The 136316-nt window shown below is 40.1% G+C and overlaps 1 protein-coding gene across 1 annotated transcript; it reads right to left on the bottom strand.

Annotated features, from left to right (window-relative positions):
* Window positions 1–67306: 67306 nt before the first annotated feature.
* LOC113257938 (antigen WC1.1-like) lies at window positions 67307–127083 on the bottom strand. The gene is made up of 15 exons (XM_057303251.1): window positions 127008–127083; window positions 102874–103194; window positions 96534–96836; window positions 96123–96440; window positions 79487–79579; window positions 79097–79411; window positions 77674–77988; window positions 71473–71514; window positions 71066–71380; window positions 70798–70830; window positions 70132–70269; window positions 69657–69749; window positions 69282–69368; window positions 68620–68757; window positions 67307–67585 (listed from the first exon to the last, which is right to left on the bottom strand). Exons 2-15 carry the CDS (start codon window positions 103175–103177, stop codon window positions 67440–67442), a joined length of 2640 nt encoding a protein of 879 aa, XP_057159234.1. The 5' UTR covers window positions 103178–103194; window positions 127008–127083; the 3' UTR covers window positions 67307–67439.
* Window positions 127084–136316: the final 9233 nt, after the last annotated feature.

The following is a 136316-nucleotide window of genomic DNA, read 5'->3' as shown; positions in this document are numbered from 1 at the left end:
CACTCCCCCTGCTTGTGTTCCCTCTCTCACTGGCTGTCTCTCTCTCTCTGTCAAATAAATAAATAAAATCTTAAAAAAAAAAAAAGGAAAGACTTATAACAATTCAACACTAAGCTTAGAGTCTGTTGTTAAATATCCCACTGTTAGATGCCAATTGATTTTTAGCCTTTTCTCAGTATTCTGGTATTGCCTACACTCTTTTCTGGCACTTAGGGCTTCAAGCCACTATCTTGTAGAACCATGAAATTTGGCTCACTTCCCATTTCTTTCCTTCCTCTTGTCAATTTCAGATATATCTTTGACATAAATTAATTAAATAATTTAATCATTTACTCTTTTATTCAACAATATTTACTAAGCACCTACTATTTGTCAGGCATTGCACATTAAATACCCAATTATATGCCATGCACTATTCCCCTAATTACAGGTCAGGTACTATATATATATATACATATATATATATATGTATATATATATATATATAATCAAATTATAGGATACATTTGTAGGAACCCTACCTATATAATAATTAACATAAATATTTATGTATATGTTTTAAAATAATATATAATATGAATAGAATTTCTACCTATACTTAGATTTATTTTACCAAAATTATGTATAAGACCTCAATTGTTAAAACACTTTCTTATTAACACACTAGTAGGAGGTGAAAGAAAATTGTGATGGTACTTTCAGAATTTTCACAATTTTTTGAGAGAGTATTAATAGTAATGCATCCTCCCTCTTCTGTTGCTCAACATGTCCCCCGGATGGTGAAATTCTACTCCATGTAATAATAGTTAACATATGGTACTTACTATGCACCAGAGACTACTTTAAATGTTTTATATGAGTTAACAAGTAAATCCTCAAATAATTCGAAATGGGTTGTAATACCCATTTTAGATTTGGGAAAACTGAAGGACAGAGAAGTTAAATAACTTGCCTAAAAAGCATGCAACTAGCAAGTGACCGAGCTGAAATCTGAAACCAGATACTCTGGTTCTAGAGGCCATGCTCTTAACCATCATATATATCATATATACCAACTTTCAAAGTGAAATTCAGTTTATATGGGGTGAAGACATTTCTAAATTTCATTGTCTTATACCACTTAAGTGTAATTTGTGATACTGATACTGTTTGTAGAGAACCCGTTTGCTTTGATGAAACAGGGCAAGAATAGAGTATAGGCCACCTCAACAGAGGAAAGGACCAAATCTATATTAGCAAACTGTCCTCTCAACTTTTGCCTATGTCTCTCTGCTCCAAGTCTAGCTTTCTCAAGATGCTCAAATCCTCTCATTTTTCGTGTCTTTATTTTTTGGCCACTTGGATCACCTAGTTAAAAAATAATATTCTTTGAATTTTAAAAATAGCAAGAGAAAAGAAAGCAGTTATATACAAAGGGAAACCTCATAAGTCTATCAGCTGATTTTTCAGCACAAACTTTGCAGGCCAGAGGAAAGAGGCACGATATATTCAACATGTACGGCCAAAAATACTCTATCCAGCAAGGCTATCATTCAGAATAGAAGGAGAGATAAAGACTTTCCCAGGCAAACAAAAGCTAAAGGAATTCATTACCACGAATCTAGCCCTACAAGAAATGTTAAAGGGGAGTCTTTAAGTGGAAAAGAAAGGTCACAAGTAGGAGTAAGAAAAGCAGGAAGCGGGGCGCCTGGGTGGCACAGTGGTTAAGTGTCTGCCTTCAGCTCAGGGCGTGATCCCAGCGTTCTGGGATCGAGCCCCACATCAGGCTCCTCCGCTATGAGCCTGCTTCTTCCTCTCCCACTCCCCCTGCTTGTGTTCCCTCTCTCGCTGGCTGTCTCTCTCTGTCAAATAAATAAATAAATAAATAAATAAATAAATAAATAAATAAAATCTTTAAAAAAAAAAGAAAAGCAGGAAGCACAAAAGTAGTAAAATTAAGTATACTTATAAAAATCAGTCAAGAGATTCACAAAATAAAATGATGCAAAATATGACACCATACACCTAAAACGTGGTGGGTCAGGGAGTAAAGAATGAGTTCAAATGTAAATGATCATCAACTTAATATAGGCTGTTATATGCATAAGATGTTCTATGCAAACTGAGTAGTAACCACAAATCAAAAACCAGCAAGAGATATGCAAAAAAACGCAGAGAAAAGAATCCAAGTCTATCACTAAAGAAAACTAGCAAACCATGAGAGAAGAGATCAAGAAAACAAAGAAACAGAGAACTACAAAAACAACTACAAAACAAGTAACAAATGACAATAAGAACATACTTATCAATAATTAGTTTGAATGTAAATGGAATAAATGCTCCTATCCAAAGACATAGGGTGATGAAATGGATAAAGAAAAAAGACACATCTATATCCTGCCCAAGAGACTCATTTCAGACCTAAGGACACATGCAGATTGAAAGTGAAAGAATGGGAAAGCATTTATCATGCAAGTGGAAGTGAAAAGAAAGCTGGGGTAGCAATACTTATATTGGACAAAATAGAGTTTAAAAATACTGTAACAGGAGACAAAGAGGGACACTACATAATCATAAAAGGGCAATCCAACAAGAAGATATAACAATTGCAAATATTTATGCACTGGACATGGGAGCACTGAAATACATAAAGCAGCTAATAACAAGCATAAAGGAAGTAACTGATAGTAATACAATAATAGTAGGGGATTTTAACACCCCACTTACATTAATGGATAATCATCCAAACAGAAAATCGACAAGGAAACAGTAGCTTTTAATAACACATTGGACCAAATGGATCTAACAGATATCTTCAGAACAATTCATCCCCAAAACAGCAGAATACACATTCTTTTCAAGTGCATGTGAAACATTCTCCAGAATAGATCACATATTAGGCCACAAAACAAGACTCAAAAAGGTTGAAGTCATACTATGCATCTTTTCTGACCACAATGCCATGAAACTAGAAATCAACCACAAGAAAAAAATCTGGAAAGAACACAAATGCATGGAGGTTAAAAACATGCTACTAAACAATGAGTGGATAAACCAAGAAATCAAAGAGGGAATAAAAAAATACATGGAGACAAATAAAAATGAAAACATAACAGTTCAAAATCTTTGGAATGCGGCAAAAGAAAGGGAAATTTGTAGCAATACAAGCCTTTCTCAAGAAGCAAGAAAAATCTCAAATAAGAAAATCTAATTTTGTACCTAAAGGAGCTAGAAAAGGAACTAACCAAACCCCAAACCAGTAGAAAGAAGAAAATAATAAAGATCAAATCAGAAAGAAATGAAATGGAAACTAAAAAAAAAAAAAAAAACAGATCAATGAAACATGGTTCTTTGAAAAGATCAACAGAATTGATAAACCTTTAGCCGGATTCATCATAAAACAAACAAACAAACAAACAAACAAACAACAACAAAACACACAGAGAGAACTCAATAAACAAAATCAAAACTGAAAGGGGAGAAATAACAACTGATGCCACAGAAATACAAAAGATTATAAGAGAATATTATGGAAAATTATATTCAGGGGTGCCTGGGTCGCGCAGTTGTTAAGCATCTGCCTTTGGCTCGGGGCGTGATCCCAGCATTCTGGGATCAAGCCCCACATCAGGCTCCTCCGCTGGGAGCCTGCTTTTTCATCTCCCACTCCCCCTGCTTGTGTTCCCTCTCTCGCTGGCTGTCTCTGTCAAATAAATAAATAAAATCTTAAAAAAAAAAAAAAGAAAATTATATGCCAACAAACTGCACAACTTAGAAGAAATAGATCAATTCCTGGGAACATATAACCTCCCAAAACTAAAGAAGAAATAGAAAATTTGAACAGGCGAATTACCAGCAATGAAGTTGAATCAGCAATCAAAAAACTCCCAAGAAGCAAAAAAAGTCTAAGACCAGATGGCTTCACAGGCAAATTCTACCAAACATTTAAAGAAGAGTTAATGCCTATCCTTAAATTTTTCCAAAAAATAGAAGATAAAGGAAAATTTCCAAATTCATTCTTTGAGGCCAGCATTATCCTGACACCAAAGCCATGCAAAGAAACCATAAAAAAAGAGAACTACAGGCCAACATCTCTGATAACCATAGATGCAAAAATCCTCAACAAAATATTAGCAAACCAAATCCGACAATACATTTAAAACACCATTTGCCATGATCCAGTGGGATTTATTTCCAGGATGACAGTGTGGTTCAATATTTGCAAATCAATCAACATGATAGATCACATCAACAAGAGAAAGGATAAAAATCATATTATCATCTCAGTAGATATAGAAAAAGTATAGGACAAAGTAAAACATCCATTGATGATGAAAGCCCTCAACGAAGTAAGTTTAGAGGGAACATATATCAACATAATAAAATATTATTTTTCATAATAATATATGAAAAAATCACAGCTAACATCATACTGAGTGGTGAAAAACTGAGGGCTTTTCCTCTAAGATCAGGAACAAGACAAGGATGTCTACCCTCCCCACTTTTATTCAACACAGTACTGGAAGTCCTAGCCACAGAATCAGACAACATAAAGAAATAAAAGGCATCCAAATTGGTGAGGAAGGAATAAAACTTTCACTATTTGCAGAAGTCATTTTACCACGTATAGAAAACTAGAGACTCTACCAAAAAAACTACTAGAGGGGCGCCTGGGTGGCACAGTCGTTAAGCGTTAGCCTTCGGCTCAGGGCATGATCCCGGCGTTATGGGATCGAGCCCCACATCAGACTCCTCCTCTAGGAGCCTGCTTCTTCCTCTCACACTCCCCCTGCTGTGTTCCCTCTCTTACTGGCTGTCTCTCTGTCAAATATATAAATAAAATCTTTTAAAAAAACACAAAAAAACCCCAAAAAACTACTAGAACTGATAAATAAATTTAGTAAGGTCTCAGGATACAAAATCAATATACAGAAATCTGTTGAGGGGCGCCTGGGTGGCACAGTGGTTGGGCGTCTGCCTTCGGCTCAGGGTGTGATCCTGGCATTATGGGATCGAGCCCCACATCAGGCTCCTCCACTATGAGCCTGCTTCTTCTCCCACTCCCCCTGCTTGTGTTCCCTCTCTCGCTGGCTGTTCCTATCTCTGTCACATAAATAAATAAAATCTTAAAAAAAAAAAAAGAAATCTGTTGAATTTTTTTTTTAAGATTTTATTTATTTATGTGACAGAGAGACAGCCAGTGAGAGAGGGAACACAGCAGGGGAGAGGGAGAGGAAGAAGCAGGCTCCCAGCCGAGGAGCCCAATGCAGGACTTGATCCCAGAACGCCAGGATCACGCCCTGAGCCGAAGGCAGATGCCCAACAGCTGCACTACCCAGGAGCCCCGAAATCTGTTGAATTTTATACACTAATAGTGAAGCAGTAGAAAAAGAAAATAAGAAAACAACCCCATTTACAATTGTACCAAAAATAATAAAATACCTAGGAATAAACTTAACCCAGGAAATGAAAGACCTGTACTCTGAAAACTATAAAACATTGATGAAAGAAATTGACGATGACACAAAGAAATGGAAAGACATTCCCTGCTAATGGATTGAAGAACAAATATTGCTAAAATGTCCATACTACCTAAAACAATCTACGCATTTACTGCAATCCCTATGAAAATACCACCAGCATTTTTTACAGAGCTAGAACAAATAATCTTCAAATTTGTATGGAACCACAAAAGACCCCAAATAACCAAAGCAATCTTTAAAAGAAGAACAAACTAGAGGTATCACAATTCCAGACCTCAAGATATACTGCAAAGCTATTGTAATTCGAACAGTGTGGTTCTGGCACAAAAACAGACCCATGGATCAGTGGAACAGAATAGAGAGCCCAGAAATAAGCCACAATTATATGGTCAATTAATATTTGACAAAAGAGTCAATAATATGCAATGGGAAAAAGACAGTGTCTTCAACAAATGGTGTTGGGAAAACTGGACAGTTATGTGCAAAAGAACGCAACTGGACCACTTTCTTACACCACACACAAAAATAAATTCAAACTGGATTAAAGACCATTTAATGTGAGACATGAAACCATAAAAATCCTAGAAGAGAGAACAGACAGTAATTTCTCTGACATCAACCAAAACAACATTTTTCTAGATAAGTCACCCAAGGCAAGGGAAACAAAAGCAAAAATAAATTATTGAGACTACATCAAAATAAAAAAGTTTCTGCACAACAAAGGAAATAATCAAGAAAACAAAAAGACAACCTACTGAATAGGGAAGATATTTGAAAATGACATATCTGATAAGGATTAGTATCCAAAATATTTAAAGAACTTATACTCAAAAGACATACAAAAATGGATAATCCAATTAAAAATGGGAAGAAGACATAAACAGACATTTTTCCAAAGAAGACTTCCAGATGGCCAATAGACACATGAACAGATGCTCAACATCACTCATCTCTGGGAAATGCAAATCGAAACCACAATGAGATATCACCTCAAGCCTGTCAGAATGGCTAAAATCAGAAATACAAGAAACAAGTGTTGGTGAAGATGTAGAGAAAAAAGAACCTTCCTGCACTGTTGGTGGGAATGCAAGCTGGTGCAGCCACTATGGAAAACAATATGGAGACTTCTCAAAAAATTAAAAATAGAACTACCATACAATTCAGTAATTCCACTAATGGGTATTTACCCAAAGAATAGGGAAACACTAAATCATGTGACTTTTTCTCCAGCTGACTTCAACTTTCTCACCCTTTTTCTCTCCTTTCTCAACTGAACACAGTATACAAGGTACAGTAGTGTGTGTGTGTGTGTGTGTGTGTGTGTGTGTGTGTGTGTTCATCTTGTTCGGTGTTCTTTAAGTATGATGGACCTGTGGTTTGGTGTCTATCATTAATTCTTGACCATAATTTCTTCTGCCCCATTCCATCACCATTTTCTTCCTGGTATTCCAATTACAAGTATGTGGCACTGTTACATATTGTCCCACAGCTTTTGAATGTCCTGTTCTATCTTTGTTCAGTCTTTGTTGTGGATTCTTCCCCAAATGTTCCCCAATTAAGTCTTCAAGTAATCATGCCTCGTGTAATCCCCTCCCCTTGTGGGTGGGCTGGACCTAATAACTTGCTTCTAAAGAAAAAAATATGGCAAAAATGCTGAGATGTCACTTTGATAACTGTGATTCCATCTTTCTGGTATTCTCTCTTTCTTGTTGCAAGAGTTCAGACTCTCTTTCTCTATGAAGAGGTCGATACAGCAAGGAGCTAAATGCAGCTTCTGTCTAAGCAAGAAAGAGTGTGCCTCGAATACAACATCCCATAACACACTGAATCCTGCTGACCACCTTATTAGTGACTGTGTTAGTCTGCTTGGGCTGTGTAACAATAGATGGGGTGCCTTAAACACCTGAAATTTATTTTCTCACATTTCACGAGACTGAAGTCCATGATCAAGGTGTTGGTAAATTTGCTGTGTAGTGAGAGCTCTTCCTGCCTTGCAGATGGTTACCTTCTCATCAAGTTCTCACGCAGCCTTTCCTCTGTGTGCATGCAAAAGAGAGCTCTCCGGGGTCTCCTCTTCTTTGTATAGGGACACCAATCCTATTGGTTTGGGGCCCCACCCTTGTAACCTCATTTAACCTTAATTATCTCCCTAAAGGCCCTCCAAATGCAGTCACATTGTAAGTTAGAGCTTCAACCTATAAATTTTGGGGGGGACGCAATTCAGTCCATAACAGTGACCATGGAAGCAGATCTTCCCTCAAATCTTTAAGTGAAACCACAGCCCCAGTTGACGACTGGATTACAGCCTTATGAGAGAGTTTAAAGCAGAATACCCAGCTACTGCCAAAGGAGAAGGTTGTCGCATTCATTGTATCTGCTCATTGTAAATGCGAGAAAGAGACTCAAATCTTTAGCTCAGGAACTGCTACCAAGCATCTGAGGGAGGTAACTTTGGGAGACTGGAAATGGAGGAAGCCCAAAAGAGTAGCAGATTTGTTGTGAAGGCAAGTATCAGTACATATGTTTTGTCAAAGAATAGCAATAACCAGGTTTTCGTTGTTCTATGTTTTTAGTTCTCACTTCTGTAAGATCAAAGTTCACCCATTTACCAGCAAGAGTTTACTCTGGAGTGTGTCAGCAGGAAAATGTCAAAGAAGTGAAAATGTTTCCAGTCATCCTGTATTTTGAAAATTTCAGGAAGTTGTGGCTGAGAAACAAGGTACCAGACCAAGTTTCGGTACCCTCCCTTTGTATTCTCCATTTTCTTGATCATATGACCTTGTGCTGGATCATAAATTATATTTCTCCAATACTTACTTCATCTCCAGCTTTTCCAGAAAATGTTCTTCCCGTTTTTCTTCTGACCATTTCTGGCTTGGGCATTTACCTTTGCTCTGAGAAGAGGAGACAATGTCAGAGGTATAGCTATCTCCTACCTAGCAAGCACTGAGATTTAATTAGTCTTCCTCTTTTCTTTTTCTTCTTTTTTCTTTCTTTTTTTTTCAAGTAGGCTCCATGCCCAGCCTAGAGCCCAATGGAGGACTTGAATTCACAACCCTGATACCAAGACCTGAGCTGAGGTAAAGAGTCAGATGCTTAGGGGCGCCTGGGTAGATCAGTCAGTTAAGCGTCTGCCTTCTGCTCAGGTCATGATCCTGGAATCCTGGCATCTAGCACTGCAGTGGGCTCCCTGCTCAGCGGGGAGTCTGCTTCTCCCTCTGCCCCTCACCCTGCTCGTGCTCTCCATCTCCTACTCTCTCTCTCTCAAATAGATAAATAAAATCTTTAAAAAAAAAAGTCAGATGTTTAACTGACTAAATCACCCAGGTACCCCATTGTAGTATAATTTTATTTCACCTTTGTTATGTGGTCTGTCATGTATCTAGGTTGACAAGGAAGGGACAAGGAACGACAAAGCTTTTGAATTTAGCAATGGAAATTTATAAGGGCTAAGTTATTTAAAGTCTTTATTTTCTTATGTCTCATTTTAATTTCTTTATGTTAACTTCATTTTTTTAAAAGGATTTATTTATTTTATTTTTAGAGAGAGAGAGCATGAGCAGGAGGGGAAGAGGGAGAAAGAGAGAGAATCTCAAGCAGACTCTGTGCTGAGTGTGGAGCCTAATGCGGGGCTCGATCCCAGGACTCTGAGATCATGACCTGAGCCGAAACCAAGAGTCAGATGCTCAACCAACTGTGCCACCCAGGCACCCTTAGCTTCATTTTTATTAATCAGCCTACTCCATAGAGAAGTATGGTATGAAAAATCCTGACAAGTACACTGATGGACTTGTTGGCTTTTCCTTGGACCTGTCACTATAATCAGGGAGGCATGGGCTTATAAGAAGATGTGAGCTCTAACTAGCACATATTGAACATGAGGGAGAAAAAGAAATTTTCCCAAAGAAGCAGCATAGGATGTATAAGCCCATTAGAACATACAACAATCACTATGAGCTGCGAAACTACTTCTGCTGCTTTCCACCAAATATTTTAAATCATTTAAATTGATGTTTTCCAAACTCATTTGATGACTAAACGTTATTTTCTTTCACATGATCATTCACATTAAAAATCTAATTTTCCAAGGACTCCATTTTAAACATGTTCATAGATTATAGAATATTTTCAAATGTGTTTATCCATGCTCATGTTGAAAGCAAAACTTTCATAGAAAATCTGGCTGGGGGCTCCTGGGTGGCTCAGTTGGTTAAGTGTCTGCCTTTGGCTCAGGTCATGATCTCAGGGGCCTGGGATTGAGCCTTGTGTCAGGCTCCATGCTCAGTGGGGCATCTGCTTCTTCCTCTCCCTCTGCAACCCCCCCACTCATATGCTTGCACTCTCTCTCTCTCTCAAATAAACAAATAAAATCTGAAAGAAAGAAAGAAAGAAAGAAAGAAAGAAAGAAAGAAAGAAAGAAGAAAGAAAGAGAAAAAGAAAGAAAGAAAAGAAAGAAAAGGAAAAGAAAAGAAAAGAAAAAAGAAAAGTAAGGAAGGCAATCTGGCTGTGAGTCTTGTAATTTCCATCTGAGCCCTTTACCATAGCCAGTTGTAATATGTACACTAAAGTGAATAAACCTGGGGACATAGTTTACTTTTTAAGTAAAATCCACATTAATCTTTTCACATAAAAAATGAAAGTTTTTGAAGTTTAGGGTGGCAGTTTGTAGTTCTCCTTACTCTGTGAGAGCTCTCAGGCAGCTTCTGTAACTTCCTTTGCTGCCCCATATCTTAAAGCGACGAGGAAGTAACAAGGGAAACACAACCTCAGCTTTTATAATGACTTCTTCTTTCAAGTACCGGGAACTTAATTTTACAATCTTCTTATTTCTGATGAACAGATCTGTTTTTACATCATTAGCACACCTCTGAGACATGTGTAACAGAGGATCCAGGAATTATGTCTTTTTTTATATATTAAAAAACATTTTTTTAAAGATTTTATGTATTTATTTGAGAGAGAGAGAGAGCAGGGACGAGGGGCAGGCAGGCAGGGACAGCAGACTCCACACTGAGCATAGGGCCTGACACGGGGCTTGATCCCATGACCCTGAGATCATGACCTGAGCCGAAATCAAGAGTCGGAGGCTTAACCGACTAAACCACCCAGGTGCCCCCAGGAATTATTACTTAAGACTTAGGAAGAGATAGTCTCATAATGATGCAACCTCAAAACTCTTGGCATATTGGTAAGGGGTTACTTATATTTTGCCTTGCCATTTGGAAGAGAGTGGATATGGTAGGGGTATGTATGTCGACAGATAGATGTAAATATTATGCAGTAAGGACAAAAATAGAGAGGAAATGAGAAATATAAAAAACGTTGGAAGTTTTGTGGTGCTTAGTACAGCAGCAATATTGGAGGCAAAATCTGAATCCAAGGAAAGAGAAATCACTAATAAAGTCAAGAAAAATAAATGATAAAAGCCATGGGTTAGAAGTCATACAAGGATATGAAGTTGTAAAAATGAAAATAAGGCTTCAATGAGAAATGCATATTTATTGTTACCAAATGCTAAGCGCTGTAGTAAATGCTTTACATCATTGCAATTTAATTCTCATAAGTAACCTGGGATTTAAGTATTATCGTTCCCATTGTTAAATAGAAAATGAAGGTTTATAAAGACTATGTGATCTATGTAAGGTCATATAGTAAATTTCAAAATGTAATTTGAATTGAGGACCAGCTAAGTCCAAACACTTGATCTTTCTGCTATAAATTTTAGTAAAGAAAAATAAAAAGAAATTCTAAGGTGAAAAACAAAGAGCAAGTCTTTAACGGACTCTAAAGACTAAGAATGGACACAGGAAAATATGGCTAGGAAGTATTTCAGAGTACATTTGAAATTAGTGATAACCTTTAAACTTACATGTCATAGACATTTAGTGCAAAAAAAAGAATGGCAAAGGGTCACGGGTCTGGAAGGGGTTTTCTGCTGTATCTGAGACTTGAGGCCTAAACTGTGTAAGGCTTTTGGAAATGCAATGCTACTTCTGTTGGTGCAGTGCCCACACCACACTGAGGTGTCAATTTAATATTTTGTGACTATTTTGCTTATGCCTGAAGACCAGCAAGTTTCTAGAAAATCTGCAGAATGCCTGACTTTTTAAAAAAGACATCTTTTTTGAGAAAGACTTACTATAGTTCAAGAGCCACAGCCAGCTCCCATCTAGAAAGTTCGACTTAGTGAATTACAGTTCTTCACAATTCATGTGTGTTACTTACAGGTTTATTTTATTTAAACTTGAACATGCTGCGTCTCATGTATTTAATTAGAAAATGAATAAGAAAGCTGAAAATGTTGAATTTGGTAGGATGGCATTAGGTCTAGGGAGGGTCACAAGTTCTGACTACAATACTTTACTAGTTGTCCCTCCTGTCTAGTCTTCATTACTATGCTATTTGCTCATTTCTCCTCGGTTCTTGCATGTTGGTATCAGCTTACTAAGTAGACTCCTTCTCCAATGTTGTGCATTACCCTTATAAATTTATATCTATTCCTGTAAATCCCAATGATTAATCCTCCCATCTGTATTTATTTTTTTAAGATTTTATTTATTTATTTATTTGAGAAAGAGCAAGAGTGAGAGAGCACAAGTGGGGGGAGGGGCAGCAGCAGAGGCAGAAGGAGAAGCAGGCTCCCCACTGAGCAGGGAGCCCAACACCGAACTCCATCCCAGGACCCTGGGATCATGACCTGAACAGAAGGCAGACGCTTAACCAACTGAGCCACCCGGCGCTCCTCCCATCTGCATCTAAAATAATCTTTCTAAAGTGCTAATTTTATAGAGCATACCCTGAATAAATTATTTAAAGTCTCCAAATGACTTGTGGAATAAGGTCTTGACCCCTTTAGTTGTTATGCTGTTTCTGCCTATTTCAACTTGTTCTTTTCCCACAAACTGCTGTCAACTTTACTAGTTGCGAAACTGAGAACAAACAGGAAAGGGAGAGAGTAGATGAAATAGTGAAATGCTCCTTTGAGATACAATTGACATATCGTGTAAATTTAAGGAGTACAACTGCTGATTTGATACAATTATTTATGGCAAAACGATTACCACCATAACATTAGCTAACACCTCCGTCATGTCACATAGTTACCATTTGTTTTTTGGGGGGAGAACATTTAAGATCTACTCTCTTCCCAATTTCAAATTCATAGTATAGTATTAACTAGTTAGACCTGAATTTATTCATCTAAAAAAATCTGAGGGAAAGAAAAGGAAAGAAAAGAAAAGGAAGGAAGGAAGGAAGGAAGGAAGGAAGGAAGGAAGGAAGGAAGGAAGGAAGGGAAATGGAGGCAAGGAGGGAAGGAAGGAAAAGAAAGAAAGGAGGGAGGGAAAGAAAGGCAGGAAGAATGGAAGAAAGAAACAGCGGCTATTAAATTAAAAAGAAATAGTGAGATGCAAGCAAAGGGGCTAGCTTTGGTAAATCATCACGATGTCCATCAGCAGTTCTCATTACAGTGAACTACAAAGGTTGTGCTGCTTGTACATCCCAGTCAAAAACCACACAGTAGAGGGACGCCTGGGTAGCGCAGTCCTTAAGCGTCTGCCTTCGGCTCAGGGTGTGATCCCGGCGTTATGGGATCGAGCCCCACATCAGGCTCCTCTGCTATGAGCCTGCTTCTTCCTCTCCCACTCCCCCTGCTGTGTTCCCTCTCTCACTGGCTGTCTCTCTGTCACATAAATAAATAAAATCTTAAAAAAAAAAAAAAACCAACCACACAGTAGAATGCAGGGGAAAATACTGATTCATCCTTCTTTGTCCACAATAAAACAGCAAGTCTGGTGCATACCGCAATAAATGAGTAAATGAATAAACAAAGTGGGGTGATAAAGTCTGGAGGAGAAGCATGGCAATAAAACTAGAGAGAAGGTAAACCAAAGAGCTGAGAAATAAAAATAAGTAGCCCTGAAAATACTAATTAAACCACTCCCAAAAGCATCAAAATAGATTTGGACACACATGCAAACTTTTACCATCATATGCTAAAACATCCTGAACCCTTTGGTGGTTTCCATCACAAGATCTAATCCTATGACATTTTCCTAGGATAAAAGAAGTTTTGTGCCATTTCCTTTGGAAGAAAGTTCTTTACTGCCTCTACCTTGTTATGTGTTTAAATCTCTGAAGTCATCTAGCATATCCCAGAGAGGCATGGAGTTCCATCTTGCTCTATTTGGTTTCTACAGGTTTTGACGGATGCCAGGCTCAACAGAATCTTTTGCCCATTGTGGTCATGTGTATCCTGCTCCTGAATTCCTGTTTTCTCACCAGTTGTTTCAGTGAGTTCTAGAGGATGACTGCTTTTGGGTCTACATTCCCTCACCCTGCCTTCCCCCTAATCACTACCCACAACACTTATTTTGAGGTCAATAGAATATGTGTAATTTAGGGAGTCTCATTGAAAAAATATACATATTTAACATAGTGAATTTTTAAAAATTAGAAAAAGTTAGAACAAATATAGAAATCAAAGAGAATAAACATGATAAAGAAAACATACGTAATATTAACACCAAGAGAAAAACACACCTAAGAATTTGAAAACCAATTTGTGATATATTTTTATATTAATATATACTATTTTAGGGGCACCTGGGTGACTCAGTCAGTTAAGCGCCTGCCTTCGGCTCAGGTCATGATCTCAGGGTCCTGAGATCGAGCCCCGTGTTGGGTTCCCTGCTCAGCGGGGAGTCCCCTTCTCCCTCTCCTTCTGCCCCTCCCCCTCGCTGGTGTTCTCTCTCTCTCTCAAATAAATAAAAAAATCTTTAAAAATATATACATAATATTTTAAAGAAAATTAGTATTATACCTGTATAGTTCTTTAACATTTTTATTACATCGCATATTCACTTATGATACAAAATGTTATTGGTTGTGTATGTTTCCATCACTTGGAAACATTCAAATAGATTTAAATAAGACTCTAGGAATGATTATTGAAGTTATTTAATTTTTATATTGTAATTAGTAATTTTGCAAATAAATTGTTTTATACATCTAATACAGAAATTATCCTTTTTAAATTTTTTCATGTTTTTTAAAGATTTTATTTATATATTTGACAGAGGGAGAGTGAGAGCGCAAGCAGGTGGTCGGCAGGCAGAGGGAGAAGCAGACTCCTCACTGAGCAGGGAGCCCAGCATTGGCCTGGATCCCAAGACCCTGAGATCATGATCTGAGCCGAATGCAGATGCTTAACCGTCTGAGCCACACAGACAGGCCTATATTTTTCATATTTTTGATAATTTTAATTAATGTCCAAGTTGTAGACTGAATGGCATTTATTGTTTTAAATTAACATTTTAAACGTTATTGACATTGAATCATGGTATTCAGATGCTTATTTACTTTAATTAAGTGCTTATTCATGTATTTTTATGCAATTTCGTGCAAAATTGTTTTTTCACGCATTTGTAATATTTCTGTTTTACATTAGAATAGTGTGAGATTTATTTTAATTTAAATTCAATTAGCCAACACACAGTACATCATTAGTTTCAGATGTGATGTTCAATGATTCATCAGTTGCATAGAACACCCCGTGCTCATCACATCACGTGCCCTCCTTAATGCCCATCCCCCAGTTACCCCAACCCCCCACCCGCTTCCTTTCCTCAACCCTCAGCATGTTTCCCAGAGTCAAGAGTCTCTCAGGGTTTGTCTCCCTCTCTGATTTCTTCCCATTCAGTTTTCCCTCCCTTCCCCTATGGCTATCTGCACTATTACTTATATTCTACATATGAGTGAAACCATATGATAATTGTCTTTCTTTGACTGAATTATTTCACTTAGCATAATACCCTCCAGTTCCATCCACGTTGATGTAAATGGTAGGTACTCATCTTTTCTGATGGTTGAGGGTAATATTCTGTTGTATATATAAACCGCATCTTCTTTATCCATTCATCTGTTGAAAGACAATTCGTCTCCTTCCACAGTTTGGCTGTTGTGGACATTGTTGCTATGAACATTGGGGTGCAGGCCCCTTCATTTCACTGTATCTGTATCTTTGCGGTAAATACCTAGTAGTGTAATTGCTGGGTCATAAGGTAGTTCTATTTTTAACTTCTTGAGAAAACTCCATACTGTGAATAGTATGAGATCTTTATATTTATTTCAAAGTAGTATTGCTTCTTGTCATATATGTTGCAACTATTTTCAGTAATTTATTTTTTATTTTATTTTTTTAAAGATTTTATTTATTTATTTGAGAGAGAGAGAGTGAGCAGGAGAGAGCACAAGTGGGGGAGAGGGAAAAGCAGGATCCTTGCAGAGCAGGGAGCAGGGAGCCTGTCGTGGGTTTCAATCCCAGCACTCTGGGATCATGACCTGAGCTGAAGGCAGCTGCTTAACCTACTGAGCCACCCAGGTGCCCCTAATTTATTTGTTTTTAAAAATGCTTTAAATTCCTTTCTGTTTAATATAGTATTTCATTAGACAAAAATGTTAATTACATGTACACAATTTATTAACCTGAATGTACATAAGCCCACCATTCAACTAGGAAACTGGATCTTTAGTAACCTCTTTTTTCTACCTGTTTTCCTCTTCTATTCTGAATTGCGTGTTTCTTATTACCTTGCCTACTAGTTTAAAATATATAGATATATATGCATAATATATATATAATAATGTGTTGTTTAGTTTTGCTTGTTTTTTTAAGCTTTATAAAATATCAAACTGCATTTAGTATTCTGAGATTGCTTTACTTTTTCAGTATCGTATTTCTTTTTTTTTTTAAGATTTTTTATTTATTTATTCGACAGAGATAGAGACAGCCAGTGAGAGAGGGAACACAAGCAGGGGGAGTGGGAGAGGAAGAAGCAGGCTCATAGCGGAGGAGCCTGATGTGGGGCTCGATCCCAGAACACCGGGATCACGCCCTGAGCTGAAGGCAGACGCTTAACCGCTGTGCCACCCAGGCGCCCCCAGTATCGTATTTCTGAACTCCATTTCTGTCATTGCAAAAGCTATAGTTAATTTAGTCTTCACTCATGTAGGATATATTTTCTTGTATAAATAAAATTCCCAGTGAATTTATCCATTAGCTTGTCAATAGTCTTTTGGATTATTTATTACTACTATGAAATATGATGGTATAAATATTCTAAATATAAATATGCTGGTATAAACATGTCTCTGGTGCATATTTGTAGAAGTTTATCCAAAATCTACAGGTAAGAGTGAAATTATCAGATGTTTTGTTTTCTTCTGAGGTGTCTGTTAAGTGACTTGCTCATATTTTTATAAACATATGTATTTTAAAAATATAATCTAGATACTAGTCCATAATCTTAATTTATGCTGCAAATATATTCCTCAAGTTTGTGACTTTTCTTTTCACTTTTTAAATGATGTCTTTTGAACAGCAGTTCTTAGTTTATCAATCATTTTTTTTAGAAGTTTTTATTTAGAGAGAGAGTAAGAGAGAGCACGAGCGGTGGGGGGGGGGGGGGGTGTCAGAGGGAGAAGCAGATTCAGGACCCTGGGATCATGACCTGAGCCAAAGGCAGACACTTAACCAACTGAGCCACCCAGGTGCCCCAGTTTTTCAATCATTTTAATAATCAGAACTCTTTGCATCTTGCTTAAGAAAAAATTATTTACCCAAGTCAAATGAATATTGCTTTTTAATCCTCTAAATATTATAAAGTATTGCTTTTCACATGTCTGCAAACTTCCAAATTAGTTTTTTTTAAGAAGACTTATTTATTTTAGAGAGAGAGAGAGCATGATGGGAGGGGGAGGAGCAGAGGGAGAGACTCTCAAGCAGACTCCACACTGAGCATGGAATCCAACTTGAGGCTCAATCTCATGACCCTGAGATCACAATCTGAGCTGAAACCAAGAGTCAGACATTTAACTGACTGTACCACCCAGGTGCCCCCCAAATTAGATTTTTTAACTCATGAAATAAGATACTGATCTAATTTCTTTTTTTTTCAAGTAAGTAATCAATTTTCTTCACATAATTTATTGTACCAACTTCTTTTGTGTTAATTTGAAATGCTATCTATATTATACATTATAGTTTCATATAGTGTGAGACTTTCAGAGGCAGTCCATTTTCTTCCAATTAACCAGTTGTCTATCCCTACACCAATACTCCACTGTTTTAATTACTTTTGCTTTCTAGTAAGTTTTCATATATGCTAGGCTGGGTACATCATATTAATTCTTTTTATTTAGAAACATCTTGCCAATACGTACTCTTTTACTTTTCCACATAAATGTTGAAATCTGCTTGACAAATTCCTAAAATCACACGTTGGTATCCTCACTGATACTGAATTTATAGGCTACTTGGGGAAGAATTACAAATTTTACAATATGGATGCTTTTTTGTTACTGAATATGCCATATATGGCCCATTCAGGTGTTTCTGTCTCTCAATAATGCTATGTAATTCTCTGGATATGGCTCTTTCTTACTTTTGTCAGATTAATTCTTTGGTATCAATAATTATATTGCTATCATAAATGGTACCTATTTTCAATTATATTCACTGACTGATACTAAAACAGAGAAATGCAATTTTTGTTGCTGTTATTATTATTTTGGTATATTGATTCTAGCCAACGCCACACACAGCCTTTCTGATTATGTCTAAAAATGTGTTGGACATATATTTGTAAGGAAAAAATTGTAACTGAAATAAAGATAATTCAGTTTCTTTCTCTAAAATTCTTAAGCTTTTAATTTGTTTTTCTTGGTTTGTTGACAGGCCAAAATTTCCAGTATAATGTTATGTAGAAACAATGAAAACAGACATTTTTTTTCCTGTTGGCGATTTATTTTTTTTTTAAAGATTTTATTTATTATTTGACAGAGAGAGAGAGTACAAGCAGGGGAAGAGGCAGGTAGAAGGAAAGGGAGAAGTAGGGAGCCCAATGTGGGGCTTGATCCCAAGACCCTGAGACTGAGACCTGAGCCAAAGGCAAACACTTAACTGACTAAACCACCCAGGTGCCCCTCCTGTTTGTGATTTAAAGGGAATGCTTCCAACGTTCTCTTTTTAAGATTACTATTGCTGTATGTTTTTGCCAGATAGCACTCAGAAGGAGGGAGTTTATTTCTATTCCTAGTTTATGAAAAGTTTTTATCAAATTATTTTACTACATCATTGAAATGATTAAATGGATTTTTTGGCCCTGAATCTATTATGTGGTTCATGATAATTATAGATTTTTCTATTTCAAATCAAACTTAATTGTGGGTAAACCTAAGGTTTATTGACTTTTTAAATATTTTTGCTGAATTAAGTATGCTAATTTTTAATATAGTTTTTAATTTTTATTTTGAAAGAGTAAAAACACAAAAAAGTAAGAGAGAGACAACTCAAGACATAAGGTAGCCTTTTGACAACCTAACTTCAGAAGTGACTTTCCATTATTTCTGTTCTATTCTGTTAATTAGAAGTGAATCACCAAAGGGAAGAGATTTACATAAGTACATGGAGACCTGGAAGCCAGGTCTTTGGGAACCACCATAGAGTCTGTCTATTACAAATTGACACTTGTCCCGCAGTGGTTCATGTTTCTTTCACATGCAATGTATTTGTCTGGCTTATTTCAGTTGGCATAATGTCCTCAGTTTCACTTAGCATAATGTCCTTGAGGTTCATCCATGGTATCATAAATGGTAGGATCTTCATCTTTTTTAAGGTTGAATACCATTCATATATAAAATAATATTCATATATATTCATAATGTATATATAAGCATCTTTATCCATTTATATGTTGATGAACAGATTCTCATGTTGTATCATTCCTTGGCTACTGTGAATAAAGCGATTATTCGCATTATTCTCTTGTGAATAATGGGATCTGCAATGAACATGGCGGCAGATATCTCTTCCAGATACTGATTTAATAATATTCTTTGGATACTGTGGGACATTAATAAATACTTGTTAATGGTTAGTTTCATGGAAAAAAAAGATTTTTATCTCAATAAAGCTGCTTACAATGTAAATAATAATAATTAATAATAATAATAATAATAATGTTCGAATATACACTCAGAAAAGAGACTGCTAGATCACGTGGGAGTTCTATTATTAGTTTTTTGAGGAACCTCTACACGGTTTCCATAATGGCTGTACCAATTTACATTCTTACAGAGTACAAAGGTTGCTTTTTCTCCACATCCTTATGAATACCTGTTATTTTGTCATTTTGATAATAGCCATCCAAACAGGTGGGGAATGACATCTCCTTGTGGTTTTGATTTGCATTTCCCTGTTACTTTATGATGATGAACACCTTTTCATACACCTGTTGGCCTTTGTATGTCTTCTTTGGAAAAGAAGTCGATCCATATTCTTTGCCCATTTTTTTTTAAAGATTTTATTTATTTATTTGACAGAGAGACAGCCAGCGAGAGAGGGAACACAAGCAGGGGGAGTGGGAGAGGAAGAAGCAGGCTCACAGTGGAGGAGCCCGATGTGGGGCTCGATCCCAGAACGCCAGGATCACGCCCTGAGCCGAAGGCAGACGCTTAACCCGCTGTGCCACCCAGGCGCCCCTCTTTGCCCATTTTTAACTGGTTTTTGTTTTGTTTTTGTTTTGCTATTTGGTTGTATGAATTCCTTATATATTTGGATATTAACCCCTTGTCAGATATATAGTTTGCAAATGATACCAAAATAATCTCCCAATTCATAGGTTGCTTTTTCATTTTGTTGACTTTTTCCTTTGTTGGGCAGAGGCTTTTTAGTTTGATATAATTTTACTTGTTCATTTTTTTATTTTATTACCTGAGCTTTTGGTGTCATATCCAAAAAAAAAAAAAAAATCATTGCCAAGACAATGTTTGTTTTCTTCTAGGAGGTTCACAGTTGCAGGTCTTATTTTTAGATCTTTAATCTACTTTTGGTTGATTTTTGCGTATGGTGTCAGATAAGGGTCTAATTTCAATTTTTTTTTTGCATGTAAATATCCGGTTCTGCTAACACCATTCAAATATTTAAAAAGACTGTTCTTTCCCCATTGTATATTCTTGGCTACTTGCATGAAACTTAGTTGACTATATATGTTTGGGTTTATTTCTTTGTTTCTGGGCTCCCTATTCTATTCCACTGGTCTGTATGTCTGTTTTTATGCAAATACTATATGTTTTGATTATTAACTATGACTTTGTAATATAGTTGGAAAACAGGAAGTGTGATGCTCCAGCTTTTTTTTTTCCCCCTCAAGATTGCTTTGGCTATGGAATCTTATGGTTCCATACAAATCGTAGGATCGTTTTCCTATTTCTGTGACAAATGCCATTGGACTTTCGGTACAAATTGCACCAAATCTATAGACCGCTTTGGTTAGTACGCACAGTTTACCAATATTCATTCCTCTGGTCCATAAACATGAGTATCTTCATATTTATCTGTGCCTTCCTCAACTCCTTTCATCAAAGTTTTATACTTTTTAGTGGTATAAATCTCTCACTCCTTTGTTAAATTTATTCCTAAAGCATGTTATTATTTTGGATGCCATCAAAAATGGGATGTCATAAATGTTTTCTTAATTTTCTTTGCAGCTAGGTCATTGTAAAAGAATGTAAAGAAACACAGCTAGTACTTGTATGTTGATTTTGTATCCTGAGACCTTACTGGATTTATTTGTTAACACTGACACGGTTGTTTTGTGGAGTCTATAGGGTTTTCTACGTAAAAGATCATGTCATCTGCACACAGAGATTATTTTAATTCTTCTTTTCCAATTTGAATATCTTTTATTTATTTTTCCAGTCTGATTGCTCTTGCTGTACTTTCAACTATGTTGACTAGAAGTGGTGAGAGTGGATACACTTGCCTTCTTCTGGATCTTAGAGGCAAAGCTTCCAGCTCCCCTCCCTCCACACACACTCACAGATTATGATGTTAACTGTGGGTTTTTCATAAACCGCCTTTACTGTGCTGAAGAAATTTCCTTTTTACCTATTGTGTTGCAAGTTTTCATCAGGAATGATGTGGTTTGGAGTGGTGAGGTTCAGAGTCAATGGCCAAGAAAGAATTCTTGAGACATCTTTGATGCAAAAAAAAAAAAGTGGTTTTATTAAAGCATGGGGACAGGGCCCATAGTCAGAAAGAGCTGCACTGGGGTTGTGGGGAGTGGCTGATTATATAAGATGTTCTATCCTATGGAGAGGAGGGTGATGTTTGGGCTACAGGCAATTGAGTCTATAGGTTTCTGGAGACTGCTTTTTTATTGTAAATTATTAAGACAGCTGCAAACTGGAGTCCTGCATGACTGTGATCTCTATCAAGTTAACTATGCGGTCCATATATACAATGGACCATGTATACAATATATACAATATTACTCAGCCATTGGAAAGAATGATTACGCAACATTTGCATCAACATGGATGGGACTGGGGAGATTATGCTGAGTGAAATAAGTCAGCAGAGAAAGACAATTATCATATGGTTTCACTCATTTGTGGAACATAAGGAAGAGCAGGGAGATCATTAGGAGAAGGAAGGGAAGAATGAAGGGGGGGAAACGGAGGGGGAGATGAACCATGAGAGACTATGGACTCCAGGAAACAAACTGAGGGTTTCAGAGGGGTGGGGGTTGGGGGGGGTGGAGGGATGGGCTAGCCCAGTGAAGGGTATTAAGGAGGGCACGTATTGCATGGAACACTGGGTGTTATAAGCAAACAATGAATCATGGAACACTACATCAAAAACTAATAATTCATAATTTAAATTCAAAATTTAAAAAAAGTTAACTACTTGTTCTTGCCTTTCCTTTGTTCTAGGGCATCCAGGAGGGCCTGAGGAATGTCACATATATTCCCCCTGGGGGGGGTGTGCAATGTTAGTTTGTGCTTTGCCCTCAGCTTGCTGTCTGCTTCCTCGTCGCTTAATATCACTGAACTGTATATTTAAAAATGGTAAAAATGCCACACACGCACACACAAAAAGAGGAAAAAGAAAAAGAAAAAACCCTTAGGACTCCATAAATAATAGATCAAGAAGGATTTTCAAAACCAAAGACAGACTATAACGGTTGTGGTGGTGAATTTTGTTGTTGTTGCTGTTGTTTTTCTTCCTAGACTTCTAGCCCATCTTTCTGGCCAAATGACCAGGAAGGAGAATCAGGGAGCATGGGAGAATCTTTTGTTTTCTTAATTTTTTGCTCTCCTGGCCCTGCCTCTAGGCCGGCTTCAAAGGCATAGCTATTACAGTGTTGTTAACTTCTAGTATTTGTTTCTTACTTTTCCATTTCCAGAATTCCATTTCTGCTTACGTTATCCATATGCTCTTACAGGTTGTCTGCTTTTTCCATTTGAGCCATTAACATATTAATCATCGTTATTTTACTTTTTTAAAGATTTATTTATTTATTTTGAGAGAGAGAAAGCATGTGAGTGGGGGGAGGGGCAGAGGGAGAGACTCCTCAAGCAGACTCCCCATTGACCACAGGACCCAAGGCAGGGCGGGATCACAGGACCCTGAGATCATGATCAGAGCTGAAGTTGACAGTTGATTGCTTAACCCACTGAGCCACCCAAGCGCCCCAATCATAGTTATATTAAGTTCCTGGTCTGATCATTCTAATCTCCCTGCCATAATTTGAGTCTCATTCTAATGCTTGCTCTGTCTTTTCAAACTGTATCTTTATCTTTCATTGTGCCTTGTAATCTTTTCTTGAAAGCCAGACATGAAGAGCTGGGTAAAAGGAACTGAGGTAAATAAGCCTTTAGTGTAAGGTTTTATGTTTATCTAGCTAGGGGTTACACTGTGTTTACAGTGAGCTATAAACTATAGGTGTCAGAGGCTAAAATTTCCACTGGTGGTGGTGCCATCCATGTCTTTGGGGCTCCTTAGTGACTTCTTCACCAACAATGTCTCAGATGTGCAGCTCTTTGTGTTGTAATGGCTTGTTACTATCAGTAGAGTGATGCAGTGGTAATGTGGGGGCAGGGAAAGGGAAGCGTTCTGCAGGCCTATGATCTGGTCTCAACTTCTTAGTGAGCCTGTGCTCCCAGCCTGTGGCCTTCAGATGTGCTTCTCAGGTATTTTTCCCCACTTAGGTGAGACAGGAAGGCCAGAAGGGGCTGAAGTTGCATATTCCCTGCCCACAGTTCCTTTAGTCTCCTGGTAAAATTCCAGTCCATTAAGTTCTGATTAAATAGTTTCCTTTAAGGGCAGATCTTGTTTAAAAAAAAAATTTTTTTTTATTAAAAAAAACAAACAAACCTGAATGTTCCAGGTATATTTCAAAATGGTTACTTTTCCTTTTTTCCTGCTGGAATCACAAGCGGATTTTTCTCGCATCTTCACTGTGAGAAGCTGCTATAGGTCTTAAAGGTAAAACTCACAGAAGGGTGGGACCTCTGAGTTTGTCCACACTGAGCCTCCGGCAACTTGTCAAAAGCAGTTTGTGTGTTCCCTTACCATGACTCACTCCCACAGAGCTTTCTGCTCGTGGGCTTCTGTTCCAGTAAGTCGTACTCTGTCTCTACCTGCCAGTCTTTAATTCTGGGGGCCGCAGTTTGCCCCGTGACCTCAAAGCTCTGGCAAATCTAGGAGAAGTTGGTGGTTTTCAATGTGTTCAGCTTTTTTCTTGTATGGATAGGAATGATGAGCTCCAAGGTTCTTACGTATCAGATGGGAAGCCTGAAGTTCAGACAGTGGCTCTTAATAGATCTGATGAGGGAACAGAAGGCAAGCTGAGGAGAAAGCAGAAGCTGACACCCTGCAATCCCCCTGCCCCCACCCCCCTACCCCCCCACCCCACCCCCACCCCCGCCGCCGCCTGCCCCCAGGATGTATGCAACATTCCTCAGACACTCCTGGCTGCCCTAAAGCTAAGGAAAGGAAAAAAACAAATAGTTAACTAACAGAGATCACAATCCTGCAAGACCTGAGTCTCCCTCAGTTTACACATGTCCTAGTGATTTACAAGGAAGAAGCTTTCTTATCAATAGTCTAACATCCAGAGACCCATAATTCAGCTTCCTGAAGCCCTAACATTACCATCCCCTCCATAAAGTTGAGGGAAGCTGAGGCAGAAGGAAATGTAAATAAAACGGAATTTCTTTTGGACCTGCAGCCCATTGATAAGGACGCGTGATAGGAGGAAAGTACTGTGAACAGCCTTGGCTTGACAACAGCAAGGCCTCCAATATCCTGCAAGTCTTCTTTGACATATGAAAGTGCCTTCTCAGCCTCCCTTTCTCCTTACCTCCCCCAACCATATCGTATCTAATCAGCCACCCCTCACAACTGCATTGCAGCTCTTTCTGCCCACGGGTCCTGTCCCTGTGCTTTAATAAACCACCATTTTGCACCAAAGACGTCTCAAGAATTCTTTCCTGGTCGTCGGCTCCGGACTCCACCCCACTGAACCTCACCTATATCCCACAACCTCATCAGATCCACTAATAGTCAACCTTACTAATATTTAGTTGCCTAAATTTCTCCATCCATGGACAATTCTCCATCGCTCTTGATTCTGCTATGAATGGGACTGTGATATATATATATATAGGCCTTCAAGACATTGAGAGCAAATCTGATCATCTAATTATAACTGCAATTTTATTGATGACACTGGCTTAATGGTTTACCCTTTTAAATTTGATAATTAAATGTTTTACCTCAAAACAGTATCTAAGCATGCTCGTCAGTTATGTGATAAGCATTCCTTGCTGTGTTGTATTTTCCCAGCTGCTCAAAGACTGCCCCTAACAGCTCCTTTCTCCGTAGGGAGGTGTTTTCCTACTAGGTAATATAGATAATTTTGCCTTTCTTTCAGATGGCATTTGCACCCATGATTGTGAAGATGCTGGCCACATAGCTCTGCTTGCTGGAAGTTCCTCCTGCCTTGGAAGCTGCCAAATGACTTGGGGCTTCCAAAAGCCCGCTAAGTAATTGGAGAAGCATTACTGAATCGCCGAAACTCAGCACACAGGTCTCCTACTGTCACAGAATTCAGTGTACTTTTTTTTCCTATCTTTACGTTACCATGTATAGCATGGGACTGGCTTCCTCAGTCTGTTAAACAAAGTATCCTTCTGGAAAAGAGTATGCGTGATGAGGAAGTTGTTCTTATAGAAAGCTTACAGAATTTATCAGGACTGTTTCTGAGCACTGGCTGAAGTTGTGGATAGTCTGTCACTAAGGAAGAGGACAATTAGATCTCAGCTTCGAACAGTGCTCATTAATAACTTCCATTCCTAGGATTTCTGTTTATATTTATTACACAAAGTAGGATAGTCACATTTCATTCTCTTAAGTACAACACATATTCAGGGCATTTTTTATTTATTTTTAATGCTTTTTTTATTCTATTATGTTAGTCACCATACAGTACATCCCCGGTTTCCGATGTAAAGTTCAATGATTCATTAGTTGTATATAACACCCAGTGCACCATGCAATACGTGCCCTCCTTACTACCCATCACCAGCCTATTCCATTCCCCCACCCCCTCCCCTCTGAGGCCCTCAGTTTGTTTCTCATAGTCCATAGTCTCTCATGTTTCATTCCCCCTTCTGATTACCCCCCCTTTCTTTATCCCTTTCTTACCCTACCGATCTTCCTAGTTCTTATGTTCCATAGATGAGAGAAATCATATGATAGTTGTCTTTCTCTACTTGACTTATTTCACTTAGCATTATCTCCTCCAGTGCCGTCCATGTTGCAGCAAATGTTGAGAATTCGTTCTTTCTGATAGCTGAGTAATATTCCATTGTATATATGGACCACAACTTCTTAATCCAGTCATCTGTTGAAGTGCATCTCGGCTCCTTCCACGATTTAGCTATTGTGGACAATGCTGCTATGAACATTGGGGTGCATATGGCCCTTCTCTTCACTACGTCTGTCTCTTTGGGGTAAATACCCAGTAGTGCAATGGCTGGGTCATAGGGTAGCTCAATTTTTAACTTTTTAAGGGACCTCCACCCTGTTTTCCAGAGTGGCTGTACCAACTTGCATTCCCACCAACAATGTAGGAGGGATCCCCTTTCTCCACATCCTCTCCAACAATTGTTGTTTCTTGCCTTGTCTATTTTTGCCATTCTAACTGGCATAAGGTGGTATCTCAGTGTGGTTTTGATTTGAATTTCCCTGATGGCTAATGATTTTGAACATTTTTTCATGTGTCTCTTAGCCATTTGTATGTCTTCATTGGAAAAGTGTCTGTTCATATCTTCTGCCCATTTTTTGATTTGTTTATTTGTTTCTCGTGTATTGAGTACACGATTCAGAGCATTTAAATTGCCCTTTATTGTTTTACTCTCCAGTGCCTAACACACGATACATGCTCAATCTCTGTTGAATGTACGTGGCTTTGACTGATGCAAAAACATTAGCATAATAAACAAGCTCTAAAGATTTAGAAAAATAGGGGTGCCTGGGTGGCTCAGTTGGATAAGCATCTGCCTTCGGCTCAGGATCAAGTCCCCAGATCAAGTCCCCAGATTAAGTCCCCAGATCGAGTCCCCAGATCAAGTCCCCAGATCGAGTCCCCTGACCAAGTCCCACATTGGGCTCCCTGCTCTGCAGGGAGCCTGCTTCTCCCTCTCCCTCTGCTGCTTCTCCTGCTTGTGCTGTCTTTCTCTTTCTCTCAAATAAATAAATACAATCTTTTAAAAAAAAAAAAGATGTATAAAAACAAGCACTCATTATATGATGATGTCATATATATTATATTTATACACATACATATTTAAAGGGCAATTCTAAAACACCTACCAGTGCCAAGACAATGAGAAAAGAAAGTCAAAGTCAACCTAGAGTTCTGGCATGAAAAGAGCAGTGTTTTCTTTCGAGTTCTAAGATCATCACTTATTAGAATTACAGCTTGCTGATGATTCTTGTTAAAGTGTCAAGAAATCAAAAAGTTTAACAAGGTCTGATCACTCATTGCCTACACCCAGAGTAGAGTGGGTGGTCCAGGCATGGTGGAGAAAGGAATTGAACTTGTGGAAGGCACACACTAGAAAGCACAATGCTTTATAAATAGCATTGAGAAAACTTTCTAATTCCCAGCATGGGTAAACTAGCAATTCTGAAAAGATCTTTCCTGTGTCATCCAGAGTCAATTCTGAATGTTTTTATGGGAACAAATAAATACCAGGGTACAGACATAAGTCATACCTCCTGATTTTTAGTATGGAATATTCAGGCATAAAACTATAGAATATTCAGCATAATACTATTCGAAATTTGACCCAAGCATTCAAGTGAATGAGCTTGTGTTTCTCTTTTTCTTCCTCTTAAAAATATATTAAATTACCAAAATAAGAGAAAAATGTTAGAAAAAACAGAGGCAAGGGGCACCTGGGTGACTCAGTCCATTGGGCATCTGACTCTTGGTTTTGGCTCAGGTCGTGATCACAGAGTCTTGGGATTGAGCCCTGCATCAGGCTCCACACTGAGCATGAGTCTGCTCGGGTTTCTCTCTCCTTCTCCCTCTGTCCCTCCCCTCACCCCTCTCTAGAATACATAAATAAATCTTTTTAAAAAAAGAAGAAAAATTAGAGGGGAAGTACATGAAAACCATTGAGATGGTAACTAGCCCAGACATGATGTAGTGGTCACCATTGTAAGTAATACCAGGACTTAATAGTATTTATGGTTGCAGCCTCCTTACTACCCCTATGCCATTCCTTAGTTATTGATGATGATATTAATTTCTCTATCTGGAAAAGTTCAGTGAAAAGCTTAAAATAAAATGTATTCTTAAAGCATGTACCTTATGTTTCCATCTATATGATGTGAAGAACAAAGGATTAAGTCTAGATTATTGTAAATCAGTTTTAATAATCAGTAATTTGTATTAGCACAATTATTCTTTGCAAATAGATACTACAAATATAATTTTTAACATACTTAAAATTAAGTTTCTATGTTAGTGAACATTTTCCTTCAACAGTCCTGTTTAGTTTAGCATTGTACTTAGTCTATTAATGTGCTAAGGCTGCCATTACAATATACCACAGACCGAGTGGTTTAAACAACAGAAATGTATTTTCTCACAATTCTGTAGGCTAGAAGTCCAAGATAAAGGTGTCATCAGGTTTAGTTTCTTGTGAAGCCTCTTGTTGGCTCTTAGATGACCACCATCTCTCTGTGTCCTCACATGTTCACCCCTTGAACTGTGTGTGTTTATGCCCTCATCTTCCTTTCTTGTAAGGATATCGGTTGAATTGGATTAGGACTCACCCAAATGACCTCATTTTCCTCAATTACCTCTTTAAAGTCCTTACCTCCAAATACAGGCATATTCTGAGGTACTGGGGGTTAGGCCTTCAACATATGAGTTTTGGGGGACACGATTCAGCCCATGACACTTAGCATGTTAGTTATCATATGAAACAAAGGAACATCTTTGCCCTGTCTCAATCTCATTAATCATAAATTCAGAGTTATTAGAGTGCAAACTAAAGACTTTTTGAAGATTAATTTCCAGAAGCATTTCAAAAGCAAAACCATATACAGCTTTACCTTCCTTTTTCACTCTGATGATATTTAACTGTTTCTTTGTCAAATAAGTTGTTTTCACATTCTGGGACTCCGAATTCCAGATTAACTATCGAGGCAAGAAGAAAATTGCTTAAGGTCTGGGCATAGAAGGTAATATTAGGATATAACACCAGCTAAATCTGTCCTAAGTGATCAATTCTTTGTGGGGTGTGTGTGGGTGTGTGTTTGTGTGTTTATCTTCATATATGCAAGCAGACTTTACTTAGACTAGGAACTTATTGGGGCACCTGGGTGCCTCAGTCAGTTAAGCATCTGACTTCAGCTCAGGTCATGATCTCAGGGTCCTGGGATCAAGCACCTCATAGGCTCTGTGCTCAGTGGGAAGTCTGCTTCTCCCTCTCCTTCTGCCCCTCCCCCAGCTCTTGCTCTCTCACTCTCTCTCTCTCTCTCTCTCTCTCTATCATAAATAAATTAATAAAATCTTCTAGAATAGGAACTTATTGTCTCTTCTTTTATAATTTCACATCAACCTCCAAGTGTCTTTGAAAGAGATAGTAACTTTTGAATGAAGAAGCCAACTTACCCTATAGAAACCTGGTCCAAACAATATTTACTGAGCAAAAAAAGAAGAGCTAAATTGATAAAGACTGGTGATAATAAAAGTTAAATTACATGTATCACTGTTATGGACTAAATGTTTGTCACCCTTTCCCCCACCCCAACATATTCATATATTGAAATCTTAACTCCCAACATGGTAGCATTAGGAAGTAGGACCTTTGGCAAGGAATTAGTGCTCTTATAAGGATCACAGAGAGCTCTCTCACTCTTCACCATGTGAGGATGCAGTGAGAGATTAGCAATCTACAACCTGAAAGAAGGCCTTCCTCAGAACCCAACCACACTGTCACCTGGATCTCAGACTTCCAACCTCCAGAACTTGAGAAATAAATTTCTCTTTTTATAGGGCCACCCAGTCTATTGTATTCTGATATAGTAGCCTGAACTGACTAAAACAATCGCTAAGACTTCTACTATAATAAATTGAACAATGAAAACCATTATTTGACATCAACTAATGGCTATTGCTATGGTTCAGGTGTGTTTAGTTCCATAGAGAATTGAAAGTAGAAAGCACCATTTTCAAAATTGAGTATCAGACTCATCATTTTTATTTTTATCCCCACTAGGGTTATTCATGACGGCTTTGGCCAATTGCTCTTCCTTCTAGTTTATCTTCCTTGGATTTTGAGCATATTGTTCTTCCTATAGGAATTATAATAAATTACAATCTCAAAAGTGAAATAATTTTGGAAAAAGCAATAGGCTTCATGGAGCTCTTATAAGGGAAGTAATAGAGAAAAGGAAGACTAGGATATGATAAGGGAAATTTTTATTTTTTATTTTTTTAAGTTTATTTATTTTTAGGACTCCCTATGCCCAATGTGGGGCTTGAACTCACAATCCTGAACTCACGACCCCAAGATCAAGAGTCCCTTGCTCTTCCAACTGAGACAGCAGGTGCCCTGAAAAGGAAATTTTAAATCTTTAAGCCACCAAACAGCTTTTGTTCATTTAGGGTCTCTGCTCTCAAGAGGTTGGGGATATTATAAATCAGGACACTTTGGTCCATGAATCTGATCAAAGAGAATAATTAGCCCAGTTCTAAGAGAAGCTTGTTTTGAGAGCTTCTTATCAAGAGAGAGCAAGATCCTAGTCCCTCAGATTTGTTGTAATTATGTTTGCATGTATTATGTTTGCAGTAAATATTATGAAGAAATGTAATAGAGAGTTTAAATATTAAAATTTAACCGTGACCTATTAAGATATGTTTAATTAATATTTTGTTCTTCAATAAAAGGTTTCCTATATAAAATTGCTGAGATAGCCCTATTTCTGTTTATGGAAACTTTAGTTCTTTTATTAGAAAATTAATACATGTTTCATAAAAAATATGGAAAATATTAAAAGGACATTAATAAATACTAATAATTCTACCATTGTGAGATAATTACTGTTAATGTTTTAGAAGGTTTTGTCAGTCTTTTGCTTATCCGTGTCTGGAATATAAGTGAATGTATATTGTTCATCTATGTAAGATAAAGATTCTTAACTCTTACTACATAATTTTTCTTTGAACTTCCATTAATTCTAGCATAAATCATATTTGTTCTTGTACATGGTAAGTCTTATTTCTCTTGCTGTTTTTGAGATTTTTCTCTTTGTTTTTTAGCAGTTTGATTGTGATATGTGAAGGTGAGGAGTTCTTTATACATTCCCCTCTTTCTTCTTAGCAAGATCATTAGTGATATACCATACTCCATCCCCTTCTTATAAGTAATATGATTTTTAGTGTATGCATCAGCATTTATTACAACTGCGTGTGATTACGTGACTGAGTCTCACCAATGAAATGTGGGCCATTTCCATGCATTGTCCACGCTCTTTCCCCTTTCCACTGAGTGAAAACAGATGACTGACCATCCAATGGGTGGAGACGCCACAGGATGGGAAGAAGTCCCATTATCAGAAGCACCAAGTAAGTCTGCTATGTGAGTGAAAAACTAATTTTGTTTTTAAGCTTTATACATTTTTTGGTTCTCTTTGATCCAACAGTCTTGAGGTAAACAATAAGTGAAAAAGGAATATCTGAGAAAGAGGAAAGGTACAGGACATTTATAGGGGAAGAGCATTCAGTGAAAGGAATAGTGAACACTGGTATGAATTGAGGTGGGGAAAAAAAGAAATTGAGTAAAGGACTCCAGTGGCCAGATAATAATAATGATAATTATATATATATATACATATATATATGTATATATATATGTATATATATAATATATACATATTATATACATTTATAGGGGAAGAGCATTCAGTGAAAGGAATAGTGAACACTGGTATGAATTGAAGGGGGGAAAAAAAGAAATTGAGTAAAGGACTCCAGTGGCCAGATAATAATAATGATAATTATATATATATATATATATATATATATATATATATATATATATATATATATGTATATATATATACATATATACTGCTGGTATTTAAGCTACATGTTAGGTACATTGAGTCTGATTGTGGTGGTCTTTGTCTATTATGTTTAAAATTGTGGTGTTTTAAACACTGGGTCAACAGTTCTTGTGATATACTAAACACCACGAACAGAAGAATGTACAGTTATAGTAAAGGCCAGGCAGCTCTAACAAAGAGGCCAAAAAATATGGTGATTAATGAGCAAAGAAGTTGATTCTCTCTAAGGGAAATGTGCAGCAGCAAGAGTTGGCCTCTACTCTACTCTACCCCTAAGATTCCTGGCTAGAAAAGCTGTTCTCCTTACTCTACATAGGGCTTCTAAGGTGACCTCAGTTGGTTACATTTCCTATTCAGGAACAGAGAAAACATTCCCCTTTTAGCCAATGACATGGATTTAACATGGATCGTTTCTTAGTATTCTGTTGGTTAACATTTAGTCACATAGCTACTCCTTGCTGCAGGGGAAGTTAAGAAACATAGCCCCTTGCTGAAAAGCCATGTACCCAGGAAGAAGAAAGCACAGATTTTGGGAGTGAGCAAAGAGTCTTTATCTTTATGTGCTTCTTAAAATGTGCCTCTTCAAAATTACAGAGATTACACCAGGGAATCTTTATTCTTTTTCAGTTTGGAAGTTGATGCAATGAATGCCACAGTATTAAAAGCACTAATATAGTTGATGAAGGACCAACAGAGACCTTTTTTTTTTTTTTAGGATTTTATATATTTATTTGACAGAGAGAGAGAGACAGCCAGTGAGAGAGGGAACACAAGCAGGGTGAGTGGGAGAGGAAGAAGCAGGCTCCCAGCAGAAGAGCCTGATGCGGGGCTTGATCCCAGAACACCGGGATCACACCCTAAGCCGAAGGCAGATGCTTGATGACTGAGCCACCCAGGCGCCCCCAACAGAGACCTTTATACAAAGAAAAGACATGTTGAAACATGACTTTTAGGCTACATATGATGAAATGTGGAGCCTAATAGCATGAAAAGGGGACCGATTACTTCCATAATCTGAATTGTGGAGCAGTTATAATTGCACAGGCAAACAATATAATGCTTCAGGACTACTACAGAGATATTACCTGTGGTCAAGAGAGGTGGACAGAGAGGAAGAGCAAAGAAACAGTAGGACTTGGTAGACAAATGTATGTGGTAGGTGAGGTTGAAGGAGAATTGTGTGCTTATGTGGAAGAGAGATAAAATTAGTTTAACTTGGTAGTAGAAGAGTAATATTTGGGGGCCAGAAAGCTTAGGGAAGAATAAGAAAAGCTGCAACAGTCCTTTCCCCACACATCTATCCATGAAACAATATTCTGTTTTAGGAGAGGGGAGGAGAAGGGCACTTGTGCAAGAAAGTGATGTAATCTGGGCAAAACACTTCAGAATATTTACGTGATTTGGCTATGAAATCATTTTGGGTAGAGGGAGGAGGGCTCAACTCTGGTCCTGGACTCAGTGTCTGTCTATTCTGATAAAAACCATGAACATTTCTTTACCTATGAGAGTGAAACCACATGTTGCATTGAGAAAACAAATAACACAGGTCATTCACATAGGACAACAGAAGTGTACTTGGGATTTTGATTTATTAAAAGAAACGAGATGAAAGAGGATAGATGTTTCGCAAACAATTCTTGTAACACAGCACTTTTCTGAGAATATCTAAGTGTTTATTATCAATTTCATTTCAGAACAGATAATGAGGGTCAGAAAAGCCCTCTCCTGTCTGAGACATGACATCACAGAGAATCCCTGACAAGTTCAGCCACTGTCAAACTGATGTCACGGAGCAGACTTCCTGGGTTCTGTCTCCTACCACCTTCACAGTGAATGAGTGATCTTGTCTCATTCCAGCTTCCTCCCCTCTCAGAGCTTCTCTCCCATGAGGCTGAAGAGGACGGCCTGAAACAGAAGGAACGCTCCTTGGCTAAGGCTTACTGCAGCAAAATGACAGAACCCTATTTAGACAGACACAATTTTGAGAGACTCAGATTGCAAATATTTCAGAACATCAACAAATATCTCACAGCATTTATATCAGGATGGAAGTATGTGGCTCATGGGCCATAGTATGGTAAATAATTACGATAAGAGATTATAGCCAGACAGCAGCTATAGAACTATCTCCCCAGCTGCATAATCAGTAAGAACACGAGGGTGAAGATGCAAACATTTCACTTCACAAAATATGAATAAATTCACAAGGAATGGAAGGTAGGAAAACACAGCTCCAGATCTCTCATTCCTGTCCTGATTTGCCAATATTTCCATGTGGATAACCCCAGCCTTGTTTATCCCCAGATAGGAGTGATTACTTGAGCTTCATGAATAAAAGTCACCAAAAACCATGCAACTCTCATCTTTTCCATTCAACTAGGAGGAAAAGAGAGTTTCTTTCTTTTTTTTTTTTTTAAGACTTTATTTATTTATTTGACAGAGACAGAGACAGGCAGTGAGAGAGGGAACACAAGCAGGGGGAGTGGGAAAGGAAGAAGCAGGCTCATAGCAGAGGAGCCTGATGTGGGGCTTGATCCCACAACGCCGGGATCACGCCCTGAGCCGAAGGCAGACGCTTAACCGCTGTGCCACCCAGGTGCCCTGGAAAAGAGAGTTTCTAATCTGTAATTGGAAAGATTGGAGCTTATAATTTCTGTGATTCTTCCTATCTCTAACTTTCTATGTGTGAATAAGAAAATTTGTGAGAATGTTCTCCTAAAATCTGATGTCTATTGAAACTACATATTGGGAAAGTCTTGATCAAAATTACAAGGGTCAAACGTATCACAAATGTGCCAATATTTTAACATTTAAACTGATTACCCATACTTCATCATACCGAGAGTTAGCACAAAAAATCGTGATACTCCGAAGTGCTAACATTTGAATTTAGGAATGTGTGCATCAGTGACCAAGAATGTGGGCAGGAGAGAAGGAAAACCACTGAACCCAAGCTTTACCCAGGCTCTGTGAGGATAAAGGGGAATGACAGTATGCCTTGCAAAGGGCAAAGCTGATGTTTAAAAGAGTTAGGAGCCCACTCAGATTCTGAACTCCCAGATAGAAGAGTTGCACAAATTTAAACTTTCTTTGACCACTTCCAAGAGGCCCTGGATGATAAAGCTTTGTCTCTTCATCCCCCCATGAGGGCGATACCCCTCTCCGTTGCTATAATAGAAAAAGTTCTAGACAAAGCCACCCATTTGACTCTTTTGAAATTATCACTTGGGATATTACTGTTCTACTTTGTGCTCTACAGGCAAACGAGGGTCTCAAGAACAGTAGCACAGTGATGGAGTGGAACACAAATTGGGAAAGTGGAGACATTTATACAAATAACTGAGAGCTACAGTGACTTCATGTGAAATTTGGGGCAATTCACTTAACTTCTCCAACCACAATAATAAATTATATATTCTCATTTATATAATGGAAATGTTGGGATAGATATTGTGGTTGTTTACTATTAAACCACATACTTTGGTTATGTTGGGGATGTGACAAATACAAATACATGGTCTACCATTCTTCCCTTGAGTTGATCAAAAAAAGTTCTCAAATCCAATAATTTATCCAGCCAAAAATTTATCTCCCACATGTTTTACTTACCTCAAAGCAACACAATAACCTTTTACATACCAGACTTTTCAATTTTTTTGAGGGAAACTTGGTCGGAGCATTGGTAGAACATGTAACATTCATATGGAAGGTAGGATGGTAGGATATGGTGGATGCAGAGAACCCAAGAATCTAGTGTGTACTCTGCCTGTGATGCCGTGAAGAGTCATAGAACAGCACAAGGGAAGAAAGAACTGACCCCACCTGGAAGGGCAGGCCGCCTCATATACACAGTCTATGGGTACAGTGGTCAACAGAGGATCAGAATGATTTTTTATTTTTCTCTAAGGGTCTCATCTCCACAGATGTCAGGATCCTTCTATCTTTATTCCTATTTCAAAATCAAATTTGTAACTGCTGCCTGGTTATAAATCTTTCATTTCCTTTCACTATCTAGCACATAATAAGGAAATTTCATCACTGAGTCAATTAAAAGGGACCTTTAATAGAAAAAGAAACATCACAGAAATAAACAAAAGGGAGAAATGTTTCCATTCACAGGAATTAATGACAGCTCAGAATGAAAACTCAGTTTGGTGAATGTTCTCACCAGAAAGAAGTCTCTGAGGACTTAGTCTTACTGAGAGGAAAGGGAGATCATTTGCAGAACGTGAGGGGACTGTCTCACTGAGACCAGATTTGTACATGTCTAGCATGTGGGCTTTGGAACTCACCAGAACTGCCAGCTTTTTCTTTAAATAAATAAATAAATAAATAACTACAGTGTTTGAAACTTTAAGACTAATGATCTAAGATACTAATGTAGACAGTTAAAGGAGAAAAATGTGGAGTTGTTGACATTTAAATATATACGAAGATTTTATAGAAAGACAATAATAATAGTTCAATGGAACCTCTTTTTAATTTGATATTTAGGATTATTTTTTCAATGGAGTGGTAATTGAGGAGTGAACAACTTTCTTCTTTTTTTTTAAATTTTTTTTATTATATTACGTTAGTTACCATACAGTACATCCCTGGTTTCTGATGTAAAGTTCGATGATTCATTAGTTGCCTATAACACCCAGTGCACCATGCAATATGTGCCCTCCTTACTACCCATCACCAGTCTATCCCATTCCCCCATCCCCCTCCCCTCTGAAGCCCTCAGTTTGTTTCTCAGAGTCCATAGTCTCTCATGCTTCATTCCCCCTTCTGATTAACCCCCCTTTCTTTATCCCTTTCTTCTTCTACTGATCTTCCTAGTTCTTATGTTCCATAGATGAGAGAAACCATGACAATGTATATCTCTTAATAAATACATCAGGCATATCACCACTCAGGGAGCATTTTGGAAGAGCAATAGTTTCCTGGGAAGGATATTAAGACTAGATCACTGGTGCAGCACACATGAAGATACATAGGTTTACCTAACCAGGATTTGGGGAAAATAAATGGAAAGCTATTGTGATTGTGGTGTGCTTGTAGAAAGGTGAGAAAGTCATGGTTTCCCCCCCTTGGAATCAACGTCACAGGGTGAGATCTCATCCTGGGCAATTGTTAAGCCCTCCTGACCCAGCAGCCTGAAGAATCCCTGTGGAGAAGAGAAAAAGTTGCAGCTAAGGTGTATTGTCATGTAAGCACTACGTTCTCTCTTTTTTTTTTTTTTAATAATGATTTTTTATTATATTATGTTAGTCACCATACAGTACATCCCCGGTTTCCGATGTAAGGCTCGATGATTCATTAGTTGTGTATAACACCCAGTGCACCATGTAATATGTGCCCTCCTTACTACCCATCACCGGCCTATCCCATTCCCCCACCCCCCTCCCCTCTGTAGCCCGCAGTTTGTTTCTCATAGTCCATAGTCTCTCATGTTTCATTCCCCCTTCTGATTACCCCCCCTTTCTTTATCCCTTTCTTCCCCTACTGATCATTCTAGTTCTTATGTTCCATAGATGAGAGAAATCATATGATAGTTGTCTTTCTCTGCTTGACTTATTTCACTTAGCATTATCTCCTCCAGTGCCGTCCATGTTGTAGCAAATGTTGAGAACTCGTTCTTTCTGATTGCTGAGTAATATTCCATTGTATATATGGACCACAACTTCTTAATCCAGTCATCTGTTGAAGGGCATCTCGGTTCCTTCCACGATTTAGCTATTGTGGACATTGCTGCTATGAACATTGGGGTGCATATGGCCCTTCTCTTCACTATGTCTGTATCTTTGGGGTAAACACCCAGTAGTGCAATGGCTGGATCATAGGGTAGCTCAATTTTTAACTTTTTAAGGGACCTCCACCCTGTTTTCCAGAGTGGCTGTACCAACTTGCATTCCCACCAACAATGTAGGAGGGATCCCCTTTCTCCACATCCTCTCCAACAATTGTTGTTTCTTGCCTTGTCTATTTTTGCCATTCTAACTGGCGTAAGGTGGTATCTCAGTGTGGTTTTGATTTGAATTTCCTTGATGGCTAATGATTTTGAACATTTTTTCATGTGTCTGTTAGCCATTTGTATGTCTTCATTGGAAAAGTGTCTGTTCATTTCTTCTGCCCATTTTTTGATTTGTTTATTTGTTTCTCGTGTATTGAGTTTGAGAAGTTCTTTGTAGATCTTGGATACCAGTCCTTTATCTGTAGTGTCATTTGCAAATATATTCTCCCATTCCGTGGGCTGCCTCTTAGTTTTTCTGACTGTTTCCTTGGCTGTGCAGAAACTTTTAATCTTGATGAAGTCCCATAAATTCATTTTATCTTTTGTTTCTCTTGCCTTTGGGGATGTATCATGAAAAAGGTTGCTTTGGCCGATGTCATAGAGGTTGCTGCCTATGTTCTCCTCTAGAATTTTGATGGATTCCTGTCTCACATCGAGGTCTTTCATCCATTTGGAGTTTATTTTTGTGTATGGTGTGAGATAGTGGTCAAGTTTCATTCTTTTGCATGTAGCTGTCCAATTTTCCCAGCACCATTTATTGAAGAGACTGTCTTTTTCCCACCGGATGTTTTTTCCTGCTTTATCAAATATTAGTTGCCCAAAGAGCTGAGGGTCCATTTCTGGGCTCTCTATTCTGTTCCATTGGTCTATGTGTCTGTTTTTGTGCCAGTACCATGCTGTCTTTGTGATCACAGCTTTGTAGTACAGCTCGAAATCCGGCATTGTGATGCCCCCAGCTTTGTTTTTCCTTTTCAACAGTTCCTTGGAGATTCGGGGTCTTTTCTGGTTCCATACAAATTTAAGGACTATTTGTTCCAGTTCTTTGAAAAACGTTCTTGGTATTTTGATCGGGATAGCATTGAAAGTGTAGATTGCTCTGGGTAGCATGGACATTTTAACTATGTTAATTCTTCCAATCCATGAGCATGGAATATCTTTCCATCTTTTTATGTCTTCCTCAATGTCTTTTAAGAGTGATTTATAGTTTCTAGAATAAAGGTCCTTTATGTCTCTGGTTAAGTTAATTCCAAGGTAACGTATGGTTTTTGGTGCTATTGTAAATGGGATGGATTCCCTAATTTCTCTTTCTTCGTTCTCGTTATTCATGTACAGAAATGCAACTGATTTCTGAGCATTGATTTTGTATCCCGCCACGTTACTGAATTGCTCTATAACTTCTAATAGTTTGGGAGTGGCTTCTTTTGGGTTTTCCATATAGAGTATCATGTCATCTGCGAAGAGAGACATGTTGACTTCTTTGCCGATTTGAATACCTTTGATCCCTTTTTGTTGTCTGATTGCTGTTGCAAGGACTTCTAGTACTATGTTGAATAATAGTGGCGAGAGTGGGCATCCTTGTCGTGTTCCTGATCTTAAGGGAAAGGCTTCCAGCTTTTCCCCATTGAGAATAATATTTGCAGTAGACTTCTCATAGATGGCTTTTATGAGATTGAGAAATGTACCTTCTATTCCTACACTCTGAAGGGTTTTAATCAGGAAAGGATGCTGTATTTTGTCAAATGCTTTTTCGGCATCGATTGAGAGGATCATATGGTTCTTGAGTCTTTTCTTGTTGATATGATGTATCACGCTGATTGATTTGCGAATATTGAACCACGCTTGCATCCCAGGTATGAATCCCACTTGATCGTGGTGGATAATCCTTTTAATGAACTGTTGGATTCTATTAGCAAGTATCTTGTTGAGGATTTTGGCGTCCATATTCATTAGGGAGATCGGTCTGTAATTCTCCTTTTTGAGGGGGTCTTTGCCTGGTTTGGGGATCAAGGTAATATTGGCCTCATAGAATGAGTTTGGTAGCTTTCCTTCTGTTTCTATTTTTTGAAATAGCTTTAGGAGAATAGGTATTATTTCTTCTTTGAATGTTTGGTAGAATTCCCCAGGAAAACCGTCCAGGCCTGGAGTTTTGTTATTTGGAAGGTTGTTTATCACTGACTCAATTTCTTCATAATTAATTGGCCTGTTTAAGGAATCAATTTCTTCCTGTTTCAATCTTGGTAGTTTATAGGTTTCCAGGAAGGATTTCATCTCTTCCAGATTGCTTAGTTTATTGGCATATAGCTGTTGATAAAAATTTCTAATAATCCTTCCAATTTCAATGGTGTTCGTCGTGACCTCTCCTTTTTCATTCATAATTTTAATAATCTGGGTCCTTTCTCTTTTCTTTTGGATAAGTCTTGCCAGTGGTTTGTCAATTTTATTGATTCTCTCCAAGAACCAGCTTCTAGTCCTGTTGATCTGCTCTACTGTACTTCTGGTTTCTGCTTGATTGATTTCAGCTCTAATTTTGGTCAACTGCTTCCTCGTGCGTGGATTAGGCCTGTCCTTCTGTTGCTGTTCCAGCTTCTTGAGGTGAGAATATAAAAACTGCATTTTAGATTTTTCTATTCTTTTGAGTGAGGCTTGGATGGCTATGTATTTCCCCCTAAGCACTACGTTTTCTGCTGAATATAAGCAGAGAGCTGCTCTTTGCCCTGGATAGGCAACTGAGCTGCATAACTTCCCACCAGTTCCTCCCCATTCCTGCCCTCTTGTCTGCTCTCCCTGAACAGCAGGGCCTGGAAGATTGAGAACTACATTTCCCACAAGACTGGACAGGTGGCATCTGGGCTAGGTTCCACCATGCTAGGTTTTCCCATTTATGGAGATTTCGTTTTGTAGGGGCCTTTCCACTTGCCCTGAAAATTGCTAGCTTCGGTTTTTGCAGCAGGGTGGCCTTTAGCAGTGGTTTCCTGGGGTTTTTGAAACTTCATGATGAAGATTTTGTAAGCACATAATTTCCTGTAGTAAACCACTTCCTGCTGTAAATACCTAGAGGGCTTTCTGTTTGATGTCTAATTTTAGAGCACTGGGTCTCCTTAAATTCATTTAATCCTGGGAAGGATTACATTTTGGGGAGCAGGGCAATAGGGCCTTAGAGTTGTATTCTCTCATTCCAAAGTAGTGAAACATGAAGAATGAAATATTTGCAAGAAATTTGTTGGGCGGATAGAAAAAAAAGAGACAGTGAAAGGAATTACACTCAGTAGGAAATAATCAGAAATTTAGGAATCAGAAATAGGAAAGACATGTATAAGTCAAGAAAAATTATTCAAAACTTTTTTAAGCAATCAGGATATTTTTAAAGAATCGATAAAATTACTAATGTATAAAAGAGAATAAAATGGAAAAAAAGAAATGTGCCCCTAGAAACTGCAGAAGCATTTGTGGAGGAAAAAAGAATATACCAAGAGACTCCCCCTCCAAAGAAATAGATCCAAACACAAAAAAACAAATACCCCTGTGGCCATTTTGAATAGCGTCTTAATAGATATCCATAGAGTTTTATCAAATCAACGTGAATTGGGATTTAACAGTTCTTTATCAGAAGTTATTGTAAGTATTAGACAATGAAGGGACTTTTCCAGACAATTTTAACTTCCTGTTCAGTGTAGAAATCCCTCACATAACTGTTCTGACAGGTAGTGCCAGACTTTTCTTTAGCATTTCTACTGACAGGAATTCCTTTCAACTCAAAACAACCTATTCTATGTCTCCAACTTAGATATTGCTCCCACCATTTTCCCTCCTCTCTCTTCTCCCTTCCTTTTCCCCACTCCTCCTCCCTCCTTCTCTGTCCTTCCGCCACATCCTTCCCTCCTCCTTCTCCTTCTCTCCTCAGTCCGTTATACAATTCTCCAACTAGAGAGTTCCACATTGATGCTTTAAAGACCCATCATGACAAATATGATTAAAAGAGAACAGAGAGGAAGAGTGGGTCAGTAGGTAAGAATGAGGAAATTATGTGGAGGAACTTAGATGAAAATAGTTTCACTTGATAATAAAGCATTTGGTGGTGAGGGGCGCCTGGGTGGCTCAGTCGTTAAGCATCTGCCTTCGGCTCAGGGCGTGGTCCCGGCGTTGTGGGATCAAGCCCCACATCGAGCCCCACATCGGGCTCCTCCGCTAGGAGCCTGCTTCTTCCTCTTCCACTCCCCCTGCTCGTGTTCCCTCTCTCGCTGGCTCTCTCTCTGTCAAATAAATAAATAAAATCTTAAAAAAAAAAGCATTTGGTGGGGGACATGAAGCTGTGGGTAGAAAGAGAAAATCTATACCAATTCCTTCCCTATGCATCTGTCTTCATGAATCTATATTCCACTGTAAAATATGAAAGGAGCATGGCACTTATATAAGAAAACAATCTGGACAAAACACTTCAGAGTGTTCAGATGATTAGCCATGTGATAATCTTGGGTAGAGAGAGGAAGGACTAAGCCATGGTCCTGGATTAAGTGTTTGCTTAGTCTAATAGGGACCCTGAGCTTTTCTTCCCCTGAAAGAATGACTCTACTTGTTGCCTTAGGAAAATAAGATAGCATAAGTCATTCACCTAGGATTTCACCTGGAAGTGGGAAATTTGTTTGGGATTTGGATTGACTATAAGCAACTGAATGTAAGAAGCTGTACGTTCAACAAAAAATTCCTGGTAATGTAGAACTTTTCTGAGAGTCTCAAAATATTTATTATCTTTTTTTTTTTCTTCAGTATAAACATACATAAGGAGGGTCTAAGAAGCCCTCTCATGTCTGGAATATGTCACAGGTGATTCCTTAGAGGCTCAGCCACTCTCAAACTGATGGTCCAGGGGTACAGATCTCAACCTCAGACCCCCTGGGCTCTCTTGCTACCCTCACAAGGAGTGAGGGATCTCTTCCTATCCCATCTTCCTTCCTTCCCAGAACTTCTCTCCTTGGTGACTCCGGAGGACAGCCTGGAACAAGGAGAAAATTGTTTGATTATACCTGTTACCCAGCAGATTGCAACTCCCATTTTGTTGGGAGTGTCCCATTTTGGACAGCGGAATAAAAGAGATGCAGCTTATAAAATTTTCTGTACATCAATAAACCCTCAGAAAAATCCTGTTAGATAATCCTGTTAGATAAACTATAGATAAAAGTATAGATAAAAATCCTGTTGGATAAGTATATAAGAAATGTTTTAAGCTCCAAAGATTTGTTCCTCAGTGACCAACCTTTTCTTGTGCTTTGGCCTGATTCTTAAAATACCCGTGCAGAAATCCCACCTACTAATAAAGCTATATAATGTTACCATTATATAATAGTTACATCATTATATAATAATTGTTGTAATAATTATATAACGGGATATGTTACATGAGCTATAAAAGTCAATTCTCACCAAAGAGCCCACAACTTTCACCTTACGTACAGAGAGAAAACAAGTTTTAACATTCATATTGAGGGAGTGATATGGTGGACACGAAGAACTCAATGATGTCTAAGTTGAAGGACCCAAAAACCAAGAATCCAGTGTGTTATCTCTCTGTAATTTCAAAAAGGAGTCACAGAATAGCACGGAGGAGAGAAGAGCTAACCTTACCTGAAAAGGCAAGTATACAATTTGTAGGAATTATGGTCACCTGGTGGTCAGAATGTTCCCCAGAACAATGGACTTTTAGTCTCCTCAGACTGTTTGTATGATTCTATCCCTACAAAGTTCTTCTGCACTTACCCCTATCACAAAGGCAACTTTATAACAAATGCCTGGAGAAGAGTTACCTAATGTTTTCATGGGCATGAACATATGGTAGCTTTGTAACTGAATCACTTGAGAACCCTGATAAGAGGAGAAACACCACAAGTATAGCTGAGAAAAGAGAAATTTTCCACCTATACGAGAGCCTAGATTATGAAGTTAATGAGGGCTCAGAACCAAACTTCCACTTGAAAAAATGTTCTCCCCAGAAAGAAGACAGAATTATTAAGCTAAACAGAATGTGAGAGGGTTGCCTCACTAGACTAGATTTGAGTGTGGAGTTCTCAGCCATCTAGCACATGGGCCGTGGAAGTAACTAGAATTGCCCAGCTTATGGACTTAATGAACCCAGAGGTGAAGGGCAAAGAATACTCACCTGGCCTTCCCAGCTGGTCCATCTTTATCTCATTTTCTTTATCCTTACGCACAGCATTATGCAAAGAATATCTGCATCTACGCAAGACTAAGACAAAGCATGGTGAGTCAGAGACCATCTGAAAATTCCTTCATATATCCCCAGATTCCCCAGGGTTTACTATATCCTTATACCTGGGCCTTATGTCAACTCAGGCAATGTCCTAATACCTCCCCATGCTCCACAGATGTACCACAAATGGGCTGCCTAGTCCAGTCCTGACCTATGTCCCTTGGGTACTTCCATCATATATAAGATTATTATTTCTAAAACCTTTAGCCCTGGGTCATTAAGACCTTGAAGATCAGATAAGAGCAGACTTTGTTTCCATGTTCCCCACCTTATAATGTATACATTCTCCTCCCTCCATACACACACTCTCTCATACAGTTCCCCTGTGCCCTAAGGTTCTCCATGGTACTTACATTTCTTTATGTGTTGGTCTATCTCAAGTAAAAAGGGAGAGAACATGACAAAGAGAAAAAATACAAAAAGCATAGCAAACAGGGCATAGAGCCAAGGAACACCATTTGGGAATAAACTGGCCCCTGGTTCAACCTCCGCCATTGAGATCTGAGAGAGGACATGGAATTCTCTGCCCCAGCTCTCTCACCTCCTAGGTGATCAAGGGTGATGAAGTCACAGCTTAGGGCACAATAGGAGTGGTGAGGATCTGGATGCAGATTGGCCAAGCCTCATTCTATACACATTGTATAGAAACAAGGACTCTGGAGGAGTTTCACTTCTATTGCAGCTCTGTTGAACCAGAAATACTAGACTATCAGGCCAGACCAACAGGAAGGTAGATTTCTTCACAGATATTCAGAATGTGTGGTTCACTGCATGGGAGCCATATCCATTCACAAAATGAAGGAACTGCTTCCCTAGACTTCACAGCTCTAGAGTTAGTCTTTGTCAGCAGAACAATGTCTAAGTCGAAAGACCACATTTTCCTGAGGACAGATTTCAGATCCTTCCCCAGAAGCTCTGAAATACCCTGTCTTTGTGTGCTCATCATGACAGGACTGTGTGTCACATGGATCATGGGAACCTCTCCCAGTTGTGTCAACGGGAGAGAAGAGTTTATCTTCTAAGATGGGGGTTATGTTCTTCTAAATTAAACAGAATTATCAGGCAGCAGGATTTCTCTGAATATCACTATTATTTCAATATCTGCTAATTCCTAAGCTACTACACAAATCCATTGAACATGTTTCAAAGAACTTAGATCAATCAATTCTCCCCCATTCAAAAGAGCACCTAACAGCAAAAGTTGTCTCATGCTTCAAGCCACTCTCCCCAGAGATTCCCAGTCCCTGCCACACGCAACACCCCATCCTGGCACCACTTTCCCTGCACACAAGGATCTCAGATCCTGGTCTGAACTCCACTTTCTCGATCTCTAACATGACCAGTGCACACCCACTAACAAGATGCCGGTGTGCCTCCACAGTCTTTGCCGGCTCCCAAGACCTGTATGGACCATCTCCAGGAGACTTCATGACTAATCTCTATCTGCCATGAGTATGTGCTTCCTCTCAAGGTCCACAAACTCCCTCTTGTTCATCCAGAACAACAGACAGAAGTCATTGACACCATAACACTGCCTAAGAACAAACAGTGTCCAGTGCTGGCTTGGAGAAGAAACACGAGGCCTTAATACTGCCCTCTGGGGGCTTCTCACCCACTCAGGAAATAAAACCTCAGGCCGAAAAGGAAAGGGTCATTATGGGCTGGGAAAATTGGGGGATCCTTTAAAGAACATGAGAGAAGAAAAATAGCTATTAAACAAATGGAACTAACAGGAAATGATCTCCTGAGAGTCAAAATGACTTCCTGGTTTCAAGGAGCATAAACAGGGAACCAAAATGCCTAAGACCTTTTATTGGCTTCATTTCTGGTTGAGTCTCAGAAACTAAAATTCTTCAACCCAAGCTTTTTTAAAACTTACCAGGATAAGAATTAATGTCTAGAAGCTGGAACAAAAAAAATGTTGGTACTATTTTACTGTTACCATTACTAATTACCACACTAAAATCTACATGATGATGTTATTTTGTTTGTGTTGATGCCCTCACACAGGAAGGCTCATGAGCCTTTGGACAGCTTTTCTCATCAGAGACATTGCAGTGGTCAGTAAGGACAGCCTTTGTTGGCTATCATTTAAGGCTTGCTAGGTGAATTTAATAAGGGCCTCTGTGTGCGTTAGAACATTCTATAGGCCAATGGAAGGAACAAAGACACAGCAAAACGATCGCACCAGTGGGAAGACAAAATGTTCCCCCCTTGCCCTGAGGAGAGGGAGGTTCGCAGCTTTAGAAACGTGACGTGGTTGTACAAACCATACATGTTGGCTGGGGGAGGCAGCACTGCCAGGTGTGAGAAGGACTGGGGTGGGATAGGCCAGACCAGGACCCCACCTACTCCCCTCTTCCAGTGGTGTATGTTCCATTCCCAGTATAGTGCATTTTAACAGATCCAGCTTGCAGCAGGGTAATGGGATCCCAGCAGACTGAGTAGTTCCCCTTCACCCAGGGGAACGAAGTAGCTCACCCACCCTGGTGGGACATCCTAAGTGCAAATTACAGTAGATAAGTCCTTTTCCAGGTGTGTTGGAGCATGGTGTCCTCAGCAGCATAACACATCGATCCTCAGTGAGAGTCAGAGCAGTGGCTGTCTCTCGTGAATTTCACACCTTCACGATATCAGGTGCTTCAGCCAGGGTTCCCTGTCTGGCATATGGGACAAATAGGCCCTACCGGTTGGTCATTACCCACACTGCTTGTGGGTAATAGGGAATATGAAACCTCCATTCAATACCTGACCTTTGAAATGTGACCCCCAATCACGATCTCCTCGATGAGGTATCCATGCATGGTACTCAGTTTTTCTAATCCCCTGATGATGGCAGCTTGGTGCATATGGCAGTAGAGAAAGTTTGGGCTGTGTCAGACACAGTGTCCACACAAACCAAAGAATGTTTAGAATCCTCATTCAGCGGGAGAAGGCTAATGTAATCAATTTACCAGTCTTTCACCCGCTGGGAACTCTTCTCCTTTTGTAAAATTTTGATTGGGAAAGATACTTGGTGTGATTTCAATCATCTTAGATTTACTAACACTTACTCGTGATGTATGATCTACTCTGGAAAGTGTTCCATGTATTATTGAGAAGAATGTGTCTATGCTGCCATTGGATGGAATGTTCTGCATATATTTTTAGACCCTTTTTGTCTAAAGTACAGTTCAAGTCCATTATTTCCTTATTGATTTTTTCGTCTGGAGAATCTATCCATTGTTCAAATCCCTATTATGTTGTCCCTTCAGATCTGTATGTGCTTAAATATTTAGGTGCTCTGATGTCGGGTGCATGTATATTTCTGATTATTATAACCTCTTGGTGAATTGACCACTTATCATTTATAATGACCTTGTCTGTTTCTTACTACAATTTTTGCTAATAGTCTATTTTGTCTGATATAAGCATAGCTACCTGCTCTCTTTTGGTTTCCATTTGTATGGAACACCTTTTTCCATCCCTTCACTTTCAGCCTGTGTATATCCTTAAAACTGAAGTGAGTCTCTTGTAGGCAATATGTAGTTGGGCCTTGTTTTTTAATCCATCCAGCCACTCTGCTTGGCTGAGTCTACTATTGAAACTTTCTATCGAGTTCTTCAGTGTAATCATTATGTTCTTTAACTTTAGAATTTCTGTTTTTAATTTCTATTTCTTTGTTGAACTTCTTTTGTTCATGCATTGTTTTTCTAATTTTGTTTACTTGTTTATCTGTGTTTTCTTGTGGTTCATGAATTTCTTTAAGAAGCTTTCTCTGAATTCTTTCAACTAGCTGGAATTTAAATAAAAACTTGGAAAAAAATAAATTCTCTGAATTCTTAGTAAGACAGTTTATAGATCTCCATATCTTTAATTTCAGTCATTGGAGCTCAATTTATACCCTACAACCCAGCACTTCCTCTTGTGAGAATTCCTAAAAAAAATAGCTATCATCAACTTGGGTAATGCTTATTGATATGAACATCTTTATATAAGTGTTTGAGTAGAGGAACTCCTGTTTTTGCTTTCCCATTATCTGTCATATCCTCTCTATTTATAATAGTCAAACACTAAAAATAATTCAATGTCCAAAACACAGTAGAATAAATAAATAAATTGTGATGTAGTCTTGCATTAGAATGTTAGATAGCAATTTTTTTTTTAATGTAGGTTCCACACCTCGTGTGGAGCCCAGCATGGGGCTTGAACTCAAAACCCTGAGCTCAAGACCTCGGTTAAGATTAAGAGTCAGATGCTTAACCAACTAAGCCACCCATGCCCCCTAGAATATTAGATAGCAATTTCAAAGAAATTCAACTACATGTAGCACCAAACCTGAATCTCACAAGTACACTATGTTATAAAAGAAGGGAAGCAAAAGAGAATTCTCACTGTTCATACGGGTCAAAAACAGGCAAAACTAGTCTATGATGAAAAGAGGTCAATACAGTGATAGGCAGGGGAGGCAGGCATGAGAGAATTTTGTGGCACAGAAAACATTCTTTATCTAGCACACATTTATATGGGTATATAGGTAAGTAACAGTTCTTGAGTTGTATACTTAATATTTTTGATATTTATTCTATATAAATGTATCACTATAAAAAATAAAATTAGTATTATACTAGGCTTTTTAAATGAGCTGGGACTTTTTCCCCTCTGTTTTCTGCTGCTTCTATTTTTTGGTATAAAATAGAACTATTACTTGAGAGCTTGATGAAACTTACCAATAAAACTATGTAGGCCTTTATTGTTAAATTCAATTTCATTGTTTCTTCTTCTGTTAGTAGCAGCTTTATTTGTATATTTTGTAAAATTGTGGCTTATATAGCATATTTCTTTCTCACTTAGGAATGATACTTTTGCTCCACATACAATCTCAAATTCAATTTTCTTGCTTAAGATACTACTTTGTCTTGGGGTGCCTGGCTGGCTCAGTCTGAGAGTATGCAGCTCTTGATCTCCGGGTTGTGAGTTCAAGACCCACATGGGATGTAGAGATTACGTAAATAAATAAAACTTCAAAAAAAAAAAGGTATTACTTTGTCTTATAAGTAGTGTTGCTATTGAGAAGTTTAGAGTCAATCTGATTCTTGTTCCTTGGCAGATAATGTGCTCTTTCTTCCAGAAATTCTATTTTGTTTTTTTTTTTTTTAACTTCTCTACAGTTTATCTGGGTATGACTGTTTTTCCTTATCTTACTTCAGTGGCAATCTGCTTCCAAAATGAGACCTTACATCTTCTTTTTATTCTGTGAAATTTCTGTCTATTGATAGATTTCTTCAGCTCTTTCCTCCCCTCTAGTTTTATGTTTCTTACTTCTAGGGCCCCTGTTAAGTATATGCTGGGGCTTTTCTTCTATCCCCTATAACTCTTACCATTTTATATTTTCTACATCCTTATTCATTTCTCATGCCTTCTTGGAAATTTACTGAAATTGATATTTCAACTCAACAATTTGTTCTTCATCTATATTTACCCTATTTCATTGTTTTCTTTAACTCCTTAGCTTAGCAGCACTTTTGTACCTAATAGTAGTCATGGGCACAGTGAGTAGCTTAGATCACTGCCACAGATTGCTGTATCTATGAAATTAAAACAATTGATAAAATGAATTGTGGGAAATGCAAGATCAGAACTTGCCTCCTGTCTACACTCTCATCCCCTCCCCTGGCAGCTCTCCTCTGGGGTTGCAGGCATTGACCACCCTCTCCCCAGTCCACTGTTCTCAGGTCACCAGTTCAATCTAGGTTTCAATCTGCTCAGGGAATGGTCTCATTCTAATGTGGTTAATTCTTTGGATGCTTATTTCCCTTTTATCTATTATTTCTCCAGAGTTGATTTTGGGAATTGGCAGCCCCTGTTTGTTTTATCATTTTGGCAGTAATAGGATCCACGGTATATAAAGCAAATTGTCCCATTGAAGAAGAAATATTTTGAGAAGATAATACAACTATTTGTCATTTTTTAGCCAAATTACTAAATATTGTTAATTAATAAATTAAGTTAGGGGCGCCGGGGTGGCTGAGTCATTTAAGCGTCTGACTGGATTTCTGCTCAGGTCATGATCTCAAGGTTGTGAGATTGAGTCCTGTGACAGACTCCACACTGGGTGTGGAGACTGCTTAAGATTCTCTCTTTCTCCCCCCTGCCCCTCCCCCACCGCCACTCCCATACACACACTCTCTCTCTTAAAAAAGAAAAAAAAAAGATGAGGTCAAATTTGGCAATTATTTACATCTTTCGCCAGGCTATTTTTCCTCCTTAACACTAAATTTCAGCAAATGCTGATTACTTAAGCTTTTGATAGTAGTGTTTTGGAGGAGGAAGAATCAGCAAAATGTCCTCATTTGGTGAAATGGGACAGAGTGCAGGAACGCATAGTGCCTGGCTGGAGGAGATTTAATAAACACATGCTTCCCTGGATGAGACTAGTTGAAAAGCAAAGGAGTGTCCGGGAAACTGGGCCCTTTAACATTTGCAGGCTGGAAACAGCTGGATCCTCGCTGAGGCTCAGTGTAAATTCAGGGAGTAAATGCTTGGCTTAAGAGAGACTTTTATCTTTAAAGGTCACACACTCCATGCACACCCTGTCTGCACACCAGTCACGAGCACGGCTTGTTCAATTCACATGATACTCCCTATACCACTGTCTTGAGTATTATAGCTTCACATTCCTTCTTGTTTTTCTTATTCCCTTGTTGTATTAATAACATTCACAATAAAGGTAGAGGCAGAGCCCGGCTTGAGACCTTTCGCCACTAGAACGTCTGGTCCCCAGGCCCTCTCCTTTCTCCCACTTAAGTGTTTGGAGTAATCTTTTCATTTGTGCCTCAGGGTTTGCTGTTCAAACCTGAGAAGAGAAGATAAGAGGCATAAGGAAGAAAGGAAGAAAACAGAGATGAAGAATTCAACAAAATGACACTTTGAGGAAGTAGGAGTTAGAAGGATGGTAGCCCAATCATATTCGAGAACCATTAGCAATATTAGGGACAGTATGCAGAGCTAATGATTCAAATCACTTCGTTTCTTATTTTCCAAAGGCCTAGAGAACTTGGGCATGTTGTATGTAGATGGTCTATCTGTCCCCATCAGATGTGTGAGCTCTCATGATTTTCTCAGGAACCTCAGGTGATGAGTAAGCCTGACCCTAATCTTTATCACATGTGATCCTGTTGACTTTAATAGAGCAGGTCGGAAATAAAAGACTTCATTCTTTTCCCCTTCGATGGATAGGCACACATTCATATGGAATTTGGGAATTTGGGGATGAAAGTAGGTACTTTTTCCTTGTAAGCATTTATCATTGGACTTTCCAGTACTCCTAGCTTGACTGTAAAGGGTTACTTCATTTCTTCAGAGCAAGTAATTCAGAGATAGTGGTGTCAAGAATAATTTTACAGAAACAGTATACTACCACCTGTAACAACTATTTTCCAAGATGTCATGCCCCTGTTCTCACTTCCCCAGGCTATGGAAAAAGATCAGAAATTACATATCTCTGGGTGAATATTGGGAATGCCAGAAGCTGGATTAGGGTGAGGTTTAGTGATGGTTGATTAGGAGTTGGGCCATTCTTATTCCCTCAGCATGTTATAGCCATCACCATGGGGATAGTCTTCTCAATTCATATCCTAGAAGATATGCCACCTGTGGGGTAACTTGAGCCAATTTACATTTTCAAAGACCACTGTACTTGAGAACACAAAAAAATAATATTTATTTTAATTAAACGTGTGTGTGCTATACCCAATAACTCAATCATGGAAAGGCATATTGGGTTTGGAAGCAAGTTGAAGTATCTTCATAGTCAAAGTCACAAAGTTAACATAAAAACATTCTGCTTCTGAGTGACTTTTGTGCTTTACTATTCCAATTATGCCTCTGAGAAGTTTTTAGATTTATTTATTTTTACTAAGAAATTTCTGAAACACCCACATGAAATCAAATTCCCCCCGTGAAATCAAATTCCAGAGTCCATGGGGGAGGGACTGAAATTATGTAAGAAAAGGTGATAGATAGAACATTTCTGGAATATTCACATGTTTTTACTGTGATGTCATCTTGAGGAAAGAACCCTCAGATCTGGAGCTGGATTCAGCATTTTCCTCAGTCTGACCATAGATCATTCAGCTAGCATTTCACTCAGGAGAAGAAAATGTATTTGGATTAAAGCAACTAGGGTATGAATTCTATAAAAGTTTGTGTTAAAGTCTCTAGATATTCACAAAGATTTCTTGATAACAGAACTGGTCTGAAAGAACAATTTATATAGAAATGGAACACAAGTCGGCACTATCCTATCTGGATAGAGACAGTGATATTTTCTGGACCTCTAGTCTGGACCGAAATGTAACAGGAGTTTCAATACAGGCATATTTGTTCTTCAAATGACATCCCAGTGGCTCTAAGCTCAGCATTCTCACATTGAAGCTCATCTTCATTTAGGAGTTTCTCCTTTCCCAGACCTTCATCCCACGAAGATTGTGAAAACCAACCTGCAAGAGCATATTTAGGGCCTGTTTATAATTATTATAACTCGGAGACTAAACAGAGCCCCCTAGAGGCATCGGAATCATGGGCAAGAGGAAAACAACATCCCTGGGGACCCAGATTGAGATAATTTCTTTTTTTTTTTTTTAAGATTTTATTTATTTATTTGATAGAGAGACAGCCAGCGAGAGAAGGAACACAGGTAGGGGGAGTGGGAGAGGAAGAAGCAGGCTCCCAGAGGAGGAGCTTGATGTGGGGCTCGATCCCAGGACCCTGGGATCACACCCTGAGCCCAAGGCAGATGCTTAAGGACTGAGCCACCCAGGCACCCCCAGATTGAGATAATTTCTGCACAACATAAAACACATCAGGGAAATCATCAGATACAAACTTTGATTTCAGATCATGGTCTAGGAAATACCTGTAATAGAGACTAAAGAACTCTGTGAAGAGTCAGTCAGTATAAACTCAGTTGATATTAACAGCAGAGACAGGAAACTGAAGAAAGGAATGTTAAGTATCCTACTTTTCCTGATTAGATTGGGCTGAATCACAGGAATTTGGTGACAGCAAGGTACAACTCTATTACCACCTATCCCCTGAGGTCACTTAGGGACCAGATCCTGATTCCCCAAATGTCCACAGGATAATCCCAGTCTTTTCTGAAGGTCCTCAGATGGGCATAGCTGCTTCAGCTTCTACTGTTTTTCTCCTCCCCAGGAGCCCCACCACCTTCACACAGGCTGTGGTAGCAGATGCTCCCGTTGCGACTTCCAACTCTGAAATTGTATGGATCCAGCTTCATGGACACGTGACTCCTTGCTCAGGAAGGCCCTGTGCTTGGCCTGCTTTCACCATCTTCAAATTCTTAATAATTTTTGAACAAGGAATCCCACATTTTCATTTCCCATTGGGCCCTGAAAATTATGAAACCAGTCCTGCCATGGGTCTTAAGGAAATATGGAGTAGTTCCTGCCCTTCACCCAAAACCTGTCTCCAAGAAAACACATAATTTATCAGAGTAATCTTAATATATTAGCAGCCATAGAATATCAAGAGGCAGTCTAACAAAAACAGGTAGTTTTGCCATTTAAATTACAATTTCACGTTGTCACATTTTGAATTACCCCAAAAAATCTTTTGGTAATCTATGTGATTGTTGTGATTGGGAAAATAGGATCACGGCATCAAAAAATACATGCGTGGCTGTAACTACAGGAAAGTCTCTTTCACCGAATCCAATCTATTCCCATCCTCCTTAAAGATACCAAGAAATAACTGAAATTACTTGGAAAGCTAATTATGGTTCTAAATAAATATTTTTCTATTTGTCTATAAGGGATTATTTTTGCACTTGTCTGTGATGGACTGTTCTTTGGGTTACATAATTTGTGGGGCCTAGTGCAAAGCAAAATACAGATCCTCTTGTTCAAACACTATCAAGAACTTCAAGATGGCAACAGGAGGACAACAAACTGAGAGTGAGGTCCTTCTTAGTGCAGGGAGCTGGGCAATTGCACAGAACACATGCCCATTGAGGTGACCCCAAGCAGGCCCATCTCATCCATTCCACATAAATAAGTCTCGGGAAGAATTTCAGGCACAGAAAACCCTTCATTTTTGTACCTGTATTCTAAACCATCTGTCTCTTGTCCTGTAATAGCAGGCTAGGGCCTCTGGTGGAGCATATAGGTAGACCGGACCTACGATCAGGAATCAGGATACAGTCATTCTGGATCTAACAGTGACTTCTTGCATGACTTGGGAGAAAGTCACATCTTATCTACTTTCAGTTACTTTATCTATATAGTAGTATTTGACTACACAATTCCTACGATCCTTTCAAGTACCAATAATCCAGAGTCTATAATTAAAGACATTCTGGATAATTGGTAGACATATCAGCTTAAAAATTTGGCAGCATTATTCCCATAAAACACCAAAATGTTCACCAAATCCTAATACATTTCAGTAAAATGATATTTCTCAGTTGTCTCCCACCTTGAAGCTTTACAGTGTTTTGTTGAACCAGATATCTTGGTTTAGGAAATACAGTCACATTACCTACATATGAACATATGCCTGAAACTATCAGAGCAGCTATGTAAACATAGCTCCCTAAGATCATGAGGCAGTTACTGAAGTGTTAGGGAAAAAGCAGTTTAAACGAGCTAGAGAAACAGTCATTCAGTTCCTCAGAGAATGGTCCCCAGGAAACCAAACTTCCCCTCTCAGAGGACTGAGGTTGTAATCTCTCAAAGCTCTATTCCCCCTTCAGTGTCTCTTCCAAGCAGACCTTCCTACCCTCACCCCAATCCCAAGACCAGATTGGCCTGCCTTGCCTATACCATCTCCAAAACTAACTTTGTCTTCATGCTCTTTGGCACATGGTGGCAGCGTGGCCACAGAATTATCTGCCAGCTAAGAAACTTTCCAAGAACAGACATGAAAGGATAAACTCACACATGTGAAAGCTAAGTAATGGTTCAGAACAGAACCTCAGGCTTGAAATAATTTCTTTCCAGAGAGAAGACTGAGTGTTCACTGGGGGTCAGAGAGATCTGCTGATCGCCTCAGAGTGTGGAGAAAGGTATGGTTCTGAGGAGGGACACAGGAATGCCCTGTGTAGATGCTGTACCCACAGATGCTGTGAATCACCCCAGATGGTGGCTGATGGCCAGAACATGCTAGAGAGGGCAAGGACATCCACCTGACTCCAGCCGTTTCTCCTCCTTAGTTTCATGGTCATCTACGTCCTCACATGCAGCCTCACACACATAATATTTACAAGCAGTCGAGATTGAAACAAAGGTTCTGAGTCAGAAACTCACACCCTAAAACACCTTCATATAGAGCCATCTGTGAAGTCTCTGAGGCTGCTCTCAGCTCATCAGAGCCCCTTCCTTGATCATGCTTTATGGGCATATCCTGGTCCAGTCCTAACTTGTGTACCTATCCCTGGTGCTGAACTCAATGCTGGCATATATGATTCCATATTTCCTTGGCTTTCCTAGTTCAAGTTCATTGAAACTCAGAGTCCAGAGCAGTACAAGTATCATTTTCCAGAAAAGTGTAATAAGGACAAGAGGCAGCTTCAGTATCCCACGTCACAATGGGTCCTTTCTTGTCCACTGCCCACAAGCTCTTCTCATCCTTATCTCCTTTTTAGAGCTTACCTTGGCACTTTATTTTCTTTCTGCATTGCTGAATCACCAGGAAAATGAGAAAAAGGAAGATGCAAGGTCCAAAGATGAAACTGAGGATACCTGTCACAAAGAAGATTCCAGGGCCAGGATTTGAGCCTGAATTGGACTCTGAAAAAAACATATCCTCGGGATGGGGAAGGACATGGGGAAATCCTGCCCCTACTGTCACCTGTTGGGTTTTCAGGATGGTGAAGTCATAGCCGAGGCACAATGGGAGATTGTGAGAGCCTGGTAGGTACTGGCCCAGCCTTTGCCCTTCAGGAGGCTCAACCCCATCCAATACCACCCTGTGAAGTTACATGAGAGAATGCTAAAGAATAGCGGGAAGCTTCACAAACTACCACAGATTCATAGGTTCAGAAACGCTACATCCAACCTGCTTTCCACGGATAGAGCTCACCCATATCAGAGCAGGGAGAAAGAAAGCTCAGAGCACTCTTGTTAAGGATGAGAATATTCCCAAAGCAAATAAGACCCACATGCATGGCAAGTGGTTTGTTTTCCCAAATTTTCTGTCCTAAGTCAAGGCAAGGAAGGCAAAATTTTCCCAAAAAGGGACTCCTGATCCTTTTCTGAAAGGTCAAAGTTTCCTCAGGGCTCATCTAATCTTGTCAAAAATGTGTGCACCAAAGAGAATCTTAGAATAGCTCTGTCAGATGGGACAAAAAGAAGGGAATACTGTACCCAAGGGAATATGAGGCAGATTTCCCCTGTTGTCTGGACAATAAAAAAAAGAGCTTAAGGTTGTCCAATTATCACCAGGACAACCACCCTCACACCTTCACCCTGTTCCTGGGATGCCCTAGGTCCTCCTTGTCCAAAAGTATCTAGAGAAATCCATCAATTTAGGCACAGAGCCTCACCTGGTATAAGAAGCCTTATAGTTCCATTGAAGCACTTTCAGAAAGAACATTTTTACATTCCTACCATGTTTCCTAAGGCCGCCATAACAAATTGCCACAAACTGGGTAACAACAAAAATTCATTCTCTCACAGTTCTGGAGACTAGAAGTCCAAAATCAAGGTGTCAGCAGGGTTATGCTCTCTCAGCATCAGTATTAGGGGAGGATCCTGCTTTGCCTAGTCTCTGGTGGCTTTGGAAATTTCTGGCATTCTTTGGCAGTTCCCCTCTTCCTGATGATTGGGATCATTTACCCCAAAAATGACATTATTGTTTTCTCGCTAATTGATAATTTGTCATGCATATCCTGATGTAATTGGAAAGCAGCCATAGCTTAAAGTTTAATGTGATGCTTACCGTGACCCCTGGTGAAATCATTTTTCCTTCTTGGAACCAGAGCTTCTAAATCCACAAAGCCTAGACTTGGAAGATAGAAATCCAAAATAACTCAAGGGGACCCCAGGGAATGAAGGTAAGCATTGCCACTCTTGTTCCCACTGATTCTTGGATCCATGTATTCTTTCCTTTTGGTTATATCATGGGTAACTATATAATAGTAACTGATTTTGAGAAAATATATTGTAGTGTGGATGGTGGGCCCCATCCTTCAGGATATCACCTCCAAGCTGGTTTTCAGCTATACCTTCAATAGGCATCTCCATCACTCTGTCAGTGGATAGGTGATAAGGCCCTTGGATCCCACAGTCACATAACCTCTGTCAAGTCTCCTTTGTCATAAAATGGAGCCCTTGATTTGAAGCAATGTGGTACAATATCTGACCTTAATGAGTTAAACACTTTATAGGACTCCAAATAGTGGTGCTGGTGGAAATCCTGCAGGATTTCTTGATACCCTAAATAGAAAAGGACATTACTAGAAAAGGGAACTACAGGCCAATATCCTGACGAATACAGATGAAAAATTCTCAACAAAATACTAGCAAACCAAATTCAGCAGCACATTAAAAGGATCCTTCACCATGAACAAGTGGGGTTTATCCTTGGGATGCAAGGATGGTCAATACCCCCAAATCAGTCAATATGAAGTATTGCATAATAGAATGAAAGAAAAGAATCATATGATCATCTCAAGAGATGCAGAAATAGCATTTGATGAAATTTAACACCCATTTATAATAAAAATTTTTAACAAATCAGGCATAGAAAGAGCATAGCTCAACATAATAAAAACCATATATGACAAGCCTTCAGCTAACATCATACTCAATTGTGAGTCTCTAGATCAGGAACAAGACATGGGTGCCCACTCTCACCACTTCTATTCAACATAATACTGGAAGTCCTAGCTAGAGCAATCCAAGCAAGAAAAGGAAATAAAAGATATTCAAATCTGAGGGGAAAAAATAAAATTATCTCTTTTTGCAGATGACATGATTTTTATATAGAAAATCCTAAAGACTCAATTGAAAAGTGGTTACATCTAATCAATGAGTTCACTAAAGTTGTAATATCCAAAATCAACATGCAAAAAGTAGTAGTCCCTATATATTAACAGTGAATTTCCAAAAAAATAAAGAAATGGATTCTATTTATTTCCCATTTCTATTCTATTCTATTTTTCTATTCTTTACTCTGAAAACTATAGGACATTGATTAAAGAAATGAAGAAAACACAAACAAGTAAAAAGATCTCCTGTGTTCATAGATTGGAAGCATTAATATTGTTAAAATATTCGTACTACTCAAAGCCATCTTTAGATTAAACACAATCCTTATCAAAATCCCAATGGCATTTTCACAGAAATAGAAAAAACAATCCTAAGATTCACATGAAACCGCAAAAGATCCCAATTGACAAAGCAATTATAAGAAAGAAGAACAAAGCACATCACACTTCCTGATTTCAAACTATATTACAATACTATAGTAATTTAAACAGTATGGTACTGTTATATAAATAGACACAAGGGGCTCCTGGGTGATTCAGTAGGTTGAGCATCTGCCTTCAGCTCAAATCATGATCCCAGGGTCCTGGGATCCAGCCCCACATCAGGCTCCCTGCTCGGCATGGAGTCTGCTTTTCCCTCTCGGTCTACCCCTCCCGCCTCATGCACGTGCTCTCTCTCTCTCTCTGGCTCGAGTTCTGGCCTTCTTGAGCTCCCTCAAATAAATTTTAAAAATCTTTTTAAAAAACGAAAAATAAAAATAGACACACAGTCCATTGGAACAGAATGTAGAGCCCAGAAATGTATTTCTACATATATGGTCAACTAATACTTGACAAGGGAGCTAAGAAAACTCAATGGGGAAAGGATTGTCTCTTCCACAATGGTGTTGGGAATACTGAACACACGCAGAAAAGTGAATTTGGATCTCTGTCTTATATCAATCAAAACTTAACTCAAAATGAATTGAAAACTTTGACACAAGGCTGATAGAGTGAAACTCCTAGAAGAAAAAAATGGGAAAGAAGTTCCTTGACATTGGTCTTGTCAATCAATGATTTTTTTTTTTAAATATGACATCAAAAGCACAAGCAACAAGAGCAAAAATCAAGAAGTGAAACTACATGGTAAGAGGGCATTATGCTAAGTGAGAGTCAGAGAGAAAGACAAATACTGTATGATATCACTCTATGTGGAGCCAAAAAAACAAATTCCTATAAGCAGAGAATACAGTGGTGCCTACCAGAGGCTATGAGTTGGGAGAATTGGGAAGATGTAGTTTAAGGGTATAAACTTGCAACCAGTAGATAAGTCCTGGAGAACTCATGCACTGCATAGTAGTTATAGACAACAATACTTTGTTATAAACCTTAAAGTTGCTAAGGATTAGATCTTAATTGTTCCCACCACAAAAAAATGATAATTATGTGATGTGATAGAGATATTACCTAATGTTAAGGTAGTAATCCTATTGCAATATACAAATGTATCAAATCAATACATTGCACACCTTAAATGTACACAATATGTCAATTATATCTCAAAAAATACCTTTTTAAAAAAGTGAAAACATGGTACTTGTTTTGTTGATAGCAAGGGTGCAATAAGCAAGTTGTGTAAAACTGACTTCATTTCCAAACACTGTAACGACACCCATCTTATTTATATACTCAGAGACCTGGAAAGAATATGAAAGTAGACTAACTAGTTTATATGAAAATGAACAGAAGAAAGAGGGGGAACCATAGAGAGAGAAATGTTGGAAAGAGGACCTAAGAGTAGGAGGGCAAGTACCTTCTAACCACTGAAGACTAGATTGTCAGGAACAGAGTGCCACAGTGTAAAATAGGGATTCATTTTATAACTGATTTGTAATCTGTAGGAGAACACCATGTCCTGGAGAACACATTTATTCCTAGGTGGTATGTCTACACTGGCCATGGTAATGTTGGGGACAAAAGTTTCTCTGTGATGTGATGTAAAGGAAAGACATACTTCATACCTGTTCCCCTCAGGAACCCTGGATCTTTACAAGGCTTTCGCTTACCAACCAGAAATGAGAGGAAAGCCCATGCTAAGACCCAATAATCATGTTCCTTTGATGACCATCTCAACTTTTTTCCTTTTCCTGAGAATTTTTGTATCCTTCCATTCCCAATTTTCTACTCATCTGACTTTTTGTTCTGTTGGATACTTCTCATTTCTTTGAAGCTACAATATGTTGGTCATTTGACATTGGAGACCTAGGCTTAATTAAACCAAAAGATCATCTTTTCTTGGGTCATATGTGGCAGAACTGATGCCAAAACAGTGCATTTGACTATTAATTCCACCAGCTGAGCTGAACCAGCCATTGAGCCAGGCCCCTGAGATGGAGAAAAGAAAGAAATATATATATATTTGATAGAGTTTTTCTGTAGCAGCTTTAGAGACAAAATGGCACCTAATGTTGGGAAACCTTGTATCTCATATAAGGAGATATTTAAGATTAGCATGCAATTGGTGCTTGTATTTCAGAATGCTTTCTTTTTATATAGTCTCTGATGGAAGAGAAGATATTAAACAGCATTTCTGCTGGTTTCCAGAAAATAATGATGCCAGGGATGGGACTATATAATTCCCTTCCTGCTGTAGAAGCCCCACTGAGGAGCAGGAGGACAGGAGGATCCCTTGTATGGTTTGAAGAGGCTGACGCTGTTACCTGAAGGCATGAGGATCTAAATAACCATGAATGGATTCTGATTTCTACAAGGAATCGCTTTTCTACTCTTCAGTGTCCTCACTAGGACGAAGCTCAAGGTAAGCGTAGCCTCACTTCTTAAAATCAGTACAGCTATTGGATTCACTCAAAGACTCTGGGGAGATGATCTCTGGCACTGCAAAGACAATGCCTTTTTATCGACCATTTGGTTCTGACTTAATGTAATCTTTAGTGACAATGAATGCTGATTTTTCTCTTGTGAGGAGGGACTCTGTTTTTCAAGTTCAGCAGTGAGATGTCGCAGACATATAAAGTTCGTTTTCTGAATTGGCCCCAATCACCTAAAAGCTCAGATCATTTCCAGGGGTTCTTGTACTGGATTATGGCTGAGAGACTACATCAGGCTGGATCTCTGATCTGTCCTTCCTATACTCTGCTACCCTTTAGACTATGGGCATGTGCGTGGTGGAGGGGGCCATGTGGAGTGGAGGAATCAGGTGAAGGGGAGTCTGAAGTGTATGTGAAGGCTAAATGTGTAAGCAGGAATATGTCTGCCTAGTGAAAGTTAATTTTCTTAGATAAGAGTCCATAGAACTTACATTCTCTAAGCCAGATTGCTGGATTTGGTGATGGAGGTGGTAGTGGTGATGATGATATGTGTGTATGTGTATATGATAGGGCAGATATGGAAACTTTTCTGCCTATAAAGAAAGTCCTCCTGGGGTGGCCTGGGTGGCTCATTTGGTTAAGTGTCTCAGGTCATGATCTCAGGGTCCTGGGATCGAGTCCCGAGTCAGGCTCCCTGCTCAGTGGAGAGCCTGCTTCTGAACCCTCTCCTCCCAGCTCCTGCTCTCTCTCACTATCTCTGTCTCTCTCTCAAATAAATAAATAAAATCATTTTTTAAAAAAAGAAAGTCTTCCCAATATGAACTATAGTTATACTCCCAGATAACCCTGCACTTGCAATATAAGCCTAACTTTGACTCTTTTTCTTTCCCACAAACCTATAGCTCAGATGTTTTTCTGCTTTACTGTGATCTTTCCCCAGCACTGGATTCTTGCCAGAACTTTCTCTTCCTGCCTGTGATGTTTTCCCTTCTTACCTCTTGGACTGATCATCCTCCAGCCTCGTTGTGCACCAGAGAAAAGTGATGCCAAATGCAGGTGCTCTTAGATGGACTGGTATTAGCATAGAAGGCAGAAGAGGGATCTGGCCTTAGAGACTTCAGGATGTGCCTCTTTGGTCAATTTTCCCCTGCCCTAGTGAAGTATACAAGCTTATTTTGTGACATCCTAATGGATCTACTATTTAGAAAGAACTTGTGCTTATTAATGTCCTTTGGCAAATTTTCTCCCTTGTAGCTTCCTCAGATCCTATATGAAATCTTGTCTCCATTGGGCCCCTGACTCAGGAGAATGCAAGGTATCAGGGCTTAAGCTCCTGAGATGAGAACAATCTAATCACATGGCTTTAGATTCTTTCTAAACATACATCTCCGCTTTAATAGAGGACACATCCATACACACACACACACACACACACACACACACACACTCATAATCGGGTCATAAAGTTCCTGTACGCCATTTTATATACACTTTCAAAATTAACAATGTATTTTAAAATTCTTTCTGTCCTATTAGAACAGTGATGTTCTATGTTATTTGTATGGTTGCCAGTATTTCCCTGTATTATTGAATCATAACTTATTTATCTAATCCCATTTGTTGTATATTTATGCTTTCAATTACAATGCTGTGATAAGGTTTTTATGAACCTAATACATTGGTTCTACATTGACCTAATAGAGAAGTCATTATTATTTTCTCGACATAACCATTCTGAAGGCCTCTGATATGTATTGCCTAATAGCCCATCAGAATAGTTTTCAGTAGCTTTAATTTTCAATAACATTAACTGAGAGCATTCTCTTCTTCATAACCTTGCCACAGTGCGTTATATCATGTTTTTTATCCTTATTGACCCTATACACACAAATATTATCTTCTTCCTTATCTTGTAGCCCTAAAATGTCTGTCATACCATTTCTATTTTTTCTCTATAATGCTTTTCATTTTCTTATTTAATCATAGGGATTCTTTATAAACTAACATCATTTACTACTTGTCTTACATATTTTCAAAATATTTTCCCCAATTTTGGCATATTAATATTTCTAGAGTTATAAATGTGTTGCAGGGGCAGGTTATGTGATCAAATCTATTTGTTTTTGAAAGAGAGCAAGTATGAACAGAGACGGGCAGAAGAAGAGGAAGAGAGAGAATCTTAAGCATGCTCCATGCCCAGCGCAGAGCCCAATGCAGGACTCGATCTCACAGATCATGATCTGAGCAGAAATCAAGAGTTGCCCACTTAACTGACTGAGCAACCCAGGCACCTCTAGGATTTCTGCCTTTAATGCAAAGCTTCAGATGATATTCTTTATCCCACAATTACTTTTAATCAAATCTTATTTTCCATAAAGAATTGTATAGTTTCAGTAGAGAACATTCAAAACTTTATTGTGTCTGAATTTATTTTACTGTGTGTAATGATGTATCAATTGCACCAAAGAGGAGTTACATTTTAGGTATTTTAGATATGTGATGTATGAACTTATGAACTAATTATTTCTTAATATGCAGTATTTATTACCACAAACCATTATCATTAATTTGTATTTCCTATATTATTTTACTGATTAACAAGAATTTAAAGGAACTTGGGGTGCCTGGGTGGCACAGTCGTTAAGCATCTGCCTTGGGCTCAGGACATGATCCTGGTGCTCTGGGATGGAGCCCCACGTCAGGCTCCTCCGCTGGGAGCCTGCTTCTTCCTTTCCCACTCCACCTGCTTGTGTTCCCTCTCTCACTGGCTGTCTCTCTCTGTCAAATACATAAATAAAATCTTTAAAAAAAGAAAGAATTTAAAGGAAATATATTTTACTGGATTTTATCCACCCATTCTTTCAATAAATATTTATCAAGCCCCTATACATAGTACTTATAAAAGGCTCTCAACGCACACGTGTTGAATGAATGCATACAGTGTGGCAGGCACTGTCCTAATAGCAGAAAAACAGAGGTGAATAAGACATGCAAAGTCTTGGGTGCCTGGGTGGCACAGCGGTTAAGCGTCTGCCTTCGGCTCAGGGCGTGACCCCAGCGTTCCGGGATCGAGCCCCACGTCAGGCTCCTCCGCTATGAGCCTGCTTCTTCCTCTCCCACTCCCCCTGCTTGTGTTCCCTCTCTCGCTGGCTGTCTCTATCTCTGTCTAATAAATAAATAAAATTAAAAAAAAAAAGACATGCAAAGTCTTTCCTCTTGTGGAGCGTGTGTGTGTGTGTGTGTGTGTATGCATGCGTATGTCTGTGTTTTATTTATTATGGAATGTGGAAAGTGATAAACAAGTAAACAGATAAAATAATTTCAGGTGGTGATAAAGGCTACGATTTAGTTAGTGTCTCAGTAACTCAGCCTGTTAGACTAATTACAAAGACTCTTATTTTCACTTGTCATTTGGGCTGAGCCAAGCACTCTAGATAACCTTGTTTGGGGCAGGACCACCCCCAGCTGTCCCTGATCTAGCACTTCCCCCTTGTCTGTTTCCCCAGGAGTGAGACCCAAGAGCTGTCCAACTGCTGCCCCCTGCACAGGTACATCAGCCCCTCCTGCCTCCCCTGTTGGCCCCCAAGGGCTCCTTCCTTCCCAGCAGGGGCAGTAACAGAAGGTGCTGCTGCCTTTTCAGACAAAGAGAAGCTCCGACTGAGGGGAGGAGACACGATGTGCTCAGGGCGAGTGGAGGTTTGGCACGAGGGCTCCTGGGGCACAGTGTGTGATGACTCCTGGAGCCTGGCAGAGGCTGAGGTGGTGTGTCAGCAGTTGGGCTGTGGCTCTGCCCTGGAGGCCCTGCAGGAGGCAGCGTTTGGGCCGGGAAATGGGAGCAACTGGCTGGATGAGGCGCAGTGCATGGGCAGGGAGTCCTCCCTGTGGGATTGTAGTATGGATCCCTGAGTGCAGAGCAACTGCAAGCAGGAGACAATGCTGGAATGAGGTGCACTAGTGAATGGAAGGACCAGGGTATTGGACTAGGATCCAAGGACACGTGGCTTGTATCCAGAAGTACTTCCTGGACTAACTTTATATTGTGCTCTGGCTCCAGAAGAGGTTATTGCCTGATCTGCTGGGATCTGGGAGAGAACAATATGCCATTGATGTAAGTGCAACCCTATGGCTTTTCTAGGCCAACTCAACACAGTGATCCCACTCTCCTTCTCTTCTCTCCAGGTGAGAGGACAACAGTTCCCCCCACTCACAGAAGTAAGTGGTACTTCTGCTCTGAGCCATATGATGGAGGGGACACCCATATTTTCAAGGACCTGCACTATGGAATCTACATATTTGTGGAAAAATTAACCATGTCAGTGTAAGAAAGGCCTAATGATCAGGTGTTTATAGTCCTATTAAGTTGTGGTGGCTGTAATGCTCCAAAGATTTACCAGCTTTCATTTTATAAAAATCCCTTAGAATCAGATTCACAAGAGAGCTGACACAGCTCAGGGCAGGACCTACGTGGATCACAGCTTGAGATTCAGGCAGATCCATTGTCTCTGAATGGCGACTTCATGGTCTTGAGGACTCAGGAGGTGACTGGGGCAAGGGGGATTCCCTTGGTCTTATGATCCTCTCTAAAATCTCATGGCCCTCTTTTCTCCTCAGGCGCCAGTTTAGGCTAAGCTCCTATCCTTGGCATCTTCTCCCTACCTGGGATCCTCTCTGTATCATCCTGGGGGACCTTTTATCCTTGGTCCTTATCATACGGGTGATTCAGTTACACAGATGGAGAGCAGAGCACCAAGGTGGACCTTAGGGATGCTAAATGATCTGGAAAGTAGTGGGAAGATTATTAAGCCAGTTGTGATATCAAGAAAAGTGCACAAGTATTGGTTTCCATCCTCATTATCTAGCAAAACGCCACCTTCTCTACGATAGACTTCAAGATTTGAAAGACTTGAATCCTTGGTCCTGGGTTGTACATAAAATCTCTCAAATATGACTTTGTATGTGAACATGTTAGTGGAAACTGAAAAATCAGTAGAAGCTGAAAACTTGTAGTAGCCCCTTTCTATTTTGGCTTTGTTGACACCATGCATCAGAAGTAAAATATAATAATCCTCGTGGGAGTACTTTATCCCACCATTGACATCATTACTTCCCTGTAACAAATGGCCATGTATATTACACTGAGAGAAACCTTGAGCATGCCCTGCCAAAAATTATGACAACTGCAAAAGTGATTGTAGGTTAGAACCCCTGACAACATCCGGAGCCATCAATTAAGTCCTAATGGGTTGGGCTCAGCTCATAACCAGGTCACTACTCTCAGTTCTTCTATTATTAGTTCAGTAACCCCTCCACACATTCACTATGTGATGGAATGTTTTGGAGACATAATCTTTCCTTGGCAACTGCTATAGGATAGCTCTATCTTGAAGAATCACATTTGCATTGTAAATAGAAACCAGATCAAAGGAATCTTGGAGCGATATGTTTTCAGAGAAGAAGCCCACAGGTCTCAAATTATTCCTCTAATAGTTCAATCATGTCAAACCCCTCCATCCAGATCTATAAAACCCATGGAGCTGATAGTTCCTGATTTATCTATCTATATTCCTTCTGGATCTCCTCTGACTGGGTCTCTTCTTTGCCTTCTTGTCACTTGGATGTAGGTCTGTGGGTTAGTGCCAATTTGTCCTTTATCAACATGCAGTAAAGAAAGATATCAGTGATTTAATTCACTTAGAAGGCTTTATAATTGGACAGACAGGAAATGGCAATGTCCTGAAGAAATAAGAAGTGATGGAGAGGAAAGACGGAATTTAAAAAGAGATAATAACCAACTAGATATGAGAGAAGAGTGAGAAGGAATCTGTATGGGTTTGAGTAATAAATGGAAAAAGTAACCTAGGGAATAAGAGATGAAATAGGAAGAGATAGTTATGGAGAATTGGATTTTTAATTATTTTTTTTTGAGAGAGTGAGCAAAAGCATGAACATGGGGGTGGGTGGGTAGAGGGAGAGGAGAGAGAGAATCCAGCAGGCTCCACTCTCAGCTCAGCACTGAGCCCAAGGCAGGGCTGGATCTCATAACCATGGGATCATGACCTGAGCCAAAAGCAAGAGACACTTAACTGACTGAGCCATCCAGGTGCCCCGAATTGGATTTTTAATTGGTCCGTGAAAATTTGGGCAGAATAGGGAAAGCTATATCCATCCTCTCCCCTAGCCAACCTCCCATCCTCGACTTGGAAATTCCTACCCACGTGTGGTGCCTAGGAATTATTTAAAAATGGATGATACCGCATCACAAGGAAGAGCATACATGAATGTTCAGGATTGGTTTTTTCCCATGAGTTCATCTTGGTAAGAATGAGGGTATGAGTATGGACCAAGTTTAGAGTTCCTTGTCTAAGAAAGAGAGACTTGAATATTTATGAACCCAGGCAAAGTAAGGCCTTGAGTAGCCTATAGTGGAGGTAAGAAAACAGGCCAATATACTCACCTTGTATTTCCTTGGAGGGAAACTGTGAATCGAGATAAAATTTGCTAAATAATCAACAAAGAAAAAGTACTTTATTCAGAATATTTGATTTTAAGTAATTTCATATAATACAATTATAAGTCAACACTGCTCTATTGCAATACAGGCAATTAGAAAATCTGAGGCCTTATCTCATTTTTAATGCAACATCATGGGAAAACCATGGTGGATGTTCCCAGGGCATTTAGTTCAACGTCATCATACCCAGGGTCCACTTCTTCCCCCTGGAGCAGCCAGGGACTAGCTGCTTCTTTCCCAGAACCAGCTACCCCTCTAGAGAACTGTACAGAGGAGCCTGAAACAGTAAAAAGAAGTTTGATTAGAACTGGGACAACAGGACAGGACAGTGCCCCATGGTGGAAGCAAGTCAAGTAAATCGTGATGACAAAGCATTAAGTAATGTTCAAGGAGCTCAGACAATTTAATATAGTTACAGCAAAGATATATCAAGGTTATCCTATCAGGATCTAGTCCATCTGGGTCTCTGGGAAACACTGTTATCACAGGAGATCTATGGCCAACACAGGGGCTCTATGAAGACATGTTTCTCAGCAAAGAGATTGCCCAGGAATCGTAAGAAGGGACATGAAAATTTCTCCTTTCACAATTGACAGGTCTGAATTCAGAACGAGAAGGACACGGAAGACCTGGAGAAATCTCAGGTCCTCACTGACAATCCAGCTCTGCTCTTGACAGCCTTGACTTGTGCTCCCGAATGCCCACAAAAACAATCATAGGATCTTTCCATTGTTGCCACCTCCTCAAGGTCATGTGGGCCCTCAGATGGAGAAATACTCTTCTCTGGAGAATGAGTGTCTTCATTTGACCACTGAAATGTCTGGAACAGATTGGCCCTTAACTGCCCAAAAATTCAGACTATAATCCACCACCATGGTTTAATTTTCAAGGCTACCATATATCATAGGCTTGTACATATTAGTGTTAACATATGATTGCAGTGCGTCTCAAATTATCAAATGACTCACAATTTCCAGTATTGAAATATTTCTTAAATATTTAAACGCCTTTCACATATGAGACAGCACAAAAATGTTATCAGAACAGTTGTTCCAGTTTTGGACTTTGTAAACTAATCTATGTCTTAATGCAAGCATCTCAAAGATGAAGTTATGGAGACACAGATACCAAGAATACAGAGTGATTCTTCCCCCTCAGGGAATGTGACAGCACGAAAGAAAGGACAATGGTCAAAGGATATGAGATCATCTGAATTTTGAATCTATAGGAAGGATCAGCAATGAGGAGCTCAAATTCACCCTTTCCAGGACAGAGACAAAAGATTACGAGAGATCAACTAACCCCACTCACCTGTCTGAGAGGCCGTCACCCCGTTCTCCTCTTCTGGGGGCACTTCCCCCTTGCTCATCCAGGAGGCAGGAGGAGCCACAGGCACTGGTACCTCTTCAGCACTATCATAATCCTCACTAGGGGCCTCAGTCCTCTGAGCTGGGGATTTTAAGGGCAGACAAGGGGGTCAGATGAAACCACAGTAAATGGGTTTGCCTAGGCAGTATCTAAAATCTCTTCTGCCGCAGAGGTTCTGATGGCTGCTAAACGGAGGTGCTATATGCTCTGTGTTTTAACAGGTCTTTTCCAAGGTCACATATTTCATTTTGATGTGTCCATAAATCAGAAAAATAATCCAAGCATCTCAATACTTCCTGATTAAAACTACATATTTCAGAGAAACCCTTATAAAACTACATATTTCAGAGAAACCCTACACCAATGTGTCTTACTAAAATATTTGGTCAGTTACACTTTCCAGATGTTATTTTTGAAAACAATGTTTTTCTGTTGCAAGTGAATGAGGATGGTTCTGTGCACAGCCAGCCCAGCTTCACCACGAGGCACATCAGAGCAACCAGAGAAGGAGTCCCAGTCAAAGGAAGACTGTCCCTCTTGAATCTCACCTCTGTGAAGGGAAGTCCCGTGCCCCCAGTACCCAGCCAAGGCAGATTCACCCCTACTACCTGGAGCAGATCGAAAGTCACTATTGTCCTCACCATCTCCAGTGTAATATGGCAGTTTAGTCACGGAGTCATCTGACAGGGCCCCTAATGTGGAGAAAAATGTCACAAAATAAACAGAACACACCCTCTCACACCCATGGGCTGTGGTTATGCTGAAAAGAAATGCTAGAGCACATGTGACTCCTGTAGTATAAAGAGAAGGCTCAGAGCTCACAGGGGCTCAGCAAGAACCCATCCTGCAGCCTTTGGAGGGGCTGCTTCTGTGAGCCTGGGGTACATACGGGGTCTGCAGATTCTGAGAAGCCTTGACTCACAGACAGCAGGGGGAGCTGACAACTAGAGGGTCCAGGAGGGCAAAGCAAGGATACACACCGGTGCTGCCCAGCAGATCTTCCTTCGTTGTCACAAGATAATCAATCTCCTCATACACAGCTTCATCGAGAACATCTTCGAAACTGGATAAGGCTGAGCAAACCACCAGCAAGTGAGAGACTGCCCCCTGAGTTCATCCCTGAACCAACAAGCTAATCATTCTCCCCAGTGCTCACACATGGAAAAAACCTCAGGGCTTCCAGGACTCCTGTAGAGTCTCCTCATACCCCATGTACCATGTCCACCTCTCTCCCCAGTCTGACCCTGTATCCACAGCTCAGCCCCTATTCTTTCTTGTCTCACAGAGAAGCCATGACTTCTAAGTGTTCAATCCTAAGAGCCTCTCTAGATTCAGCCTTTAGATTTCATGTGGGGCAGATGGAGTTTTTCAAACACGCTCCACCCCCCCAACACACCTGGCCCCATCTCCTGCCTCCACACACTTTCTGTGTTACCTGTACCCCCTGTAGCCCACCTCTGTGCTTTGCTCTCCATCTGTACGTCTGAGTCACCAGGATGACGAGGACCAGGAAGAGAAGGACCCCCAGGATGAGGCAGAGCATCTCTGACAGGGAGAAGTTGCCACGGACAAGATTTGGGCCTGGTCTGGTCCCTAAGGAGAATAAAGCCAATAGGATTTGGAGAAGGGCGTGGGCCCAGGGAAACTCCTCTAGTGTTTCCAGAGCTCCCTGGACAAGTCCCAGCCTCAGACATAACAGGATTGACTGCGACCCTGGTGGGCACTCCCCCGGGTCTGGTTCTGAGATAAATTGAACTCCACTCCAGTAAGGTCCAAGGGAGAGCTGGGCCAAGTCACACAACTGCAGCCCCCGTTCTTCAGGCTTCCCCAGACCAGAGCATCAGGCAACTCCTGGGATAGGCATCCAGCTGCAGAAGAGTGACCCTCATCGTCAAATAGGTAAACCTTAGATTCTGTAACACAAGAACCAGCCTCCCTTGCCGAAGGGCAAGGCAAATTTGAAGGGAAGAAGGGAAGCTTCCCCAAGGAAAATGCCCTAAGACCTCCCCACCAGGGATGGCTCCTCAGGATCTTTCCTTTTCTGAGCTGGCTGTCAGATTCCACAGAACAGGTCCCAAGAATCTGAATATTCTCCCCTGCCCACAGATCATGGCCCCGTACCTGCTGTAGTGGGCAGCAAGAGTCTTCTTCCACCTAGAGAGGAACAGGAGTTTGCAGTACAGGAATTGGTCAGAGTGCAGGGCAGCCCATTTTCCCTACTTGAGCCCTGAAATCACCCCTCAGTTACCACAACATCAATGTAGAGACCACCCCCTCTCCTAGATCCAGGGCTGACAGCACCTAGATGCTTTCTGAATGCAAACTTCCCATTTTACTCTAGCCCACCCCATTGCCCCACCCTTGCTCCAGCTCAACCAGAGCCACTCACCAGAGCACCGCACTCCAGCATCCTCCTCATGCTTGCAGTTGTTCTGCCCCCAGGGTTCCGCAGCACAATCCCACAGTGAGGACTCCCTGCCCATGCACTGCACCTCATCCAGCCAGATGCTTCCATTTCCCGGCCCAAACGCTGCCTCCTGCAGGGCCTCCAGGGCAGAGCCACAGCCCAACTGCTGACACACCACCTCAGCCTCTGCCAGGCTCCAGGAGTCATCACACACTGTGCCCCAGGAGCCCTCGTGCCAAACCTCCACTCGCCCTGAGCACATCGTGTCTCCTCCCCTCAGTCGGAGCTTCTCTTTGTCTGAAAAGGCAGCAGCACCTTCTGTTACTGCCCCTGCTGGGAAGGAAGGAGCCCTTGGGGGCCAACAGGGGAGGCAGGAGGGGCTGATGTACCTGTGCAGGGGGCAGCAGTTGGACAGCTCTTGGGTCTCACTCCTGGGGAAACAGACAAGGGGGAAGTGCTAGATCAGGGACAGCTGGGGGTGGTCCTGCCCCAAACAAGGTTATCTAAAGTGCTTGGCTCAGCCCAAATGACAAGTGAAAATAAGAGGCTTCGTAGTTAATCTAATGAGCTGAGTTACTGAGACACTCACTAAGTCATAGCCATTATCACCACCTGAAATTATTTCGTCTGTTTACTTGTTTATCACTTTCCACATTCCACAATAAATAAAACACAGACATGTGCGTGCATACACACACACACACACACACACACACAAGCTCCACGAGAGGAAAGACCTTGCACATCTTATTCATCTCTGTGTTTCTGCTATTAGGACAGTACCTGGTATATTGTATGCATTCATTCAACAAGTACGCATTGAGAAACTTCTCTAAATATTATGTATAGGGGCTTGATAAATATTTATTGAATGATTGGGTGAATAAAATCCAGTAAAACATAATTCCTTTAAATTCTTGCTAATAAGTAAGATAATAAAGGAAATACAAATTGATATTAATAGTTTGTGGTAATAATAGTGGATATCTTGTTAATGTCCAGAATCACAGAAATAATTTGTATTCAATATTCCATTTATATTTTTAATGGGAAATTATATAACAGATTATAAACTTTTATTATCTATTTTTCAGTATGACATGTGCACAAGCAAAGATTACTATATTAAGAGGATACTTTTTTTTTAAGATTTTATTTATTTATTTGACAGAGAGAGAGACAGCCAGAGAGAGAGAGGAAACACAGGGGGAGTGGGAGAGGAAGAAGCAGACTCCCAGCAGAGGAGCCTGATGTGGGGCTCGATCCCAGGACTCTGGGATCATGCCCTGAGCCGAAGGCAGACGCTTAACGACTGAGCCACCCAGGCACCCCTAAGAGGATACTTTTGGTAAAGAACTGGAATAGGAGGATTCAGAGAAAAATGGTTAAGTAGACAAATGGCTAAGTCGTAAGACAGAAATGTTGCATGATACTCAAATATACTGACAAAAACTACATGGAGAGAGGACACAGATAACAAACATGGGATAAAAAGAAAACCACATGAAAAGCGAAACCAAAGGAAAAACAGAAATTTGAATCAATACAAGAAAACAGAAGTATACATGGTACTTGTCATAAAATATCAGAATTGGCATATCCTTTCCATATCATCCTATCCAACTTTCTACCCTATGAACATTTCAGCAAATGATGACAGGACCTCATTTGGGTAGCTGTTCCTTTTCAGGACTGGAGACTTCAGTATCACTCAACTCATCATGTGTGATTGTAGAAAATTATCATCAATATAAGGTCTTATAGTTTAATATCCCTTTGGCTTTCCACAGGAACAAGAAAAGAATGTGAGGAAAGAGAAGCAAGGAAGGGAGTGAGCCTCTGCCTTTGAAATATCTATCACCACACTCTCCCTTGGTTGTGGATTTCAGGCAACTCCTAGAGTATCCAAGATATACCTGAGCTGGCAGGGAAGGGGGAGGGGAGACCAAGGAACTGGAAAAGAATGTTCAGGGAAGGGAAAACACTGTGAAAATGAAAAAAAGTAAGGGAGGGAGGGAAGGAAGAAGGCAGAGAGGAAGGAAGGGATAGAGGGAAGGAGAAAGAAACCACGAGAAAAGCAACTGTTACACTTATTTCAGAGTTCAATATTTTAGCATGAGACATGAGTTTTCTAAGTTTATTGATTTGGGAGCTTCTATATTATTTGGCTTTAGTTCAATGCTCCAGTTTTTAAAAAATCCAGGCATTTTCTATCTAGATATGAAGAAGACAATCGAAAAGAGTTAGTTCTCAGAAGTAATTTGTCAATATCTATTAAAATTTGTGAGTATATTCTTTGATCTAATAATATCAACATGCAGAGTAATCCTATAGTACAAAACTCACCTGTATGTATAAATACTTGTACAAAAATATTTATCGTGGGAGAGGGAGGAGAATCACCATGAGCTGCTCTAGGATGAAGGTTATAAGGAGGCAGGTTTATATTGTTTATAAAGGGAGAAAATCAAAACCAATCAGACTATTGGTAAATAGGTAAATGGTTACATGAACTGGACTAGCTATCTCTGATGAATGAAATCTTATACCATTGATTTACAAATGAGTTAGATCTACCTGGAGGAATATCCATGATATATTAAGCAATAGAAGCCAATATAACAGTAATGTGTGTGATATAATTCCAATTTGGTAAAATCAAATAACAAGACACCATCAGCATAAACCCTTTAAGGGTATATGAGTTTGGATATGTTTCGATGAAAATGGATGATTTTTGAAAGCAGTACTTACCAGTCCATTAATCCTGTTTACAGCAGGAGGGTACAAATAGACAAGGAGTCATGGGATATGATTAATTTCTCTCTATATAGTTTTATGTATGTGTTCCCTGCTTATGATAAGTAAGCAGAGTTTTTGTAGTTTAAATGAACAAGAAAGGACCTGGTCTCTCTGTAAACATAAAAGAAAATGGTAGAAAGGACACAATTTCCCTAGTGCCAAGCTTGGTACAACCCCAGCAGGAGCAGGTGTCACTGATTAAGGAAAGAAATGCAGAGACAGGCAAAAATGGATATAAGGGAAGGTGTTGGCCATCCCACCATAACTCCAGTGTTCTTTTACTTGACAGTATTGTTCATTCTCTGAGGGACCATCACAAGTTGAGATACCTTTATACTGCTTGTAATTAGAATGGACCCAAATCTGCCTCCTTGTAACCCCCATCCATCAGCTGGCATCCTGCCCCCTGCATCAGCTAGTTCATGGTGATTCTTCTTCTTCTTCCATGGCAAAGTCCTTCAAAGGTCAACAATCAAGTTACATTTATTCTGGCATTTCTGCTAATTAGCCTAATTACAGACTTCCTATGACATGGTTTCCAGTTGTTTTTGCACTAGAGACACATAACCCCAGACAATGAAGTGTTCCAGTGTCACTTCTGAACATAGGTCAACCTATTTCGCAACAACAAATTAATCCAGTTGGTAATTAAAATAAATCTATTTCCAGCATCGAATACCACATTTCAGCACCTTACTTCTCACTCTTTGCCCTTCACAGTTTCTCAAAAGTGTTGTATACATTTCTAACCACCACCTTATTGATAATTTTATTTAGGGTTTCTACCCCACCTCAAAAATGTTCTCATTCAACAGTCAATAACATACAATACCCTAAATCTGTTAGGTATTTTTCAACTCAAGTGTTCTTGAAGCCTCAGTAGAATCTAACATATATAACCATCCCCCTTTCCTTGACAAACACGGTATTGTTTGGGTTCTTATTTCTCTGTCTGCTCTGCATCAGACTCCATGTCAGTTCACAGAGCGTACTAGCTTTTAAAAGTTAGTGTTCCTTGAGGCCTGTCCTAAGAGCATTTATATTCCCAGTGAACTCAACCACTCCCATCTAACAATCAATGAGGTGGAGTGACTGTCAAGAGACCAAAAAAAAAAAAAAATGAGAAGGAAAGAGAAGTGAACGTGCTGAACACTGCTGAAAGCTCATGAACACTGGAGAGAGAAAAGTCTGCTACATTTCATTACCCTACCAATTCAGAGCAATTGTGGGCCCTAACACTTAACTAGATGAGTTTAGAATAGTAGAAGAGGGAAAATTGTGAAGACCATGAGTGGTTACTGACCATACTTTCAGAAACCTGGCTGCGAAGGAGAGAGAAGAGGGATGGGCAGTAGTGAGGAAGTCAAGGAAAACTGTTTGTTCAGGTATTTTTCAAGATGTGAGACACACAAACCCATGTATACATTCATAAGAATAAACCAGGAGACGGGGGGAGTCGACGGTGCAAGGCAGAGGGAATAGAAGTGAAGAGTTGGACAAGTGCAGTTAGGATCCACAGTCTGAGCAGAAGAGCTGGCCTAATACAAGGACTGACGCCACTGATCCAGGAGACCAAGTAAGTACACAATGTGCCCAGAGACCACAGGTAAGTAGATTTAGTGAAAGCGAGATGAGGAGTTTGCAGCTGACTACTCTAATTTCTCAGTGAGGTAACAGGCAAGATCATGATTTGAGACAGATGGTGGAGATCAGGTGTTGACAAAGTGAGGAGAGCAGAAAATATGTAAAATACAACTTTAAAGATAGGCAAGCACCATATTGAAGTGGTACATCAGAACTCAGATACACAGTGGAACACCCATTAGAGATTGTGTCCTTGATTTCAAAAGCAGACTAGCAACTTGACTACATGTTATTTTCCCGCCTTTGTCTTAGTCCAGTGCAGACAAGAAGTACTCAGGTAGTTGACTTTAACCAGGTCTGGAGTTTGCCAGGTGAGGTTGACAAAGAGGGGGTGAGGGAGTTGAATAAATTAAAGGAGAATGATTATAATGTTGGATCATATTATCTAATCTGGCTAAGAAAAAAATGTGCAGACATGAGGAGAGAAGAAAGGCAAGAAAAACTAATAGGGGAAAAGACTGGGCATCTCTGTGAGGACAAGAAATTATTTGAAACCGAGCATTCTGGGTTAAGAGCCACAAGGATAAGAGGCATTGATCAGAGAATGGAATAAAGAAATCAAGATTTTGAGTTGTACAGTTATTGGTGGTCAGTGGTGTATACATAGGCAGAGAGAGGATGGAAGGAAAGGTGCTTAGAAATAAAGAAGTCAATGAACTGAGAGGCCAGGATGTTGTCTCAGATGTGTTTAAGGAGGTCGAAGTAAGTACCAGTGGTTCCTGAAGTAAGACAGAGATGAGGATCCTGGTGAGCCTGGTGCTGCAGTCTTCAGTGGACAAGGTAAAGTGACCAGAAGGTTAGGATGATGACAGCAACAAGTGGAAGTACTGAGTGGTATTGCCTCATGGCGTGGATTTCAAGTAGCTGGATGTTGACAAGAGGGCCAGAAGAGGAATTGTTGAAAATGACAACTGAGAGCAAGAAGTATACTTATTCCAGGTCTCATCCCAGAGAAATGTGTATTGAGAAAAAAAAAAAAAAGAGCCTCCAGTTGACCCAGAAATCAGTGTTTTCAGGGAAAAGTCAGGTTTTGATCAGAACACGAAAATGAAGGGAACTTTGAGGGTTTAAGAGAGTTTGAAGATGATGGGTTCCAAATTCCAGCAGGTTCTGCAGAACAATTGGGAGAGTGAGATGAGGGGGACAGATTAAGCACATTGTAGTTAATGAAAGGCCCAGAGGATACAGAATCAGTCCCAAAAACTGATATCCTGAGGGAGAAATTGAAGCAGAAAGTCGTGGGGACATGAGGCCACTGACTTCTCAGCAGTTCTCCATGATGAGGTAAACAAATACCTCTTTAATAGGACTATTTCCCTTGGTCCTGCCTCAGAGAGGTCTCTAGTTCTGCTCATCATTCCAGGAGAACCCTGCGTCCCTCTCCCTCACCCTTTTCTGCTCTGGCCATGATGGGATTTTCTCAGTGCCTCAAGGATGCCATGCTTCCTCCCACTTCAGTATGTACACTGACCCAAGTGATCGTTCCCCCTTTTCCTCTGAGGAACTCTTTTCACCCTTCAGCTTTCCATCTAAGTATGATTTCTTCTTTTACCCCAATTCCACACTTCCACAGCACTTTCTAACTCTTCACGAAATTTCTGCCAAATGAGAGTTTTCAACACTGGACAGTAAGCTCTGTGATGGTGGAGACTACATTTTCTTCTCTTCTCCATCCGCCTGCCTGCAGCATAAATTTGGGCCTACAAGGCACTCAGTTACTATCTACCAACAGACTGACTGGAGAACCAGTCTGATAGGTGTCGATTGGTGTCTAGCATTCCAGAGTAAAATACCATTAGCTTAAGAGACAAAACAATCAGGGTTGATTCCTTATTTGGCCCCTTATTTACTTTAACAGGCTGGGATATCACTTAACTATTCCTAATTAACAATTGCCTAGAAAGTTTATCGGGTATTGCTTATGTTCAACGCAATCCTTCTGGTATTTACCATGTCAACTGCTATTGACACCAGTTTCCTTATTTTTTCCTATGAAACAAGATTGGAACATGTAAATTAAATAATCATCCAAACTTCATGTTGTAGTCTTATCTTAAACTCATCCCTTAGATTTGAAGATATAAATCTCACTAACAACATCCTACTGGACTGGGAGAGACACATAGAAACAGACAGTAAGTTACCTGCACATGAGACATAAGCTTCCTCTCTTGAAGAGCATGAGTTGTATCTCCAGGGGTCAGAAGGACATTGCCAGAGAAAGGAATCAGTTTTCTGACATTGGATTTGATCCACCCACCGAAGTCTAGAACCTTCCCTGGGAACTATGGAAGAATTGAGGGTCCCACTGTCTCCACAGCCAAGCTGCCGACAGATGATGGACAAGGTGATGTCTGCCATGAGGCTATGGCAGACACTACCCCAGGTCCCGTTGTAGAAAACTTCCAGCCATCCAGCACACTCCTGGTCCTCGCTCACCATCCGGAGCTTCAGGAAGTCTAAATTGAAACGAGAGAGAGGGGGGAAACAGTCCACGGTAAACATTCCACTCAACAATCTTGATTTTTTTCTCCATGCCAGTGATTATGAACACTCATCACTGACTGCCGAAGAAGCACCCACTAGGTGGCAAGACTGAAACTGATCTCCCTTTTACCTGATTTTGTGTGTTTGTGTCTGTGTTTCTATGTCCTCCATACGATGTAGTAGAATATGAACCGAGAGGAATGCCCACCTGGGCACTCTGCACAGAGGGAAAACTGAATCCTGTTTCCTGACAAAACTCCTGACAGAGTATGCGAAAGGAAGTGTGGAAAGTGGGGTGGTAGGCAGAATAATGGCCCCCCCAAAGGTGTTGTATAAATATGTTACTTTACGTGGCAAAGGAGACTTTACAGATGCAATTAAGATAAGAACCTTGAGATGGTGAGATTAACCTGGAGTAGTGTGGATTAATCAGGTGAGCCCAAATGCAATCACATCCTTAGACCTACTCTCCTTAAAAATGGGAAATCTTTCCCAGCTCCAGTCAGAGGGAAACACGACTGCAGAAGAACGGTCAGAGGGAGGCAATGCTGTCAGCCTGAAAAGAAAGAAAGGGAGCTACCTGCAAGCCAGTGAATGCACTTGGCCTTAAGAAACTAGACAAGACAGGAAAAAGGAATCTCCCCCGGAGCCTCCAGAAAGAATGCAGCCTGTTGACACCTTGATTTTAGCCCAGTGAGACCCTTGTTGGACTTCTAACATACAAAACTGTAAATTAATAAATTTGTGTTGTTTCTACCACTAATTCCGTGGTAATGCATTTCGACAGTAGTAGGATTTCAAGACTTTACCACCATAGAGAACTGAAGAGAAGGCCCTGCTTTCAAATGGAAACTGTAGGAAATGGCTCTATCAGGAGCTCTTGCCAAGAAGAAAGGACCTGAACCTCAGCTGCCACAGGAGGAAAAGAAAGCACCTAATCTTCATATGGAGAAAGACAGGCAGTGTGGAAGGAAGTCTTCTTCTTCTCTGGCCCTTTCAGCAACACCACTCAGGGCTCAGACTCCCCTCCTCCAGAGCCCCCACCTCCTCACCCAACCTGTGGACAGCACGCGGGCAGACCTGAGCAGATGACCCCTGCATCTTCCTTGTGTCTGCAGTCGTGCTGCCCCCAGCCCCGGGAAGGGCACTTCCAAATGTGGGACTCCTTTCCTGTGCATTTCAGGTCGTCCAGCCAGATACGGTCTGATCCCTCCCCGAAGTGAGCAGACACCGTGGCATTGAGGGCTTCTCCGCAGCCCAGCTGTCTGCACACCACGTGGGCATCGCTCAGGTCCCAGCTGTCATCACAGATGGTGCCCCAGGAGCCCTGGTGAAGGATCTCCACTCTGCCGGCGCAGGGACTGCCGCCGTCCACCAGGCGGAGCTGTCTGCGATCTGAGGAGAGAATCATGCCATTGGAACATTTCACGGGAAATCAGAAGGGCTTTCTGGTCCCCTGGGACCCCTCACCTGAGCAGGTGGCAGCACTCTCCTGTGAGGCTGCAGAGCCTGCGGATTCAGACACAGAGTCGTTGCACTGGGGCAGCACCTGGGTTTGGTTTCCTGCAGAAACAGCATGGTCAGAGGGTTAGTAGGGTTGAAGAACAGGAAACTGAATTAGACTCAAGAGTAACCTAGTGCTGGGGTCTATAACACAGCAGTAATGTTACCATAATTTTAGATTTCACCTCTTTATGGAAAGTTCTGCTTCTGACAATGCCAAATTTGTTTCAAGCCAAGTGCTACACTTGAATGGATTTTTGGAAGTGGGGAAGTATCAGTACTGCTTGAAAGTGGTGAAGAGCTACCCAGGCAGTGAGAATTTTTGGAGCCTTGCTCTAAGAGAAAAGTAAAGGGCAGAAGTGAGCCACTTTCCCTTTGAGGCCATTGTCAATTCAAAGATTATAGCTAAGAGGCTGAAAAGTTCAGCAGAGGTTTTGACAGACTCATAGGACTCAGAGGGTACAAAGTATAATTCAGGGTCGGCCAAGGAGGAGACACCCTGATAACCAGAGCCTTTGTACCATAGAAGGAAAAGTGAAGTAAAAGTAGATTATGCGTCAGAGGGATAGATGCCCAGTGTCTAATTGCTTCAGTCCCCTTAAATAAGGTGATCTGCCCAAAAACAGGTGACAGGAGGACGCAAAATAAAATCCTTTCTGCAGGATTTCTGTAATTTTTCATCTAAGATGTCTGTCAATCAAAAATACCCGGGAATAGGGGTGCCCGGCTGGCTCAGTCTGTAGGGCATGCAACGCTTGATCTCAGGGCTGTGAGTTTGAGACCCAGGTTGGAGGTAGAGATTACATTAAAATAAATAAAAAATTAAAATCTAAAAAAAAAATACTCAGGCATAAAAGAAAAGAGATTTGACAAAAATCCAGGAGGATGAAGAGGCCCTGGAAAAAAATTTACAGGGCATCCAGTTATTGGAGTAACCTGACAAGGAGTTTAAATTACCATGATTGAAATGTTCAGGGAATTAAACAAGGTAGAATTTTGAAAGGGAAATATTAACAAGAAATCAAATAAAAATTCTAGAAGTGAAGAAGTCACTATTTGAAATAAGAACTCAAAGGGTGAGTATAATAGCCCATTAGATCAGCACAAGATAGAAATAGTAAAAAGGAAAATGAGAAGGAAAGACACAAAATGAAGCCCAGAAAGACCAAAAAGTGGAAAATATAAGCAAGGACATAAAGACATGCTGAAAAGCTCTAACATTCGTATTTACTAAGTCCTAGATACATAAAGGCACAGTGGACTTCATTGTAAGCAATGGAATGCAGTGAATATAATATTAAGTACTTGACTTTCAAAAACTAGGTCAGATGTGTATTAAGGAGGGCACGTACTGCATGGTGCACTGGGTGTTATACTCAAGTAATGAATCATGGAACTTTACATCAAAAACTAGGGATGTACTGTATGGTGACTAACATAATATAATAAAAAAAATTATTAACAAAAAAATTAAAAAAAAAATCTAGGTCAGAAAAGTCAGGCAGCCTCCCCTGAACTCACTTAGGACGTTTGCTTCCGGGGAAATCTACCCTGAGGAGACTGTCGTGCTGGAGAGACTTCTCATATGCAGGTGCTCAGGTCAACAATCCACCTGAACATTCCAGCTGCCAGACGTGTCAATGAACCATCCTGGATTCCCTGCTCGGTAGAGTCTACAGATGACTTCAGTCTCAGCTGATACCTGAATGCAACCTCAAGAGAGACCCCAAAAGACAACTGCTGATCCAAGCCCTTCCCAAATCCCTTATTCAGGAAATAACGGGCAAAAATAAAAAGGATTTTTAAGCTGCTAAGTTTGGGGGGAAATTTTGTTATGCAGCAATAGGAACCAGAAAACTTACACTTACCATAATACTAAGTATTTACTGAAGACAAATGAAACGCTTGTCTTCAAAAGGACTTGTATATGCATGCTCGTGGTATCTTTATCCATAATAGCCCAAAACTGTGATGCCACCTGAAGGTGACATTGCCTTTGGAACACGGAGGCAGAAGCTGGATGGGCTGGGGCAATGCTGTCAATGGGGACTTAAAGGGCATAAGGAAAATGTGACTGGAAGCTGGAGGGGAAATGAGCAGTGATCTGTGTTATTTAAATTAAAGTGGTTGCTGTAAGTGACTAGATTTGGAAGTAATTTGTAATGCAATAGTAACCAGAAAATACCTTCAGTCTCAGTAACTAAGAGCACACAAGCAAAATCAGTAAGTAAATATTTATTTACCTCAAACCCACAGAATACACATTATTCCCAGGATATACAGATCATTTAGCAAGGCTGATGACATGTTATTTTAAAAAATGAGATCGAGGGGCGCCTGGGTGGCTCAGTCATTAAGCGTCTGCCTTCAGCTCAGGGCGTGATCCCGGCGTTATGGGATCGAGCCCCACATCAGGCTCCTCTGCTGGAAGCCTGCTTCTTCCTCTCCCACTCCCCCTGCTTGTGTTCCCTCTCTCACTGGCTGTCTCTCTCCCTGTCAAATAAATAAATAAAATCTTAAAAAAAAAAAAAAAAAACACCTCCCCCCCAAAAAAATGAGATCTAAAAAATTTTCAAAGGGCTGAAATAAAAATATGTTTTTTGAAAAAAACATATTTTTTGACCAAAGCAGAATTAAGCTAGAAACACATGATTCATACTGTGCAACAAGGTAAGGAAGATTGGTGTTCAGTGATTGACTTTGCTAATATTTTAGGTTTCTACTTTGAAAACAGCCAAATTCCAATTTGCATTCAGGCAGGATGGGATCTAATCCCAATTTATCATGCTTCCACAAGATTTAAGTCTCCTCATTATGGCCACAACTCAAATTGGAAAGAGAGTCTACATAATAATTGGCCTGTATTCTTTAAAATGTTGATGTCATGTAATACAAAGCGAGATTCAGGAAGTGAAAAAGCGAGAAGGAAGATTAGAGAAGACTAACACAATATGACAAGTGAATGCAGAATATTTCCTTAAACTCTTTTTTTTGTTGTGAAGTATGCATTTGGGACAGCTGGGAAATTCAGAATCAGGCATATGGATTAGATAACAGAATTATAACAATAGTAATCGATCAAGAGATGAATGGATAAAGAAGATGTGCCATGTATATAATGTAATATAACAGTCAGCCATAAGAAAGAAGGAAATCCTGCCATTTGAGACAACATGGATGGAAAAGGAGGGCATTACACTGAGATAAACCAGAAAGAGAAAGACAGGTATTACATGATATCATTTTTGTGTAGAATCTAAAAAAAATCAAAATCAGTATGATGCTAAGTGAGACGAGTCAGTCAGAGAAAGACGAATACCATATGATTTCACTCCTATGTAGAATTTCAGAAACAAAACAGATGAGCAAAGGGGAAGGAGAAAAAAAGAGAGAGAGAGGGAGCAAACCATAAGACTCTTAACTATAGAGAACAAACAGGATTGATGGAGGGAGGTGGGCAGGGCGATGAGCTAAACAGGTGATGGGCATTAAGGAGGTCACCTGTGATGAGCACTGGGTATTGTGATGAATCACTGAATTCTAATCCTGAAACCAATATTACACTATATGTTAACTAACTAGAATGTAAATAAAAATTTGAAAGAAAAACAAAATCAGAATTACAGAAATGTGGACGAGAATAACTGTTGGCAGAGGCTGTGCGGTGAGGGAAATAGGGAAAGTTTTGTAAAAATGTATAGACTTCCAGTTATAACATAAATCTGTTTTGAGGGTCTCATGCATAACATAGTGACTATAGTTGATAACACTGTATTGTATAATTGAAATTTGCTGTAAGAGTCAAATTAATGTTCTCATACACACAAAAAAAAGATCAATTTTTGAAGTCATCGCTGTGTTAAGTAACTAGAAGGGGGGGGGAATCCTGTTACAATGTTTATGTATTTCCAATCACCTCATTGTATACTTCAAATGTCTTAAAATGTTGTCAGTTATACCTCAATAAAGCTGAAATTTAAAAATTTTTTGGCTAAAAAAATGATTACATTTTGATTGAGATTGGAGTTAATCTACAGATGAACTTTGTAAGTTTTATTTCTGTTGTAAGTTTATTTCTGTTGTAAGTTTTTTTTTTAATGATTTTTTATTATATTATGTTAGTCACCATTCAGTACATCCCCGGTTTCCGATGTAAGGCTCAATGATTCATTAGTTGTGTATAACATCCAGTGCACCATGCAATACGTGATCTCCTTACTACCCATCACCGGTCTATCCCATTCCCCCACCCCCCTCCCCTCTGAGGCCCTCAGTTTGTTTCTCATAGTCCATAGTCTCTCATGTTTCATTCCCCCTTCTGATTACCCCCCCCTTTCTTTATTCCTTTCTTCCCCTACTGATCATTCTAGTTCTTATGTTCCATAGATGAGAGAAATCATATGATAGTTGTCTTTCTCTGCTTGACTTATTTCACTTAGCATTATCTCCTCCAGTGCCGTCCATGTTGTAGCAAATGTTGAGAACTTGTTCTTTCTGATAGCTGAGTAATATTCCATTGTATATATGGACCACATCTTCTTAATCCAGTCATCTGTTGAAGGGCATCTCAGCTCCTTCCACGATTTAGCTATTGTGGACATTGCTGCTATGAACATTGGGGTGCATATGGCCCTTCTCTTCACTACGTCTGTATCTTTGGGGTAAACACCCAGTAGTGCATGGCTGGATCATAGGGTAGCTCAATTTTTAACTTTTTAAGGGACCTCCACACTGTTTTCCAGAGTGGCTGTACCAACTTGCATTCCCACCAACAATGTAGGAGGGATCCCCTTTCTCCACATCCTCTCCAACAATTGTTTCTTGCCTTGTCTATTTTTGCCATTCTAACTGGCGTAAGGTGGTATCTCAGTGTGGTTTTGATTTGAATTTCCTTGATGGCTAATGATTTTGAATATTTTTTCATGTGTCTGTTAGCCATTTGTAGGTCTTCATTGGAAAAGTGTCTGTTCATATCTTCTGCCCATTTTTTGATTTGTTTATTTGATTCTCATGTATTGAGTTTGAGAAGTTCTTTGTAGATCTTGGATACCAGTCCTTTATCTGTAGTGTCATTTGCAAATATCTTCTCCCATTCCGTGGGCTGCCTCTTAGTTTTTCTGACTGTTTCCTTGGCTGTGCAGAAACTTTTAATCTTGATGAAGTCCCATAAATTCATTTTATCTTTTGTTTCTCTTGCCTTTGGGGATGTATCATGAAAAAGTTTGCTTTGGCCAATGTCGTAGAGGTTGCTGCCTATGTTCTCCTCTAGAATTTTGATGGACTCCTGTCTCACATCGAGGTCTTTCATCCATTTGGAGTTTATTTTTGTGTATGGTGTGAGAGAGTGGTCAAGTTTCATTCTTTTGCATGTAGCTGTCCAATTTTCCCAGCACCATTTATTGAAGAGACTGTCTTTTTCCCACTGGATGTTTTTTCCTGCTTTATCAAATATTAGTTGCCCAAAGAGCCGAGGGTCCATTTCTGGGCTCTCTATTCTGTTCCATTGGTCTATGTGTCTGTTTTTGTGCCAGTACCATGCTGTCTTTGTGATCACAGCAAGCGTGGTTCAATATTCACAAATCAATCAGCGTGATACATCATATCAAGAAGAAAAGACTCAAGAACCATATGATCCTCTCAACTGATGCCGAAAAAGCATTTGACAAAATACAGCATCCTTTCCTGATTAAAACCCTTCAGAGTGTAGGAATAGAAGGTACATTTCTCAATCTCATAAAAGCCATCTATGAAAAGCCAACTGCAAATATTATTCTCAATGGGGAAAAGCTGGAAGCCTTTCCCTTAAGATCAGGAACTCGACAAGGATGCCCACTCTCGCCACTATTATTCAACATAGTACTAGAAGTCCTTGCAACAGCAATCAGACGACAAAAAGGGATCAAAGGTATTCAAATCGGCAAAGAAGAAGTCAAAATGTCTCTCTTCGCAGATGACATGATACTCTATATGGAAAACCCAAAAGAATCCACTCCTAAACTATTAGAAGTTATAGAGCAATTCAGTAACGTGGCGGGATACAAAATCAAAGCTCAGAAATCAGTTGCATTTCTATACACGAATAACGAGAACGAAGAAAGAGAAATTAGGGAATCCATCCCATTTACAATAGCACCAAAAACCATACGTTACCTTGGAATTAACTTAACCAGAGACGTAAAGGACCTGTATTCTAGAAACTATAAATCACTCTTGAAAGACATTGAGGAAGACATAAAAAGATGGAAAGATATTCCATGCTCATGGATTGGAAGAATTAACATAGTGAAAATGTCCATGCTACCCAGAGCAATCTACACTTTCAATGCTATCCCGATCAAAATACCGAGGACATTTTTCAAAGAACTGGAACAAATAGTCCTTAAATTTGTATGGAAACAGAAAAGGTCCCGAATCTCCAAGGAACTGTTGAAAAGGAAAAACAAAGCTGGGGGCATCACAATGCCAGATTTCGATCTGTTATAAGTTTTATTTCTTCCTTTTTAGTTCTTATACTTTTTTTTTTGACTTCTAGTAAATTGTTGGATAAACATGGTAATAGATATTAATATCATGTCTCTAATCCCAGGGAAAAGTATTTCAATATTTCACCATTAGTGTGAAATTTGCTCTGGATTTTTGTTGTATGATCCTTAACAGACTGAAGAGAGTTCCTTCTATTTTCAATATGCTAAGAGATGTCATCCTGCATAGTTATTTAATCTTTCTAATTGCCTTCCCACATCTGATGAAAAGATTATGTGGTTCTCTTTTGGTTTAGTTTTGTTAATTGATATGTCTTATACTAACTGCATTTCTACAACAAACTCTGATTGTGGCATATTGGTTTTTGTACAACTCTGGATGCGATTTGCTAACATTTACTTCATGAATTCTGAATCCATATAGAAAAATTGGTCTGTAATTCACATTCTTTTAACATCCCAGTTGGGGGGTGCCTGGGTGGCACAGTTGTTAAGCGTCTGCCTTTGGCTCAGGGCGTGATCCCGGCATTCTGGGATCGAGCCCCACATCGGGCTCCTCCGCTGGGAGTCTGCTTCTTCCCTCCCACTCCCCCTGCTTGTGTTCCCTCTCTCGCTGGCTGTCTCTCTCTGTCAAATAAATAAATAAAATCTTTTTTAAAAAAATAACATCCCAGTCTGATTTTTTTTATATTTGTGGTCCTTTCTGATATTTACATGATTCTTGCAACTTTTCTCTAAGTTTGTGTTTATTTAAAAATAAAAAGTTTAATACATAGGAAAAAAAGAATTAACACCCAATTAACACCCAATCTCCCAAAGAATTAAAAAAGAGAGAGAATAATTCCTACCCCACTTATAAGAGTTGGAAAAGTATATCTGTAGAAGGTGGTAAGCTCAGGAACCTCTTATGCCACCATCTTGGACTAGACCATCAAGCTTTTTTTGGTGAAAAATGACAAGCTAATTCTAAAATTTATATGGAAAAGACCAAGAATGATCAACACACTTGAGAAGAAAAACAACCAAGTTAGAGGTGTAACTTTACCACATATCAAGACATACTACAAAGTTATAGTAATTACGGAACTGTCAGAATAGATGACAATAAAATAGAAGAGATTAGAGTCCAGAAAAAGACTCAGACATAATGTAGACTCATTATGACAAAGGTGGCACTGCAGTGGGGAAAAGTGTCTTTATGGGAAAGGATTCTGAGTCTTTTCGATATCCATATAAAAATATGAAATTTGATGCCTATCACATATGAAAATCAATTCCAGGACTATACAATTATATGTGAAATAAAGATAACTAGACCATTGAGGAATATCTTCAGGATCTTAGGGTAGACAAAGTTGTCTTCAAAAGGACATAAGAAGCACTATATGCAGATCTAGGAGTTAAGATGGCAGAGGAGTAGGGGTCCCTTTTTTCAGCTGGTCCACTGAAGCGAGCTGGATAGGTACCAGACCATCCTGAACACCCACGGAATCAGCCGCGCACAGATATCGGAAGATAAACGGAAGGGGGAGGGAGCCGCCGCGTTTGGGCACCGGGAAGCGGTAGCCACTTGCATGGAGGAGTGGGCAGACTCCCGGACCGGCACCCGCGACAGAGCAGACTGAGACCGTGAGCCGGGGAACGTGCACCACCAGACTGAAACGGAGCTCTCGTGCGCTTACTGGAACCAGACTGAGACCAGGAGCTCCAAGCGCGCAGGGGTGGCTGGCGGCTGGTGGCTGGCGGTGTTAGAAACACAAAGGACAGAGACATGCCAGCCCTGGAAGCGAGGGCTGGGAGGCTGGGAATGGGGCGCACATCCCGGGATGCTGCAGGGTTGAGCAGCACCAACAGAAACAGAGCTAAAGCGGCCAGAACATCAGTGGAGACTGGTCCACGATCCCTCTGTTCTGAGACAGAGACTGAGAATCGGCCACTGCTGCTCTGACTCTCAGAAGAGGCACAGCAAACCACCAGGGAAAGCCGCCAGAGAAGAAAAGCCTGGAAATACCGGCTCACAGCCTGCCCACCCCCATCCCCCTCGCAGGGGACACGGAGACTCTACCCAAACAGGGTTGCCTGAATATCGGCGTGGCAGGCCCCTCCCCAAGGAGGCAGGCTGAAAAATCAAGAAGCCCACATCCCTAAGGTCCCTTAAAAACAAGTGCACACTGCCTGTGCACAAGTCCAACCCTGCAGCCTCTCCTCATCAGACTGACGAGAAGGAGATATCCCCCCCAGCAAAGAAAAGACAATGAGTCTGTGGCCTCTGCCACAGAACTAATGGATATGGATATAACCAAATTATCAGAAATGGAGTTCAGAGTAACAATGGTCAAGATGATGTGTAGACTTGAATAAAGTATTAACGGAAATGTTAATGAGAATATAGAATCTCTAAGGGCAGAAATGAGAGCGAATCTGGCAGAAATTAAAAATTCTATGAGCCAAATGCAGTCAAAACTAGAGGCTCTGACGGCCAGGGTGAATGAGGCAGAAGAACATATTGGCAAATTGGAGGATGGGTTAGTAGAAGAGAAAGCTAAAATAGAAACTTGGCTCAAAACAGTCCAATCTCAAGAATGTAGGTTATGGGAGATTACTGACTCAATTAAACGTTCCAATGTCAGAATCATCGGCATCCCCAAGGGGTTGGATAAAAACAGAGGTCTGGAAGAGATATTTGAGAAATTGTAGCTGAAAACGTCCCTAATCTAGCAAAGGAAACAAACATTTGTGTCCAAAAGGCAGAGAGGACCCCTCCCAAGCTCAACCACGACAAACCTATGCCACGTCACGTCATGGTGCAATTTGCAAATATTAGATCCAAGGATACAGTATTGAAAGTGGCCAGGGCAAAGAAATTTCTCACGTACCAAGGCAAAGGTATCAGAATTATGTCAGACCAGTCTACACAGACCTGGAATGAGAGAAAGGGTTGGGGGGCATTTTTAAAGCTCTTTCAGAGAAAAACAGGCAGCCAAGGATCCTTTATCCAGCAAGGCTGTCATTCAGAATTGATGGAGAAATAAAAACCTTCCAGAATCACCAGTCATTGACCAATTTCATAACCACAAAACCAGCCCTACAGGAGATATTAAGGGGGGTTCTATAAAAGTAAAAAAGCCCCAAGAGTGATACAGAACAGAAAGTCACAATCGATAGAAACAAAGACTGTACTGGCAACATGGCATCATTAAAGTCATATCTCTCAATAATCAGTCTCAATGTAAATGGCCTAAATGCTCCCATAAATGACACAGGGTTGCAGTTCGATAAAAAGACATGACCCATCCATTTGCTGTCTACAAGAAACTCATTTTGAACCTAAAGATACATCTAGACTGAAAGTAAAGGGATGGAATACCATCTTTCACACCAATGGACCTCAAAAGAAAGCTGGGGTAGCAATTCTTATATCAGACAGATTGGATTTTAAACTAAAGACTATAGTTAGAGATACAGAAGGGCACTATATTATTCTTAAAGGATATATCCAACAAGTGGATATGACAATTATAAATATATATGACCCCAACAGGGGAGCAGCAAGATACACAAGCCAACTCTTAACCAGAATAAAGAGACATATAGATAAAAATACATTAATAGTAGGGGACCTCAAAACACCACTATCAGCAATAGACAGATCACCTAAGCAGAAAATAAACAAAGAAACAAGAGCTTTGAATGCAATACTAGATGAGTTGGACCTCATAGATATATATATAGAATACTACAGCCCAGAACCAAAGAATACTCATTCTATTCTAATGCCCATGGAACATTCTCAAAAATAGACCATGTTCTGGGTCACAAAACAGGTCTCAACTGATACCAAAAGACTGAAATTATTCCCTGCATATTCTCAGACCACAACGCTTTAAAATTGGAACTCAACCACAAAAAAAAATTTGGAAGAAACTCAAACACTTGGAGACTAAGAACCATCCTGCACAGGAATGATTCGATAAACCAGGAAATCAAAAATCAGTTTAAACAATTTATGGAGACCAATGAGAATGAAAACACAATGGTCCAAAACCTATGGGACACTGCAAAGGCATTCCTAAGGGGAAAATACATAGCCATCCAAGCCTCACTCAAAAGAATAGAAAAATCTAAAATGCAGTTTTTATATTCTCACCTCAAGAAGCTGGAACAGCAACAGAGGGACAGGCCTAATCCACGCACAAGAAAGCAGTTGACCAAGATTAGAGCAGAAATCAATGAATTAGAAACCAGGAGCACAGTAGAACAGATCAACAGAACTAGAAGCTGGTTCTTTGAAAGAATAAATAAAATTGACAAACCACTGGCAAGACTTACCCAAAAGAATAGAGAAAGGACCCAAATTAATTAAATTATGAATGAAAAAGGAGAGGTCACAACCAACACCAATTAAATAGGAAGGATTATTAGAAACTTTTATCAACAGCTTTATGCCAATAAATTGAGCAAAATGGAAGAGATGGAGGCCTTCCTGGAAACCTATAAACTACCAAGATTGAAACAGGAAGAAATTGATTTTTTAAACAGGCCAATTAGTTACGAAGAGATTGAGTCAGTGATAAACAACCTTCCAAAAAACAAAACTCCAGGGCCTGATGGATTTCCCGGGGAATTCTACCAAACATTCAAAGAAGAAATAATACCTATTCTCCTAAAGCTATTTCAAAAAATAGAAACAGAAGGAAAGCTACCAAACTCATTCTATGAGGCCAATATTACCTTGATCCCCAAACCAGGCAAAGACCCCATCAAAAAGGAGAATTACAGACTGATTTCCCTAATGAATATGGACGCCAAAATTCTCAACAAGATCCTTGCTAATAGAATCCAACAGTACATTAAAACGATTATCCATCATGACCAAGTGGAATTCATCCCTGGGATGCAAGCGTGGTTCAACATTCGCAAATCTATCAGTGTGATAGAGTATATCAACAAGAAAAAAGCCAAAAATCATATGATCCTTTCAATAGATGCAGAAAAAGCATTTGACAATATACAGCATCCTTTCCTGATTAAAACCCTTCAGAGTGTAGGGATAGATGGTACATTCCTCAATCTCATACAATCATCTATGAAAAGCCTACAGCAAATATCATTCTCAATGAGGAAAAGCTGGAAGCCTTTCCCTTAAGGTCAGGAACACAACAAGGATGCCCACTCTCGCCATTATTATTCAACATAGTACTAGAAGTCCTTGCAACAGCAATCAGACAACAAAAAGGGATAAAAGGTATCCAAATCGGCAAAGAAATCAAACTGTCTCTCTTCACAGATGACATGATACTCTATATGGAAAACCCAAAAGAATCCACTCCCAAACTACTAGAAGTTATAGAGCAATTTCAGTAATGTGGCGGGATACAAAATCAATGCTCAGAAATCAGTCACATTTCTATACACGAACAATGAGACTGAAGAAAGAGAAATTAGGGAATCCATCCCATTTACAATAGCACCAGAAATCATACATTACCTTGGAATTAACTTAACCAGAAACGTAAAGGATCTATATTCTAGAAACTACAAATCACTCTTGAAAGACATTGAGGAAGACACAAAAAGATGGAAAAATATTCCATGCTCATGGATCAGAAGAATTAACATAGCTAAAATGTCCATGCTACCCAGAGCAATCTACACTTTCAATGCTATCCCAATGAAAATACCAATGACATTTTTCAAAGAACTGGAACAAACAGCCCTTAAATTTGTGTGGAACCAGAAAAGGCCCCGAATCGCCAAGGAACTGTTGAAAAGGAAAAACAAAGCTGGGGGCATCACAATGCCAGATTTCTAGCTGTACTACAAAGCTGTGATCACAAAGACAGCATGGTACTGGCACAAAAACAGACACATAGACCAATGGAACAGAATAGAGAGCCCAGAAATGGACCCTCGGCTCTTTGGGCAACTAATCTTTGACAAAGCAGGAAACATCCAGTGGAAAAAAGACAGTCTCTTCAATAAATGGTGCTGGGAAAATTGGACAACTACATGCAAAAGAATGAAACTTGACCACTCTCTCACACCATACACAAAGATAAACTCTAAATGGATGAAAGACCTCAATGTGAGACAGGAATCCATCAAAGTCCTAGAGGAGAACATAGGCAACAACCTCTACGACATCGGCCACAGCAACCTTTTCCATGACACATCTCCAAAGGCAAGAGAAACAAAAGATAAAATGAACTTGTGGGACTTCATCAAAATAAAAAGCTTCTGCACAGCCAAGTAAACAGTCAAAAAAACTAAGAGGCAGCCCACGGAATGGGAGAATATATTTGCAAATGATGCTACAGATAAAAGACTGGTATCCAAAATCTACAAAGAAATTCTCAAACTCAATACGCGAGAAACAAATAAACAAATCATAAAATGGGCAGAAGATATGAACAGACACTTTTCCAATGAAGACATACAAATGGCTAACAGACACATGAAAAAATGTTCAAAATCATTAGCCATCAGGGAAATTCAAATCAAAACCGCACTAAGATACCACCTTATGCCAGTTAGAATGGCAAAAATTGACAAGGCAAGAAACAACAATTGCTGGAGAAGATGTGGAGAAAGGGGATCCCTCCTACATTGTTTGTGGGATTGCAAGTTGGTACAGCCGCTCTGGAAAACAGTGGCGGTCCCTTAAAAAATTAAAAATTGAGCTACCCTATGATCCAGCCATGCACTACTGGGTATTTACCCCAAATAGACAGACGTAGTGAAGAGAAGGGCCATATGCACCCCAATGTTCATAGCAGCATTGTCCACAATAGCTAAATCGTGGAAGGAACCGAGATGCCCTTCAACAGATGACTGGATTAAGAAGATGTGGTCCATATGGAAAACCCAAAAGAAGCCACTCCCAAACTATTAGAAGTTATAGAGCAATTCAGTAACGTGGCGGGATACAAAATAAATGCTCAGAAATCAGTTGCATTTCTATACACGAATAACGAGACCGAAGAAAGAGAAATTAGGGAATCCATCCCATTTACAATAGCACCAAAAACCATACGTTACCTTGGAATTAACTTAACCAGAGACGTAAAGGACCTATATTCTAGAAACTATAAATCACTCTTAAAAGACATTGAGGAAGACATAAAAAGATGGAAAGATATTCCATGCTCATGGATCGGAAGAATTAACATAGTTAAAATGTCCACGCTACCCAGAGCAATCTACACGTTCAATGCTATCCCGATCAAAATACCAAGGACATTTTTCAAAGAACTGGAACAAACAGTCCTTAAATTTGTATGGAAACAGAAAAGGCCCCGAATCTCCAAGGAACTATTGAAAAGGAAAAACAAAGCTGGGGGCATCACAATGCCGGATTTCGAGCTGTACTACAAAGCTGTGATCACAAAGACAGCATGGTACTGGCACAAAAACAGACACATAGACCAATGGAACAGAATAGAGAGCCCAGAAATGGACCCTCGGCTCTTTGGGCAACTAATATTTGATAAAGCAGGAAAAAACATCCGGTGGGAAAAAGACAGTCTCTTCAATAAATGGTGCTGGGAAAATTGGACAGCTACATGCAAGAGAATGAAACTTGACCACTATCTCACACCATACACAAAAATAAACTCCAAATGGATGAAAGACCTCGATGTGAGACAGGAATCCATCAAAATTCTAGAGGAGAACATAGGCAACAACCTCTACGACATCGGCCAAAGCAACCTTTTTCATGACACATCCCCAAAGGCAAGAGAAACAAAAGATAAAATGAATTTATGGGACTTCATCAAGATTAAAAGTTTCTGCACAGCCAAGGAAACAGTCAGAAAAACTAAGAGGCAGCCCACGGAATGGGAGAATATATTTGCAAATGACACTACAGATAAAGGACTGGTATCCAAGATCTACAAAGAACTTCTCAAACTCAATACACGAGAAACAAATAAACAAATCAAAAAATGGGCAGAAGATATGAACAGACACTTTTCCAATGAAGACCTACAAATGGCTAACAGACACATGAAAAAATGTTCAAAATCATTAGCCATCAAGGAAATTCAAATCAAAACCACACTGAGATACCACCTTACGCCAGTTAGAATGGCAAAAATAGACAAGGCAAGAAACAACAATTGTTGGAGAGGATGTGGAGAAAGGGGATCCCTCCTACATTGTTGGTGGGAATGCAAGTTGGTACAGCCACTCTGGAAAACAGTGTGGAGGTCCCTTAAAAAGTTAAAAATTGAGCTACCCTATGATCCAGCCATTGCACTACTGGGTATTTACCCCAAAGATACAGACGTAGTGAAGAGAAGGGCCATATGCACCCCAATGTTCATAGCAGCAATGTCCACAATAGCTAAATCGTGGAAGGAGCCGAGATGCCCTTCAACAGATGACTGGATTAAGAAGTTGTGGTCCATATATACAATGGAATATTACTCAGCTATCAGAAAGAACGAGTTCTCAACATTTGCTACAACATGGACAGCACTGGAGGAGATAATGCTAAGTGAAATAAGTCAAGCAGAGAAAGACAACTATCATATGATTTCTCTCATCTATGGAACATAAGAACTAGGATGATCGGTAGGGGAAGAAAGGGATAAAGAAAGGGGGGGTAATCAGAAGGGGGAATGAAACATGAGAGACTATGGACTATGAGAAACAAACTGAGGACTTCAGAGGGGAGGAGGGTGGGGGAATGGGATAGACCGGTGATGGGTGGTAAGGAGGGCACGTATTGCATGGTGCACTGGGTGTTATACACAACTAATGAATCATCGAGCCTTACATCGGAAACCGGGGATGTACTGTATGGTGACTAACATAATATAATAAAAAATCATTTAAAAAAAAAAAAAAAAGCTGTGGGTGACCACAAAAAAAAAAAAAAAAAAAAGAAGATGTGGTCCATACATACAATGGAATATTACTCAGCTATCAAAAAGAACTATTTCTCAACATTTGCTGCAACATGGACGGCACTGGAGAAGATAATGCTAAGTGAAATAAGTCAAGCAGAGAAAGACAATTATCATATGGTTTCTCTCATCTATGGAACATAAGAACTAGGAAGATCGGTAGGAGAAGAAAGGGATAAAGAAAGGGGGGGTAATCAGAAGGGGGAATGAAGCATGAGAGACTATGGACTATGAGAAACAAACTGAGGGCTTCAGAGGGGAGGGGGTGGGGGAATGGGATAGGCTGGTGATGGGTAGTAAGGAGGGCACGTATTGCATGGTGCACTGGGTGTTATACACAACTAATGAATCATCGAGCCTTACATCGGAAACCGGGGATGTACTGTATGGTGACTAACATAATACAATAAAAAAATATTATTATAAAAAAAAAGAAGCACTATATGCAAAAAAATAAATAAATAAAATAAAAGTTGATAAACAACCTTGTTAAAGTGAAGAACTTGGCTTATCATCAAACACCATTAAGAGAGTAAAAATGAAAGGCAAAAGTTAAACACCCAAAATAAATACATACATATTTGTACCACAGGTCACTGTCACAATTATCTATTATATCACTATTTATAATAATTGAGAACTGGAAATAAATCAAACTCCACCATCAGTTGATGCATCAATACCTGGTCACATGGTCATTCAATGGGATACATTTCAATAATAAAAATGAGTGAAGCACTTCTATAAACATCTGAATACATGAATCACAAAGAAATTAGACACAAAATGAAACATACTATATGATTTTATATGAAGTTCAAAATAGAAAAGCCTATTCAGACAGGAATGTGGGCATAGTGACTGGTAGGGTATGAATGTGGCTTCTGGGGTGCTGCTAACGATCTCCTTGTTGAGCTGGGTTGGGTTACACAGTATTCATGTTATTATGATTCATTCAACTACTCACTTACTACTTACATACTTTCTCTGTAAATAATACTCAGATATATTTAATTAATAGTGTTAATTTTAAAAGATATCCCTCTTAACATTTCCTTGCCTTGAACTGAAAGGCAAATAAGCAATGAAAAGAACCAGTTTATCATGGAGTATCTCATTTTTAAAATAATTTTTCCGCACTCTCTGCTCTTAGGGACATTTCACTCAAGGAGCATCCTGAGGACCAGTCAGCCCTTCCCTCTCGCTTACCTGAGCAGATCACTGAGGCTGTGTTTCCATGGGTACAATCAGGAATACCCAGGGCAGTCACAGGGCAATTCCACAAGAAAGACTCAGCCCCTGAGCAGTGAAATCGAGCTTTCCAAATCTCACCACCTCCTTCCACAAAGTATGCTCCTTCTGGAGTAGAGATGGCAACTCCACAGCCAAGCTGTTGACAAACAACATTGGCATTGGCCATATTCCAGTGTGAGGCGCAGAGCGTTTTCCACTGTCCAGAAATATGCATCTCTACTTGTCCCTCGCACTGAGAGATGCCATTTTTCATGAGCCGGACTTCTGTGTACACTAGTAGGAGAAGACAAGATTTCAGCCAAATCTCATGTCATTCCTACCCCAGCAGAGTATGTGACCTGGTTGAAGTTCCGCTCTGCATCTTACCTGAACAGAAAACTTGAACAGCCCCACGGTGGCAAGCACCTCCTGGACAGGACTCTTTGTGGCAAAACCGGAGCTCAGGTTCGTGCCCCTTACACTGGAATTCTTTAGGCCAGACTCTATCTGACTCTCTGAAGGACACATCCTGCAGGAAAGACACCGCTTTGCCACACCCCAGCTCTGCACAGATGACCTGGGCAGTGAGTAATGTAAAGTTGCCATCAGACAATGGAACCCAGTCTTTTCCAGAACGCACTTCTACCTGCCCTAAGCAGGGTCCATCCCCTCCAGCTAAACGCACAAATCCTAAAAGAAAAAAGAAAACCAAACCAAGTAAGTGTTCATAAATCTGGCTTGGCAATTAGAAGTGGCATGTCATGGACAATGGTATATGACCATGACATGTCATGGATAAAAGTTTTTCTTTTCCCAGGCATTGGGAATGAGGAGAGGACTTAACAGTTGGTGTCAGAGTGGGACCTGTGTGAGTGAGTTTCTGCAGACAGATTATTTGGAGTAGCTGAATACTAGGAAAAAATATTTTGGTGTTGGTTAGAGAAGTAAATTCCTCATCTGAGTCCAAGGAAACTGTGTAATGTGTAGGCATTCAAACTTGAGTACAGAGGCATAAAGAACAGAACCAACCCAGAGGGACATGGGCTACGAGAGAGTAGAGATCTATTAGTCAAAGTTAGAAAGTCATCCTGAGACTTATGGGGCTGAAACTGTGGTCAGCTTTCGGTCCCCAGAGCCAACCCTCAAGTGACTGAGGATAGGGATAACCATGAGATCTGTATCCATGAATGCATGACAGCCTATAGACAGACTGATGGCTCAATATTAGAAATACAGAATTATAACCAATCCATAGTTGTGATTCCAAATTTTATCTATCTGACAATTTTTGATAGCAAAATATTCCATGAACTTCTTAGGTGACCTACATGGGAAAGAACATGAATCTGGATGTTAAGAAACCTCAGAATCAGGGGGCGCCTGGGTGGCACAGCGGTTGGGCGTCTGCCTTCGGCTCAGGGCGTGATCCCGGCGTTATGGGATCGAGCCCCATGTCAGGCTCCTCCGCTGTGAGCCTGCTTCTTCCTCTCCCACTCCCCCTGCTTGTGTTCCCTCTCTCGCTGGCTGTCTCTATCTCTGTCAAATAAATAAATAAAATCTTTAAAAAAAAAAAAAAGAAAGAAACCTCAGAGTCAGGAGAGGAGGGGCACGGTACTAGCCGTCTCTCTTGAAACCCTAGGATATAAGAAGAGCCACTTTCCAATTCATGAACGAAAGATAACCTTTCCATTTATTTGTATATTCTTTCACTTTCTTCATCAATGTTTTACATATTTTTAATTTTTAAAAGAGTAAGCATTAAAAACATGCAGCAATTAGACAGATGATTGAATTAGCTGACAAAGTCTTTTAACCATTTATATAAATGTGCTTAATGAAACATAAAGCAGCTTTTTAAAAACTAGAAAAAAACAAGTGGAACTTCTAAAATTGAAAAATACAATATCTGGAATGAAAAATTATCTAGATTAATTTAAGAGATTAGACCCTGCAGAATAAAAGAATTAGGAAATTAAACATAGAACAGTAGAAGCTTTCTCTTTGAAGCACGGAGAGAGAAAAGGTAGAAAAATCGCCTGGTAAAATGCGTTTCAAAACTGAATGAAGATTAAAATGTTTTCAGATAAATAAAAAATAAAATTTGAGGCCACCTGAACTGCATTGCACAAAAATGTTACAGAAAGTTCAAGCTACAGGAAAATAGTAAGAGATGAAAATGTGGGTCTACCCAAAGCTATGAAGTCTGCTGTAAATGATAAGTCTGTGGGTAAATATAAAAACGTTGTCTCATTTTTAAAATAATAGAATACTTCAGGCAAATATAATAGCAATGTGTTATAAGATTTATAATATATTTATAAGTGAAATGTATGCCAACAATGGCACAAATGACAAGAGGAGGGAAATGGAAGTATTCCATGTAAGGTCTTACATTATATATTGTGATATAATATCACTTGAAGGTAAAATATGATTACAGAGTAATAATTTCAACATTATGGTAAACTCTAAGCAAAGCAATATATCTAATAAAATAGAATACTTAAAATACTCAAAGATTAAAATAGGAACAAAGAATGCATAAGGCAAATAGCAAGTTAGTAGACTTAAACCCAAGCATATCAATAATTACATTAAATTGAAATAATTTAAATACTCCAAATAAAAGCAAGATAATCATACTGAATAGAAGTAAGACACCACTTCAATTATATCTCAATAAAACTAGGGAAAAAGTAAGACACACCATATGCTGTCCACAAAAACAGATAAACATTGAATATAAACACAGAAACAGGGGTGTCTGGGTGGCTCAGTCAGTTAAGCATCTGACTCTTGATTTCAGCTCAGGTCATCATCTCAGGGTTATGAGATCAAGCCCCTCATCTGACTTCATGCTGAGCTTGGGGCCTGCTTGAGATTCTCTCCCTCTCATCCTCTGCACCTCCCCCCAAAATAAAATTAAAATAAAAAAAATAAACACAGAAACATATTTAAAGTGTCAGAAAAGATAAACCAAGCAAGCACTAATCAAAGAAAGCTGTTGTTATCTATGTTAATATCAGACAAACTAAGACTATAGGACAGGAATATATTCAAAAATAAAGAAGAGGGGCGCCTGGGTTGCTCAGTTGTTAAGCGTCTGCCTTCGGCTCAGGGCGTGATCCTGGCGTTATGGGATCGAGCCCCACATCAGGCTTCTCCGCTAGAAGCCTGCTTCTTCCTCTCCCATTCCCCCTGCTTGTGTTCCTTCTCTCACTGGCTGTCTCTCTCTGTCAAATAAATAAATAAAATCTTTTTTTAAAAAATAAAGAAAGAAAGAAAAAACATTTCACGATGATAAAATACAAAAGAAATCATGTAATATCAAAATTAGTGGGATACAGCTAAGGCAGTGCTTAGAAGAAAATCTAGAGCCTTGACACTTCCTTGATGCATATATTAGAATACAAAAGAAAAACTAAATATAAATTATCTAAGATTCCAACTCAGGAATCTACAAAAATAACAGCAAATCATAACCAAAAGAGAAGAATGTAAACTAAGAACCCAAATCAACGAAGTAGAAAACAAATACAACAAAGAAAATCAACAGAGGTCATTGGCAATTCTTTTTAAAAGAATAATAAAACTGATAATCTTCTAGTAGACCTGATCAAGAAAAAATGAGAAAATACACAAATTAACAATATCAGAGAAGAAAAGGGGATTATCATTATGGATCCTATCAATATGTAAAAGATAATAAGGTATGAACAAATTTTGTCCTAATTTGAAAATTTTATTTATAATAGGATGAGTCCCTGGAAACTAATTACTTGAAAAACACAATCTATCAAAAACTAATACAAAAATAAATGGAAAATAAGTATTCCCAAATTTGTTAAAGAAACAGAACTCATATTATGTTGGGGCACCTGGGTGGTCCAGTTGGTTAAGTGTCTGCCTTTGGCTCAGGGCTCAGGTCGTGGTCCCGGGGTCCTGGGATCAAGCACATTGCTTCTCCCTCTCCCTCTGCCCTTCCCCTCTGGCTTGTACTTGCTCTCTCTCTCTCATTCTCTCTCTCTCAAATAAATAAATAAAATCTTTAAAAAAATAGAACTCATATTTAAAAACTTCCCACAAAGAAAATTGCAAACCTCAAATAGCCACGGAGCTCAAAAACAACTCCTGCATCAACATAGAGAAAGAGAGGGAAAGAAGAAATGAGAACAAGAAGTCTAAAACAGAAGCTGTGGTGAATATATGAATTAACATGGAACTTCAGTCCCCAATCTCCCCTCCTGAAGTTAATTGCATCTTCATCCCCTTCCCATTTTGTACCTCAGTACTGTAGCCCTTCTCAAGTTGTAAAGCCCCTCCCCAGTCTTTTCCCCAAACCCTCTGAAATCCCCTCTTTATTTCAAACAAGCTCCTGGATAATCCTCACAGATCGTTCTTTCTACCTCTGGATTTCTGCTAAACACGATATTTCTGACAATCTACTAGAGGCTGAAATTTCTCTTTCATATCCCTTTCCTAAAATTGAGAGAGAGAAATTCCAAGAATTCAATTTAAATTTTTGCAAAAGGCATGGTTTCTTATTCTTATCAATGCTACATCACCACCTCTTTGACTTCTCTTTACATCATTAAAACATGTTCTGGAAAATATAGAAACAGACTGGAGAGTAGAAACTGATGACAAAGAGATTAGTCAAAGAAAAATGAAACAGTTCATTAAAACATGAGAATTTAAGTTAAAGCAGTGGTAATGGTAATCAGGGAATAAAAAATAAAATCAAAGTTTAGATGTCATACCATTCTCAAACTCTTTTTATCTTTACGTGTACCTTAACTGGAATTAATATCAAAAGCAACAATTTTCTTAAGAAGTTCAAACATCACACACTCCATTTTTACTTAGATACTGATTTAACAAGATAAGTCTGGCCCCCTGTAGTGTTTCCACAACTTTATCTGCAGTTAATACCCATGATTAAGACATTGTGACAATAAGGAATGTTACCTGAAATGTCAGAAAACAAGTTTTCTTTAAAAAAATCCTAACTGAAGGTAGTAAACTCAAATGCCCCTTGATAATAATTATTTTTTTTAAATATTAATAAAGAGGATGCGAGGAAACTTTTGAGATGACAAATAGCTCTATGGCACAGATCAAGCTAACGCTTTCACAGATGTATATTTTCCTCCAAACTCATCAAGTTGTATACGTTAAATATGTACAGTTTTTCGCATGTCAATCATACCTCAATAGAGTAGCTCTCAAAAAAAGAAAATAATTGTGTTTTTAGAGACCTGAATTAGTATCATCAAAGATCCACTGAAGTTACAATTTGAGGATCACTTTTCCAGGGATCTTCTTCATGCAGATCACGACAATGCTGACTGGCTATAGGATCGTGGGGTTAGGTTGCTATAGTCCTAGTCAAATGTGCTCATGTCTCCACCTTTCTCACCAGTCCATCAGATGGATGGACCTTTTTTAAGACCCAGCTACTTACCTTAGGGAATTCACTGTGATATCTGATAATATCTTCCTCAAGTCAAGCTGTTCTGATGGCATTAGTGACGGACCTTTTCATCAATCACTGTGATAACTACTGAAAACATCTCCGGCAAATACCGATACCACCATTCACACTCTAGGTTCATTGCTGTCTTTACTGCCTCCACTTTGGCACGTGCCAAATACGCTTGGATGGTATTGAGCACTTCTTATGTGCCACCTCAGGTTCTCTTGGCCTCACTGCCCTATTTCCTTTGCTTCAGCTATCGTATTGTAAATTTTCCAATTTCATATTTTCTGAGGCTCCTGGGTGGCTCAGTCAGTTAAACGTCTACCTTTGGCTCAGGTCATAATCCCAGAGTCCTGGGATCAAGCCCCAGGTCGGGCTCCCTGCTCAGTGGGGAGTCTGCTTCTTCTTCTTCCTCTGCCCCTCCCGCATGCTCATGCACTCTCTCTCTCTTTCATAAATAAATAAAATCTTTTGGAAATAAATAAATAATTTAATTTTTTTTTCATATTTACCTGCTGCTTCAATGTCTTCCCGAACAGGCTGTGAGCACACCACCCAGGTGACCAGGTGTACCAATGAGATAAAGCTGACATCTGCCACCAGTCCCCCTTCTTTCCCTCCCCTGACTGTGACCTAGTAACATTCAAATGTAACAATGAAATCCCCTTTTGCTTTTTGCTTGTGTACTCCACTTCGAACCCCAATATGGTCATTTACCCACAGGTCTTTACTCTCTTTCTTGGCTCTCCACCTGCTTGGTTGAACCTGCTTCCTTGGGACTTCTTCCATGTGGCCCCCTTGCAACATTAAGTGACTCCATCTCTCCATCTATCCATCTCTCTAGGACTTGTAAGAATAATAAACTTTGTTTCCCTGCACCTCTCCCATGTCCCCTCTTGCGGCTGCACCTGACTGACCATCTCACGAAAGAAAATAAAACAACTACCATGATGAAATTTATTTCATACAGGTACAACCCAGTAGCTGTGCCTATATGAAACATTTGACCCCACCTTCCTATCTTTTATGACACACCACAGAGATCTGAAGGGCCCAGTGATCCATAGATCTGGAACCTTCACTGTATAGGGCCAAGCAAGTCCTTATGCTTCCTTGAGCACCTAATACTTTAGGAGTCACTGTGTAACTGGAGTATTCATCCAAGTTTGTGATCCTGTTAGTTATTCTGGGAATGAAGCCAGGGCTATTGCTGCCAGGTATCCCCTTGACAGAACAGACAGGCCTTACCTGAGCAGACTACTCCAGCATCCCAACTATGGGATGCACCTTGCTCACGGTAGTCTTGAATAGGAAAATGATCACAGTCACTGAGAGTTGACTCTGTCCCTTTACAAACAGTATTAACAAGCCAAATAGGCCCAACCCCTGATCCAAAACGAGCCGCTATAGGAGCATCAACAGCAGGTCCACATTCCAGCTGTCTGCACACCACATCTGCAGCCTTCATGTACCACTTGTAATCATACACCGTGCCCCATTCTCCTTGGTATTTCACTTCCACTCTCCCTTCACAGCGGTGGCCCCCGTTCATCAGCCTCAGCTCCGTAACTGTAAGGGAGACATAGACACAGAACACAGGAGAGATTTTAGGATTTTAGTGGTATGCTGTATTTAAAAATGAGCTCTCTGGGGGAGGAAAAAAAGAAACCTCTCATGTATAGCATTTGTTGATTTGTGTGGTATAAATATTCCCTCTGTGTTTAATTTTAAGCTACCAAATGTGGCATCACTGAACATGGTGTTGGGAAGAGATATACACAATTATTTCTCACAAGCAGGTAAGACTCAGCTCCATGCATACCATGAAGAACAGGCCTTCAGATGCCTCTAGATGCTGCCTTCATGGTAGGGATGCATAAGGCTGGTAGGGGCCCAAATTCCCCCATCTCAGTTACAGTTCATGGCTCGTAAAGTCAGTGGAGGAATATTCCCATTCCTTCTCTGTACCATAGGGAACACTCTCATCTAGCTTTGAAAGAGAGGACTGTGGTAAGTAGCCTCTAAACTGTCCTGATTATTCCTGCTTCCTGATATCCATTTTTTTTTAAGATTTTATTTATTTATGTGACAGAGATAGAGACAGCCAGCGAGAGAGGGAACACAAGCAGGGGGAGTGGGAGAGGAAGAAGCAGGCTCATAGCAGAGGAGCCCGATGTGGGGCTCGATCCTGTAACGCCGGGATCACGCCCTGAGCCAAAGGCAGATGCCCAACCGCTGTGCCACCCAGGCGCCCCCTGATATCCATTTTCTATGTAATCCTTCTCACACTTGAATGTGGCCTGAACCTAAAAACATTCACATAACAATGGAATTTGGTAAAGGTGATGAGATGTCACTTAAAAAATCAGGTTTCAAGATAACTCCAGTTTCTCTTGTTGACCTGTCTTGCTCTCTCATTTGCTTGCTCTGATGAAGCCAGGTGCATATGATGAGCTGCATGTGGAGAGATTCATGACAAGAACCTGAGGGAAGACTCAGTCAAGAGCCAGCAAGGGACTGAGGCTTTCAGTTAGACAGTCCACCGGGGGCTGAATGCTGCCAATAACCAGGTAAATAAGCTTGGGTGGTATTCAATCCCATTTGAACCTTAGGATAATTGCAACCTTGTGAGAGATCATGAGTCAGAGGACCCAGATAAGCCATGCCCAGATTCCTGGCCCACAGAAGCTATGATAGTTGTTGTTTTAAGCTGCCAAGTTTGGCAGTAATTTCTTGTACAGTAATATATGGCTAACTTAGGGGTTCCCTCCAGAGTCAGAAAACAGCAACAGGGCAAGCTAGAGATTTATATAAGTGGCTTAATTGCTTCATCCAAATAAGACTTCTTCCCAAGCGACCAATTCTGTGACCTTGTCCTACGTGGAACTGGGACCTAAGCCACCTCTTTCTTTTCATATCAGTTCTTATCCAGTGAGCTAGGTTCCTGCTCTCCCATCAGGAACAGAGAAGTGGATTTCCTAAGGTCCTGGAATCATCTCCATTAGCTTTGTATTGGGGCTAGCAAAATGAAAAATTTTTTTTCTTATAATCAAAATGTGGTCCCTGGAGGTACTCAGTCACACTGCTCAGATCTATACCTGGCTCCATATGCTTCCACTCTGGAAATCAGATGTGGTGCATCAAAAAGGGAAACATCTGGGAAGATGCTAAACTAGAAAGAATCCTAGTGTGCTAGTCTGCTTAGGCAGGCTCCATAACAAAATACCACAGGCTAACTGGCTTAAAGAGAAATTTATTTTCTCACAGTTCTGGAATCTGGAAAGTCCAAGATCAAAGTGCCGGCAAGTCAGTTTTCATCCTGAGACCTCTTCTCTTGGCTTGTAAACCACTGCTGTCTCACTGTGTGCTCATGTGGCTTTTTTCTCAGCATGTGTACACAGGGAGAGATGGAGACAGATCACTCTCTCTCTTCCTCTTCTTATAAGGGTTTCAACATTGAATTTTGAAGGGACACAATTCAATCCCTAGATTGAAGGGACACAGTTTCAACACTGAATTTTGAAGGGACACAATTCAATCCCTAGATTGAAGGGACACAGTTTCAACACTGAATTTTGAAGGGACACAATTCAATCCCTAGCACCTGAGGAGGTCCATTCCAGGAAGGAAATAAAGGTAAATGGGAAGAAGGTAAAGGAGATAATAGAAGAAGGGAGACATCCTGGGGAGCTTACTCAGTTTTATTTTTAAGTCTAACATTAAGGTAAGAGTAGAAGATTGAAATGGGATCCTAAAAGTACATGAGAAACTACTATTATTAACAGTAAAATCATCAAAATAATAATTAATAATAATAAAATCATCAAAGGACACCTGGGTGGCTCAGTCAGTGGAGTGTCTGACTCTTGATTTCAGCCAGGTCACAATCTCAGTGTCATGAAATCAAGACCCACATCAGGCGCTGTGCTGGGTATGGAGCCTGCTTAAGATTGTCTCTCTCTCTCTCTCTCTCTGCCTCTGCCCCTCCTCACTTCAAATAAATAAATAAATCTTTTTAAATTAATAATAATAAAATAATCAATTGAGAGGCAGGTCCTGTGCTAAATGCTGTAAACACAGAAAATAATTAAACAACGTTCTTGGGGCGCCTGGGTGGCACAGCAGTTAAGCGTCTGCCTTCGGATCAGGGCGTGATCCCGGCGTTGTGGGATCGAGCCCCACGTCAGGCTCCTCCGCTAGGAGCCTGCTTCTTCCTCTCCCACTCCCCCTGCTTGTGTTCCCTCTCTCTCTGGCTGTCTCTAACTCTTCAAAAAAATAAAAATTAAAAAAAAAATCTTAAACAACGTTCTTGCCTTCAGGTAGCTGGTATCTAGTTGGTGACACAGCAAGCAGATGATTTCATTACTGTGAAAAGTTCCAGGAGACTTTCTTTTTTTTTTTAAGATTTTATTTATTTATTTGACAGAGAGAAACAGCCAGCGAGAGAGGGAACACAAGCAGGGGGAGTGGGAGAGGAAGAAGCAGGCTCCTAGCGGAGGAGCCTGATGTGGGGCTCGATCCCATAATGCCGGGATCACGCCCTGAGCCGAAGGCAGATGCTTAACGACTGCGCCCCCTAGGCACCCCCCCAGGAGACTTTCTTAGTAATAGTAAGCTTGGTTATTTGAATTTATCTCTTCTGCTGAAAATAAATAAAATAAAAAGTGGAATAAAACATACTAAAAATGATCTTCAGAGATTAAAGACCTGATAAGATAAGAAGGAAAAATCAGGTCAAATCTGAAGGGAAAATGGGAATTCATTGAGACACAGGAGCATGGAACGTGCTTTTGCCTGACAGCAATAGCCTATTCAGGAAAATGGGGTGTTTTTACAACCTTTGATGGTGAGGAGGCACAAATCAAATCCCAAACCTATATGTAGATGAGACATCTAACAGAAGAGAGTCTCCACAATAAGCTGGGATATCAGTTGAAATAGACATGCCCTTGTATAAAATTACATTTCAGGGGCGCCTGGGTGGCACAGCGGTTAAGCGTCTGCCTTCGGCACAGGGCGTGATCCCGGCGTTACGGGATCGAGCCCCACATCAGGCTCCTCCACTAGGAGCCTGCTTCTTCCTCTCCCACTCCCCCTGCTTGTGTTCCCTCTCTCTCTGGCTGTCTCTATCTCTGTCAAATAAATAAATAAAATCTTTAAAAAAAATAAAATAAAATAAAATTACATTTCAAGTTTGAATCTCTAGATTATCTAGATAATATCAATTTTGCACTTGTATTGAGGTAGCCCACTATTAAAAGTGCCATATCATCACAGGAAAATTAAAATAAGATCCTCACAGAGGAAATTACCTTCATGCTAGGCCTCAAAATACTTCTATAAAGAATTTTCATAAATAAAATGGCCAGTACATTGTCCAGAATAGACAAATACACAAAGAAACAAACCGTTAACAATAACCAAGAGAAACTCCTGAAACAGATAGACACTTCTGATATTAGATATGTTAGATGTTGGCTCTATAAACACCATGTATACCATATTCAAAGAAATAAAGAAATAGGGAATCTTAGGGATGCTTCAAGGAACTAAGAAAAAATGCATAGAAAAAACTATAAAACCCAAATGAACTTCTATGAATGAAAAATATATTTGTTGAAATTAAAATGTTTTCATCAGATTAAATTCAGGTGAAGAGAATTATTGAAGTGAACAATAAGTTAGAAGAAATTATCTAGAATGCTGCACAGAGAAACAAGAGAATAAAAATACAGAAAAGAGGATCAGAGACATAAAGTGGAGCAAGAAGGTTTACAGCAAGTTAAATTGAAATATGGGAAGGAAGAGAGGGAGACAGAGAGAGACACACACAGAGGGGGGAAAAAGAGCATTGAGCAGAACCAATATTTGAAAAATATTGGTTAAGAATTTTCCAGAACTCATGAAAGATACTAATCCTTAAACTGAATAAGCCCAAGAAAACTCAAACAAGCCATATAAAAAGAAATTTATATGTAGACACATCTTGAATGTGGTGGACATGACTAGTGTTCAGCAATATTTCAAGTTTTCTCTGTGCACATGGAGATACCAACACTTCCTTGCCTGTTTGTAGTTAAGCATGAGTCTGTGATCTGTTGTACTGAATTAAGTATGAGAACAAGTGATGTGTGGCCCTTCCAGATAGAAACATCTAAAAGCCACTACATGCATCAACCACAGTAAATCCTACAGCATCATGTTAAACTGGTGCCATAAGAGAGGGAGCCATTCAACAACTTAAGAAGTTGAATAATCATAAGCAGAGGTCCTGCCAAACTGAAGCAAATGTGTAGTGTAAGAATAAATAAATTTTGTTTATTTAATTTTCTGAAATTTGGCTTATTTGTTACTACGACATAATCTAATTATTCTTGTTAAAATGATGAGAAACAGCAGAAAACTGACAAAGAAAAAAATGTCAAGGCAGAATTGGTACACATTACCTCCAATTGAGCAACATCTATATTAACATTTAAGTCCCCGAAACAAGAGATGCCGGTACAAAGTAGATAAGCCTTAGATTATCCAAAAGAGAAACAAATTTTCAACCTAAATTTCTATACTCAAGAACATTCTAAGTGACATCAGCAAAATGGCAATGTAGGAAACACCAGATTCCATCCCCCACACCCCACAGAATCATCAGTAATTGGATAGCTTTCCATGAACAAAGGCACTCTGGGAAAGCTTGGAAGTCCATTTCAGAAATTTTAGCAATATGACAACTGCACATTTTGCCAGCATCATCCTATCCCTCAAGCCAGTACTGCTCAGGACAAGGAAAGAACTCCCTATCTAGAAAGAATTCCCTTCCAGTCCTACATCTGCCTACCCTGGCCCCCAGCCACAAGCCCTGGAGTCACTGTTGAGGACTCCAACAGCCCTTGCAGCCACTGCAGACCCCCTATGGTGCTTGCCAAGGTCCATACAGTTGTTAACGCTGTGGACCTCAGCAACCTGAGCTGAAGAGACATCATGCTCCCCAGACCCAGTGCTGCCACACACCCATGCCCTGGGCACTCTGCATCACTAGATCCAGGTCACAGCATGCTAGAGTGTGCCCTCACACACAGGTGGAGGTCTTCTACTACCAAAGTCAGTCTATAAAATCTGGAGGAGGGTACTGCTTCTACAAATGCACAGACACCTGTGCAGGGCTACAGGCATCAAGAAGAATCAAGGTGAAAGGATTCCACCAAAGGAATACAGTAAACCTCAACTACATGGTCCCAAAGAAATGGAGACATAGGCATTACCCAACAAAAAATTCAAAGTAAATGTTCTAAAGATACTCAGAGAATTACAAGAAAGCATATATAAACAATATAATAATATTAAGAAAACAATACACAAACAAAACGAGAATTTCAACAAAGAAATAAAAACTTTTGAGAACCAAACGGAAATTTTGCAGTTGAAGAATATAATTACTGAAATGAAGAATTCAATAAAGAGCTTCAACGGCAGTCTTAACAAAACAGAGGAAAGAATCCGTGAGTTAAAGGACAAATCAATTGAAATTATCCAATTAGATGAGCAAAAGATAAAGAATAAAAAGGAATGAAGGAATGAAGAAAGCCTATCAGATTTATAGGACACCATCAAAAAAACAAAATAAAACAAAACAAAAAAACAAAAAACAAAAAAACAAAAAAAACTATGTACTAATCACCAGAGCCACAGAAGAAGGGAGAGAGAATGGGGTAGAACGTTTATTTAAAGAAAGAATACCTGAGAAGTTCCCAAAGTGGGGAAGAGATTTAGACATCCAAGTTCATAAAGCTAATAGGTCACTGCAAAATTTCAATCCAAAATCATCTCATTCTAGACAAACTATAATAAAAGTGCCTAAAATCAAACATAAGGAGAGAATTTTAAAAGCATCAAGAGAAAAAAAAATTCAATACAAGGAAATCCATATAAGATAATCAGTAGATTTCCTAGCAAAGACCTTGCAAGCCAGGAGAGAATTATATAGTATATTCAAAGTGCTAAAAATAAAAAACTTCCAATCAAGAATACTTTACCCAGCATGTTGTCCTTCAGAAATGATGGAAAGAGAAAGACTTTTGCTAACAAATAGAAGCTAAGAAAATTCATCACCAATAGATTTGCATTACAAAAAACACTGAAATGAGTTCTTCAAGCTGAAATGAAAAGACTTTAATTAGTAACATGAGAATATATGAAAATATATAACACACTGGTAAAGCATATAGTCAGATTCAGAATACTCTAACACTATAATATGGTGATGTATTAACTACTTAATTCTAGCATAAAGGTTAAAGGATACAAATATAAAAAATAACTATAACTAAGGGATGCCTGGGTGGCTCTGTTGATTAAGTGTGTGACTCATGATTTCAGCTCAGGTCATGATCTCAAGGTTGTGAGATCAAGACCCACATCAGGTCTGGGCTGGGTGTGGAGCCTGCTTAAGATTTTCTCTCCCGCTCCCTCAGCTCCTTCCCTACTCGTGATCGCTTTCTCTCTCTCTCTCTCTCTCCAATAAAACAACAAGAAAAAACTTTAGCTAAAACAATTTGTTAATGCATACACAATATAAAATGATGTAAGTTATAACATCAAAAACATAAAAGGGAGGGGCGCCTGGGTGGCGCAATCGTTAAGCATCTGCCTTCGGCTCAGGGCGTGATCCCGGTGTTATGGGATCGAGCCCCACATCAGGCTCCTCTGCTATGAGCCTGCTTCTTCCTCTCCCACTCCCCCTGCTTGTGTTCCCTCTCTCGCTGGCTGTCTCTTAACTCTTCAAAAAAATAAAAATAAAATCTTAAAAAAAAAAAACATAAAAGGGAAAGTGCAAAAGGGTAGAGTTTCTATATGAGATAGAAGTTAAATTGTTATCAGCATAAAATAGACTTTTATATTAAGGTGTTTTATGTAAGCCTTGTGGTAACCACAAAGAGAAAACCCATAGGAGATTCACAAGAGATAAAGATAAGGGTCAAAGCATACCACTATGAAAAATCATCAATTTACAAAGGAAGGCAGCAAGAGGACGAAAGGAACAAGAGAACTACAAAACAGCCAGAAAACAATTAATAAGATGGCATTAGTTAAGTTCTACAGATTAATAATTCTTCTAAATGTAAATGGACTGCACTCCCCAGTGAAAAGACATAGAGTACCTGAAAGGCTAAAAACAAAAAGACCAGATATATGCTGCCTACAAGATGCTAACCTCAGTTTTAGGACACACACAAAATGAAAGTGAAAAGATTGAAGAAAGATGGTCCTTGGAAATGGGAACCAAAAGAAAGCAAGGGTAGCCATATTTTTAACAAACAAAATAGACTTTAGTCAAAAGCTGTAAAAGAGACAAATAAGGCCATTATATAATGATAAAGTGGTCAATTCATCCAGAGGATGTAACAGTTGTAAATATATGCTTCCAACATTGGAGCACTAAGTATATGAAGTAAATACTAACAGACCCAGAGAGAGAAATAGACAACAATCAAATAATAAGTAGCGTTCTTCAATATACCATTCCAACAATGGGTGGACCATCCATGCAGAAAATCAACAAGGAAACATTAGACTTGAACCATACTTTAAACCAAATGAATCTAAGAGACATAAACAGAAAATTCCATCCAACAGAAGCAGAACATATTCTTCCCAAGCACACAGGGAAAATTCTCCAGAGTAAATCACATGATAGGCAACAAAACAGCTCAACCAATTTAAGAAGACTAAAATCGTGACAACTACCTCTTCCAATCACAATGGTATGAAACTAAAAATCAATAACAGGGGGTGCCTGGGTGGCTCAGTCATTAACCATCTGCCTTGGGCTCAGGGTGTGATCCCAGGGTCCTGGGATTGAGCCCCGCATCAGGCTCCCTGCTCTGCTGGGAGTCTGCTTCTTCCTCTCCCACTCCCCCTGCTTGTGTTCCCTCTCTCACGGGCTGTCTCTCTCTCTGTCAAATAAATAAAGAAAATCTTTTAAAAAATCAATAAAAGGAAGAAAGTTGGAAAATTTTACAATATTGTGGATATTAAACAACCAGTGAGTCAAAGAAAAACTTGAAGGGGTATTCAAAAAAATTTCTTGAAACAATAAAAAATGGAAACACAGTAAATTAAAACCTATGGAATACTCAAGCAGTTCTAGGAGAGAAATTAATAGCAATAAATGCTTACATTACAAATAAAGATCTGAAATTGAAAACCTAAGCTTATACCTCAAATAACTAAGCCAAACAAAGCCAAGTTAGCATCAGAAGGAAGGAAATAACAAAGATCAGAGCAGAAATAAATGAAATACAGGCCAGAGAAACAACAGAAAAGATTAACAAAAGAGCTGGTATTTTGAAAAGATAAACAAAATTGACAAAACATCAACTAAGAAAACAGAAGACATGCATAAATAAAATTATAAATGAAAGAAGAGACATTACAACTGATACTACCACAGAAAACCCAGAGATCAAAAGAGACTCGTGTGAATAATCATACCCCAATAAATTCAATGACTTAGAAAATGTACAAATGCCTAGGGACATACAACTTACCAAGAAGAAATCATGAAGAAATACTCAGCCATCAGGAAGGATGAATACCTACCATTTGCATCAACATGGATGGAACTGGGGGGAATTATGCTAAGTGAAATAAGTCAAGCAGAGAAAGACAATTATCATATGGTTTCACTCATATCTGGAATATAAGGAATAGCACAGAGGACTACAGGGGAAGCGGGGGAACACTGAATGGGAAGAAATCGGAGAGGGAGAGAAACCATGAGAGACTCTGGACTCCAGGAAACAAATTGAGGGTTGCAAAAGGGAGGGGGTGGGAGGATGGAGTTACTGGGTGATGGGCATTAAGGAGAGCACATGATGTGATGAGCACTGGGTGTTATAGGCAACTAATGAATCATTGAACACTACATCAAAAACTAATGATGTACACTATATGTTGGCTAATCGAACTTAATAAAAAAATAGAAATTTTCAAGCTAATAAAAAGCAAGGAAATTGAATCAGTAATCAAAACTTCCCAAAAAGGAAAAGCCCAGAACCAGATATTTCACTTATTTCCACCAAAAAGTAAAGAATTAAAGGCAATCCTCTGAAACCGTTCTAAAAAAATTAAAGGGAAAGGAACACCCCAAACTCATTTTATGATGCCTGCAATACTCTCACACCAAAGCCACATAAGACAAGAAAAACTCCTGATAAAAATAGATGCAAAAATTATCAACAAAATATTAGCAAATCAAATTCAAAAACATTTTATTTTTTAATTAATCTTTTTAAACTCAAGCATAATTAACATACAATGTTATATTAGTTTCAGCTGTACATGATAATGATGCAACAATTCTATAACATTTTTAAATGCTTGCCCTAAAAACACTTTTAATCTTTTTCACCTATTTCACCCATCCCCACCTATCTCCCCTCTGGCAACCACCATCTTGTTCTCTATATTTAAGATTCTGGTTTTTTGTTTGCCTTTTTTTTTCTTTGTTCATTTGTTTTGAAATTCCACATGAGTGAAATCACACGATATTTGTCTTTCTCTGACTGATTTATTTCGCTTACGATTTTCCCTCTAGATCCATCCATGTTGTTGCAAATGTCAAGATCTCATTCTTTTTTATGGCTGAGTAATATTCCATTATAATATATATTTATTTATATTTATATATATTTACAATATGTATTCATACATATATATAATTCATATATATATATACATATATATATATACCACATCTTCTTTATCCATTCATCTATCAGTAGACACTTGGGTTGCTTCCATAGTTTAGCTATTGTAAATAATGTTGCAATAAATGTGGGGGTGCATATATCTTTTTGAATTAGTGTTTTCATTTTATTTGGGTAAATATCCAACAGTGGAATTACTGGATCATATGGTAATTTTATTTTTAATGTTTTGAGGAACCTACATACTGTTTTCCACAGTAGCTGCATCAGTTGCATTCCACAATATGCCCAGGGGTTCCATTTTCTCCACATCTTTGCTAACACTTATTATTCCTTGTGTTTTGATTTTAGCCATTCTAATTAGTGAGAGGTGATATCTCATTGTGATTTTTATTTGCATTTCCCTTATGATTAGTGACGTTGAGTACCTTTTCATGTGTCTGTTGGTCATCTGTATGCTTTGTTGGAAAAATGTCTTTATGTTCTATCCATTTTTTATCTGGATTATTTGGGGTTTTTGTTTTTGATGTTGTTGCATAAGTTCTTAATATATGGAAATCAATAGCATTTAAAAGGATAATTAACCATGACCAAGTAAGATTTGTCCCTAGGATGCAAGGATATTATATTTCACCGTAAGCAAAGCAATAAATGTGACATATAGCATATATAGAACAAAAGATAAAAATCACTTGATCAGGGGCGCCTGGGTGGCACAGCGGTTAAGCGTCTGCCTTCAGCTCAGGCCGTGATCCCGGCGTTATGGGATCGAGCCCCACATCAGGCTCCTCCGCTATGAGCCTGCTTCTTCCTCTCCCACTCCCCCTGCTTGTGTTCCCTCTCTCGCTGGCTGTCTCTATCTCTGTCAAATAAATAAATAAATAAAATCTTTTAAAAAAAATTGAAGAAGACACAAATAAATGTAAAGATATACTTTGTTCATGTTCGGAAGAATTAATGTTGTTAAAATATCCATGCTACCCATAATCATCTATAGATTCAATGCAATTCCTATCAATTCCAATCATATTTTTCACAGAAATAGAAAAAAACATCTTAAATCTGTATGGAACCACAAAGACACTAAGCAGCCAAAGCAATCTTGAGAAAAATAAACAAAGCTGAAAGTATCACTTTCAAACTATACTACAAAACTACGGTATGATACTGGCATGAAAATAGACACAAAAACCAATGGAAAAGCATCAAGAGCCTAGAAATAAGCACATGCAATGTGGTCAACTAATACTTGACAAGAAAGTCAAGAACACTCAAAGAGGAAAGGACAGTATCTTCAATAAATAGTGTTGGGAAGACTGAATATTTACACGCATAGAATGAAATTGGACCACTATCTTACACCACACACAAAAATTAACTCAGAATGAACTAAAAACTTAAAGCTAATAACTGCCACTATAAAACTCCTGGAAGAAAATATAAGGGGAAATCTTGACATTGGTCTTGACAAAGATTTTATGGCTATGACACCAAAAGCACAAGCAAAAAAAGCAAAAAGAAACAAGTAGGACTATGCTCAACTAAAAAGCTTCTGTAGAGCAAAAGAAATGATCACCAAAATAGAAAGGCAACATATGGAATGTGAGGAAATATTTGCAAGCCATCTATCTGATAAGGGGTTAATATCCAAAATATATAAGGAACTCATACAAATCAATAGGAAAGAAGAAAGAAAGAAAGAAAGAAAGAAAGAAAGAAAGAAAGAAAGAAAGAAAGAAGAGAGAGGGAAAGAGGGAGGAAGGAAGAAGGGAGGCAGGAAAGGGAAAGGAAAGGAAAGGAAAGAAGAAGGGAGGGAGGGAGAGAGAAAGGAAGGAAGGAAGGAAGGCAGGAAGGAAGGAAGAAAATAACCTAATTTAATTAAACCAAAAGAGACTCTTAACTATAGAGAACAAACTTAGGGTTGCTGGAGGGAGGTGAGTGGGGGATGGGCTAAATGGGCACTAAGGAGGGCACTTGTTGTGATGAGCACTGGGTGCTGTACCTAAGTGATGAATCACTAAATTCTACTCCTGAAACCAATATTACACTGTATGTTAGCTAACAAGAATTTAACTTTGAAAAAAATTTTTTTGATGTTATTTATTTATTTGGCAGAGAGCGAGAGAGAGCAAGCAGGGGAACAGCAAGGGACAGAGGGAGAAGGAGAAGCAGGTTCCCCGTTGAGCAGGGATCCTGATGGGGAGATCAATCCCAGGACCCCCGGATCACGACCCGAGCCAAGGCAGACACTTAACCATCTAAGTCACCCAGGCGCCGTAAAAAAGTATTTTAAGTATTTAAAAAATGGGCAAAGAACTTGAATAGACTTTTTTCCAAAGAGACATACAAAGGGCCAACAAGTACATGAAAAGGTGCTCAACATTACTAATCATCAGGGAAATGCAAATAAAACCATAATGAGAAAACCACAACCTCACACGTATTAGAATAGCTATTATCAAAAAGACAGGAGATAATGAATGTTGGCGAGAATATAGAGAAAGGGGAACCCTTGTGCACTGTTGGTGGGAATGTAAATTGGTGCAGCCACTATGGAAAACAGAGTTTGTTATAAATTATAAATTCTTGTTTTGGTGCCCAGCCACACTGGACTGTTCGCTTCAGGGGCCGGGGAACACCTCCTTCGTCCCCGCTAGGGCCTCTGCACCTAAAGAACATCGACTTAAAACCCCACCAGCCCACCGTAAACCCAGTAGACATTTGTGAAATTAAAGTCTAAATAAATCCAAAAAGGATACAATGGAAAGGCCATCGTGTGATTTAGCATGTTTTTAAGTGGCATTCAAATCAGTGACAAAAGACAAAAACAGAATTCAGGAAATAATACTGGAAAAATAAAACAATGTTAGATATCATATCATTCAGTAAAATAACTTATGCATTTATCCAGTATTGACATATATTTTTTCAGACTTTTTAAAAGATTTGTTTATTTAGAGAGAGAGAGAGACCAGGCAAGCAGGGAGAGAGGCAGAGAGAGAGGAAGAGAGAGAATTTCAAGCAGACTCAGTGCTGAGCGCAGAGCCTGACTTGGGGCTCAATCCCAGGACCCCGAGATCATGACCTGAGCCAAAATCAAGAGGCAGACGCTCAACTGACTGAACCACCCAAACACCCCTCTAGCATTGACATCTATTTAACTATATTCACAAAATTATTAGAATAAAGATGAAATAATTTATTTAAAATTGAAGCGGAGAAGAGCTTTCTTAACAAGGCTCTGAAAGTAGGGGGGGAAAAGGAAATTTTTACAGATTTGACTATCAACATTAGACCTTTCCATGCATCTCAAAACATAGGAACAATAAAATGAAAATAAACCGGGGAAAGATTTGCAGCCTGTAAATGGAAAAATTCAATAGGGACAATTGTGGACCCAAGTTGTCTGGGTTCAAATCCTGCCTCTACTACTTACACCTGTCTCACAAGTGATTGAACTTTGCTTCGCCTCAGTTTTCTGATCTGTTTTTTGAGATAAAAATATCGTTTGCCTTGTAGGGTTGTGGTGCATTCGTTGAGTTCACAGAAGTGGCTGGTAATCTTAGTCACAGCCATCGTGGTAGTAATAGTATAAAGAGCTCCAACATAAATCATGACAAAAGGACAAACATCCCAAGTTTAAAAGGACAGACGTCATTAGCAAGAAATTCACAAATGAAGGGTTAAATTAGCTAATATATACCAGTTTTTGCTTATGAAACTGGCCCAATTTCTAAAACTTGGTAAAAAGCCAATGTTGGTGAGGAGCTGGAAACTCTCTCATACAATGTTGGTGGGAATAAAATTTAGTGCAAACATTCTGGTGGGCAATGGCTCTTCATGTACAAAAGCTCTGAAAGTATTCACGGCCCATAAAGCAGCAATTCCACTTTTAGAATGTTATGAAGAAAAATGATCATGAAGTGATTTACATTTAAAAACAAGGAAGTTCAGAACATGTTTCATAAAAGCCGAAACACTGAAAACAACTAACTGATCAAAGCGGGTGATTAGGCGAGTATATTGCGTTTTGGTCATATGATGAAATAATTGGAAACAATTAAAATTTTCCATAATAGCCCTGTAACAGACCACATTTTTTAATACTACCATAAAACATTCTTAGTGTGTAAAAGAAGAATAACAAGGTGTCCAAAATATATTGTTAATTTTTAAAAACAGTTTATAAAATAATAAATACTGAATTGTCCAATCTTTGAGGGTCTATGTTTCTGTGTAGTGGCATAAACTGTGTTTCAAAGGATAATCTTTTGCCAATGCCCATCATGGATTTCGCAGTGGAGACTCCTGTAATATGTGCCCAACTCAGAAATTATCAAATGCTCCAAAAGGCCAGGACTATTGTTTTACAAAGAGCAAGGCCCAATGTTGTATGAAACAGAATAAATTTTTAGTAGGATATGCTGAATGGTATTGGTTCTGGGAAAATAAAAAGAATGCTTGCTTTGGTGAAATGTTCTTGCAACTTAAGTTACTACTGAAGAAATTTCCTATAGTTTTTCTAGTAAGAAGAGGGGGCCTTATATGAGAACACTCATTGTCTCTCACTCTCGTGGGATCAAAACCTTCATCTACACCTCGGAGTCATCAAGAGAAGAATCTTCATTATCATCTGGCCAACACTCATGGAGCGGAAACTTGGAGGGGTGGGGATTCCTTGAGGAGAATCAGGGAGGGGCTGAGAGACTGAGCTCCAGAAGGAAGACAATGAGCACTGAGAGCAGTCAGAGCTGTAAGCAGTCTCACCCCGGACCGGCACCCAGATCTGAAAGACTGCTTCCTCCCGGCAGAAGGCTAGGGTTTTCGCAGCCCCATCCTCGATGCCTGCCGTCCTCTGAGTCCAAGGCTCAGTGGAAACCAGCTTGCAGAGGGGGATAGAAGAATGCAGGAGAAACAAAATGCACCCTCCAGAATTCAGAACGGACCAGTCCAGGATCCCAGTAAGTCAGGAAATGAGCCACGAGCACTGGGCCAGGGACTCAGGAGACTTAAAAGAACTGTGCTGCACATCAGTTGACCTCTGTTAACAAGAGGCCTCTCATCATGGCTGCAGGTTGCTCTGCTCTACGACAGACACTTGGTAGGAATAGGTGAGGCCAGGAGGAAAAGACTCTCACAGAATCCATTGAGGGGCCAACACCACAGTCAAGCAGAAAGAAGGCGGTGGGACTGAAGGCGAGGAACCAGAGAGGAGAGGCAGGTGTGAGATTATCTATGATCTGGTTACATATGGGACATGGCACTCCCGACAGTGTGGGCACTGTGTGCTTCACAGAGCAACCGACTCAGTCACTTCTCAGCAGCCCTGTTCCTCCCGCACAGACAGCCCTCACATGCTCCCCATACCCCCCTCACACCCACTCTACAGACAGACACACAAGCACATCGCTTACAGTCACATAAACATATCAAACATGGAAACCCTGATGGGGTAATCCTCTGCAAAGTGGACAAATGCAGTATGCAAGGACCCCAGAGACACAGCTGAGGTCAGTCTCTGGTCCTTCCCATACACAGGGAGCTACCGGGACTAACCAAACACTCCCTGAAAACAAGGGAGACATGGAAGCTGACTGACACTGACTCATCTCAGTCTGGGTTCGATATCATTTCTCTACAAAATCTGCCACTATGATCAGTTGACACCCCCTAGGCGAAGACCCAATATTCGCAGTCAATGCGGTTCCTTTTTGGTCAAAAACACTGGTTTACACTGAGGCTTTGGCTCCCTGACACCAGAAACCTTTCTCTTCACCCCTTACTGTTGATCCCAGGAAACTCACTTTGAGCAGCCACCATGGTGCTGAGGAGGAAACAGAGTCCCTGAAGAGAGAGATTCAAAGCCATCCTGACCCCCATGTCATCAAGGTCACAGTCCCAGCTGCAAAATAATGTTGCAAGGAGGTATCAGGACACCAACAAAGGTCTACAGTAATGGGAGGGGAGAAGATAAACACATCCTCTGACATCCTCCCTACTGAGAGCCAATAGAGACTGACTTTACCATGTAAGATGCGATCGGAGACTTCATCTACCACTTTCTGAAGCTCAAACACCAATTAGATTCTGAATCTCCAAAATCTCCTTATATGAACAACATGGCCTTTTGACATCATGCTTCCTTAGGTCTCTGAGAACCAGGCCTGCATGATGGGGGCTGAAGTAGAAAAGTTACATCAAAAAGCAGGAGTGGCTTTCTCTCCCCTAAGGGTCCTGGCTGCTGGTGGCAGGCTGAAATCTTTGAGGGTCAGAGTGCCGCGATCAGTTACCATTCGGCCCGGAAGTGGAAGTTTTTGGTGCAATCAAGCATTGTTCTTCTCTGTGACTTAGCTCATGGCTGAAACAGAGAACCACAAGGAAGTGAAGTACAAGAATAATTATCAAATAAGCCAGCAGAAAATGAGGACCAGCAGCATAGGAATTCACAGGTGAATGGGGGGGGTGAGGTGGGAATCAAGTGGAGGAAGTGTGATTATTGGTCTTTCTTCCCTTCTCAGAACAGTCTGGAGACTGGCGACCTGGAGCACAGAGGAACTCATAATAACAAGGGGCTTTCACAGAATCTAACTTTTCCCCTTCAGGGATCTTTCTTAGCCTTTAAAACCACGGTGTCCTGCCTACACCTGCCCCCCGGGGCTAAATTCTTCTTTACCAAGATGAGGAGGGGCTATAATCTACAGGGTATTTAAAAACCTGGTCTGCTAGAAAGCCGGGCTGGTGCTAAGGGCTCAAAGTCCATGGCCTCTCTGTCCCCGCCACCCCTTCTTCATTCCAGAACCATCCTTGGGCATCCCTCACTTTCCTGTCTGCTCCAGCCAAATGACTGATCCACTTGTACCATTTTTCTTCCTGCATCCACCCCCGGATGCACACACACCTTTCTGGAATCTCTCTAAAACCCTAGTTTGGTGTAGTGTGAAGATGAACCCCATCATATCCTTGCTATCCCTAATACACTTATTCACTCTCTTTTCATTTTTAATGGTTTTACTGTTAGTCACACCAGGGAAAGAAACAAGGGGAGACAGAACCAACAAGCACTCAGAAGATATGAGTGCTACTGAGGTAAAATTTGTGAGTTACTGGCATCGTGCATACCACACCATCAGCTAGCATTTACTAACATCCTCTCCACACCATCACGTGTAAACACTGTGCCACAGGCTCAGAATAAGACAATGAACAGACAGACACTGTCCCTGCACTCACGGAGCTCACAGTCTAGCTGGTGGTCAAAGATGTTATACAGACTAAGCATATATGAAATTGTTTCACAACAGATGTGAAAAATGTATAATGAAAAAATCCCATGCGTGATGAGGGTTACAACATGGAGGTTGTGGGGAAGCCAACTCTCCCCAGAGGAAGCTTCTCTTTGGAAGGGATATTTCAGCTGACACAAATGAAGGAGTTGGAGTTTGCCAGGAAAGTCAAGTCCCTCAACTCAAGCCTCGTGGCCCCTCTCTAGAATCTCCCATGGCTGGTAACCACTCCCTTCCAGATTCAGAATGTTTACATACTGAAATTCTGTTCTTCTAGATCTTGCTTTTATTTCAACCACACCTGTCCTTCACCTCAACCCCTCTCCGCCCTTGAATCTCTTGCCCTACTTGAGATAGAATGGACTAAGAGTTGGAGAAAGAATTAAAGATTAGATCACCAAGAGGCGTATTTCAGTTGACTGGGGCATAAAGATGTAGAGCCAGGCCCCAGGGGGTTCAGAGTTTGAAAGAACTAAGCTGATATTATGGATTCGTGAGGAACAGTGAACAAGAGCAAGAAGGACAGCGACACTACCATTTTCTTCAAATGTGTAACATGCCACAAAGAGCAATGCTACTTAACTGGCCCTACTATGTTCATGTTTTATGGTGAAACATGACTTCCCGTAGAGCCATGTTTTTGTGCAGTCACAGGAGTGGAGTTTCAGGAAGCTCCAGCCAGTAGGAGCCAAAGTTTGGGAGAAAACACATGAAACTCTCAGGCTGAGGCAGAAACTACTACAGAGGACAAAGACAGCTATAAAATCTGAACAGTCTGTCTAGAATTAAAAAAATAGATAACCAATGGAAATCCATCTGATGGAAGAACTGCAAACTACCCCCTACAACTTGCAGATTCACAGCAGAATGAACTCAAACTGATCCACTGGTATTACTCATTATCAGTAGATACCACTATTAAGAGAAGCTATGCCTTCATCTATCTGGCAGGCATCAAGACAAAAGAAAAGGAAGCTTCCTATCAAGCAGGGTTTCAAATTCACTGCTTCTCTTCCCTTCAGCATTATATGATGCTATTTCGAAATCATACAGAATTTTTGCACCCCAGCCAACAGGTTGACAACTCTACCCTCTTGCTCCAGCTCACACTCCATTGATTATTTTGTCCTCCCTGTCACCCACAGAGTATGAGTGGCACCCTAATACTGTACCCCCTCTGTTCAAAGAGTCCTCTTAACTTCAGACCCAAGGTTCATCATCTCAGTACCCCCTATACAAGCAGCTCTGAACCTTGAGCCCATTGCTGGTTCTTTCATGCACCAGTATCTGGCAGTGAACACAGAGGTCAGCCTACATCCTCCAGGATTAAACAGTTACTTCCTGTACCACCAGTTCTAGCTGGACCCCTCCTCAACACTCCACTGCTCCCCACAGCTGCCTCTCAATCTTTACTAACTGGTATGAACTGCTATTAATCCAGAAGCTTCTAAAGCCACTGAGCCAGGCCTGCAGGGGTTCATGGTCAAGCCTGAATCAAAGGCAGAAAGACTCACGGGCAGTCAGGCAGCAGTCCTAGCCTTTCTCCCCCACTGGCCCACAGAGGTAGGGTAGGCCCTAACACCTTCACTCCCATCGAGCATAGAAAGTCCCAATTACTCACTTCCATGTTCAGCCATTTTTCCTTGGCAGCCATTTCCTCTACACAGTCAGGAGAGGAATATAGTAAGGCTACGACATCAGCTTTAGTGGTAAACGTGAAACTTCTCAGGACTTGATAAATATTCCTGTTCAGGGTTAGTTCACATCTTAGATGGGATACAGACGGTCCACACGGCCCTCAGAACATTCTGGTCCTTACCTACTGCTGTGGAGTAGAAGGCACTGGGTTAGGCACATGTCCTCATTTGGTTCTTTAAGGGATTGAGATCTAGAACAGGAGCAGAGAGACAGGCCTTGACCTGAAAGGAAATGACTCTGGTCTTGGAGACAAGGGACAAGAGTCATCCGACTAAGCATTGGTGCTACCACCAAGGATGAGCAAAGGGAGAAGACAATGTATAATAATAATAATAATGATGTATTATATCGTGGTCTGATTACTTCTCTCAGTGAAATAGAAGACAAAACTACAGGAAGGAAGGAAGTGGTTAGTAAAATGTTTAGAGAGGGAAGCAAGTTTGCAATTGCACCTGATGAGAATTGCATTATTATTATTCAAATTGCATTATTTCATTTATCTGATAGAACACTGAGCTTCCAGAGTTAGAAACCCAGAAACCCACCTGTTGACAAAACAAGTACAAAATTTATTGAAAAGGCCCGAAGCAGTTCATTGAGCCATTGAACCAACGGAAGAGTCTCTGGGGATGGAAGCTGAGAACAACCACTGCCAGGAGTCTCTGCATTGACCTGTCCTGTTCTTGTCTGCTTGCATTCTTTTCTACTGCAGACCAGCTCTATCCCATTCTTACCTCAAGAGGCAAAGGGGTCTCTCCTTCTAGCTGCAGTTTGACAAACCCAGACGAGGACACTGGATGGCCTAGCTTAAGTCTTATGCCCATCCCTAGACCAGGAGCTGGGCTCAGAAGGATGAGCTACTCTCTCTGGCTCAGCCTGCATCAGGTGCTCAGGCTTTGGAGTGCATTTCCAAAAGTTAAGAGGGGTAAGAAAAGACAAGGGGATGGATAGGGGCATGCTGTGTACAATAAAATGCCAAAGTTCCTCTTTTGGGTTCTTGGACTCAATTCTAACAGGGGGCGGTAGAGGGAAGGGCTTCCCCCATAACACCAAGCAATTCTGCAACATTAGCAGGGTGTCTAAGAATTCAACTCAAGGGGTGCCTGGGTGGCTCAGTCGTTTAAGTGTCTGCCTTCAGCTCAAGTTATGATCCCAGGGTCCTAGGTTCAAGCCCCGGATCGATCTCGCTGCTTGGCGGGGAAACTCCTTCTCCCTCTCCCTCTTTCTCCTGCTCCCCTTGCTATGTTCTCTCTCTCCTCTCTGTCAAATGGATTTAAAAAAGAAGAAGAAGAAGAAGAATTCCACTCAATTCTGACACTATCTACCCAGAGAGAGCATCAGATTCCTTAGGTTAAGGGTTTAGCCCTACAAGACTGTCACCGCCCCCCCCCCACACACACACACATACACACTCAGGTGCCGGTCCCAAGCCCAGGTTGTTACCTGTACTCCTGACAGACCAGCTACAGATGGAGATTTACACGAACTCCTCACCAGGTTGGTTTAATTTGCTAGAGCAGCTCACAGAACTCAGAGGAACATTTTACTTACTAGATCACCAGTTTATTACAAAAGGATACAACTCAGGAACAGCCAGGTGGAAGAGGTGCATGGAGCAAGGGATGGGGGAAGGGATGCAGAGCTTCCATGCCTTCTCCGGACAGGCCACTCTCCTTGCACCTCCATGTGTTCACCAGCCCAGAAGTTCTCTGAACCCAGTTCTTTTAGGTTCATAAAACTAATATAGGAAAACCTCACTAAAATGGAGTTGGGAGGTTCAGCAGGGGGAGCTTTCATGCCCTACCACTAGGAGTCAACTGCAGACCCAATAGGAAGAACAGACCTTGCACTTAGATATTACTTTATTACCCCAACAGAAAAAGGAAGGCTTCCTCCTCCCCCAGCAACCCAGCCAATGAGAGACAGTCACAACCCAGCCAATGAAAATCCACTATACTTAGAATCCCCAGTTTACTCCAAAGGACCTTTTGTTAATAACATCCTCACAACTTCACATCTTCCTCTGTAAAAGAGCATTCCTCTCCTATGGCAGGCTTGCCTATGGTTTTGCCAAAGGTTCCTTGTCCCAGAGTATGATTTTCTGTTATTCCTGAATAAACCATCTTTTGCTAGTAAAATAACTGGCAATTTTTTTTCTTTAAGGATAACAGGTTTTATGAAGACGTCATTACATAGTCATGATTGATTATATCATTGGCCATTGGTGATTGATTCAACCTCCAGCTCCTCTCCTCTCCCCAGATGTCAGGGGATGGAACTGAAAGTTCCAACCCTCTAAACATAATGGTTGTCTCCCCTGGAAACCAGCACCCATCCCTAAGTGCTTACCCAAGGCCACCTCATTAACATAATGAAATATGCCTTTATCACTTTATATCACTTATCCCAAGGGTTGTGGGAGCTTTGAGCCTGAAACTGTAGATGAAAAACAAATATATATCAAAAATATATATTTGGTCATCTGAATGACGAAATATATATTTCTTATAAATCAGATTATCATGGTTACCTAATGGAAAAGTTGAATGAATCCTGGTAAAGACCATGTCATTAAGAAAGAAGATTAGTCAGCCGTGGAAGATAAGTGGAATATTGAGCAAACACAACTGATGAAGAAATGAAAATATTTTTTTACTTTACTCATTTCTTAAAATTAATTCAGAGGAAAAGTTTTCCCTGCCCCCATGGCAGGTCCCAGGACTTCTCACTACTAAATAATGGACATTCCAAGGTCACTTTAAGTCACCAAACACAAGATCAGTGCAGTAATAAGACCGTATCCAGACAGAACTCCCCTTAGACTCAGTCCGGAGGATCTTGCACTTTATAGGACACTACTCTGGCGGTCCCCTAGCCAGCCCCTTTCTGCTGGGAAGAGAGTCCATGGGCTAAGTGAATATCCTCACCAAGACAGAGTCATTGCCATCCCCTACTAGACCACCTCTGGGTTCTCAGAACCAGGAATTCCCTGCCCAAATGGAGCCCAGCCTGCTCCTAGACCTGCATCAACCTCTTCCCGACACATCCTCCTAAAAGTGAACAACGAGTAAGCAACTCTGGCCCTGAGAAGCCCTAGTGTTTGCTATGGAAGTAGGGGCACAGTTTAGACCAGGACTCCTCAAAGTATGGATCACTCACAGGCTATATCAGCATCACGTGCTCACTGGCTAGAAATGAAAATTCTCAGGCCACACCCAGACCTACTAAATCAGAATCTGGTTGTCACAAACTTTCCAGGTTATTCTCATGCACATCAAGATTTGAGAAGCCCCGGGTTATATGGAGCAAGGACATATAAGCTGGACTGAACATACTTGCTCACAGGCCAGGCCCCTTGCTGTGTGGATATGTGGGAAATAGAAGAGCAGGACAAGCCTCAGTCTGGCTCTCGCCACAAGGCCATGTTCTAAACCTAGCTTTCAGGCCTCAGGTTTCTCTGAGGGGATAGGAGACCCCAGGACCTTTTGGGCAAAGGATGCCTGCCCTGGACTGAGGAAAAATATCTGGCTACAGCACTGAGGCACCAAAAATGTCCAAATCCTTCTTCAGAAAATCTTTCTGCCTTGACACTAGGATCTCTTTCATATCCGTAATCTGCTTAATGGGGCCAAGTGCCATGGAACCAAATCTAATATATCACCTTTGCAAATTCTGTATTTAGATGTCTGGCTTCAGAATTTCAGATCTATTACATTTTGATGTCTTGGTGGCAATTCCAGTTTTAACATTCTACTCCAGAAGCATAAGAGGGCTATCAAAAACAAACAGTGGCTATGCCTATGCAGAGCTCATTGAAGCCAGAGGATGCCTTTATTGGCCAATATGATGGTCTGGTCTCCTGAAACTCATCTGACATTGTCTTGTTGGAATGGAAGTGCCACCCATCTTTGTTGGAAAGATAGATTTGTCGGCTTGCAGAGCTTGAGGCCATTAAACCTTCCAACTAAATATCCAGCTTCCCCTGTTCATGAACTAGGTTTTTCAATCATCTCATGCCAACCCCTCTCCCACCCCGAAGGTTACAGGTAGAAGATGCTTTTGTCATATTCTGGTAACATCCGGCCAATCTGACAAGTTGCATTTCCCAGTGTAAATTAATAAAAATGGTATTCTGATTTAAATTTTAAATTGTTTTCTGAAAAGTTGCAGTCAGTACACACATCTTCTTGAAAATAAAGACACATTAACAGTTAGCTCTCTTAATGGTAATAATTTATGTATGAGTAAATATCAACGAGGAAAAAGAAGAAAAGAATGAGGATAAGGAGGAAGATGAAAAAGAAAATTCCACATATTCATTTTCATCTAATTAATGTTATCATAAAAATCTTTTCACATAGGGGCGCCTGGGTGGCACAGCGGTTAAGCGTCTGCCTTCGGCTCAGGGCGTGATCCCAGCGTTCTGGGATCGAGCCCCACATCAGGCTCCTCTGCTATGAGCCTGCTTCTTCCTCTCCCACACCCCCTGCTTGTGTTCCCTCTCTCGCTGGCTGTCTCTCTCTCTGTCGAATAAATAAATAAAATCTTTAAAAAAAAAAAATCTTTTCACATAGATTTGTCCACATCTCAGATTATTTATGTGTAATAACGTCCAGAAAGGGAATATTATTATTTTTATGATATTTGTAGAAGAGCAATTTACTATTAGTTAAATGACAAAAATATTGTTTCTTACCATACTGCTGTTGAAGTACCTAGAAATCCTTCCATTCTTCTCTGAATCACCGAACATTCCTGAAGGAGGAAAAAGCAAAAAATAAATTTATCACCTTCATCCCACTCCTCATCTAAGTCATTATCTCTTCTAAGAGTGGCTGGAATGGGAAGTATCCCAGGGACAGGAGATCTGTCAGTGACCGCCCCCCAACGCCCAAGGTACACTAGCCACTGTCCTTTCACCTAGACATGCAATCTTTACATGCCTTTGCTGGGTTCTGGGCTTCTGAGTTGCAAACACTTAAATGATTAATTTTTACAAAGACATGTTCAAGTCAAAATGTAATCCACTCCCTGTATCAGTGTACTTGTCCAACGTGTGAGAACATCAGCTTCTACTGGGGTGCCGAGGTTCCTGGTTGCAAGTGGGCCGGTTTCAGGATCGCCACAAGATGGCAGAGCTGGGAATGACAAGTTCCTGGAAACAGGGAGCCAAGTCCAAAGTAATTACTTGTTTTTCAAAAAGATCACAATATCTATTTCATATTCAAATGTCCTAGAATGGTCTATCAACTAAGATCTCAAAGTTCCATTGTTTGAACTCTGAAAGAAATTAATGAAGATAGAAACATAGAAACTAAAGTAAAGAAATGGATTAGATATATGGTATGATTGATGATGCTGGTAACGGTGATAGATAGATGATGAGAGATAGATGATAGATAGATAGATAGATAGATGATAGATAGATAGATAGATAGATAGATAGATAGATCGATCATAGATAGATAGATCATAGATAGATAGATAGATAGATAGATAGATAGATAGATAATAGATGATAATAGAAAGAGAGATAAATAGATACATACATATACATACATACATACATACATACATACATACATAGACAGATGATAGATAACCAGATGGATACAATATCTAGACATAAGGGGCTTTTTAACTATGCTATCCTTTTCTTTTATTGCATTTCATTTTACATGAACTCTCCCTTTCAGCTAGTCATCAAATGATCTTCGGGTAAGAAAGAGACTGTTATTACAGCACATAGAGAAAGGAGTCAATCTTCAACTCTGCCCTCCAAAATAAGATTTTTAGGTCCCAAAAAGAAAATAAATAGTTTTGAAAGACTGTGTTTTTCTAAACTTCAAATGTTTCCCTTTTGTGTATTAACAGGTTGGTTTGGTAGGACTCAGAACACAGCTGTATTATAAACCACAGCTAAAGAAGACAAAATATAATTTAAGAGAACCACTGCAGACAGAAAGGGAAAAGAGACAGTCCTTTGCTGGGGGTGGCTGCAAAGGGTAAGGGTCAAAGGAGAAGCATGTGAAACAGAAAAGAGAAGGAGGCAGATGCTGCCTGAAAGCACCAGTGACCCCCTGCCTCCTTAGACCTAAGGCCAAGAGGAAAGGTGAGGGCAAGAATGAAAGCCCAGATGGGTTGAGGAGAAAGCCAAAAGCAGATGGGGCATGTGCCCAATTTAGCCATTGCTGCCTTACTCTGGTTCCCATTGATCAGACATGTTCCCAGATGTTCCCCAAGAGAGTAGCCCTAGGGTAGGTATAGAGTGAGAAGGGCAGTTAGGAAATGCAAGATACAGTCTCCCACCTCAAAATTCAACTCTGGTAACACACACTACCCTCCCATTCTTCACAACCCCTCAAGCTCAGGGTTCCCACAATGCACCCTGGCAGTACACACAAACCCACCGTGCGGCCCTCGCGCCCTGGCCCTCAACATTTAAGCACACAGATATGGAAGGAAGCATTTTGTAACATCCCCAGCCCCAGAGTCCCCTAGCCCCCAGCTCAGAGACAGCTTCCTCCTCCTCCCCATCCTGCACAGGAAGTTCTCAGTGGGACAAACACTGAGGGCAGCTGTGAGTCAGTCCACAGCCTTGTCACATTCTCCACTAGAAGGACCCATCTCATCCAGGTCAGCAAATATAGGTTCTCTGTCCCTGCCATGCCCATTCTTTGTCCTTGAGACTTAGGTAAATTAAAGGGAGAAGAAAACAATTGAACACATGCACTTCTCCCCTAAATATTCTAATAGTTACTTATTAATTTCCCAAGCATCACTAACTTATCATCTCTTTCTGCCACTCCTAACTCCCATGGCTATACGTAAGCCCTGTGTTCTCCTATGCCTGTCATCTTAACACCGTCATGATAATAACTGATTATAAATCTCTGAAATGGGGTTTGATCTCAGGTGCCATAGCTAGGATGAGGCAATGATGACTGTCACTCAGGTGCCACAGCTAGGATGACTCTTACTCAGAGTCAAAGCTGTCCTCCGTCTGGTGCCAGGATTTGCCATCCCTTCCCCATTTGGAGACTTTACATCCTCACCAGAAACCATTCACCCAGACACCTGAAACACAGGATATACTTGCTGGAGTCCAACATCCCTTCCCACAGGATGGCATAGGCATGCATTTAGTGTAACCAGTTTCATAGGGTCTCACTTCCCTCAGCACTGAGATCTCATAGAGAAGGCACCATTCTGGGCTCCAGACCCTGTTCCAGGGAATGACAGACTGGAAAGGAGGAGCTCAACTCAGGGCTGGCAGGCCGTCTCCACGTAGCACGCTGTACTCCAGAGCTTAGGGTACAGGTCGACATGAGCCTACTTGTCCTCTGATAAGATCTTTGACACATGAGGAAATATCAGTGTACAGTCTCATCAAGGATGAAGGGGAGGAAAATTTGAGAGGCTACCAATCCAGCTGCGTCCCACAATGAACCTGGCAGAGTACAACGCAGTGGTCAAGGGAACAGACTCCAGAACCAGACCAGCAGACCTTCACTCACTGCTCTGCCACATGCTCTGTGTGACCTTTGTTTAAAAGAAAACCACAGGGGTGCCTGGGTGGCTCAGTCGTTAAGTGTCTGCCTTCAGCTTAGGGAGTGATCCCAGAGTCCTGAGATCGAGCCCCACATCAGACTCCCTGCCCTGCTGGGAGCCTGCTTCTTCCTCTCCCACTCCCCTTACTTGTGTTCCCTCTCTCTCTGGCTTCTCTTTCTCTCTCTTTGTCAAATAAATAAATAAAGTCTTTTTTTTAATAAAAATTTTTTATTATGTAATGTTAGTCACCATACAGTACATCCTTAGTTTTTGATTTAGTGTTCCATGATTCATTATTTGCGTATAACACCCAGGGCTCCATGCAATAAATAAAGTCTTAAAAAAAAAAAAAAAAGAGGAAAGAAAACCACAGCGGGGTGCTGGGTGGTTCAGTTGGTTAAGCATCTGCCTTCTGCTCAGGTGAAGATCCCAGGGTTCTGGGATCAAGCCAGGAGTCAGGCTCCCTGCTCAGCAGGGAGTCTGCTTCTCCCCCTCCCTCTCCCCCCAGCTCTCTTGCTCGCTCACTCTCGCTCTGCTCTCTCTTCTCAAACAAATAAAATCTTAAAAAAAGAAAAGAAGAAAGAAGAAAGGAAGAAGAAAGAAGAAAGAAAGAAAGAAAGAAAGAAAGAAAGAAAGAAAGAAAGAAAGAAAGAAAGAAAAGAAAAGAAAAGAAACAACCACACACCCAAAATGGCATCCCTTAGGCCAAGTCCCCAAACTGGGGCTTAACAGCTACTCTAATTGCAGTCTCAACCTCCCCCCGGAAATGCAGTCTTAACCGATCAGTCAGGACTTTTCTGATCAGAGCCAATGAGTCTGCCATTGTGATTGCACACCCTCTCCATCCCTGAAAGGAAGATGTGAAAATCTGCATAAAGCCCCCTGCTCGGCCCCCTATGGGAAAGCTACCTTGCCTGGAGCAGCCCTCTCCTTTTGCTAGTAACTTTCTTACCCCACCCTCCTTCCTATGAAAACCCTCTATTTTGTACAACTCCTCAGAGCTCCTCTCTTCTTGCTAGGTGGGACGCTGCCCAATTCATGAATCATCTAACAAAGCCAATTCATTCTTCAGTGAATTTAGTTTTAGGGCAGCCAGGAGTGCTGAGGAATGTTGCATACATGGGAGAGGGGGGGTTGCAGGGTGTCAGCTTCTGCTTTGTCTTTAGCTTGCCTTCCGTTCCCTCATCATTTCCCCCTGAACAATTTTGACCCTTAAATCTTTAAGGTTGTTGAAGGTGGAAGGTCTCATCTTCTGTAACTTCTTCCTGCTGGATAGGGGCGTAGAGATGTCCCTACCTATGGGTCAATATTGGTCAGTGAGGAATGTATAGGGGAGTTACAAAAGGGGAGGCAGCTGAATCACAGGATAACGTAGATGAACCTCCTTGAGTAGAAGGGATCATCTGTTAGCTGGAAGTTAGGGCAGTGAAGGAGTCTTGGCACCAGGAAGGGAGACACCAGAAATGACAAAATAAGGTTAACATTGAAAAAGAAAGAGAGATCTCAATAAAAGATCTTTGATAGTTGACCTTTGACAATTTTCCTCCAGTCCAGGAGTTTAAAACAATCACTAAAGGAAAGAGATCATTTAAAGCACCAATTTGAGTATCGATTTGTCGGGTAGAAACCCAGAAATATTTTGGCGGTAATTTGGACTGTATACATACCATTGCTTTTATGTTAGCACAAGTTTCACCTTGTGGAATTTAATGCCATTCCGCTTTGTAAAACTGCTTCATGTATTTGTATTACTTCAGAATTTAATAGATAAATGTTATCCTGAGTGTCGTTTAGGGCTTTGACCGTGTACTTAAGAGTTTCCATGTGCCAAACAACATTCTCCAGTTTCAAAGAGGTAACAAAGATAGATGCTAGGTGGTCATACCAATGAGATACAGAACATGTCCACCATGGTTTTAAATTTTGGAAGGTTGGCTGAGTTGGTAATGTTTTTCCAGTCCAATCACAAGGAAAGTGGGGTCATCCATTATCTCCACAAGCCTATGGAGTGGGGTATGCTCTGGCTCTTAGGGAGTGATTTCATCATCCTTATGAGGGAACAGAAGGCTGGCTGAAGACAAAGCAGAAGCTGACACCCTGCAACTGCCCCCCCACCCCATGTATGCAGCATTCCTTGGCACCAAAACTGCCCTAAAACTAAGGAAAGGACCTGCAGCTCATTGATAAGGACACAGTGATAGTGTGGACAGCCTTGGCTTGACAATGGTGGGGCCTCCAGGGTCCTGCAAGTCTTCTTTGACATATGAAAGTGTTTTCTCAGCCTCCCTTTTTCCTCACCTCCCCCAACCCCATGGTATGTAATCAGGCACCTCTCACAACCTGGGGCAGCAGCTCTTCCTGCCCACGGGTCCTGTCCCCGTGCTTTACTAAACCACCAATTTTGCACCAAAGACGCCTCAAGAATTCTTTCTTGGTCGTCGGCTCCGGACTCCACCCCACTGAACCTCACCTATATTCCACAACCTCATCAATCCCATCCACAAAGAATTGGTCAAGGTGATATTTATACAATCGTTGGGGAATCTATCCCATTTCCCGGTTGTTCAAATAATTAAACATATGCCCATGGGGTCCTGTTATTAGCCCCACAGAATAAAAAGCATGAAGATTATCTATACATGAGCTATTGTATAGAAATAGAAAAAGCAATTTCTCTTAAGTTTACCTCAAGTTGTCAAACTTAAGCAAACATTTAAGGACAATCAGATCTAGAATTTAACATCCACAAAGGTGTGTTAGTTAAACATAGTTTTTCTCTCTAAAATAACCCTCATTTCCAGAGATAGCCAAATCAGGACTAATTTATTTGCAAAACAAGTCCAATTTTAACAAGCTTGGCATAATTATTTACATAAGCTCAGCAAGAATAGTGACTGATCATATAGAACTTTTAGAATCTGCTTTGCTGGAACTTTTATAAGGAATCTCCAGGTTGAACTTCTAGTAGCCTTTCCAGGCCAGAAGCCAAGCCAAGTACTTGACATAGGACATGTCTGTGATACTTGTAGATTTGGGCAGATTCCTCTCCACGAGGTCCCCAAAGTAGCCTGAGGTTCCTGCACCTGCCAGGAAGTGACATTCTTTACTCACCTGGTGAGGCTACTGGGAACTCTGTAGCAAGGTATCAGGCCATTTCCAGGGGGCTTTATGGCTCCAGGTTTCATAAAATCAACCGTAGTTCCTTAAAGCTATTTGGTCATATGTGAGTCTACGCATGTCTCTCAAATATGACATTCCAGTCAAAGCCTTGGTAAAATAACCAATGTTTCCAATGGTGTCCTGTTACAAGGAGAACAATACTTATTGAACTTATGCAAATGATTATGATTGTCATGGAAGAAAGAATACTTACTGAGACCTTTTTATTTTTTTTTTTTTAAAGATTTTATTTATTTATGTGACAGAGAGACAGCCAGCGAGAGAGGGAACACAGCAGGGGGAGTGGGAGAGGAAGAAGCAGGCTCATAGCGGAGGAGCCTGATGTGGGACTCGATCCCACAACGCCGGGATCACGCCCTGAGCCGAAGGCAGACGCTTTAACGACTGCGCTACCCAGGCGCCCCTACTGAGACCTTTTTAATTTCAGAGGGTTCAGGTAGAGAGAAGAGTTAAATGCTTTAATTTGCTTTATTATTATTTCTGTATATCGCTGATGTCTTAAGAGAAAGTTTCCTCGATCTGGAAGAGTAAACATTAGAGAACCAGTAATGTTTTAAACAAGAGTCACAACACTATAATCTTTCGGTTTATTTAGTCCCATGTTACTAATTCTTGTTTAGTTTGAATGCAGCTTTAGTTAGTTCTGGAAATTCCTACCCGTTTCAGTTTTAGGATTCTATAAAGATATTGAATACCTGTATCCATCCTAAAAGTCCTTCATATGAACTTCCTTGAAGATGAAACTCATTTTGCAAGACAATAAGAACAATTATAAATGACAAAAACACAGAATGGACATGGTTAGAGTCTGATGAGTTTACAACATAGCTGGCAAGGAGGTCAGGTTATTTCTGTGACACATAACACTCCAATAGCCAGAATAGAGTGACGATGACCTTATATTAAAACTTTAGGAATTGTAGATTATCTCTAGAAATAGTATACAAAATATACATTTGTACAAATGTAACCTAAGGCTTATCATTTGTTTAACAGTGCTTCCAGAGTAACTGAGCATAGAAAAAGGCCTATTGAGTTAAAGAGGCTTCATTTACAATTTAAATGTTGGTAAAGTTTGTTAAAACCTTAAACTTATAGCACAACTTAGCTCCTTTAATATTGAGAAGTTTTAACTAAGTGATGGAAGACCTGTTAATGACAAAACATAGAAACTTTGGTTTCTGGGCAAAAAGAAAACTGTTTACATTTTCCTATCCAGAGCAAATGAACAATTCAAGAAACCTTTGTCTTTTGAACAGAGAGAAAGCAGACACATATCTTATTATACCACTGTACTTTAAAAATTCATTTCACACTTAGTCAGTCCTGACCCCACCTAAAGTTCCTTTCCAAGGATTTTCCTTCTACAGCTTTCTTTGCATTCAGATTTTATCCTATGCTATCTTACCAAACAACCATCTTATTTAGGACAATATTACCTTCAACAAAAAATGCATTCCATATTCTCCTACTTTTCTACATATAGAGTTGCTTCCCTAATTTCCATCAGCCTTCATTACATTTAGTAGAGTTTTCTTAGAAACCTTAGTCTCCAGTGAGAATTAAGTAGTAACCAACTGTAAACTGTTACACCAAAATGTTTAGATGGTAAATTTATGAATCAATTAAGCACAAAACATGTCTACCAACAGATTTAAATATCTTTAGTTTCTTTGCAATAAGAAGTCAAAAGCACAAACCTACATCCAGGAATCAATGACTTAGTACTTGACGCTATTTGGAAAAGACCTAGATGTCCAACGAATTCATCCAAGGAAACTTTAAAGATTCAAGCTACCAAAGACTTTGAAAGCTATTTTAACAATTACCCAATGAAAACTTTGAGACAGTTAACCATTATTTTAGTCCTCTTTTTACTAACAACTCACAACAGAGGTAACACAAGTTTGTCTGACCTTTAGTAAACCTCGATAGAATAAGTTTTACATTTAGTGCTGATAACTTTAAAGACAGGTCTATCTTAATTAAACCAACAAACTTGACTTAGTTTAAACACTGAATTATGTTCCACCTGGGCCCACCCCAGTTTCAGTTTTTGCCTGAGACACTGGTGGGGAAATCTGGAGTGGGTAACATTATGTCCAGGGGGTGCTCTTCTTCACTCCTTGATGGTGAGGGGAGGAGGAGGAGCCATGGTGCCAGAGGCACCCAGGATGGTACAGAAGCCAGTTATGCAGGCCGCACCCCAGGTGGTGCAGGAAGAAGGGGGAGGGGGGACAGTAGAGGCAGAGTGCTGCCAGAAGGCAGAGAAAGGGTTCCCAGTGTTAGAGCTCATCAGCTCCAACAGGAGCAGAGGCCATGTTTTCCTGCCAACAAGGGGGAACAGGTAGTCCATGTCAGGCCAGAGAAGACAGGGAATTTCCCCGAAACAAAGGGAGTTTCAGCAGTTGTTTGGGAATATTCCTTAAAGTCCCCATCCCAAGATAGACTAACCACAGTTGGCTCCAGTTATAGTCATCAACCCAGGAAATGAGTGAGGGAGATGCCCCCACATCTGTTAGAAGAAACAGTGAGAGAAGAGAGTCAAGAGTCCCCTTTGGGGATGGCCTGTGTTTCCTCCAGCAACCTGGGCTTACTCGGAGGAGGCCTACTTAGATAATTATCATCCAATATGTCAGGAGAGAGTTTACTAGCTGACCCATTCAGGCAAACACGTTCTGCAAGAGGCCCTTAGGTCGGGGTCCTTGTGTAGAGCAGTGAAGGCCTAGGTACGAGCAATGAAGGTACCCTAGGTCCATTTGCTCTGTTCCTTACAGAAGAGAGCTAACCAATAGCTCCCACTGAAGCCATGCAGTGTCACAGGAGCTCAGTCCTTTCCTAAATTTTGCAGTCCAAATTGTTTCCAATGGGTTAAAAGGCATCCCAAGGGAGAATCCTTTGGGACCCGAAGAAGCAGCGTACAGAGGCCACACTCAGAAAAGTAAAGAAGGTCCATTGCCAAATCCCGACTACTGGGTGGCATCCCACGCAGGATATGTCAGAGGTTCCCTTGTATCAAAAGCGACTGGAGGCGTCCCTCAAACAAGACATTGCTATTGATCACAATCCTGCCTTCCAGTGAAGGCATTGCTTCCATAAAAGGCCCGTAGGAGGGCGTCCCTCCCCTACCCCATCGCATCCTAGGCTGCTGATGGGTGCCTGGTGAATGGATTGAAACTACCATGCCTTGAAGGCCGTGCCGTTAAGGTCACGCCTTATTTTGTCTTGCCTTGAAAGTATTTTACCTTGCCTTGAAGAACCAGCTGTTTTTAAC

Source organism: Ursus arctos, unplaced genomic scaffold (assembly GCF_023065955.2).
Source record: "Ursus arctos isolate Adak ecotype North America unplaced genomic scaffold, UrsArc2.0 scaffold_26, whole genome shotgun sequence".
NCBI classification, from domain to species: Eukaryota; Metazoa; Chordata; class Mammalia; order Carnivora; family Ursidae; genus Ursus; species Ursus arctos.
This window is presented reverse-complemented; position numbering and strand designations above follow the sequence as displayed.

Bases quoted from the DNA above. Each gene is read 5' to 3' on its own strand.
- LOC113257938 (XM_057303251.1), bottom strand. From the start codon at position 103,177: ATGAACGGGGGCCACCGCTGTGAAGGGAGAGTGGAAGTGAAATACCAA. The intron at 79,580-96,122 runs GTAAGCGAGAGG...CTGTTTCTGCAG, and splicing joins AGCCTCAGTGATCTGCTCAG to GAAACCAAACCCAGGTGCTG. The intron at 69,750-70,131 runs GTGGGCTACAGG...TGGTTTGCTCAG, and splicing joins ATGGAGAGCAAAGCACAGAG to CCTTATCCAGTTTCGAAGAT.